The sequence below is a fragment of the Maylandia zebra genome, linkage group LG16 (genome assembly GCF_041146795.1).
Source record: "Maylandia zebra isolate NMK-2024a linkage group LG16, Mzebra_GT3a, whole genome shotgun sequence".
Classification (NCBI taxonomy): Eukaryota; Metazoa; Chordata; class Actinopteri; order Cichliformes; family Cichlidae; genus Maylandia; species Maylandia zebra.
The window spans coordinates 8,317,867-8,462,045 of record NC_135182.1 but is presented as its reverse complement, the minus strand read 5'-3'; the positions used below and the strand labels follow the sequence as shown (position 1 = coordinate 8,462,045).

Below are 144,179 nucleotides of genomic sequence, written 5' to 3'. Positions count from 1 at the left end.
TAAGAACATAAAATCTGTGGTATAGGCTCAAAGTTCTGAACAATTAAAGGGAAAAATCATTATCAGTTCAATTCAGTTTTATTTATATAGCGCCAAATCACAACAAAAGTTGCCTCAAGGCGCTTTGTATTGTACAGTAGATACAGAGAGAAGCCCAACAATCATATGACCCCCTATGAGCAAGCACTTTGGCGACAATGGGAAGGAAAAAATCCCTTTTAACAAGAAGAAACCTCCGGCAGAACCAGGCTCAGGGAGGCCATCTGCTGCGACCGGTTGGGGTGGGAGAAGGAAAACAGCATAAAGACATGCTGTGGAAGAGAGACAGAGATTAATAACAGATATGATTCAATGCAGAGAGGTCTATTAACACATAGTGAGTGAGAAAGGTGACTGGAAAGGAAAAACAATGCATCATGGGAATCCCTATCTCTATTGCAGCATAACTAAGGGAGGATTCAGGGTCACCTGATCCAGCCCTAACTATATGCTTTAGCAAAAAGGAAAGTTTTAAGCCTAATCTTAAAAGTAGAGATAGTGTCTGTCTCCCAAATCCAAACTGGAAGCTGGTTCCACAGAAGAGGGGCCTGAAAACTGAAGGCTCTCCCTCCCATTCTACTTTTAAATACTCTAGGAACAACAAGTAGGCCTGCAGAGCGAGAGCGAAGTGCTCTAATAGGGTGATATGGTACTACAAGGTCATTAAGATAAGATGGGGCCTGATTATTTAAGACCTTGTATGTCAGGAGCAGGATTTTGAATTCAATTCTGGATTTAACAGGAAGCCAAAACAGGAGAAATAGGCTCTCTCTTTCTAGTCCCTGTCAGGACTCTTGCTGCAGCATTTTGGATTAGCTGAAGGCTTTTCAGTGAGTTTTTTTGAACATCCTGATAATAATGAATTACAGTAGTCCAGCCTGGAAGTAATAAAAGCATGAACTAGTTTTTCAGCATCACTCTGAGACAGGATATTTCTAATTTTAGAGATACTGGGCAAATGGAAGAAAGCAGTCTTACATATTTGTATAACATGTGCATTGAAGGACATATCCTGGTCAAAAATGACTCCAAGTTTCCTCACAGCGTTACTGAAGGCCAAGGTAATGCCATCCAGAATAAGAATCTGGTTAGATACCATATTTCTAAGATTTTCAGGGCAGAGTACAATAACCTCAGTTTTATCTGAATTAAGAAGCAGAAAGTTTGCGGCTTTATGTCTTTAAGACATTCCTGCAGTTTAACTAATTGGTGTGTGTTATCTGGCTTCATAGATAGATAGAGCTGCGTGTCATCTGCATAGCAGTGAAAATTTATGCTATGTCTTCTAATGATACTGCCTAAGGGAAGCATGTATAATGTAAACAGAATTGGTCCCAGCACTGAACCCTGTGGAACTCCATAATTAACCTCAGTGTGTGAAGAGGACTCTCTATTTACATGTACAAACTGGAGTCTGTTAGATAGATATGATACAAACCACTGCAGTGCAGTACCTGTAATACCTACAGCATGTTCTAATCGCTCTAATAGGATATTATGGTCGACAGTATCGAATGCTGCACTAAGGTCTAGCAGGACAAGCACAGAGATGAGTCCACTGTCAGAGGCCATAAGAAGATCATTTGTAACCTTCACTAAAGCTGTTTCTGTGCTGTGATGAGCTCTGAAACCTGACTGAAACTCTTCAAATAAACCATTCCTCTGCAGATGATCTGTTAGCTGTTTGACAACTACTCTTTCAAGGATTTTTGATATGAAAGGAAGATTGGAGATTGGCCTATAATTAGCTAAGGCTGCTGGGTCTAGAGATGGCTTTTTGAGTAAAGGTTTAACTACAGCCAGCTTGAAGGCCTGTGGTACATAGCCGATTATTAGAGATAGGTTGATCATATTTAAGATCGAAGAATTAATTAATGGCAGGACTTCTTTGAGCAGTTTTGTAGGAATGGGGTCTAAAAGACACGTTGATGGTTTGCAGGAAGTGATTATTGAAGTTAACTCAGAAAGATCAATTGGAGAAAAAGAGTCTAACTTAACATCAATGGTACTAAGAGTAGCTCTGGATAATATTACATCTGTGGGATGATTATTGGTAATTTTTTTCTCTAATGATTAAAATTTTATTTGTGAAGAAGTTCATGAAGTCATTACTAGTTAACATTAAAGGGATGGTTGGCTCAGTAGAGCTCTGACTTTTTGTCAGCCTGGCTACAGTGCTGAAGAGAAACCTGGGGTTGTTCTTTATTTTCTTCAATCAGTGACGAATAGTAAGATGTTCTGGCTTTGCGGTGGGCTTGCTCATAAAGCAACAAACTATTTCTCCAGGCTAAATGATGATCCTCTAAATTTGTGACATGCCATTTTCTCTCCAGCTTACGAGTCATCTGCTTTAGGCTACTTGTTTGAGAATTATACCACGGAGTCAGGTACTTCTGATTTGACGCCTTAGTTTTCACCGGAGCTACAGTATCCAGAGTCATACGTAGTGAGGAGGTAAAATTATTAACAAGATAATCGACCTCTGTTGGGGTGACGTTCAGATAGCTGCTCTGCTCTATGAGCATTGAAGATGATAACAGTGGGTGGATTAGTGATGCGCGAATCATGAACGAATCGTTCAATACTCGAGAATCACTTTACTGACTCATGAATCATGATTCACAAGCCCAACTGACTCACTAACTCATCCCTGTTGCTGTTAGCAGCGATTTATCTAGCTTATAATTAAAATTGTGGAGAAAAACACAACATCCAGTATCTTAACAAAAAAATTTCTGCTCTGAACTGGAAGAAAAAACCCTGAGTAGAAGCTCACATCAAGACAATAGCTCCTCGGTTCACAGTAGCATCGCTCTGCTAACATGCTAACAGCACATGTGAGCTACTCACCCCCTCCCTTCCTGTGCTGAATCATAGAGCGAACGAATCACTCACTCACTAACCCCCTCCCTCCTGTGCTGAATCATAGAGCGAACGAATCACTCAGGACTCACTAACCCCCTCCCTCCAAGAGGACCTGGCTGCAGCCACTGTGGAGCTCCACAGTAACCGGAAACACGTGACCTCCACAGTAACCGGAAACACGTAACTTCAGTTAAATCGACTTTGACAGCGAAAACTAAATTGCGTTTTTGTTACTATTGATGCTGCTGAGAAATAAAAATGGTTTTAAGTGGGGGTTTTTAACACTCTGGGTTTGTTCAAAAAAAATTCACCATCCCCTAAATTATTCGTGGCCAAAAGTGACACATTTATGTTTTTTTTTTTACAGTACATCGCGTTGTGCGTTCTGATTGCTGTAGACCATTGTCAATCAATCTAGTCCAGTGTCTCCTGTACTGGAGCGGTCCCTAATAGGCCCACGGACCGGTCCCGGTCCGTGAGTCTTTTGGTACCGTTCCGCGAGAGTTGATCCTCCGGTGTGAAATGTATGGTTGTAGTTGTGTGTCTTATTTTGAAAGAACTATTTACGCGTTACCATAGCGACCAGAGAGCATTAAAAAGCAGAGAGGAGAATGTCACTGTCATTGTTGTTGGCGTACAGCTCAAGTCACGTTTATTATTATATTTACAAAATACCACAGTTTCTTTTTTTTATTCTTTTGTTGTATTTATCCGCGACACCTTAAAGCTCGTTCCCTGAAAATATTGTCTGACATTAAAGTGGTCTGTGGTGCAAAAAGCTTGGGGACTCCTGCTGTACAGTACAGAATGCGTTTAGCTTGTCGAATTTACATAGCAGTGTAACTCTGAAGTGCTGTACTGTATGTTTGTAAGTTTTCTCCCAAACAAACACAACAATGCCGACGAAACGTTTTGCACTGGACTTATGTTTCTACGAAGGTTTGAACTCTAAGAGTGTTTAAACAAAAAAGAAAAGTGTGAAAATATTCATGCCTGTCTGAGAAAAGTGTAAAAAGCATGTAGTGAGGGGTTTTACAGTCTTAACATCTATAATAATTGTAAAAAAAATAAAGTTGGCTACTTCATGGATTTCACCTACCGCGGGTTATTTTTTGAACGTAACACCAGCGATAAACGAGGGGCTGCTGTATTAGTAATAGTAGAGTCTGGGACATTTAATTGATTAACATAAACATTGATTTTTATGCACTATTATTTTTGTTCAAGGAGAGACAAAAATATAAAACTCTCTCTCAGCTTGTTTGTTGCCAAAAATGGCCACTTTTTGTGTATGTTCACAAAATGCTATAAAATGTATATTTCTTAAAACATGTATCTACTTTTACCGACGTGACTCTTTAAATTAGTACCAGTCCTTTTCATCAAAATCAAAATTGTATATACATTTTTTACTCTTTATAGCCAGTTAGGTTATATATTACCATTAACTTTGAAGATAAAACGGTGATAAAGTCCTAATGTTTTCATGAAACTTCCTTTTTTTCCCCATCTGAGCATCGGGGAAAAGGCTGTCTTGCAATTGTTGAGGTCACTAGTGTGTGCCCCATTTCTTCCAGGATCACTCTCTTTATAGGTTTTAGTGGACTCCTAGTACTGCGAAGTGGTTTCATGGTACAAAGGGATTGTATTCCAAGATCTGGGAGACTGTAGAAATGAGCAGTGATGGCCTTCCTACCATCTTTCCAGAAAAATAAGTGATCTGGAAGCTGTTAGGCTGACTTACAGCAGCAGCACTTTCTGCACCTGCATAAACTCCAGGACACATTTAATAACGGTGTTTGTTGCTGTATGTGCTGCAGCTTTTAAATTTTTAATAATACATATTTTGTTAATATTTTGGCTATGGTGTCTTGTTATGAAATGTACAAGAGTAAAAGTGTTTTTAGCAGGTGCTTCAAAGCTAAGTTTGACTGGGAAACTCAAAGCTCAATAGTCTGTATCAACAGAAATTCCCTGCAGCCTATGTAATATTTCATGCGTCATAATTTATTCTACTCTATCTTGCAAATACATATTTGTGTGGCAATGTCATGCACAACACACACAACTATTAGATCCTTAAGATCAAACCCGTGTCATTCTTTTGGTCCACTGCAGTGCAGTAGTCAAAAAAAAAGAATAAGTGAAGTGTCCACAGATGGCCAGGATAGAGCCCAGAGTGTTAATGTTTAAAATGTATAAAAATATTATTGATTACAATTCTTTACTGTTAATATCAACAATAAGCTTTTTATTTTGAAATTACAAGTTTAAAAAAAATGCTGTTACATTTACATTTAATGCTGTTACACTGTAATCCTTTATTATAAGTATGGACACAGAATCAAGTGAACAACATTTTGAAATAAGTTTAATTGGAATTTTGTACTACGCAAAAAAACAACAACAACAACAACATATTAAACAAACAAACAAACAAACAAACAAACACAGCCAGTGCCTTCATTTGTCCATCACATGTCAAACATAGCACTGACCCTTAGTCCCTGCTCATCAGCACATGCTTTCAAAAAGAGCTCCATGTCCTCTGCAAACTGAAAAACAAAGAGGAACAAGTCCCTTGCTCCAGTGTCTTCTTCCTCTGACATGTCTCTTAAGACCCTCTGCTGGTCCCCTTGATTTAAGGACACATATTTGGGCATTGTTACGTGTCCACGGAAAAGTGCCTTATTTTGGACAACCCACTGCACAGCAGGACGCAGATCTTCAACAACTGCTGGCTCCTGTGTCAGGCAAACGGGGATAAAAACATAGTTATTTCTCTGTTGCAGAACAGTTTTTTAACAGTTATTCAAATGTCACTAACCATGTAATTACACTACTGGTTAAAGTGAATACTGACCTGACCGACTTCCTGGAACTTGCGCTTTTTCAGTCTGAAAATGGGCACGTGTTGTCCTTCAAGCACAGCTTTGGCTTCCTCTCTCCAGTGTGCAAATAGCTTGCCAGAGCTTAACAGAAAATGTTGATATTGTTAAGGTGTGTAAACTTTGACACAACATAGAACAGAAGTCAAAATATAAATACCTCCTGAGATCAAAGTTCTCCATCAACAGCAAGCACCACCATTTACGCAAGTAGGGCATGTCTGACTGTAAAATATTAATATGAAACATATTTAACAACTTTCAAAAGATTCAAGACTCCATTGCTGTGAAAGTAAATAGAATACTTACTATAGTATAGTCAAATGAAGCATCCAGTGCCACGTACAGAGCAGACTATTTGGAAGAAAAAATAAAAATGTCATTTTTTTTACAAGTTTAAATTAGCTTCTGAATCTCAAGAAGAGAAGAGAAAAATTACCATCAGCATGAAGATCCCACAGTCAACTCCATAGTCTTGGCTTGGAAAACCCTGTATTACATTGAAAATAAAGGCTCGTTAATAAAATCCCTTAAAAGAAGACTAGTGTAATTCATATTATTCACCATACACTTAAACTAGCACATACCTTCAAGTCAAAGCTCTTTTTTTCTGACCACTGCCCGGGAATGATCTTCACTGCAAGATTCCTTTTTTTTTTAAAGACAGTTACATTCACAAGTTAACAGATGTCATCATGATGGGTGTGAAATGTTTATTGCTAATAGCACCAACTGTAACTACAGGCCTTAGGAACACGACCTCAAAAAAACAGCATAACAAAATGAAAAAGTACAGTCACATGCTCACAGTTGGTCAAAATAAAGCATTAACAGCTTTAAGTTAAGGTTGGCATATTTTATAAACTAATTTTTAATGGTGTTTTATGTTAAATCGTAAACACAGACGTTTGGCATGTGCTTCCAGGACAGGAGAAGGTCAGCAAAATCCCGGGGACTTTCAGCACGAAGATTAAATTTAACACTGTATACAATGCCATGTGGACATAGTATTACAGACCATCCTCCTGCAAGCAAAGATTTAAAAAGTTGTTTGTAATTGTAATTACATTTTTTAATGCTACTTCTAATAATCGCTAAGTGATGCTTACCAGAGGCACCCCATATGCTTTGAAAGACCTTATCATATGTCTGCCTGCTCTTCATCTTCTCCCTCAGTCTGGTGATGAGATCAAAGCGGGAGCCTTTGGAGTCGATGTTGCATGCTTTACACAATTTTCTTACCACTCCAACCTGACAGCAATTAGGGAAAACTGTAAATGGAACAACCCCAGAACTTTATGTCACATATTCTGAAAACTTCAAAGCAATGTTACCTTTTGTTTGGCAAGTTCATCCAACAGACGGTCTTCTGTGACACTGCTAAGCTTTGCTTCATGTGAAGAGCTTGTTCCTACTTTTTTAAACTCTGTGTTAAGCACAATGTCACTTGTTCGAGTTTCACTCCCGATCCATGGTGCCCAGTGCGTGTAACTTGGTGGAACGGAAAATGGATTCTTCACACCGCCTACAGAAAATGGCATGTTTTTAATTACAATCTAAATTACTTTAAAACACTGAATGACTTTCAAAAAGTTTTTGCCATCACTCACTTGGAAAAAACCCACGGCTTATCATTTCCAGGTGAATAGAGTTCCAAAAACCTTCAATGTCATGTTCACCATTGAAGTCTTCCGGGGCTTTGAGGTCACTCACTATAATAAATTGACTCATAAAAACATGCACATAATGTACACAATGAACTATATACACAAATGTACATTAAACTTACCTGCTAACTTGAACACCCCTTTTCTGTGTAAGTCCATAACTACCACAGGGGGGTGAAACCCACAGTTTATGCAGGAGTACATGTATTCTGCGTCAGTCAAAGCCTCAAAATGGCAATAAGCATGGAAAATGGTATCCCGAGAAGGAAACTTCACTCTTCTTAAGCCCTCCAATGAGTCAATGACCCTTGAAGCAGATACATGGTTCTGTAATATGACAATAGGGTGAAGAAGACTATGATTACACAGATATTTAAATTTGGGCACCAAAATATCATAATGACACAAACACATTTTTAAAGCAATCTTCAGATGAGTATATTTTATTTTTGTGATCCTCACCTGCAGATTTTCTCTCAAAAGAAGGCAAAGTTCAAGAGACAAAACAACATGGTTGTCAAAGTTGTGAAGCCCATCTGTCCACTCCTGGTACCTGTAGACCATGTGGCACCGAGGACACGATCTATGGTGTGTTGAAACATCTGTTAAAGACAAATCACATTAATGTCAAAACATTAGTATAGGAACAATTATAACTAATTATTTCACACTGATGTTTAATCTTATTCATTAAAACTTACTCTCAATCACTCCCATCATGCTGACAATCCTCGCTTTATTGGTAACTAGAACAGCCTCATCAAGTTTTGGGTGCTCTGGGCACACCTGGCACAACGTTTCACATGGAAAGAGCTGTTTCTGATGATCCATTTTCTGTGAGATGACATTTTCTGGAAGAGATCCAGGTATTTTTTTCTCTTTAAAAATATAGCGTATACTCCTTTCGACGGCAGCATTGTCCTCAAAGGAAGAACTCTCCTGAGTCATCTGTGATGGGGTGCCTGATGATAGTGGTACAGTTGATTTGAAGATGTCTCTCTGTGTCTGGAAGAGATGCCATTTAGCTATGTTTTTATGAGGACATGATATTCGAGGCTTTGCACAAGCACAATGCCAGGTGTTCCTCAGAGCATTGTAAGTCACAAATATTCTGCCAAGACGGCAGAAACTGTGTATTTCCGGCTCAAATACAGACAAACAGATCTGTGTTGAGGATCCACCAAAATCCACCCTCACACAAAGTGGAGCATGTGCCATCTGGGCAGCTTTCTGTCTCTTTATGCATGTAGCAGCTTTGGCCTCTCCAAAAAATTTAAGGTCCACCATTTCCATCACGATGTGCTCTTGAAGAAAAACCTCCTTTACAGTTTCTCGGCAGTAATCTAGTGAGCGAAGGTGCTCACATAAACTGAAGCCTAGTCCGCTCCGCTGGGCCAGCAACTGGTATTGCTGACATTCCTCCAGCTCACATCTAATATTGTGAGACATCCCCCATGTTTTCCTCTGAACGTGAACTGGCACAGAAAACCCATGGCCAGTTCTCTGCACAGCAAATAACCCTGTAGTTTCATCTACACAAACACACTGCAGATGACTGGCCAGGCAAACATCTATTGATTGGTTGGAGTGCTTCCTCATCATGTGAGCCTTGTAGTTTTTGGTACGAAGAGCAAGGCCACAGTGAGGGCATGTCATTTTCATGGACTTTCCATCAGCTGCAGTTTTATTGAACACAGAGGGTAGAGCATATGAATGTTCTAACAAAGACTCAGAAAATGGTTCAGATCCCAAAGACAAAACCTTGGGGGGGAGACGGGGCTCCTCGAAGAGTACTGCCGGAGGAATACGGGTCTCCTCGGAGAGTTCAGCGGGAAGCAGTCCTGATAATGGTGGCTGACTTGGTATTGAAGAATGCTGACAAGACAATAAATGCCTTGCCATATCCCCACGCCGTATGATTGTAATCTTACAGACAGGGCAGTGAAAGTGTCCTATTGTCCTACAAGGCAGCCTGCACCGGCATATCATTTTATCTGTAAGAGAAAAAAACAAACAAATAAACAAACAGATGTAATTTAAATGTAGTTGTATAGAATGCAATCAATTTGTCTAACAATCAGATTGTACATGTTAACAAAAACATCCAAGCCAACCTCAATAATGAAAGTTAAATGGTATGGATCACAAAAGTTATGTCTAGGAAAGTGGTGAAAAGTAAATAAAAATATATTTTATAAAAACACTATTTTTGTTGCAGATGAATGAACTGAACTGTACAATATCAACAGCAACTTTTAAGTCAACAAAGATACTGCAGAAGTGCTTAAAAAAGTGCATATTTATAACTATAAAGTATATTTAATACAAACATACCTTTGAAAGGCAAAGCATTTTTTATATGCACACTTAGATGCTCCTCAATCTTTGCCCTGACAGTAGGGCTGAAAGTGGGGCACAGAGGGCAGTGAAAGAGTCCTCTGCAACACGTGTTGCATTCCTGCAATTCTGGCTTTAAGCCCGAATTCCAGATTGATAAGTGCATCTAAAACAGAGAGAGAAACAGATAAACACCATATACACATTTAAGTTAAGGTTCTAGCAGAAATAACAATTTACAGTTGGCATGTAATAGATTTGGGAAGAAAATCCTTGAAAAAAACCCCACAAATATTTTACAAGACACTTTAATTTGTGAGACATGTTTCTATTGACATATAACAGTCAATTGAACAGAGGCTAACTAAAATCTGGGCAATAAAAAAGCTGTACAGAATAGAATGACGAATAGAAGTATTGATAAATATATAAATCTGTTTGTGACGAAATTTACAGTGTTGACGCTAACCAAAGGTGTCACAACAAGTACACACTTTCCTTACTACAGTTTAGATACCTCTGTTTAAAAAGCACCGACTCGACTTTTTAGTCAAGTCGAAGTAAGAAGTACAGGGTCTAAAATATAATTTATGTACAAAATTTTGAAGTAATCTTGCGTCCAAAGCACGCGTGCGGGGGGCTGATTTACAAATGTACGGATTACAAAGTACAGATACGCGTGCTAAAATGTGAGAAGTAGAAGTATAAAGAAGTATACAGCAGGCACAAAAAAGTACAGGAGTAAAGTAAAGATACCAGAAAATTCTACTTAAGTACAGTATTGAAGTATTCGTTATTTCGCATCTCTGACGCCAACAATAAATCATACTCTAATGCAAAATGTGTTTTTTGCTTCTTCTCGCCCACAGAAGCCGTTAATCCAGCTCTCTTACTGAAACCAGGCCCAGGAAAAAGCATATCTGTGTGTTTCTCTGCCATGGAGCACGATGAAAAAACATTAAAATAAGGAGGAATGTTGTTGTAACGCAAAAAAAGTGGCAACATGATCATTGTAAGAAAACTAGACGATTCCTAGAATTATGAAATCACTAACGGCAAATTTATTTAAGAAAGACTTAACCAACCTTTGCGATCAACTTGCAAGACTTCCACGGTATCCATGCGTGTTTACGGCTACTGTGGAGGTCACGTGCTTCCGGCTACTGTGGAGGTCACGTGCTTCCGGCTACTGTGGAGGTCACGTGTTTCCGGTTAGTGTGGAGGTCACGTGTTTCCGGTTAGTGTGGAGCTCCACAGTGGCTGCAGCCAGACCCTTCTCCCTCCCTCCTGTGCTGAATCATAAAGCGAACGAATCACTCAGGACTCGCTCACCCCCTCCCTCCTGTCTCACAGCTTCTTCTTCTTGGTTGGCAAACAATGTTAAGGCGCATTACCGCCCCCTGGCTCACAGCTCAGTGGACATTTAGATGAGAAAATATATATTTAACACATTTAAGGAAAATACTAATAAAATAAAAATAAACAAAATAAATGTTTATTAAGCAATTTTGATAGGAAATTGCTTAATTTTAGAAATGTTTTTGCTCTATAAAATAGTTGTTTTCTTTTAGAATCATTCATCTAAGCAGTAGGATTTACATGAAAAGAGAAACAAATTAAGTTTGAGTGAAAATGTACATTTTCTGCACTCTCTGGTCAACTGACTCAGTGAATCAAATGACTCAAAAAACCCGATTCACTTTGGTGAGTGACTCATTAAAACTCGATTCAGTAAAAAGAATCAAATTTACCATCATTAGGGTGGATTACATTCTTAAACATAGTTAAGGCGCTTTCAGAAAGACATCTACTGTGATAAAGTCTACTCTCCACTGCTGTGTAATCAATTATTGTAAATGTAAATGTTATCAGGAAATGATCAGACAGGAGAGGGTTTTCAGGAAACACTGTTAAATGTTCAGTTTCTATGCCATATGTTAACACAAGATCTAGAGTGTGATTAAAGTGGTGGGTGGGTTCTTTTACATTTTGAGAGAAGCCAGTTGAGCAATTTTAGCATCTACATGGATATTAAAATCACCCACAATAATTATTTTATCTGAGCTCAGAACTAAATTAGATATAAAGTCTGAGAAATCAGACAGAAACTCTGTGTAAGGCCCAGGTGGACGATATATGATAACAAGTAAGACTGGTTTCTGAGTTTTACAGCTGGGGTGGACAAGGCTAAGCATCAGGCTTTCAAATGAATTAAAAGTCTGTCTTGGTCTTTCATTAATTAATAGGCTGGTGTGAAAAATTGCTGCCATTGTGCTTCCAGATTTCTGGTAGTTAGAATGACTCGGGGGTGTTGATTCATTTAAACTAACATAATCATTCTGCTGCAACCAGGTTTCTGTAAGGCAGAGTAAATCGATTTGTTGATCAATTATTAAGTCTTGTACTAACAGAGACTTGGAGGAGAGAGACCTAATATTTAATAATCCACATTTCACTGTTTTACTCTTTGGTTCAGATGTGGATACTGTATTGTTCTTTCTTTGTAATTGTTTATGTTTAAGTTGTTTGTTGCTGGTTTTTAGTTTGTTTTTTGTCTTTTTGGAAGCTGACACAGTCTCTATGGTGATGGGTTTTTGCAGTGAAATTATTATAAAATTTGTGTGCGCCTAACTTTTGTGCCGGTATGTCTAATTTTTTAAAGTTAGGCGTACCGGTACGCCCATGGCAAAAAGTTAGTCTAGAGCCCTGAATGTGATGGCAGAGGCTGTATCAAGACTAATGTGATCTATTAGATGGTTTTTATATAGGTTAGAATTAAGATTATTTTTATTTTTCCAGTTAATGAGGACCATTTTCTGAAAAGTGCTTGAATTTCAGATGTGGTGCTTAAAAGTGCTTGAAAGTGTAACTGTATTTCATTCACCATAAATAACTATCTAATTGAATAGTTTTCTTATCAGATAGAGAAATAAAACGAGTCGCAAAATGTAGAGGCAAATTTCCCCGCCTGGGCTGCCTTGCGTTTCAACGTGTGACCCCGCCCCTTCCTCGGACAGTCGGGGATGAGTGCGCTAACATACCTGTAGGTCGCCGTTTTAATGAGTGTTTGATGGAAAACAACAATGGCGGAGTTTGCGCTCTCCAGTCGCATGATAGGTGAGTCCTAGTAAATAATTTTCCAGTACGTGTACGTTACACATGCTATTTTTAAAAAATTATGATTATTATTTTGCTATCTGTCAAACTTGCTGGAGAAATGATTGAAATGTACTGAGTGTGATGCAGTATGGCAGCGCTATTATGGAATATGCTGTGAACTTAGCTAACATTACTTAGCAGTAATATGAGTTAATTTACTCAAGTGAAAGCTTTAAACATTAGCCTGATACATAACTAGCTAACTTAAGGCTTTCTGGTTAGCCCTCTGGGGTCAACGGACCCAGAATCTCCATTTCAACTTGGGTCGAACGTGTGGACTTCAAACTATATACCAGTTTTTAAATTGTGTTGATAGGCCACGTAAAACTGGTGTTTTTTGTGTTTAATAAAACAGTGGCGTTTCCTCCGGGAAGAAACGGTAAAAATGGCGTTTTCTAAGGAAAGCGCTGGCAGACACGCTTTGCTTGTGAGTGAAAAACAACAGTTATTGGTGAAAAAAGAAAAAACACTCCTTCCCTATTGGTGGAAAAATGTACCATGTCAACCAATCAAAAAATGATATGGCAACATGTGGCATTTGGTTGTTTGAGAAGAGGGGGAAGTTTTAGGAGTGAGCGAAAGAGAGAGAAAGACAGTTTTGATATATGAGAGATTTGTGACGTTTACCGTGTTTGGAAAAAGCCATCAAAGACAGATTACAGTGTAAACGCTGAGTGACACACCTGCTGATTTATCCCTGTGCTGTTCTCATCTGTGTTAGAGTGGACACAAACTATTTTTTGGCGTTGCATAAATAATTTGTGTGCCTTATTATTTGATGCAGAACACCTGATTGTTCTGCAAATAGATTTAAATGGTTATATAAAAAAAGTCTGAGCCTTGGCTGCATTTTTAGGTAAATAGTACCATATAACTTTGTTGTTTACAGAACTTGTGCATATTTTTAAAAATGTACAATTTCTATTTGCATTTCAAGTTATGAAAATGATTCGTTAAACATGCTTGTGGTTTTTACAGTTAAAAATTTCACTTTCTACTTAAATATATCTAAATATTGTCTGAATTTAGATAAATTGTGCTGATACAGTTTGTCAAAATGAGAAATTAACAGATTGGCAAGATAAAGGTGAAATATAGAGGCCAAATCAAAAGTAAGGCAAGGCAAGGCAAATTTATTTGTATAGCACAATTCAACAACAAGGTGATTCAAAGTGCTTTACAGAGACATTAGAAACAAAAACAAATAAAAAGCATGATTTAAAATTGATTAAAACAAGTCAAAAACGGCCAATTATACCCTGGACCCCAGATTTTTTGAGTATTTGAAATAATGGTAATATGAGTGATCCATATGGTCACAAAGAATAGCCACTTGTTTCTGTGCTACCAAAGTTCCCCGGCTTTCATTCAAAATGTGTTTATCGTCATCTGCACATTAAACTACTTAAACATTATAAATGTCTTCAAGCTCACACTGAGGCCTGTGGGGCACTATCAGCCACACATTTATGTGTTTTTGTATATGAATATTTCATACTTTAAGGCTGCCTGTTTATTTAAGGGAGATGAACAAAATACATTGGATTTGTACATAATAATATCACAGATGATAAATTAAATAGATTTTAAGTAGATGCTTGTGCATTCTTAAAGTCTTATATGTTGAATTGAACTATGTGATCTGTTCAAAGCCTCCCAGTCAGTGCTGTTCTCCATGCCTGTCTGACTGTACATGATGTTATTAGCACAAACACTTTAAAGGTGATCATTTAGGACTTCAGCAATAATACAGACAGCAATGTAGTTAGCAATAAAACCGTTTTATTGGGAATTAACTTAAAAAACAAACAAACAACAAACAAATGCCTGTCTCCTATTTTTTGTCACACAGGAAAGAAGCATCAATTTCTGATGAGAAGACATGTATTTCTTTATTTTTTTGGGGGGGGGGGGGGTCAACAGGAGATGAATATCTCTAACAAGTTGATTTGTTCACATTTTCACATCTTAATTTTTAAGTGAAATGTGCATTTTGAGTTTGTACACTATGTATATAAGGTGACAGTTTCCTTTTGCAGTATTTTTGTGTGGTTTGTTTTTCTATTTCTTAACAAAAGGTGAACAAAGGTATTTAAGTTCACCTAGGATGATTTGTTTTAATTTTCACATGGTTTTACTGAGGTGATGTGAATAGAAACATGCATTCTTTTTGGGGGTCGGCAGTGGCAGCATGTGCTGGAAAAGCTTGAAAAGGGACACTGAAAGTGTTTAAAAAGTGCTTGAATTTGACCCTGAAAAAGGCGTATGAACCCTGACTTGCTCATCAGAGGTTATATGATGTTGGGGTTTTCTCAGTTTTTTGTGGGTTCTTCGCCTTAAACCATAAATCACCTTGAGGCAACTTTTGTTACATTGTACAACTTTCCTCTTTATCATTAACCCCATGTTACCATTTTACATAAAATGATCTTGTGCCTTTTCCCCCTAATGTCCCATGTTCTCTTTTCTGTCATTTCCTGTCAGCGAAAACTTGGACTTACTGCAAGCAGTGTAAAAACAACTAATGCAATATGATAATTCCAAATGTCACCTAAAAAGTGTAACATATTTCTTTCTAATAAACTTGTTTCACATACATGTGGGCTATTTCTTTAAGATTTTTGTGGCACTGATAAAGTAAATAAACTGATAAACAGCTCGCCTATTTTCCAAAGAATAACAAAGGTGCAGTCCCTCTGCTGTGAAACGTAAACAGTTAATGTGGACAGTAAATCGTTCTTCATAATGGATCTGTTCTCTCACACAAAGAGCAGTAATAATGAGTCTGAGCCTGGCTTTGTGGCGTGCTCGGTGTGGTGAGGAGGAAGAGAAAAGAAATCAAGTCCTCGCCCTTAATTCATTTTACGGATGTGCCGCTGTATAGAGTGCAAAATGGACCAATACAAAATGAAGAATACACACTATTTGTTACAATTAGTGAGAAGCATGTAGCACAAAAACACAATTAACACAAATCGAAAGCTGCGTTCACTGCTGTTGTCAACGGGCTTTTCTTTGCCTACAAAGGCTAAACAAAGCATATTGATGAAAAAGAGATGGTTGTTAGATCTGACAGTCATTACGCGCATGAGTCGGAGACAGAAAGAGGCAGTGCAGGAGAAAATGAGCCAAATCGTCGGAGAAAGAAAGCAAATGGTTTATGCTCTTCATTATGATTTTCTGTTAACAGCTTCTGCTTCATTGAAGAGCGTCTGTGTGGTGACGGCCTTTTGTTTCACCAGCTGTTTTGGAGCGTAAAAACACCTTTTTACCTCACCTAAAGGGAAGTGAAAGGAGAGTGTCAGCAGCACAGAGAAATTACACAGAGTCGGATTCAAACATCGCATAAGTGGTATCGCTGAAAAACACACCTGCTGTCGCCCGACACCTATATTACAAGCAGTTGCATGTACCATAAAATCTCAAGTGAAAGCTGGAATTTAAAGTTAAACTGACATGAACAATTTTAAAATGAAAGTTTACAGTATAAACATTCATATTCCCACCTGGTTAATGCACTTTCCAGACTTTAATCGAGACACAGGCTGTTCTGTTATCTTGGTCACTTTAAGTTTAAGCAAATGACAATAAACCTTTTACTTCCTCATATAGTTGCCTGCTGCTCTGTGCAGAAGTCCTATGTACGTTACACACTTCACCTACAGCAGGCCTTGTAAGCATTAATAAAATATAACCTGCAGCACAGCTTTCCAGCAGAAACAAAAGAAGAAAAACTGCATGGAAATATCCACAAAGATACACCCTGAGATGTAAATACACGTGTGTGTTAACCAGCTGTCATTTCCAAGGCACTGACGCTCCAAATGAAATCATTATCTCATGATCAAAACATCGTCTGACAAAGGAAGAAAAACACAGGTTAATAAGAGCAGCCGTGCTGTGGGATCCGCCATGCTGACATTTAAAATGAGTGATGACAGAAAGTTAGTGGGTTGTCATGTTCAAGTACAGATGTGAAGCATCTCAATGGGCCCCTTGCAAAATGTTTTTATAGCATCATTGAAAACATGGGTTTTAGAAAGTGTATTTAAGCAGTGACTCTGTCCCCAGTGTTCACAAAAAAGGCACTAATTGCACTGCTATCTCTAGCAGCTTATTTACTTGTGAATTTGTAGCACTTAAGTCTTGATGGAAATTTTATTTGATTTTATCATCTTACAAGAGAAGAATACTGCATTTGTGCATGATTATTTTCCTTACTGACAGTATGCACTGTATGTATGCCTGATCTGTTACAGTGAGCGTTATGAGTGACTTGCTTTTGTTTTTTTCGATTTCCTTATCCTTCATCAGAAGTTCTTCAATTGAGATATGAAAAATAGTGAGAGTGTTTTTGTTGTTTCTTTTGTTTTTAGTGAATGAAAATTTCTAAGAATGATTTGGTGATTATGAAGGTGAGTTTCTGATTTCTTCCTCCAACACAGCAAAAAAAAACACTAGAGAAAAAGCCTCTCTGAGTCTCCAGCTGAGGGATAATCTTAATTGTTCCCCTGCCCAGGAGTGAGACTATTTCCTTCTCCTGCAGTGTTGAATTGTGGGATTGTGGAAGCTCAAGCATAAACCCTCCACAGTCCATATGCATTTTTTCCCTATAATTCAGTCACCCTTTTCTGTTATTTTCATTTTGTTGGGCATACTTGTCACTCACTTGCAGCAAACTCAATGTTTTGTTACTGAAAAAAAATCTGTATCCAAGGGTCATTAGTCAACCATAATCATTATGTTACTATCAGGCAGACTTTTTCTGTAGAATAGTCATCAAAAATGGGAATTGTGCAAGTTTTCCTTTTATATCACACAGCAGAAAACTTGAAGAATGGTGTGTGAGTTTGTGGCTTGACATTTCCCTCTTGTATCCAGCCTAGTATACGCCCCAACTGTGTCTTTGTTAATTTGAAAGTTCACACTATGATGGATAACACCAGGAACTCCATTTTTTCATTGTTGTTAGTTTTTACCTCTCTTTGTATTTACGTGTAATTCACATTTCAAATCTGCCGTGTCCGAGCCAACACAACAATCAAATGTTGTTGTGATGACTGAGATACAACAAATTCAGTTTTATCTACATAGCACCAAATCACAACAGTCACTCCAAGGTGCTTTATATTGTAAGTTAAACAAAGACCCATTTGAGCAAACACTTGGAAACAGTGGGAAAGAAAAACAGGAAGAAACCACTAGCTGAACAAGGCTCAAAGATGGCAGCCATGATCTAAATGATGGGATAAATGATTATGTGGCAGTGGTATAGAGCCCCAAATTATTAGCTGTGTGCTGTTGTACAGTATTTATGTCCAGACTTTTATTTCAGTCATTTATGTATTTGTCTGATGACTAGTCAAAGTGGTGGACCCAACACAGACACAAAACACTCACTGATAGTGGTTACAGGCTGAGCTCCTGATTGGAGGTGTTAATAGAAGGGATGTACCAATCTGATATACAGTCCGATCCTGGCCCAAATTACTGGATCGGATATTGGGATGAAATAAGAAATGTAACCTGACCCATTAAATGTCAAAAAAGCGCTTCACAAAACTTGCAACATCGCATGGTCTCACACATGTTGTTGTGTTTGAGACCTGTTGGCATGTCAGCGGTGTGGAGTTACTTCAGAAAAAAAAGAGCAAGACCGCAGAGTCTGACTTATGCAATGCAAATGTTTCATGATGGCAGCAGTGTTGGGAACTTTAACACCACTAACATAATTAAACACTTGCAGAAACACTAAGGAAAGGAATACATGGAATTTATCCAGGCCTCCAATGCTGAGAACAAAAAAGGTACTGTATCAACAAGCACTTTTGGAAACCATTCAGAAGCGTGAGAAACTCCCTCCAGAAAGCAACAAAGCAAAGCTGATAACAGAGAAAATTGTTGATTTTATAGTGCTTGATGACCATACCCTTTCTGCTGTGGAAAATGCTGGTTTTCAAGGCTTAATGGAGCATTTGGTGTTGCCAAACTGCCATTTCATCTCCAAGCAAGCTATCCCAGAGATGTACAAGCAGTTGTCTAATTTCCTCTCTGAATGTTTGGAAAGTATTCCCACGTTAAACTTAACAACTGATATTGGGATCTTGGACGTCTGTCCATCGTCATTTCTAAGTCTGACCACACAATTGACAGACTCAAGTTTTACTTTTACACTATAAAAAAGCAGTGTTGCAGACTAAACAGTTTCATGGTTAGCACTCAGGAGAGTCCATCTCTACAGCTATGGAGGAAATGTTGGAAAGAAAAAATTCGAAGAATTAAATCTACGTTATTTTGCAAGACAATGCCAGCAAAGGTAATGGATCAGCAAGGAGTTACAAGTTTGGGATGCTTTGAGCACACGTTGCAAGTCGTGGTGAATGAGGGACTGCTAGCACCAATGTAGTGGATGTGACGCTGTGGTATTTGGAAGAAAAATAGTGGGTCACCCTCAACACAAGCATATTCACGTTTAGAGGACATTTGAATGGAGCTGAATATGCCACCAAGAGGAGAGTGTGTGTGTCAGAAACGGTGACGTCATTCTAGATTAGATAGACTTGTCGTTCAGTAGATACACCACCAGTGCATATTAGAAAATATGCTGCCTGTGTCATGAACCGAAGTTCCGTGCGCAAGCTGGACCCAGAAGCAGAACACACACACCAGGGTAGGAGGTAATAAAGAAAGCAAATTTATTATAACTAAAGGTGTCCCGTGAGGGTAGCCGAAAAAACAACGTATGGAACCAGAAGAAACCGAGGGACTGGGGAGGTGAACTGCGCAGGGAACGCCGAGAGCGGGGCTGTGAGAAGGGAGGTAGCCGGGCTGAGTGAACCAGAGGGGGGAGGGCTCCAAAAGGGTCGAGACGGCGAGGCTGATAGTGCTTCCGAATCTCAGGCGGACAGGTGGACAGGCAGGTGGCTCGCAAAAACGCCGAGTTGTGATCTGAGTACACAGGGTAAAACAGAGTCAGTTCCAATGGACAATTTGTCATAAGGGGTTTTTTCCCGCAGGTGTACGTTACCGCTGAGAGGCGACTACGGACTGGCGTGGAGCAGCAGGTAGGGCAGGATTAAATAGTCCACCTGGTGATCGCCTGGGATGGGATGCAGGTGTGGGGTTAGCAGCCACGCCCGTGGGCGTGGGCATCCCAACAGCACCCCGTACGCCGGGCCGCGGACCATGACAGCCTGGCTCAAAATAGTACAGCAAAGTATGTTGAGATCCATAAAATGGACATGGAATAAAGAGCAAGAATGAGGGCCCAAGTTTAATCACCCTACCTGATGATACATTTAATATTATCATTTGGCTATTCTTATAATTTCAGGGACTTCACAAGTGCAGAAACCTCAAAACAATCAAAAGCTACTTTAATGGTAGAGGTATGGAACATGGACGAGGTTTTGAGGAGAACTACTCATGAAAGAATAAAGTTACGTTGAAACCAAGCACACCATTGTTTTTCTTGTGACATTACCAATAAGTTTGATGTGTCACATGGCCCTCTTTCTATTGAAAAAACAAAAGTTGTATCCAAGATGGCCGACTTCTAAATGGCCACCATGGTCACCACCCATCTTGAGGAGTTTGCCCCCTCACATATACTAATGTGCCACAAACAGGACTTTAATATCACCAACCATTCCCATTTTATTACGGTGTATCCATATAAATGGCCCACCCTGTACATTAGATTCATCAGAGTGACATAATGTTTGGCATTCTTGGAGTCAGCAAAGAAGACTCCTCGGGTAGAATCTACAAGCCCAAGAGACTTGAAAGTGTTTTGGATAAAATCCCGAAGGAAAACATTGTAAATCCTGTGCCTCAGTGAGCCAACCATTCAGCGTTCAGACAATCCACTGCTGTACTGGAAAGTCAACCAACCTCGATTGCCCACTCTGGTTTCTACAGCAGCTAAATTTCTCTGTGCACCTACAACAAGTGTGGAGAGTGAGAGACTCTTCAGTACAGCCTCTATTGTTATTGATGAAAGGAGAAGCAGCCTGACAGCTGAGAAGGCTGAAATGCAGATCTTTCTAAAGAAAAACCTCCCTCTAATGTTAAAGTGGACACGTTACAAAAGGGTTATTAAAAGAATGAGCTTTTTTTTTCATTCGAGTTTGGGCAGCTAACGTTTTATCATAAAAAAGTGGTATCGTGCCATTCCTAGTTAATAGCATAGGGACTGGGCAGGTAGTGAGCTGAAGAGTGGACAGACGGAAATCGGCCGAAAGGGGAAGAGGAATCAAGAGGGTGTTCTCAAATAAACAGAAGCCTGAGACACATACCAGAGGAACCAGTACAAGGTTGAAATCACCAGAATGCTAAAGACAACTTAAACTAAACTGTCAAAGGCGCTTGCAAAGAAAAGCGTCTGGACTTCTTTAAGTTACTTGAAGACGTTTCACCTCCCATCCGAGAAGCTTCTTCAGTTCTGAGGTCAAATGGTGGAGAGTCCCAGATATAAACCTAGTGGAAGTAACCCCCCACAGAGGGACAAAAGGACCCCCTGATGATCCTCTAATCGCCTGAGCCAAGGTGTGAAACTGGGTGTGGGTCCCAATCAGCCAGAGTATCGGGTGCGTTCATTGTGAAACCTGGCCCCACCTTATCATGCGAATTCCTGAGATCAGATTGCCCAGGATGTGAGTGGGCGTTAAGGCGTCTGGGAAGGGATCTCAAAACTGGATTGTAGATGGCAGAGAGTTGGTGTCGTAAACCACCGCCTCTGTTCAAAGATGGTCGCTCACAGTGGACATAGATGGCTTCTTTCACTCCTCTTTCAAACCGTCTGTCCTCTCTGTCCAAAATGTGAACATTGGCATCCTCGAAAGAGTGTCCTTTATCCTTAAGATGCAGATGGACTGCTGAGTCTTGTCCTGTGGAGGTGGCTCTTCTGTGTTGTGCCATGCGCTTGTGAAGTGGCTGGTTGGTCTCTCCAATGTAGAGGTCTGGGCATTCCTCGCTGCACTGTACAGCATACACCACATTGTTAAGTCTGTGTTTTGGCGTTTTGTCTTTCGGGTGAACCAGTTTTTGTCTGATTTTTTCTCAATGGGCCCCTTGCAAAATGTTTTTATACCTTTCCACTTCCTCCATGTAAAGGTTGGCTACAATAGGTGACACCTCAAAGGAAGAGTACCCAGCCACTGGTACAGATATGTGGACGACACCTGGGTCAAAATCAAGACACAAGAAGTGGAATCCTTCACTGCGCACATTAACGCTGTGGATAAAAACATCAAGTTCACCAGGGAAGACACAAAGGACGACTGTTTGCCTTTCCTGGACTGCACTGTGCACATTGAAGAGAATGGCAACCTCAACATTGAAGTTTACCGGAAGCCCACACACACGGACCAGTACCTCCTCTTTGACTCCCATCACCCTCTGGAACACAAACTTGGAGTAATTAGGACCCTACACCACCAGGCAGAACATGTTCCCTCTAAGCCTGAAGGAAAAAAGAAGGAACACACACGTGTAAAGGAAGCACTCAAAACGTGCGGCTATCCTAAATGGGCGTTCTTAAAGTCAGCAAAGAGGCACAGAAAAGAAGACCAGACACCAGCGAGGGAGGATAAGAAAGACAGACGCAACAACATTGTCATCCCCTATGTAGCCGGTGTATCGGAAAAAAAAACTCAGGAGAGTTTTCTCCAAGCATGACATCCCGGTGCATTTCAGACCAAGCAACACACTCAGACAAAAACTGGTTCACCCGAAAGACAAAACGCCAAAACACAGACTTAACAATGTGGTGTATGCTGTACAGTGCAGCGAGGAATGCCCAGACCTCTACATTGGAGAGACCAAACAGCTACTTCACAAGCGCATGGCACAACACAGAAGAGCCACCTCCACAGGACAAGACTCAGCAGTCCATCTGCATCTTAAGGATAAAGGACACTCTTTCAAGGATGCCAATGTTCACATTTTGGACAGAGAGGACAGATGGTTTGAAAGAGGAGTGAAAGAAGCCATCTATGTCCACTGTGAGCGACCATCTTTGAACAGAGGCGGTGGTTTACGACACCAACTCTCTGCCATCTACAATCCAGTTTTGAGATCCCTTCCCAGACGCCTTAACGCCCACTCACATCCTGGGCCATCTGACCTCAGGAATTCGCATGATAAGGTGGGGCCAGGTTTCACAATGAGCTCACCCGAAACCCTGGCTGATTGGGACCCACACCCAGTTTCACACCTTGGCTCAGGCGATTAGAGGATCATCAGGGGGTCCTTTTGTCCCTCTGTGGGGGGTTACTCCCACTAGGTTTATATCTGGGACTCTCCACCATTTGACCTCAGACCTGAAGAAGCTTCTCGGATGAGAGGTGAAACGTCTTCAAGTAACTTAAAGAAGTCCAGACGCTTTTCTTTGCAAGCTCCTTTGACTACGATGACCTGGATGACTGGGAACCTTCACAGACTTAAACTAAACTGGTTACCACATCACTACAATGTAATAATCTGGCAATCAATGAATGAGTCCTTTTATTCAGGCAGTGATCAATGGATGTTGCAGGTGTGCCAGCGAGAGGCCAGACTGGATAGAGAGCACTCCCTCCTGGAGGACATCACACAGCTGGAAAGACCTGTCTGTATTCACATGCTCACAAAAAATGGGTAAAAGGGGGAGAGAAAGACAAGATGAGAAAGAGGAAGAAAATAAAGAAGAAAGGAGAAGGATAGTCCTGTTAGAGGAGGATAAAAGGGGGAAATCTAGGAGCTGACAGGCACTGATTGACAGCCTGGCTCTAATGGATATCTACTCCCTTTTCAGAGCACAATCAGGTGAGGAGAGTGTGAATCATGCAGAACCCAGAGGTTCAGAGGCTACCTTCAGGTCCTGAACACAGGTACTTTCATGCAACAGAGCACAAAAGCAATGTTGGAGGGAATGAAACTTGTCCATTACAAGTCATGGTTGTACATAAGGCATTGTAAAAGGTACCTTTTAAAGTGAGCTGAATGGTTCCTAGTATTCCTGGGTTTTAGTCAGACTTCTACACAGAGATCAGTCCAGAAAAGCAATACTGCAACATCACAAATCATGCTCATGACTTCTTTTTTGGTTAGACTTCCTACTAGTATTAGATATTTAACACAAGGTATTAAAATCTAGGTCGATATGTAATCATTGATGTCACTCATGTATCTGAAATGAGTTTTAAAAATATCTGAATTGTCTGAGTCATGTCCACTTTTGAATAACTAATGTGTTCTTGTACAATCTAACAGGTCCAATTGTACACATAAGTGGGTCTGTATGGAAGACTTTTGTTGTAATGAAGAATTCCTTCTCTGCGCTCCACCTAGGCTGTCAGATGTATCCAGAGAACAGTTGCCTTTCCTCCAAGACCTCACAGTGCCCATCAATTTCTAACAGAAGAGTTTGCCCTGATGTCACAACATCGATTTTCCTTAAGCTCTCTCTCTTTGATCTGAACTGCCATGTTGCTCTCAGAAACAAACACTTGAATAATACCTGCATTTTTATATTGGATTATGTTGGTTAGTATGTTACCCACTCCCTCAAGAGGTGTGCTTATTTTTGATCACCTAATTTGCACTGCTTATGGTGGATGGCTTGCATTCATACATTTATGGATTTAAAAAAAATAGCATCCCAATAGCAGTGTGCTTGTGGCCTCTGTAATATGTACATGACTGAAAAAAATGTGGACAGTTTTAACACAGACTTTCTGTATAGTACAAAGCACTATGAGCTGCTTCCAGATATGAATTTACTTTTTAGATGAATGCCTAATGTGTTTGGAAATGTGAGATTGCTTGTAATGTGTTTATATGAGTTACACTACAGTCTCCTCAGTCAAAGGAGCTTGGAAAGAAAAGCGTCTGGACTTCTTTAAGTTACTTGAAGATGTTTCACCTCTCATCCGAGAAGCTTCTTCAGTTCTAAGGTCAAATGGTGGAGAGTCCCAGATATAAACCTAGTGGGAGTAACCCCCCACAGAGGGACAAAAGGACCCCCTGATGATCCTCTAATCGCCTGAGCCAAGGTGTGAAACTGGGCGTGGGTCCCAATCAGCCAGAGTTTCGGGTGAGTTCATAGTGAAACCTGGCCCCACCTTATCATGCGAATTCCTGAGGTCAGATGGCCCAGGATGTGAGTGGGCGTTAAGGCGTCTGGGAAGGGATCTCAAAACTGGATTATAGATGGCAGAGAGTTGGTGTCGTAAACCCCCGCCTCTGTTCAAAGATGGTCGCTCACAGTGGACATAGATGGCTTCTTTCACTCCTCCTTCGAACCATCTGTCCTCTCTGTCCAAAATGTGAACATTGGCATCCTCGAAAGAGTGTCCTTTATCCTTAAGATGCAGATGGACTGCTGAGTCTTGTCCTGTGGAGGTGGCTCTTCTGTGTTGTGCCATGCGCTTGTGAAGTGGCTGGTTGGTCTCTCCAATGTAGAGGTCTGGGCATTCCTCGCTGCACTGTACAGCATACACCACATTGTTAAGTTTGTGTTTTGGTGTTTTGTCTTTCGGGTGAACCAGTTTCTGTCTGAGCGTGTTGCTGGGTCTGAAATACACTGGGATGTCATGCTTGGAGAAAACTCTCCTGAGTTTCTCTGATACACCGGCTACATAGGGGATGACAATGTTGTTGCGTCTGTCCTTCTTATCCTCCCACGCTGGTGTCTGGTCTTCTTTTTTGTGCCTCTTTGCTGACTTTAAGAACGCCCATTTAGGATAGCCGCACGTTTTGAGTGCTTCCTTTACATGTGTGTGTTCCTTCTTTTTCCCTTCAGGCTTAGAGGGAACATGTTCTGCCCGGTGGTGTAGGGTCCTAATTACTCCAAGTTTGTGTTCCAGAGGGTGATGGGAGTCAAAGAGGAGGTACTGTGTGTGGGCTTCCGGTAAACTTCAATGTTGAGTTTGCCGTTCTCTTCAATGTGCACGGCGCAGTCCAGGAAAGGCAGACAGTTGTCCTTTGTGTCTTCCCTGGTGAACTTGATGTTTTTATCCACAGCGTTAATGTGCGCAGTGAAGGATTCCACTTCTTGTGTCTTGATTTTGACCCAGGTGTCGTTCACATATCTGTACCAGTGGCTGGGTACTCTTCCTTTGAAAGAGCCAAGAGCCTTCCTTTCCACTTCCTCCGTGTAAAGGTTGGCTACAATAGGTGACACGGGGGAGCCCATGGCACAGCCATGTTTTTGTCTGTAAAAGCCTTCGTTGTACTTGAAATATGTAGTGGTGAGGCAGAGGTCTAACAGTGTGCAGATCTGATCGGGTGTGAAGTTGGTCCTGTCCTCCAAGGAGCTGTCTTCTTGTAGTCGTTTTCTGACAGTCTCCACCGCCTCCGTGGTGGGTATGCAAGTGAAAAGGGAGACTACATCAAAGGACACCATGGTTTCATCTAGATCCAGAGTAAGCTTCTGGACCTTGTCGGTGAAGTCGGTGGAGTTCTTGATGTGGTGTGGGGTGTTCCCCACGAGAGGCGCAAGGATGGTAGCAAGGTGTTTAGCAATGTTATAAGTGGCGGAGTTTATGCTACTGACTATGGGTCTGAGTGGGACAGCTTCCTTGTGGATCTTGGGAAGTCCATAGATGCAGGGTATGGCATCCCCTGGGTAAAGGCGGTGATATGTAAGGCGGTCAATAATTTTGTCCAAACAGTCTCCACAGTTCTCCTGCTTAATATGAAGCTTTGTGTCTTCATTTAGAGTAGACTAGAGGATGGAAACCTGCAGTAAATCTGTAATTGACTACAGATTAAATAAAGTGTAACCTTTCATACACATGCATTTCAGGCTTTAGCACTCTTGGCTCAGCATTCATTTTTTGATGAGTTGATGTCATCCATTGACCAGTTGAAATTGTGAATGCTTTGCTTTACTTGTGATTACGAGCTGAGTGTCCAAACACCAGCACAGATGGCAGCAAACTAAAATGCATCTGTTCAAATGTATCTGCACATTCCGCCAGCCAACCAAATCATGTCGTGATTGGCAGCCATCAAAAATCTTCTGGTATAATTCTGGCTGGATGTTTGACCATTTTTCTTGTCAGAGTTCCTTTAAATTGCTTTGTTTCCTGTCATTTACCCAGCTTTTCAGTGTAGTCCACATATTTTCAACATGGTTAAAATCAGGGCTTTGGGAAAGCCTTTCAAGAAGCCTAAGGTTCTCAGTCATCCAGGTCATCATAGTCCAAGTCTAACATTTCACCTCTCATCTGAGAAGCTTCTTTAGTGGTAAGAGCAATTTGTGGAGAGTCCCAGATTTTAAGTCCTATGGAAGTGTCCCCAAGAGGGTCATGGACCCCCTATTGATCTTCTACCTAATCACACAAGCCAAGGTGTGAAAAGGGGTGTGGGTCACAATCAGCCAAGGTTTCGGGTGAACCCATTGTGAAGCCTAGCCCCACCCTATCATGTGATTTCTTGAGGTCAGATGGCCCAGGATGTGAATGAGAGTTAAGGTGTCTGTGGATGGATTTCAAAACTGGATTATAGGTGGCAGACAGTTTGTGTCATAAACCACCGCCTCTGTTCAAAGATGGTCGCTCACAGCGGACATACATTGCTTCTTTCACTCCTCTTACAAACCATCTGTCTTCTCTGTCCAAAATGTGAACATTGGCATCCTTGAAAGATTGACCTTTGTTCTTTAGGTACAGATGGACTGCTGAGTCTTGTCACATCGAGGTGGCTCTTCTGTGTTGTGCCATGCGTTTATGAAGTCCACTTCAAAAATGTCTTCAAGGAAACTTAAAGAAGTTCAGATGCTTTTCTTTCCAAGGTCCTTAGACCTTTCCAGAAGCCAAATGATAGCCTGCTTTATCCATTAAACATAGTTTTGATGTGTGTTTGGGATAACCGTCCCGTTCGAAAACTGAGCTGTGTCAAGTTTCAACCGTCTAGCTGTAGATTTGAGGGTAAGTTGAATCATTTGTAGGTAGTCCTCATTATTCAATCCACTTTGTGCAGTACTACTAGCAGCAAAACAGCCCCAGAGGTTTGATCCCATGATGATTGACAGCTGGCAAAATGGCCATAAAGCTCAATCTTTGACTCATGTGACCAAAATTTTTCTCCAGAAGGCATTTAGCTTGTCCATGTAAACAGTTGGAGCAGGTCCTTCTTTGTTGGTTGGCACCTTCTCATTTCATAAAAATGTAAAACACCTCACTGTGGACAATGATGCTGGTGTTCCAGTGGTTTTCAGGCTTGAGTCCTGGTGGTTCCTGGGTTGATCCTGAATAAATCTCTCATCTGAGGGTGACAACTGAGGTCTTCTCCCCGACCTTGGCAGTGTGGTGGCGACATATCTAAATAATTTGAACTGTTTAATCTGATGATCCTGGAATCTGCAGTTGTTTAGAAATGACCCAAAAAGCTCTGACCTCAACCCTATTGAGAATGTGTGTTCTACACTTAAAAGCCCGCTCTGTGCCAGGACATTTTACAAAATATTAGCACAAATGTATGTATACTTTTGACCCCTGTGTGGATTAGAAAAGATCCAAAATAAATTCAAACTTGTGCACCCAATTCTTGTTTTTTTAAGTCATTAAACATGTATGCAATACAATCATTCCACCAAAGAAATCACCCATGATGAGTATCTATCTATCTATCTATCTATCTATCTATCTATCTATCTATCTATCTATCTATATATATATATATATATATATATGAGAGAGAGGGCTTTGGCATATTGCTGAATATGGTAATGCTAGTAAAGTGAATTGAGAGAGATGCAGGTTTAACTTGAGTGAGAGAAACACAGAGAGAGTGTGAGAGAGCGACTGAAGGAGGGACAACAGGACTTCCAGATTCAGGAATAAGAAGAGGAAAGAGAAAGCGGCACAATAAATAGAAGAGAACGCTTGAGAAAGAGAGAGAGAGACCGAGAGAGGGAGCATACCAAAATGGTATGCGGGGGAGAGACCCTGGGTAAAAAGGGAGAGAAAGGGAGAGAGCGAGAGCAGGAGATCCAAGTGAGAGAGCTGCAGAGAGAGAGGGAGGGAGAGACAGGCTGCATGTGAGAAGCAGCGTGAGCGAGTAGAAGCAGAATAGCATTCAGCTCCTGTTCACCACAGAAGACGACTCAACAACTTAATGGCACTCTCCTGGAAAGCTGAAAACACACGGAGCCTCTTCAGTCTGCTGATGGGAGAGAGAGAAGAAGTTTGCTTTCCTCCTCCTCCTTCTCTTCCTTCTGCTTCTTTTTTAGTTTTTTTTCCTTTTTGGAAAGTGACAAGATATTGAAATGTGCAGAATGAATGATCAAGGTCTGTGAAGGAAGGAGATCTGTGTTTATTCATGAAGGATTTGAAGAGTGACTGACATTTTCCACTGAGGGCTTATGCAAGTACAAGGAGGAAAAATGTAAGGAATATTTAATTCTCTGTAGGTCTGACATTGTTCTTAGTTACAGTGAACAAGGAATACTTTCTTACTATGAGTCAAGAAATGCGAGTGAAGGAAGGAGACTGGAAAGTTAGTGACACATACTCACACATGTCAGATATCATCATGTTCATCATCCATGTCTGTCGGCTGCCGACGCACTCTCACAGGTGCAGGGATGAGTTGAGACGAGAGAGCGAGGACGCTTGAAGATTTCCACACACATTAGGAAACACGCACGTACAGCATAATGACATCTGTGCAGGAGTGTCAGCTAGGATAAACAAATTCTGAACATTCACACGTAAGTCAGGGTTTGTGTAAAACTGATAACACCAGTGTGTCATTATACTGTTTAAGAATGACCATTTCAAGGCTAGAGGATTTTTTTTATTTGTTTGTGTTCTCATACTCCTTAAAGATCATACATTAAAGACTGACTGAAAAGAAACAAAGTTACTGAATAACTGCTTCAACCAGGCCATGAAATTCTGATTTGTAACATTCCCGACTTCACATGGACCTGATATTTTTAACATGAACACAGCCTTGACTTCAAACTCCAAGGAGGAGAAACCTGCAACTGCCATCGCGCCAGCTTTGAGTGGATTCTATAATCAGAAGAGATTTTTTCTTTCCTAAATCACTGAAGACATGGGACCTAAAACAACTCTGTTCTGTTTGGGATATTTTGGGCAACGGAATACTTTTGTTTCTTTGTTTTCACAGAGCCAGATGACGGACTGTTGGCACAGTGAGGTTATTAACCAAGCGAGATATCATTTTTAAGCGTTTGGCATTGTCCTGTGAGATCAAACAGCTGCTCTTCTGGTTGCGCTGAATTCAGCAGAATGCTATTTTTGTTTCCCCGTTGTGGAGATGATTTTTTGATCCTCTGACAGTCAATCCGGGGACTTTTCTTCTTTTTTTTTATTTGACATGATGGAGCAAAGAAGTGGTAAACCATATTGAATTACAGGTTAATTGCTCGAGTGATGAACGGTGTTGTATTTATAATATTCAGAGCAACGGGAATGGAAAACAAGTGAGCGATGAACAGACTTTCCTCTTTTCTCCGCCACTCTGACCCACTTTCCAGGCAGCGGTCCTGAGCATTTATCAAGCTGACACCATGAACCTGCATGGTGGCAATGTGTCAGAGTTGATCTCTAACACTGTCACAGCCGTTAGCACTCTGGGGTCTAACCCCTGGCCTCCACGCGAGGAAGGTGGCCTCCAAAGCAGCAATGCCACAAACCTGGGCTGCCAGAGGAACAACGTGGTTCATAATGGCAATGACGCACAGCTGGGGAACTGGTCTCACCATAACGTGGTGGGAGTCTACGGGTCTCAGTGTCCTCCCTTGGAGCAGCTGATGCAGAAAAACTGGGCAGCCCTGCTGATTTTAGTGGTCATCGCTGTCACGGTCATGGGCAACATCCTGGTGATCTTGGCCGTCTCCCTGGAGAAGAAGCTGCAGAACGCCACAAACTATTTCTTGATGTCACTGGCAGTAGCTGACATGCTTCTCGGCATCTTGGTCATGCCGGTTTCCATGGTGACCATTCTCTATGGTAAGCATTGAGTGACACTCATATCGGGCTTCATTAAGTTGACATTTGGTGTGTTGCTGACTCGAGTCCAGCAGGCACAGTGCTTTGTTGTTGTTGATGTGGGCTTTTTTTCTCCTCAAAGAATGAATGGTTACATGACTAATGACTAAACAAACTCCACCTGCCTGCATGTGTAAAGCTTTGTTCAACTGCAAATCATTTCTGAGACATTGGTGAGAGCAGGAAGTGAAGAAATCACATTAAATCTGACGTTTTTCTTTGCATTTTGAAAAACGTATATTTGGTTTTTAGAGAACTGCTCTTGAAAATATGTCTTATGAGGCAATCTCAGTCTGTGCATGTTAGAATTCATGCATGGCTGTGGCTTGAGGACAGATGGAGAGCAGCAGTGATGGAGGTGTTTGGTGCTGTTGTTGTGAGTGAAGTGTTTACTCCAAGTGCTACTTCAGCACGACAAGAAAGGGGCACACAGAGGTGGTGCAGAGACCAAGTTACTGCAGTCCTTCAAATCACTGTTTCACAAAAATACGGTAGCATGCAAAAGTTTGGACGTCTTCAGATTTCTGTTACTGTGATGAACATAGCATGAAGTGATCTTTAAAAGGCATAAAGTTATAGATTAAAAACTTTCTTTTTTTTTAGAAAAAAAAAGGGAGAGTGACAGTAAATACGAAGAATGTGATTCAGAAGTTTGGGGGACTCTTTAATAGAAATGACCAACTATTACCAAGTTGTGTCAGATTTACTTGTTGTGCTTGGTCACACAGTAGTCATCAGGAAAGTATTGCAGTTTTCAAATCTAACAGATCCCCATTTTCCAAGAGAATGCTATAAGAACAAAACAAAGATGTAGCTGGTCTGAGCTTGGAAAGAAAATCCTGTGTCTGGACTTCTTTAAGTTGCTTGAAGATGCATTTTGGAAACAAGTATTGTAGACTAATATAGTTAAAAGAGAACTTACTGAAAGCCATGAGAAAAATGTGGGGGAAAAACAATGCAGAATTGTTAAATATAGGGCTGATCAGTCACACTTATATATCTGTTCCAACCAGTAACACTATGAGTGAGCAAGAATGAATTTCATTAAATATCAGTGAACAGTAAAATAAATAATAAATAAAACTAAAGATTAAATTAAAATATTTTCTATAATCCATAGGTGGAAGCTGAAGGTTTTACTATGGCCCTCATAGTCACCCTGATCAAAATTTTAGAAATCTGGGGCTTTATTTCAAGACAGCTGCACATGCAAAGCCACCAAGAAATTTAAAAGAACTACAAATCTTTTGCAGGAAGGAAGAAAAGGCAAAAATCCTCCCAAACAAGAACTGAACAAATCTTAGCTGCTACAAAGCTGCAATGATTACTGAAGAGTGAGCTTCTAAGTTCCCAAAGCTTTTCTTCAGACTCCTTTACTTATTTGTTACTTTAAAACTGTTCTGGAAACAGAAAGTTGTTTTCTTTAAATCAGGTATAACATGTTAATCACTGACAGGTGCAGTAGATAACACTTATTATCTCTTCACCATGGCACCTGTTAGTGGCTGAGATAAGTGAACATCGATGGTGAGGGGTGATGTGTTAGAAGCAGGAGAAATAGGCCACATTGTGACAGTTAGATGACTGGGTCAGAGCATCTTCGTTTTCCTTTATATCATATGGAAGGCTGGGTGCATGCACATCACTTATTTGGAGGACACCTGGCACCATTATGTACTATGGGACGAAAGAAAGCAGGTGGAGGCAGTGTGAGGCTTTGGGCAATGCTCTACTGGGAAACCTTGGGTACTTCCATCCGTGTGGATGTTATTTGACATCCACCACCATCCATTTGAGATCTCAAATCTAATTTAAGCATCTGTGGGGTGTGCTTGACAAATAATTCCGATCCTTGGAGGCCCCAACTCACGTTTTCAATGGAACAAGCAACATGGGGACCAACACAATATTAGGCAGGTGGTTATAATTTTGTGCCTGAACAATGTATATACTACCAGCAATCACATAAAGCCATAGTACTGTTAGGTCAGATTCAGTTCAATTTAATTCAGTTCAGCTTTATTAATATAGCACCAAATCACTGTGGCACAGCCAAATAAAGATGTCGAGATGTGAAATGACCACAGTGAAACTCACAGTGGCTGCATGCCTGTTGTGTACTCCCAGCTCCTATTGTCTCATAACCCAAAATGAGGTTATTCAGAATTCAGAGACTGCCATTTAGCACAGCCTCTGGGTGTCTCTAGAAGTGCCTTTAAAGAAAAATGGAGACCACATAAAGGATGAGGGAGGGATGATTATCACAAAAAAAGAAGTCCAATGGCCCAATCAAGCTTTCATATTTGGGGTAAGTAGAGATGGCCTCTCTCTCCATTGCATGTAAGCTCTGCTGTCATTTCTGGTGTTTCATGTGCTGCTGATTAATGCCGCAGGAAGCTGAGTTTCCTCTACCCTCCTTCATTTTCTTTGATTTGCCTCTCACTGTCCCACCATACCCAGATAACCTCTCCAAGACATACACACATACACCCACCTTCCACCGTCCTTCACTGTTGCCCATTTCCTGCTGATCCATTCTCATCTTCCTTGAGCTTCCCCGTGTCTCTGTAAATGTCACGAGCTGCTGCTCACATAAGAAGCTTTAAGCCCTAAGTAGCAAATTCATTTGCGTGAGAAGAAGTGCAGCAAATTAGTCAAAAGGAAGAGTGCTTCCAAAAGAACGACCTCCAGTGCCTATTACTCGCCTTCCCTGGTCTTTAATGAGAAGACAAAGGAACTCATTAGCCACACTGATGCAAAACAAACACACACAAAGCAATTATTTTCTCATGTTGTTACACCGTTGCAGTGATTGTGATTTGTTTACCGATTCACTGAGCAAACGCAGCTTTGTTTCAGGGTGAGAAGGCATAATGATGATATTACAAGTGATCTTATGAAATGTGATAGTGACCATGAGTGAGATTTTAAGAGGTTATTATTGATGTCAAAAAGAAGATTATAGGCGAAATCAAGTGGCGAGGTTATGGATGGTTATTAACGAGGTCACGGATGAGTTTGTGCTGCTGAACTTGTCAAGATTATATTTGTAATGGGGTCAGTAATGAAGCTAGGAGAGCCCACATTTTATGCATAATAATAAGTGAGATCACTGATAAAGCTGAACCAGTTGAGAGGCCCTTGGGCAAAAATTTATTGCGCAAGTGCCAAATTACCATTCCAGCCAAACCTCCTGTGCTGAGTCATAAACTTCTAACAGCTAAAACGGTGCAATTAATTAGAGAAAGTGTAGAAGTGAAAGAAGCCAGCTCAAGTTAAAAATGTGGGCTACTTAATTACTTTTGGCAAGTTAGACCTTTCATCAATTAGATGTGTTGCAGAAAACTCATCTAGCTAGCACCTGCTCCACCTGAATTTCACTCTACAATCTGAGAAGGTGCGGAGGTTTTCTATACATACACTGGGAAAGACATGAATTTCTCCTTGAATACTCTACATTTATTCTCCGAGATGTGCTAAAACTTGAGTAAGTGGAATACAAATGGAGATGGCGAACATTCACCGATAAAGTTGCAGCAAGTTACAGCTTACTACCTTTTGGCAGGTATTCAGGATCTTCCATGCAAACTATAGATTACTGTGACAACCAGACACAAAGGGAAGGAAGTTTTTGATACAGCACTGTATACCTCGTTACAACCAATTTCTTGCTTGCAACTGCCAGCAACCATTCACAACCCCTAGCGTAGTGGTTGAGGACATTGTACTTTGCTCTAGTGGCTGGTAGTTACCAAGATATCACTGACCAGTGTCTAGGGCTGTGCAAATGTGGCTTTAGCAATCACTTCATATTAACTTCCACCAACGATTTGTAGCCAACTGGGGAATAAAGTTACCAGGGTTCACCAATTGGTCCCTAGGCCTGTGTGACAGTGGCCTAAGATGGTAAGCATGGTAAATAGTATACTGGCCAAGTCAGCTACTATGAGACAGAAAATGACAACAATTAGACACTTAAATACTTCAGAACGATGCATAATAGCAATAAAAAGTCAACATGACTACAGAGAGATACGTCAAAAGACACATAAACAAAAGTGATTACAGAGGTAAAAAACCACTACAAAGAGATGTAACATGACAAGTACAAAGACACAAAACAGCAACATTTAAATTGACTACAGCAGGGATAATGCAACCATAGAAGCATATGAGACAGAGCGAGCTGGACCGTAACTACAAAGAGACTAAAGCTCTCTTTAAACCACTCTCCATTGTTTTATTTTCGTTTTTTTTAATCCTGCTGTCCTGCTGCATAGAGGAGTTGGGCCTTTTTCTTGTCTGTGCTCAGGGACTCAGTCCATGGCAGCCTAGGCATGCTCACACTGTGACTGTATATGTGTTGACACTCATAGCATGGTGTCTCACAGAGATGCCAGCATAGCTGTTATTTGCCTTGATTTTGGGAGAATCGGATGTACCCAACATGAAAATGCTTTGTCTTTAAAAAAGGCCTCCGGAAGCTTTGTGGAGCAAAAATACGTTTCTTCACTTTTTACACTGTTTTGAAATTGCATTCCTTGAATGAGCCTTGCTGAAGCAGTCAGGTTTCTCTTCAAATATACGGTTATATTACTCAGACAGGAAGCATGGCCATATATCTTATTAGGGAGTATGTTAAACATGCCACGTGCATATCAGCTTACCAGCCAAATGCTAATACTTTGTGGCTTTGGCTGGTGTGCCTGTCTTGTCTGGTCATGTTGGCAAGTGGCCAGGTGATGATTTAGAGATCCAGTTTTGCTCTACAAATCTATTTGGCTAAAACAAACACCCCAAGTGTCTTGGGAAATTGAGGATTAACATAACATTGTGGCTGTGTGAAAACTGTGGACACAGAGCTTGTTTCTCATCCATTTTACATAAAACCACAGGGGGCAAATACAGTTCTTACTGTGCAGTGCTGGTTTGCTTCTCCCCTCTTCCATGCCTTGTTTTTGTCACACGGTCCCTGGAGATGAGCTGTCAAAATATACTTGACAGACTGAAGTGCTCTCACACCTTATAAAACCCTCCTGACACTCCTCTTTAATGCTTTAAAGAGCTTGAATAACTTGGGTTTCACTTGACTAGAATTTGCACCCATGATAGTTGAAGATGTACAGTCATACATCACCTAAAACAGAAAAATAACTGTTGTTTCCTTTTAACAGATGTCTCCACCAAGTTTTAGAGATTTCTTTGAAGACATTCAGGGACTATGTTTACTCTCCCTTCAGAGATTGACTGTGTTTTGTAATATAACTTTATTTCAAAGTGAAGGTGAAAGTGTGGTTTGTTAGACTACATTGGAACTCTTTTGCTGTTCTTCACTACAAAAAGAAGCATTGGAAAACTTGCCATTGGAAAATGTCAATATTTCAAAGTGACCAAGTGTTAAAAGTTTAGGAAGCACAGAACTGGCAGCATCCTCGAGAGAGAAACTTGACTAATTGGCAAGCCTGAACACTAGACAAGGAACTTATATAAATAGAAGTAGTTGTCATGTTATTCTTTGGCCATTGTGTTCGAAGGCCAGTGTGCTCAGTTAGCAGCAGTAAAGTGCAATTCCTCCGAGACCTAATGTGGGTTCGTTAGAAGTCACATTACTTTCTCATTTTGACATCACTTGGAGTTGCAAAAAGAGCATAACTAGAGTTGTTTGACCACGTATACTTTAAGTAGGGACATGATTGCAGTCTGTCGTTATGTCCAGACTGAGATCTCTTGACAGCTACTGGATAGATTATAAAGATCTAAATACTAATCAGCGTCAGTTTCTAGCTGTTATTCTACAAACTGCATTAATTTCTCCAGCATGCTGCCATATACTTGAATCTTCAGAGCTTATATCCATATTTCATTATGTTTTGAGACTGTGTGTGCCAGGAATTTGAAAACATGATACGGAAAAAATGAGCAGTTACTAAGAAACACATGACGAATGAATACGAAACAACCTGATAATTAATGAATTCATATTAAGTGGTTCCTGAGCAACACAAAATTGCAGGGAACTACAGATAATGATGAGTTACCATGGCCCAAATTTTGAAATACTTTAACAATGCATCATGAGGTAGCCTTACTTCTGTAAAACAAAGACAAAAAAGTCAGTTTTGTGTGGCACAAACCACAATCCCTCATTCATTAACTAACAGTTAAATTACTTGTTGTGACTTCCCCAGAAAGAACTCAGTGGCTGTTTGCCATATTCAAATAATGAAAGACTACTTAGTAACTACCCTGTAGAGAAGGGAAACAAGGCTTTCCTGAAGAAACTAGGCTTTATGGGAAAGTTCTCACAGGACTCACGAATTCATTCATTAAACAGCATTCAATGGCCGCTGTCATTACACAAATACCTAAATGTTGGTTTTCCATTGACATTCAATAAGGGTGTCTTCATGCATTTCCATAATCATTATTAAGTGCCACCAACATCATCTGCTGTGACATTCGTAAATAAAGGAAAAAGGACAGACGGCATCAGGAAGAAGATAGGGAAAAAGTTTCTAATACAGAAGGTGAATGGTTAGTAGGGAAATTAAATAATTACTTTTGGCTGAGTAAAACCAAAGCTTTGTCATTATCTGTAACATTGCCTCACATGTAAAGCATTATTATGAAACATGTATTTGGACTGCAGTAAATGGATTACATACTGTGGTCCTGCTGTTGTGGTCAAAACACAAGTTATACAACATCATTCAGAGGATTAGGATAGAGATATAACTGTGCAAGGCAGTTGCACATGGAGACAACATGAAGCATACCATCAGTCTGATATCATTAAGATTTGATTCGTGAACAGTTTATTGAAAGTAAAGATTATGGTTTACATCTGAAGTCATGTGTTTTTGGTGGTATGGCTCTGTTCTGGCACCTGAGCAAGCAGCAAGACCACAGATATGACATTCACTAAGTCAAATACAGCATGAACAGAGGAGCTGTGGTGAAGGTAGGTTCCAAAGTGGTTTGCAGATGTGCAGAAGAGTAGGCACCACAAATAGTGCATTCATTGAGTATCAGCTGATTCAGGTTGGCATTGAGATCAGCTGATCTCCTGGGATTGTGGCTGAGTGTCACTATATGGACTGCCAGAGGTAAGGATAGGCTTGATTTGTGAAATTATTAGTTGTATTGTATACTAAGCTAAAATCAAAATAATTATGAGCTTGCTAAGAGTTAAATTGGGCTGCAGCCCTGGATCAACCTCTCTTGCTGAACTTAAATCCATTCCTGATGGACTTTTAGAAAACTTAGTTTAACTTCTCCTGGTTCTAAATCCTGCAAAGGAGGAATTAGCCATACCATCTGGCATTCACTCTTGCCTTTGACCCAAATTCCAAAAAGAAGAGATTCAGTGTAATAAATAAAAACAGAATGCAATGATTTGCAAATCCCATTGATGCTAGTTTTATTTACTATAGAACAAAGAAAATTTATAAACAATAAAGAAAGAGGTAACATCTGGGGATTGAGGAGAGCAGCTGCCAAACTTCTGGGAGAGAAATATTGTCCTGTTCTTATCCGACAGGATTCTAGCTGCTCAGCAGTCCTGGGTCTTATTTATCTGTGAATACAATCTGCAGTTTGCTGCTGTCTTGCTGAAATGGGCAAGGCTTTTTCCTGAGGTAGGATCTATATGGGAGCACTTGTTGCTCTAAAACCTGAATAAACCTTTTATCAGATGTATAAGCTGCCAGTTCTATAGGCACTGATGATGCACTGCCATGCCATCAGAGATGCAGGCTGATAATAAGTTGGATATCCCTTCTCTTCTTTAGTCTGGAAGATGCACTCAGTGAAGTTTTCCACGTTCAATCGTCCGTCCACAGAACAGTTTTCCATTTTGCTTCAGTCCATTTTAAATGAGCTTTGGCCCAGACAGGAAAGCAGCATTTCTGGATTATGTTCCGGTATGGCTTCTTCTTCAGAACTGTAACCTGCATTTGTGGACAGCACAGTGAACTGAGCCCACGCAGGGATTTCAATGACAGAATCATACCTGTTTTTAATCAACTGCCTTCTGAGTGCCTAAAGATCACAGGCATCCAATACTGTTTCTTGGCTTTGTCAGTATTAGATGATATTATGTATATGATATTCGAAGTTTTAGGATTTTATGTTGAGCAACATTATTCTGAAACGCTACCTCTCTAAGATGCTCTTTTTTTTTATATCCAATCATGTTACTCACATGTCGCCAGTGAATGTATTATTTGCAAAATGTTACATTTTAACAATTCTTATTTTCCAGCCTTTTGTTACTGCATGTTGGTAATATTTTTTTATGAAATAGTGAAATGTCTCATTTTAGACATCCGATATGCTTTCTAGGTTCTATTGTGAATAAAATCTGGGTTTATGAGATTTTCAAATGATTGCTTTCTCTGTATTCTCTGTCTTCATTTTTATATCACATTTCCCATATACTGTTTCCTACCTCATAATAAATCAGAATTTATGGAACAAACTGATCACCCCAGGGCAAGTACATATCATTCGTCAATCAGCCTGTGCTGACTGATATCAAAAGATGTTGTCTGTAGAAGCATGTGTGTTTAAATGATTTAGGTGTGTTTCTGTTCAGTGTGGACTAACAAAGCTGTCCACACACTCAAACAACTTCTCAAATGGAAGCAGTGTCTCTTCTTAGCATAAAAGGCCAGCCTTCTTTCCAATTCAGTTGGTTGGTAATCAGTGCTTGTTGGTGCTAAAACACTAGTCAATGGTCATTTGGTAAATAGAGACAATAGTGAAAAACAGGCTCTGTGGGAACAGAATTTTCCAGCTTCAAGTCAATGAATGCTTGCCAGGTACTCCAGTTTGCCAACTTCTGCTCCTGCTCCTGTCTCAGTCCAACCTCTGCTGTCTGGATAATTTAATATCATATAGATTTTTAAAATTTTTTTTTTACATTTTAGCTTCAAATGCTCATTTTCTCCCTCTCATCCCTCCCTCCCACTGGGCTTTTGGGCTTGTTGATGTCTTTCCTCTTGCTTTGCAGACTTTAACGCCGCTATTCATTCATCACTTGCAGTGTTTGTTTCCTGTGTTTCTGATTTAAAAAGTTTACCTCTTAGAAGGTCTCTGGTAGAAAGAAAAACAAGCACTTCTGTATCAAAGCCACTGGATTTTGCCCGCTTGTCTTGGATGGGCAGCTGTGTAGAATGAGATTTACTTAAAAGATTAGGCTGTGTTTCTCCTGTGGATTCCCCTGTGATTCTCTGCCAAACCAAGCACTGACTCCAGATCTTGTGCATGTTACATAATTCAATGACGGAAAAACTATAAAGCTAAAAAAGGGAATTCTTTTTTTATTTACTGTCTAGTTTTGGTAATAGAAGTCTGATGTAATATCAAATGTCACTAATATTTTTATTTATTTATTTTTTTGTTAATATGTATTAACCATTCCCACTCATGCTAACTATTAGGGGTGTTATTATATACTGATTCTGATACAGCTAAATATGCTGATTATGAAGGACAGGGAGGTAACAATACAAAAATAAAACCACGCTTAAGAATTGCAAGTAAACATATAAATAAATAAATAAATAAATAAAAGGTTAGCTACAAAGCATGTGCAATGCAAGTGAGAATGGAGCGTGAAATTCTCCAGGTAGATTTGCTTTCATGGTAATGTGGGAAAGCTAGCAGAATGTTGAACAGGAAGCAGAGGCAAAGGCAAATCTTTGATCTTCTTTCCAATGCTCCCCTGTGTTCATGAACTTTGAGGAGCAAACTAAAGGAATGAGAGTGTGAATACAAGAAATGAGTTTCTTCTTTAGGATGTCTCGATTCACCCTTCAAGACAAGGTGAAAAGCTCATACATTAAGTTTAGAGTCAAGCTCATGCTTCTTTAGATTGGAAGGATGCGGTTGGAGACCCAGGAGTAGATCCCGAGTGGGATAAAGAGATAATATAATTCATCCAGCCTGGCATTTCCCAGGATCCCCAAGGAGGAGCTGCAAGATCTGAAACCTGGACTAGCTTTCTTTTCTGATAGCGACCCAATCTTTAGGTCTTAATTAAGTCCTGCTTTGAAGCCTCGAGCTGAGCATTGACAGAGAAATCATGGGGTACTTCACATTGAAACAGTACCAATGGTACTGTTGTGGTTCTTTTCTTTCTTTCTGACTCAAATGAATTCCAAAATGTAAAATAAGACTTGAAACGTGTGACTCAAATAATAAACTCATGAGCAAAGTGTTGTCTGCAATCCCAGTGAAATGAAGCTGGTGTCCATTTTCACAATGACTCTTATGGTCTAATGGCGCCCCCTGTGTGCCATTAGAAAGAATGCAGGTTTAAAGTACTTCAGATTCGTAGAAATCCGTAGGAATACAGCTAGAAAACAGCTAGCTTAAAAACAGGCCTAAGTAAAGAATGAGCCTTTGATGCATAATATTTTTGAAAAAAATGACATAGAACATAGAATTTTCCTTTTTTTCTCTGCTACTGTGGTTAATAACAGAAGATTAGATGTTTGGACAAGCACATTAATGAACATAATGCAGGTTTTTTTTCTTGGCTATAAACCAGTTTACAGACTTTTTAGTCCATGCAGATTTGAACCATTTGACTGGGCATTCACTCTTCTGCAATAAATTGTAGCTCCCCACATTATCCTTTGTTCCTGTGTTTAAAGAACACAAACCTTATAAAAATTCATAGTTTTCCCAGAACCTTGAACTTAACCCTGTCCAGCTCCTCTGGGATGTACTAAAACACAGACTGTGAGCCAGACCCAATTGGATGTTACATTTATTAGCTACCGGAAAGGGTGAAACTAGAATAGTGCATGTCTTTACAGCAGCATAGTGATAATATTGTGATTTGTAATGATTCCCATTCAGGGAACACTTATGGCTATTGTCTTTCTTGCCTATGTTTTCGGTCTTGACTGTGTGATATTATTTCAGCAGCCTCCATATTTTTGTTCGGTTCATTGTTTTATACTTCAGCAGAGTGAGTTCATGATTCATGCAGTAAACAGCCTTATCAAGCAACAGATGAGAATACAGCTGAAGTCATTACAGGCCGGGCTGTTTGTTCTTTCACCTCATCAGGTTTTGTACCATCTACTGAAATAACACTGCAAGAGCAGCTGGGTTCTACACCATCCCGGCCCCCACACATTCAGAATCAAATGGTCCCCAAGTGTAAAAATTGAGCACTGTTATATTCTAAAAATTCTAAATCATAATAGAGGCCTCTAAAGGATGCATTGTTTATTACGTTTATGTAATGTTCAAGTGACATAAAGAACAACATTGTAACTATGACACTTAAAATAAAATAAAAATCACATTGGTCCAGATTAATCTCTAAGGGAAGTGTTGTGTTGCCCTCATAATCCATCATTTTATGCCAACCAAAGATTACTTGATTAATTGCTTAGTTAATTCACCATCTTTGTTTTACTCACTTTTTAGGCACAAATGCCCTAAAAATATGCTTATCCCAGCCTCTCATTATAAATATTTTCTTTCGGTGCAACCAGCTCACACAACCCTGAAGAGATTTGTGTCTCCTCATGGGCTCAAACCTGGCACATGTGTAAATCACTACACTACACTGAAAGTCCAAATACAAATAAAGTTAACAGCTACAACCAACATGATCACATCAACACATTATCCATTATACATACAATTATAAAATACCCTTGCTATATAAAAAGAAATCTGCTATGCAGACGATACCCAGCTTTATTTATCCATGACGCTAGATGATGCAAATCAATTAGTTAAACTGCAAGAATGTTTTAAAGACATAAAGTCCTGGACTTCCTCTAATTTCCTGCTTCTAAATTCAGACAAAACTGAGGTTATTGCTCTCCGCCCTAAATATCTCATAAAGATGTTGTCTAGCGATAATCTAAACATGTACTGGACAAAAGAACAGAATGGAATACAGGTGTACAAGAACAATGAGCAAGCGATAGATAAAGTACAGTGGGGTAAAATAGTATTTAGTCAGCCACCGATTGTGCAAGTTCCCCCACCTAAAATGATGACAGAGGTCAGTAATTTGCACCAGAGGTACACTTCAACTGTGAGAGACAGAATGTGAAAAAAAAAATCCATGAATCCACATGGTAGGATTTGCAAAGAATTTATTCGTAAATCAGGTTGGAAAATAAGTATTTGGTCAATAACAAAAATACAACTCAATACTTTGTAACATAACCTTTGTTGGCAATAACAGAGGTCAAACGTTTACTATAGGTCTTTACCAGGTTTGCACACACAGTAGCTGGTATTTTGGCCCATTCCTCCATGCAGATCTTCTCGAGAGCAGTGATGTTTTGGGGCTGTCGCCGAGCAACACGGACTTTCAACTCCCGCCACAGATTTTCTATTGGGTTGAGGTCTGGAGACTGGCTAGGCCACTCCAGGACTTTCAAATGCTTCTTACGGAGCCACTCCTTTGTTGCCCGGGCGGTGTGTTTTGGATCATTGTCATGTTGGAAGACCCAGCCTCGTTTCATCTTCAAAGTTCTCACTGATGGAAGGAGGTTTTGGCTCAAAATCTCACGATACATGGCCCCATTCATTCTGTCCTTAACACGGATCAGTCGTCCTGTCCCCTTGGCAGAAAAACAGCCCCATAGCATGATGTTTCCACCCCCATGCTTCACAGTAGGTATGGTGTTCTTGGGATGCAACTCAGTATTCTTCTTCCTCCAAACACGACGAGTTGAGTTTATACCAAAAAGTTCTACTTTGGTTTCATCTGACCACATGACATTCTCCCAATCCTCTGCTGTATCATCCATGTGCTCTCTGGCAAACTTCAGACGGGCCTGGACATGCACTGGCTTCAGCAGCGGAACACGTCTGGCACTGCGGGATTTGATTCCCTGCCGTTGTAGTGTGTTACTGATGGTGACCTTTGTTACTTTGGTCCCAGCTCTCTGCAGGTCATTCACCAGGTCCCCCCGTGTGGTTCTGGGATCTTTGCTCACCGTTCTCATGATCATTTTGACCCCACGGGATGAGATCTTGCGTGGAGCCCCAGATCGTGGGAGATTATCAGTGGTCTTGTATGTCTTCCATTTCCTGATGATTGCTCCCACAGTTGATTTTTTCACACCAAGCTGCTTGCCTATTGTAGATTCACTCTTCCCAGTCTGGTGCAGGTCTACAATACTTTTCCTGGTGTCATTCGAAAGCTCTGTGGTCTTGGCCATGGCGGCGTTTGGAGTCTGACTGTTTGAGGCTGTGGACAGGTGTCTTTTATACAGATGATGAGTTCAAACAGGTGCCATTCATACAGGTAACGAGTGGGGGACAGAAAAGCTTCTTACAGAAGACGTTACAGGTCTGTGAGAGCCAGAGATTTTCCTTGTTTGAGGTGACCAAATACTTATTTTCCACCCTGATTTATGAATAAATTCTTTACAAATCCTACCATGTGAATTCATGGATTTTTTTTCCACATTCTGTCTCTCACAGTTGAAGTGTACCTCTGGTGCAAATTACTGACCTCTGTCATCATTTTAAGTGGGGGAGCTTGCACAATCGGTGGCTGACTAAATACTTTTTTGCCCCACTGTAACATGTAAGACAAGGTAGCAAAAAGAATGGTTTATTAGCGTGCAGGAACATGTCTCAGTTTTACTGTGTGGCTAACTATCCACTAATCATGAGAAAGAACACAATGAAAACATTTCATAAAGCAAATCAAGAACATGGATTAAAGATTACCAGTGGTTGTTATCCCAATACCCAGTTATGTGTGTGCACTTACCAGTCTGTAAAAAGGAGCAGTTCCAATGACAATCTGCTGCCAAGTCTGGAAAGAGTTGAGTCTTTAGTGAGGCAGGTAAGAGGAAATTATTCTAGCTGCACAATTAACAACTTAATGCTAATTTGCTATATGTTATTTCTGCTGCTTGCGCAGTTACTTGTTGGACCTTGTGCCTGCTGAAGCTGCATACACAAGATACAAAACATATATTTCTTAATAAATGCTAAATAACTGCTTTAACACACCACTTGTAGCCCTTGTATTCATATCGCTACACTTTAAGACCATGCACAAACATTAGCCAAAAATTTCAGAAGAGGCATTTGAAAAATAGTAGTAGACATACGCCAGTCTTTGTGAGAAGAGGTGGTAGGTCAAAAGCAGAGCAGGCAGGAATATATGGACAGATATCTCTGAAAAGCCGTAATAATTCAGCTGCAAATCATCACACAACTACAGTACTGATAACAACAAGTAAACACAGCATTTGTGAATTTCTCTTGTCAAGTAAACTTTTCTCTTTTGGTCAGATATCTGCAGACAAGCGGACTTAGATGTATGTACCCATATGGAAAAGAAATAGTAAAAACTTATATGTGATTTACTCATGAAAGTGGCCACTTTCTCATTACTTTCATACATTGTTTTAGTAAGTATCCAAAACATACAAGTTTCATTATATAATTTTTCAAGGGATCTTATATCTGTTTTCATTCTTATATGCTTTTCATACAAGTTTCACACAAGACAGATACAAACTTTATAAGATTTATATACCGTAATTGTCGGGCTATAAGCCGCTACTTTTTGCACAAGCTTTGAACCCTGCGGCTTTTAGTCAGGTGCGGCTTTTCTATGGATTGTCCATGATTTTTGTCATATCGTAAGACGATTTGTTTTGTTTGTTCCGCTGTTGTACGGCACTACGTTGCCTGGCGGAAGGGCATGTGATCAGACACACAGTATCGGGGTTCAAGAGTGGTATGTTGGTCACGTGTCCATCCGCCAGGCAACATAGTGCTGTACAAGTAGCGCGAAAAACAAACTTCAAATTAACGCTACGCGTTCAGTGGGAGGTGTGGATGACGAGCAGCAATAAACTTGCGAAAAGCAAGTTATGCTCAACTCCACCATTGGATTCTGACAGCGTGGAAAAGTGTGAAAACATCCATGATCACCAACGGATTTCGAAGGGCTGGACTGCTGCATTATGGAGAGGAGGACACCGCCACGGCCCTTCTGAGGGTGTTCGACACTGACAACGAGGATTTCTTTGGTTTTGTAAGTGACAACGAATGAAAGAAGCTGAGAGTGGATGACGTACAGTGGGGCAAAAAAGTATTTAGTCAGCCACCGATTGTGCAAGTTCCCCCACTTAAAATGATGACAGAGGTCAGTAATTTGCACCAGAGGTACACTTCAACTGTGAGAGACAGAATGTGAAAAAAAATCCATGAATTCACATGGTAGGATTTGTAAAGAATTTATTCATAAATCAGGGTGGAAAATAAGTATTTGATCACCTCAAACAAGGAAAATCTCTGGCTCTCACAGACCTGTAACGTCTTCTGTAAGAAGCTTTTCTGTCCCCCACTCGTTACCTGTATGAATGGCACCTGTTTGAACTCATCATCTGTATAAAAGACACCTGTCCACAGCCTCAAACAGTCAGACTCCAAACTCCGCCATGGCCAAGACCACAGAGCTTTCAAAGGACACCAGGAAAAGTATTGTAGACCTGCACCAGACTGGGAAGAGTGAATCTACAATAGGCAAGCAGCTTGGTGTGAAAAAAATCAACTGTGGGAGCAATCATCAGGAAATGGAAGACATACAAGACCACTGATAATCTCCCTCCATCTGGGGCTCCACGCAAGATCTCATCCCGTGGGGTCAAAATGATCATGAGAACGGTGAGCAAAGATCCCAGAACCACACGGGGGGACCTGGTGAATGACCTGCAGAGAGCTGGGACCAAAGTAACAAAGGTCACCATCAGTAACACACTACAACGGCAGGGAATCAAATCCCGCAGTGCCAGACGTGTTCCGCTGCTGAAGCCAGTGCATGTCCAGGCCCGTCTGAAGTTTGCCAGAGAGCACATGGATGATACAGCAGAGGATTGGGAGAATGTCATGTGGTCAGATGAAACCAAAGTAGAACTTTTTGGTATAAACTCAACTCGTCGTGTTTGGAGGAAGAAGAATACTGAGTTGCATCCCAAGAACACCATACCTACTGTGAAGCATGGGGGTGGAAACATCATGCTATGGGGCTGTTTTTCTGCCAAGGGGACAGGACGACTGATCCGTGTTAAGGACAGAATGAATGGGGCCATGTATCGTGAGATTTTGAGCCAAAACCTCCTTCCATCAGTGAGAACTTTGAAGATGAAACGAGGCTGGGTCTTCCAACATGACAATGATCCAAAACACACCGCCCGGGCAACAAAGGAGTGGCTCCGTAAGAAGCATTTGAAAGTCCTGGAGTGGCCTAGCCAGTCTCCAGACCTCAACCCCATAGAAAATCTGTGGCGGGAGTTGAAAGTCCGTGTTGCTCGGCGACAGCCCCAAAACATCACTGCTCTCGAGAAGATCTGCATGGAGGAATGGGCCAAAATACCAGCTACTGTGTGTGCAAACCTGGTAAAGACCTATAGTAAACGTTTGACCTCTGTTATTGCCAACAAAGGTTATGTTACACAGTATTGAGTTGTATTTTTGTTATTGACCAAATGCTTATTTTCCACCCTGATTTACGAATAAATTCTTTACAAATCCTACCATGTGGATTCATGGATTTTTTTTTCACATTCTGTCTCTCACAGTTGAAGTGTACCTCTGGTGCAAATTACTGACCTCTGTCATCATTTTAGGTGGGGGAACTTGCACAATCGGTGGCTGACTAAATACTTTTTTGCCCCACTGTAGCCATCCTGAGCCTGTTCGTATCCGACACTGGAGGAGAGGACTTTGGTGGTTTTAGTGCGCAGGAAGATGGTGGTGAATGACTGACTTTTCTTCTTGTTAAAGCCGTGTCACTGCACCTGAGCCTAAAAGGTAGTCCGAATCTATTTTCTGGTGTGCTGTAGGCTACTGTTATGTACTACATTTGTTACTCATTTATGAAGCACAGTACATGTTTCGTAATTGTAATTACCGCTACTTGTACATATACCTAAAAAGTTATGCAAATATGTACCCATAACTTGTTTTTCAAAATATTAATAAAAGTGATGTCTCCAAACAGCCATCTCTTTCCTGACAATTCCCTTTGTGCATATTCTCTTACATATGATAAGTCAACATTGAAACACCTGCGGCTTTTGGTCAGGTGCGGCTAATGTATGTACAAAACAGGATTTTCCCCTGATTTTAGCTTGTGCGGCTAATATTCAGGTGCGCTTTGTAGTCCGGGAAATACGGTATATCTTTTCCATATGGGTAACCTTCTTTTACAAATTGCAGTCTTGTAGGTGGCGGTGCAGAAGTGAACCTTCAACATAAAGCCTTCATATAGAAAACTAATTCAAATGCCTTTTTAAAGGAATTTCTCAAAAGATATGAATGTATAGCACTACAGCATCTTCCAGCATCCCTTTATGTCAACTTCTTAAGTGCCGAGACCAAATAAAAACCACCTAAGAACAAAAGGCGGAAAAGGTTAAGCAGATCAAACATGGCTTAGGAAATTCTGTTTTATGGTGCTCTGGGGTTCTTTCCTTTTAGAGATAAGGACTTCTGACAGGCTGTGGACACAGTTTGAGCTTTAATATCCTGAGCTCACATTTTACACTGCAAAGTAGGGCGGGTGTAACAAGTCTTATACAACAGCTAAAAAGTCTTCAGACGCTGGTTTTGTGGTAGCATTGATTGATGAGGCTACGCAAAAATACTCTTTAATTCCTCTCTTGATAGAAGTGGGGATAAGGAAGGGATGTAAGCAGAATGTGACTGAAAGTCAGCTGAGATACAACGTCCCATGTGGAAAATATCCTCTGTTGCGCTCATCCATTTGTGCTCAACTGCTCGAGATGGAGGAGATTTTTCTTTTTGTGTCTCTGAGCCGTAGAGCGAAGCACAAAGCAGCCTGAACAAAAACAGAGCAGCAGGCAAGCATTCAAATCACCCAACATCCTCCTTCTCCTGCTCGCTCGCATGACCAGATGGAACAAAGTGAAACAGATGCAAACAAAAGGGCAGACCCATTATAAGGTTCTGCTTCCCAGATGTGAAACCACAGGGCAAAAGGTAAAGATGTGAAAAACAAAAACAAAAATATGATCATGGGTGGAGGGTAGTGAATAGGTTAACAGATAAACAGAGATACTGTATAGCGAGATGAGAGGAGAGGGGGCATGAGATGAATGCAGCCTCTGAAGTCATTTAGGGCAAATACAATGGCTGATATCTTATATAACACACTTTATTTACATAGAAAACCCGGAGGCAAAATTCTGCCAAAAAAGATGAGATAACGCTTCATTGTCTGTTAACACGAGAATCTGCCGTGGATCATATGTTCCAACAGTCACCAGAATAATGATGGTAGAACATAAAAGAAGCTCTAAAAATACTGTATAAGAACATAAGCCGAGTGAGCAGAGCAGTCTGCAAGTGCCATAAACAAAGTCACGAAGAAAGAGAGACAGAGTATGTTTAGCAAAATTAGCTCAATTTCAAATTTTATTCTACATGAAAAATAATCTCTCCACCAAGCCAAATTTCTGAGATGCATTCAAATATATAGGCTAACAAACAAAAATGATTTTATTATTAATTAAAAATGTCAAAAAAGGTTTCAGGAAAAACAAACAAAAACACTCTAAACTTGTATAAAATGTTCAAATGCAAGAATAAAATGTCCATCCATCTCTAAAAATGTTGGGACAGAAGCAGCACAGGTTGGAAAAGTGAGTGATGCTAAAAAGAGAAAGCTAAAGTAACATTTAACTAGTTAATAAAACTAACTAGTTAAATGTAACATTTAACTAGTAAAAATTACTAGTTAGTAAAACTAGCTAGTTAAATGTTACGGTTTGCCGCAAACCGTCAGGCGTCTCAGGAGGGCAAAGCGGTGCTCTACCTGCACTGTGTACAGTGCTGTCAATGCTCTTGTCACATCTCGTCTGGATTACTGTAATTCTCTTCTCTATGGTCTACCTCATAAATCCCTCCATGAATTGCAATTGGTTAAAAATACAGCTGCTCATATTATTTCCAGAACTAGAGCCACTGAACATATAACACCTGTTCTTAAAAAGCTCCACTGGCTCCCAATTCACCTCCGTGTCAATTTCAAGATCCTGCTTCTCACTTTCAAAGCGCTTCATAACCTTGCTCCTCCATATCTATCCGATCTTCTCCATACATACTCACCCCTTCGTACACTCCACTCTTCCTCAGCTTCCCTTATGTCAGTTCCACCTGCTCGCCTGACTACCATGGGACTCAGAGCCTTTAGTTGTTCTGCCCCAAGACTTTGGAATGCACTTCCACTTGCTCTATGGACCACACACTGTCTCACCACTTTTAAATCACTACTCAAAACTCATCTATTTAGAATTGCATTTTTACCTTGCTCAGTTTTTATATTTGCTTTTATACTTTTATGACTGTTTATGTCTAAATTTTATCTACCATGTTTGCTATATATGCATTTTTCTTATGTTTTTTATGATATTGTTTACGTGTTACTGTAAGGTGACCTTGAGGGTCTGAAAGGCACCTATAAATAAAATGTATTATTACTATTATTATTAATGTGGTTTTCGTCCTGGTCGCGGAACATTGGACCAGCTCTTTATCCTCTCGAGGATACTTGAGGGTGCATGGGAGTTTGCCCAACCAGTCTACATGTGTTTTGTGGACTTGGAGAAGGCATTGGACCGTGTCCCTCATGGTGTCCTGTGGGAGGTGCTACAGGAGTATGGGGTGTCTGGCCCATCACTACGGGCCATTTGATCCCTATACAACCGTTGCAAGTGCTTGGTTCGCATTAATAAGTCGGACTTGTTCCTGGTGGGTGATGGGCTCCGCCAGGGCTGCCCTTTGTCACCGATTCTGTTCATAATTTTTATGGACAGGATTTCCAGGCGCAGCCAAGTGGCTTTCACTTCGGTGGCCTCAGAATCTCGTCTCTGCTTTTTGTGGATGATGTGGTTCTGTTGGCTTCATCAGGTGATGGCCTCCAGCTCGCACTGGAATGGTTCGCAGCCGAGTGTGAAGCAGCGGGAATGAGGACCAGCACCTCCAAATCTGAGGCCATGGTTCTCAGCCGGAAAAGGGTGGAGTGCCCACTCCGGGTCGGGGATGAGTTCCTGCCCCAAGTCGAGGAGTTCAAGTATCTCGGGGTCTTGTTCGCGAGTGATGGGAGAAGGGAGCCGGAGATCGACAGACGGATTGGTGCTGCACCAGTCCGTCGTGGTGAAGAGAGAGCTGAGTATAAAAGCGAAGCTCTCAATTTAATGGTCGATCTACATCCCTACCCTCACCCATGGCCACGAGCTGTGGATAGTGACGAAAGAACGAGATTGCGGATACAAGCAGCGGAAATGAGCTTCCTCCGAAGGGTGGCTGGCCTCTCCTTAAGAGATAGGGTGAGAAGTTCAGCCATCCAGGATGGGCTCTTCCACAGCGAAAGGAGCCAGCTGAGGTGGTTCGCGCATCTGACAAGGATGCCTCCTGGGTAAGGTGTTCCGGGCATGTCCCACCGGGAGGAGGCCCCGGGGCAGACCCAGGACACGCTGGAGAGATTATATCTCTCGGCTGGCCTGGGAACACCTTGGTGTTCCCCCGGATAAGCTAGAGGAGGTGGCTGGGGAAAGGGAGGTCTGGGCTTCTCTGCTTAGGCTGCTGCCCCCGCGACCTGGCCCCGGATAAAGAGGAAGAAGATGGATGGATGGATAGTTAGTTTTACTGATTTACAAAAAGCATCTTAGAAAGACAGAGGTTTTTCTGCAAAAAAACCCCAACACAAAAATGCAAAAGAAAAAAAAATTAGTGGAATAACGTTAGAATAATGTTACTCAATATAACATTTTGTGAAGACTTTGAATATCTCAGATTTAGTACATTGTCAAAATCTGGAGAAATCTTTGTGCGTGGGGATAAGACTGGGAATCACTGTTGAATACATTTGATTTTTAGGCTCTCAGGTGGCACTACATTAAAAATAGACATAATTCTGTCATTGAAATCAATGCATGGGCTCAGGAATACCAGAAATCACTATGAGCATAGTGCTATGCTAGCCACAAATGCAGGTTAAACCTCTATCAAATGAAGAAAACACCACATGTAAACATGATACAGAATAAGCTGTCATCTTTTAATTGCCACAGCTCATTTAAAGTGAACTGAGGCAAAGTGGAAAACTGTTCTGTGGTCAGATGAATTTAAATTTTAAAATGTTTTTAGGGAAAAAATGGACACCGCATTCTCTAAACGAAAAAGGCCATCAAGCTTGTTGTCAACGCTCAGTTCAAAACCTGCATCTCTTATTGTATGTGGGTACACCAGTGACTATGGAATTGGCAGCTTGCGCTTCTGAAAAGTCACCATCAGTGCTGAAAGGTACTGTATATACAGGTTTTAGAGCAACATGTGCTCAAATCTAGATGACACCTTTGTCAGGGAAGCCCTTGCATATTTCAGCAAGACAATGCTAAACTGCATACTGCATCTATTACAACAGTGTGGCTTCATAATAGAAGAGCCAGCCCTGATTGCAGTGCAGACTTTTTACCAACTGAAAACAATTGACATTATAAAATGAAATAAATGCCAAAGAAAAACCAGGACTACTGAGCAGTATTGTTAAAATGACAAATTTTCACATCCTAAACATTTCATACATTAGCTATGTTCTATTTAGAGATGGCACGATACCACTTTTTTATGTCCGATACCGATACCGATATCATAAATTTGGATATTTGCCGATATGAATCCGATATAGTGTTTTTTAATCAACAAAACAGTTTTTTTAAATATCTTGCTGCATTTTATATAAGTTCATACTCAAGTTTAAAACAACAACTACACTAAAGCTATTCTGTTATACCTGTATGCAAAAAAAAAAAAAAAATTCATAGTTCAGCAATACTGATCAATCTAATAAACTTAAACCTACACCATCCTCCCTATTCTGGTATTTTAAAGAGTACTTAGCGTAAATATTAAGCAACCTAACTAATAGGGTTCCAACTCCCAGCAACAATAAAAATAAATAAATAAAAAATAGGGAACCACCCCTCACGCTCCACCTCATGATGCTTAATCGACGTAATCAACCTTAATTTGATGCAGTGTGGAAAAAAATGCACAGAAATCAATTCTTTTTCAAGAAATATTAAATAGATTCAACATCTTTCTTCAACAGAACTGCAGACTGCACAGATGGTACCTTTACCAAAGGAAAAAGTACTATAGCTTACTAGGATATATATATTAGACTTAATAGTCACTGTATACAGTAATTGACTTCTATTCATTTTACATCAAATTAAAACTTTGGGTGTCAGATAATTATTTATTAAAAGCTAGACATTTTAAATGAGAATAAGAAAGAAAAGTATGTCTTTGTGCCCCCTTTTCCCTGTTAATGCCCTATCGGCCCCCCTGGCTAAACTTTGCTAGATCCGCCCCTGCACAGTTACCAGCGTCAGCTACGTAGAAAAAGATCCTGGAGTAGAAAGTAATATTAAATAAATTCTAACAACAGCTTATCAAGCTTAAATGTGCTGCTGTTGTTGATCCACTGGTTTCCTCTTTCTGGTGCAAAGTGGGCCAAAAACAAACAAGAGAGATGGAGTCGTGACAGAAAAGCCGATCAGCTGATCATTGATCAGTTTCATGATTGAAGTAGCAGCAAGAAGAGGCAGTCGCTTGTTAAGCTTAATGCAGGAATGCTTTACAAACATTCAGAGATGGACTTACACACTTGCTTTACTTCTCTCGGGATAACTTTGTCGGAGATGAAATGCCGGGTTGCTTTGTATGTAATATCGGATCGGTCCATATCTAGTTCTATTGTGAATAAATTATGAGTTTATGAGATGTGCAAATTGGGGTTGCACTGCAGGACTGACACAGAGAGACAGACAACTATTCCCAATCACACGAGAGCCAATTTGGAATCAATCGGGCCTAAGAAACAGGTCTTTGGGAGAAACTCTGAGTACCCAGGTAGAGGCGATGCAGGCACAGAGAGAACACGCAAACTCCGCAAAGAAAGGTCCCGGCTGGCCGGTGGATTCACTGGCCAGCCACAGTGATTAGCAATGTCACATTCTTCCTGTGAGGTGACAACATTAATTACCTCAAAAAAATGCTAATTTTGTCAATATTGCAACATAAGTGAAAGTGTCTTGTGAACTGATTCCAGTGTCTATACTACCTTTTAATTTCAATGATAATCTCTATAACAACAGATATTCAAAAAAAGGCACGTCTTTTAAAGTCGTGAACCAAACCTTACATTATTGCAACTTATTGCAAAATAATCAAGAGAGAATCAAACACTCTTATTTAAGCTAGTCGATAGTTGTGGACGTTCACTTCTAAACACTTTTCTCCTGAGTCCTGAGAGCAGCATATAATTAATGTTGAGTAATTAGGGCTTATGATGACACACTGAGGCAGAATGTTGTAATTTGGACTGAGCACGTTCGTTTCTCAGGGGAGGAAAACTCACGTTTCTTTCCAAGTCCACTGAAGATGAAACTCATCAGCTGCCTTCTCACACGTGTAGCCATCTCAGTGCTGTTATGTCACATACCTGTTATAGCGTACATGTGCTCTATAACAGGTAAGTGACACAATCTATAACTCAGACACATATATGCATATGTTGACCTAAATTTCTGTCTTGTTGTTGATTCTGTCACGATCTGCGGAGGCAGACCGTGCGGTGGTGTGTGTGGTGGACCCAGGTGTGAACACACGAGAGTAGACTGGAGTAAACTTAACTGAAAGCGAGCCTTTATTGTGGCTGGTGACAAGGAGTGCAGACAAGGCAGAAACGCAGTGACAAACTAAACTATGACTAAACTGGGAAAGTAAAACTAGGAAAAACTATGAAGACACAGGAAACCATAACTATGAATACTAAGACTGGCTGTGACAACATGGAGGGTGGGAACACAGACGACGCGACACAGACTGCATGAAACACAGAGACTAAATACACATGAGGGATGATCAGGGGAAGTGGCCACACATGGGAGCACAGCTGACACACATGAACCTAACGACAGGACAGGAGAAGTGAAACTGAATACGCTGACAATGAATACAGACTTTCAAAGTAAAACGGGAAACATGGAGATTAGACATGACAAGAACTAAACATAACCACGCAGACATGACACATGAACCAGGGAGACTTAGTACAGGGGGAGATGACATAAACAACTAAGGAACAAAACTAAACTGCAATCTAGAAATTAACTAGGTGAACTAAGCTAGGTGCAAATGAATACAAAATATACATGAAACTCAAATGCTGGGTCGCTTGACCCAGGACCATGACAGATTCTACTGAAATATGAAAACAACAGTGTTGCATCTGCCAAAGCTGCCCTCTTTATCCCTTCACCTTACTCTTCCTTTAAATAACTTCAAATTGTATTTTGAACGTATATATTGAAACTATATTTTTATACAAATATACTTTTACCAATTCTATATGTATTTTTGCACTCACTTACTGCTTTACATTGTATTGTGAAAAAGCTCAGTCTCCAACACAGACATAATTTCCTTCATTGACTTAAAAACATCTTTTCCGCTGTTATTGGTACTGAAGCTAAAGCCTCACTGTTCATTGTTAACAGTTTTTCATTAAGAAGTTAAGTATTATGTCATATGGTGCATGAGGGCTGAGTCTTCAGCTGATGTAATGTGTATTAAATAAAAGCATTCACTGCTCATATAATTTCTTTAGAAGTATTCATGCTCACATCCACTGGAAACTGTTACTGCTTTCATGATGTTGCATTAGACAATGTTGCATCTTGGAGCTTATGGATGTGTTAGCTGGTCTAAACTGTGGATGGAAAAATCCATTCAGATAACAGTAGTATTGATTCTTATTTTCTAAGATTCACTGCCTATTGAAAACCCCCCACATTTTTGTAACACCTGAATATAGGCCTTGAGAAAATTACTGCTATATTGACTGGGATCAGCTTTGCTTTAGAGCACAAAGCCTCACAATTCAAACACTGAAACCGTTTAAAATAACCAGCACCACAACAACATCAGGAATGGTCTCCTAAGAGTGTGTCCAACACAAAACTCTACTGTTTAGTCTGTTGAGGTAAATATGTGGAATGTGGGTGATCTTGACATAAAGAAAACTTTCATTGTGGCTTATGTTCACAATTAAACACAAACATGAGGAGCTACGGTATCTTCTGGACAACAGAGCAGCACAACACAAGTGTTCATAGTATATATACGGGTGGCTGATTGGGGATAAGAAATGGAAACGTGAAAGTAATCATACATGGGTGAGGACAATCAGAGAAAAATGAAGGGAGACAGGAATTAAAAACAAGAAAACAAATCACATAAGGAAAACAACTATCAAAGTAAAGTAGGGAACAAACCAAAAAGGCAGATGATTAACAGGAAGAACATGATTAGAAGGAAGACCATAGTCTGGATTTGGTAACTTAATAATTAGCTTCACAAGGTTTGAAAAATTTGTACTCCGTTGACACAGATTAATGTCTGCATCCAACTTCAGAACATCTGACCACACTGAAGCAATTTACAAGTATTTAGCTAATATCTGCAAGCATTAAATATATCCAGCATACAAACACATTTCTTAATGGCAGCAGTGCATTTGGTCATAATTTGGTTGCATAATTTTGTAGCAAAATTGCCAAATGCTAAGCAAACTAGACAGAGGCTTTTCTATAGATGTGGATGTGTTTTACTAATCTAAGTGTGATGTTAGATGAAACTTGGAGTAATGCTATTATAATGCTATTATCAGCATGTTGGGGCCTGTTTGCTGGTCACATCAATGTGGGCAGAGACCCTGAGGCATAACCAGAACATACTAGAGGGATTATATCCCATCTGGCTTCAGTGTCCTGCGCAGTGGGGGCAGGGGGCTTATCCTGATGTCACCCTGAGTTTGGCCTAGTTGGATGGATGGACTTTAAATGCCATTCTTTGTTAGAGTAAGAAAATGAAAAGAATGAAACCTGGACACTCAGGGATCTGTGTCCTGAGGTTTCACAAGCCGTCATCCACGTGTGTGGAAATGAGATCACTTCTTAAAGATTTAATCAAGTTCAGCCTCATGAAACACTGCTTTTCAATGTAGCCATGTACCATGAGTTAACCATTGAGAGTTTGAAATTTATTTTCTGTTATTATCAGTTTAATGAAACAGGATGTTTGAATGGTAATTATCCCTTTTTTGATTTACCTCTGTTTTCATGTGGTAGTGTTTAACTGTGTACATGTCCACTCTGTCTGATCTCACCATGTGCTCATTGCAAAAGCTTTTCATGTGCAAAACAGAGTCTGTCCCAGCTAATTAAATGTCTGTTTAATTCTTTACTCTTTTGCTCTGAACAGTTCGACAGAAAAGACAATTAAGATGCTGACAAAGTTCCCTGCAGCAACAGAAACACACAAATGCAGATAAACTCAGACACACACAGGAAGGTGGTCGATGAGGATTAAATAAATCGCGGTGGGGGTCCCGTTGGTTTATTTACATGCTTTATCTTGTTTGCTCGCAAGCTAGTCACTAGCTAATTAACTGTGTGTTGACAGTAATAAAGCATGGCAAGGTGTGTTGTCAGAGCCCATTCATAAACGGAGATAATTTCCAACACGAGGGAAGTATTGAATGGGCCTACCTAGCAACTCCCCAAGGGGCCTAAACGTTTAGAGCAAAATGTCTTCAAACCAGTTTCACAAAAGAAGCTCTTCAAAGAAGTCATATTTAATGTTTGCATAAAATGATGCAAAAAAAAGGAAAAGAAATCATCAAGAATGTTTCAATTTAAACTCTTCACAAAAATATGCGGCAGTAGCCCTGCTATTTGAAATCTGCTAATATTTCATCCCTTCTAGTGGAATCTTAACTAATCGTTGACGTAAAGCAGAGGTTAAGTCAAGTCAAATTTTTATTTCTACAGCACAATTCTAAACAATGTCAGGTGCTGACCAAAGTGCTGTTCAGGTTGTACATAACAGACACCAAATAATATTACATACAATGCAAATAAAATAAATAAGACTGCATGTTAAAGACAGAGAAGTCTGCTCAATTTAACCTGAGAGCAAGCACACCACTGAGACATTTAAGAACAAGTAACACAATTTTAAACTGGATCCTGAAGTGGACTGGAAGCCAGTATAAGGAGGTCAATATGGGTGCAATGAGACCATGCTGTTTCTTTCCTGTCAAAAGGCGAGCTGCTGCACTTTGAACAGTTTGCAGTCAAAAAAGTAATGACTGATCAGAGCCAACATATACAGAGCTAATCTGTTTTTCAAGAGTCACACCAAGGTTCCTTGTAACTGGATGATAGTAAGAGACCAATGACTCTGTCATGCCAATCTAACAGGCAGTGTTGGGAAGGTTACTTTTAAAATGTATTCCATTACAGATTACAGAATACATGCCCCAAAATGTATTCTGTAACGTATTCCGTTACGTTACTCAATGACAGTAACGTATTCTGAATACTTTGGATTACTTAATATATTATCATGCTTTTTACAACAACGTGAATGTACTATTGCTGTGTGATTTATTACTATTACTGAAGGTCCGCGACTCCGAACTGTAGTAAAGGGACCTCTGGCTAATACGTCAGGTTCCGTGTTGGGCTCGTAGCCGAAAACTAGCTTTACTTTGTTGTCTGGGTCAACTTTTCTTGCGAGAGACAGAGAGAGGCGTTGAAAGACTGCTCCAACGGAACTTATTGTTTTCGGAGGAAAACACGAACACGGTGTACAGTCGAGTCTTAACAGCTTACTTACAACTGGGCTCGTCAGGCACTCTTCTTGGCTGCAGTGGTTATTATTATATTTACATGCTTCCAGCTCCCGTTTTTCCTCGATGACAACTCGTACCTTTCCACTCCCCTTTTTCTCCCTCCTTGCGCTCACAGACCTATAACGTGTATGGCAGTCCATTCTCCCTGCAACACGGACTACACTGCCCATGATGCTACATTCTTTAGAGCTATGCTTGTAGCATTCTGCCTGTTAGCTTAGCACAACAACAACAACAACGAAAAGGCGCTCTCTCACCCAGGAAACACACAGTCGCAGAGAGAGAGAGAGAGAGAGCGTCGCCCTGTAACCATGGCAACCGTAACACTGCCGCCTGGAACAACAGAACGTAGCTGTCAAACAAAACCCAAACAGTCCTGACCCGCGACAAAATGAAAGAGGAAAGTACCGCCGTGTAATCCATTTATTTCAACAAAGTAACTGTATTCTGAATACCACCTTTTTAAACGGTAACTGTAACGGAATACAGTTACTCATATTTTATATTTTAAATACGTAACGGAGGTACATGTATTCCGTTACTCCCCAACACTGCTAACAGGCTGGGTTGCCCAATAATTTCTGTCTTACTTTTGTTCAAACTGAAGTCGTTTATATCTACAATCATGACATCTCTAAGTATGTCTCTAAGACAAGTCACCAGTACCTGAATAGAAACATGGATGCTGCTTTGTCAGGGCAAATATATCTGTAGGTCATCCAAAAAAACAACAAAAATAAGAAATGGACCCTAATGGAACTCTACAAAAAGAACAAGGAACAGGACCCAAAAGAGAACCATGAGGTACCCCACAAGAAACAGATGACAAATACTACCCTAAATGGACAGAGAAATTCCCATCTGACAAATACAACTGGAACTATTTAAAAGCTGTACCTTTAATATCTACATTCAATTCAAGCTGTGACAGAGACAAGCTCTGATCTATATTGTCAAATGTTGCAGTCAGGTCCAAGACCACGAGGACAGCAGAATTACTGGCAACAAAACTTAAAAGCAAGCCATTAAAGACTCTTAGAAGGACAGTTTCTGTGCTATGAGGTTGCCACAGATGTCAACAACGAAACAAAAAAGGCACACATGCAAACAAACAAGAAGGACCACAGGCCTTTGTCAGAGGCCATCGTCAGCTTGCGATAACTGTCTGACTTTTTCTTTCAGGTTACCTGATATCAATCACTATCGACATTTTTGGTTTACAGGTACAAATGTTAATCTCACGCTCTTTCTTTTCTCACTCTCCAACTTACACATATTACACAAGTCTATATACTGTAAATGTATGTGAATCCATTTTTTTAGAAAGAGAACAGAAGTTACATGGCCACTGCAGCTGTGTGACTCATGGACGCAGGGATGAGGGCTGTGCGCACACATCTCATGTCGATGCCGTTACCATGGGTGATTGTAAAGCCCATCGTGTTGCTAAGTGGAAATGCAGTTGTTAGTCGTCAGACACACATAGAAAGAACAAAAATATATTTTAAAAAAATCCTTGATTATAGCCCACACAAAAGACCTGTCCATATATAACTGCAGGTTTTTGAGCAGCACATCAAAAATGACATAATCATGTGTATACCGTGATAGATACATTTCAGATGTATGTTTAACGTTATATTTCTTTAAGTAACAAGAACATGACAAATTTTTAGTAAACCTGTTTTTGTTTTCTTAAAACTGCTAGAATTTTTCAGTGTGCTTCACTTACTGACTGATTTTAAACAATATCTAAACATGGGGCCTTACAGTACTGCAGTAGTTTGGACTGTTTCACTGCAAGACGCTCCTGGATTCAAGTCCACGGTCCAGCTGTGTGGAGTTTGCTTCTTCTTGTGTCAGCATGGACATGAACTCAGATTCCTCAGTCCAAAAACGTGCATAGGGTAAATCGCTGATTCTAAATTGGCAGTAGGTGTGAATGTGAGCATGAATGGTTGTGTGTTTTTCTGTGATAGACTGGCATCTCTCCAGTCGGTATCATACTTTTTGGACTGGACTGGATAAGCACAAGAAGTTGCATGGATAGAATATGAACTTAAAATTTTACTGTAGTTGGAAACTTCAATAAAATTCATATGCCGCCAAATCACTACACGAGTTACCTCACGGAACTTTATATTGTAAGTCGACGATGTTAAAATAATACAGAAAAAACTCCAACAATCAAACAATGGAAATGGTGGTTGTGGGGCACTTTGCATATTTTGACCAGCCCAAAAAGAAAAAGTCAGCTTTAAGCTATTATATGGACCTAGAGCTTATCTTTGACAAGAGAATAAAATGCATCAATATATTTAAACTCTGTAATGATAATCTAAGCATATACATTAATTAATAACTGAAGGCTTTAAATGAATGTAGACATGTCCCTGCATGCTGCAGGTATTGTTGCTAGAAAGAGAGCGAGTACTGTTTCTGTCAACCTCAAATAAAAGTCACAGAATTTTAATGGCAAATTTTAAGATTTTTTTTAACAAAGGTAGGACTTTGGCTGTGTTTAGACAATTTTTTTTTGTAGTGCTGGAGGGAGGGGGGGAGGTAAAAAGGCAACATTTTCTATGTTCAGGCTTATTGAAAGATTGGTTTGATAATGGGAATTTAGTAGCCCACGTATGCTTTGGTTGCACTCAGAATAACGAGCATTGCTGTGGTCACTTCTGAGTCATCGAGTCCCCGGTTCTTTTGAACACCAGAGTAATAAAGATATGTTTTTGAGCATCTTTAGACTTAAGCGACTTTGAAATTGTCTTTTGGCTCGTTTGTCTACACTCAACAAAGCCAGAGGAAACTGATGTGATTAGATGAGACAGCTCCTTGACAGACAAATGACTCTGCCTTTTATCAAGGCAGTATAATGTAATCAAAGGAGCAGATTATGTGCTGTCAGAACGTCTCAGAGACTAGAACAAAGGTGTGGAAGCAAAAGGGAAAAGAAGTCCAGTTCATCCGATGATTAGTGTGTGAATTAGCCGGTGAATCAACTTCCTTTCTCTCACACACCTGATTAACAGTCACAGAGTATTGCTGAGTTTAGGATCATTTAAAATTTTGTGCATGTTGTCTTAGAGGGGAACTCTTTAGTGCGACAAGATGAAACCACACATGCATGTCGGCTCTGGTCTATATAGACTGCAAGGCCATTCATTGAGTTACTCTCCTGATCCTAATTTGAAATATTTTCACTTAATTTCACAGATTTATTGTTTTTGCCTCAGGTTTCAGTGCGTGCTACCATAAAGTTCCACTCTGCTGTTGAACGTGTACATTAAGGTCATTGTGGGTGGAAAACGTTAATCACAGAAGCTCGCAGCTCTCATTGTAGAGTTGCTACCACGTCTTTGTTGTGGCTGCACTGACAGATCACTGTTTACTGATTACAGTGATCAGAGCTGTTATTTGTGCAATTACATTAACACCGAGAGAGTGCACAGTGAACTTTGAACACGAGAAGCTTGAACTTCAAATACAGAGCAAAAGAAGGGACAAAATACTAAATTGCAAGTGTTTGACACAGGACTAATCACTGTATGTCTGCTGTATGTAGCTTCCAAACACATCCACTGGAAATTATGTTGAAAAAACACATATTCAAGGAGCTAGTTCATCAGTATAGGGACAGATCATTTGTCACTGCTCTTGTTTTGAAAACTGTAAACATGCTGTCTTTATCATAAAGCTGTGTTTCCTGAATACTCATGATTAACAGAAGGAAAGAGAAAAAACTAAATCAGATTTTCTTTTTAAATTTATTTTGTGAAACTATGCAGTGCAACGGCCTAGGAATCATGCTCCAGGTGAGGCTGCTGGATACTTTATGGTGTTTTGACAGAAATCTTTTGAACTGTACTTGGGGCAGACTGGAGCAGGAGATTGACGGATGAATTTTTACAATCTCTACGGCAGGGGTGTCAAACTTATGGCCCACTGCCCATGATACAATTATATCCAGACTATGAGATAATTTCATACATCAATAATTAATGGCCCATTGGTATGTTGGAGTCAAATCTTCAGTCCTTCCGAGAATCCATGCAGGCAGGGGTGGGACTTTATTTTGATGGGCACACTATGCGGCCAATCACATGCAAAAACAGACTGGATACCAAATTATAAAATTAGGAGCTGGCTAAAGTGATATCTGTTTTTATTTTCAGCCATTTTCCATTGTGGAGGACAAAAGGTTTCTAACTTGTCCAGGCCTTAAACCTGATGTATGTTCTCCCTAGTAAGTGCACAAAAATAAGGCTTTTATGAAAACACTAAATACTGAAATAACACTGATATAATAATAACAATTATTATTATTATTAACTTGTTTGATCTGCTGCTCACCACAAACAAGCGCAAGTACAAAATTTGGAAAAAAATTTCATTCGTTTTACAGCTTTACATACTAATAAAAACCTCCTTTATGGTCGTTCATACTACACAAAATAACTAAGCAAATGACAGAAAAGTTTCTGATTTTTACTTTCTACTATAGAAATTTCATTTTTTTTCTACTGCAGTCCTAATATAATTATTATAAATGTGTATATATATATATATATATATATATATTATACTTATAATTTAGTCCAAAGAGTTGTACTGACGGATTTCTTTGTCACAACAGTTTTTCATTATGCTGTACAAAAACAGTTAAATATGTAACTTCTTTACACTGACAGGAGTTTCACTGGTCTGGAATGTAAAATGAGTTTGACACCCCTGCTCTACAGTGATGTTATGGTAAAGAGAGAGCTGAGCAGTAAGTAAGTTGATGCGGGTAGTGATTGATAAAATAAGTCTTGAAGAACAAAAATGAGCTTCCTGTGGTCAGCTTTAAAGATAAGATGAGTTCAGTCTTTCAGAAGGGCTTCAGTGTAGACACACAGTCATACACATTGTAAGGAGTCTCTTGAGGTAGGTTAAGCATCTGTCGAAGCTATGTCCTGCATGCATCCTAGGAGGGGTTTTTGTGTGTGTGATATATTTAACCAAGTGGAAGCGCACACAGGAGTTTAAATCTCTTGTCTGTAGGGCTGCTCAATTAATCGAATTTTAATCACGATTACGATCTGGGCTTTCAACGATTATTAAAAATGACTGAGCCGATTATTAGCCCCTCCCTCGTGCTTTACTCTCACGCTGCTCCGTGTGACAAATCGAGCGCACCTCTCTGCATTTGAACACACCTCACAACAATTAAGAGGACCCGAGGGAAGCTCGGAAAGCTAAGCAGAAGTTATTTGGAGAGGAGAGTGACTGCCGTTGGTTGAAAAGAGAGGTAAAAAAAACTTCAGTGGTGTGGAAACATTATGGGTTTGCGGAGTCAGACGTGGATCAAGTAGACATAGTGTGTAAACTTTGCTACGGTGTCATAGCTGCACCACAGAGCAACACTGCAAGGTTCACTAAACATAGATGTTTACATTTTTTATTTATTTTTTATATTGCAAACATTTGCACTGTTATCAGTATTTGCACACTATTTTATATTATTTTTTAAAGTCATTATTCAATACATTTTTATTGTTAACCCTTTAAATCCCTGTAGAACCGGAACCGTATAAGCTAGCGCAATAATTTGTTTTGCATATGAAACCGGAGGAGTTGTACTTACATCTTATGCTATCAGCTTGTCCTCGGTCACGGTTTCCTTCCACATAAAGCTTTGCAAAAATTGCATAAAAAGCGCTTGCAGCAACAAAAACATAATATTCCAGAAACACGCTTTGCCGATCCGATCATCTGTTCATAACACTTCCCACATTGAAAAAGATGTCAACTCGCATGTCCGCCATTTCCTGTCCGAAACCGGAAGTGACATCATTTTCGCGGAAAATGTAGTTTTTTACTTGTAGGCCTTAAAAGCCTATACTGGTGTTTTTATAAGTCATGTTTGACTCTATACTTTTCTGAATAGTTTCTGGGATGCTTAGAACTCGAATTGCACTGCTGGAAATAGTTTATTTTGATGCACATGCTGTTTTCTTTGCAAATTTGCATCATAGGATTTGTTTTTCCTGCAGTATATAAAAATTGCTGTATCTCCAAAATAAAACTGTGTAGACACTCAAAATAAATTTCCTGTTGTTGTAAACTATTTTTTGCAACTTTTTTGTATTTAAAGTTTTGAGGGATAAGCCTCTTAAATTTCCCCAAGTAGAAATATATGTAAAAAAAAGCAAAAACGATTTTCAATTTTTTTGTAGTTTATTGCACTTTTTTGCAATTAATGTAATTACTATGGACTTAATGCATACATATTATTAAAATATGGGCTATAACAGTTGTATTGATGTATAGCAACTTGAAATGCTCCCAAAAATGGCACTACAACATGTAAAAAAAATAATATAAGCTCTGGCGGACTTGGTTCTATGGTAGGTCTTAAAGGGTTAAATAAATATCGTCAAATAATCGAGATCTCAATTTCAGTGAAAATAATGGTGATTATCATTTTTGCCATAATCGAGCAGCCCTACTTGTCTGGCTTGGAAATGCCTCAGTATGAGTGACATTTTAATCAATTTAGTAATTTCGGGACAGTTTTGGTCCACTGAAAGGGTTGTTTTGTAACGCCATGGTGCTTCTTTTTTTCTACTTGAATGTCCAGTGTTGATGTCTGTAGGACCTCCATGTACGAGCTATTTATAATCCAAATGTGGTCGTTGTGGATGTCTTTTCAATGTCAAAAACAAGACTCATTTAAATGTTGTTGTTATACTGCTTCTATAGGCTCTGTAGTCCCGTGTTTTCAGAGGGTGGAGGGCATGTTTTCTATACAGAAACAGTTAAGTGTGAAGGAATGCAAAACATCTGCATGACGGAGCAGACTGTTGATGCTAAAACAAAAAGGAGCAGCTGCACCGTGGATTTGGAGCAGAAATGTCCCCAGCCTCTCTCAGGCAGATAGTCCAGTTCATACATGCACACTCGCACAAACTTCTTGTATTTTCTGTCACAACTTCTCTCAATCCTGCTACAACACAACCACATTCACTTCCTCTTACAATCAGCTCTCAGTAAAAAAGGTCACTTGTAAAAATGAACCATATATAATGCAAATTCCATTTTTTTTCCAAATGCTTTAGCCATTATTATTTTACATTTTAATATGAATTTCAACGTTTTTACTATTTCAACACATTTTAATAAATGACAGTTTTAATCCAGCTACAAACAATTTTTTTTCCTGTCCCGTTTGGCTCTTTTGCCATCAGAATTATTGTCTAAAGGCAAAGAAAGATGCCCAACGGATTTACTTTACCAAATTGACCATCCCAGCCTTGCCATAATGGTCCATTTGATTCACCTTTTATTGTTTATTTTATTTTCACTTACTGAATACGGGACAGACTTGACTGGGGGAAAGAAGGGGAGAAAGAAAGAGGGAAAGAGAAACAGCTGAGAAGAGGGACGGGGGAGAAGGGCAAAAAACAAAAACCAACAGAATAAGCAGAGAAAAAAAATGCATATATCAATCACCTGGATCACCTGCTGAGAAAGAAAAAAGAAAACAAGCAGAAAAAAACGAGAGTAATAGAATAAACAACATCACGATGATCTATGGGAATGTAACAGTAAATACTAAATATTAAACATTATTGTGCAGCACGTAAGATCGACAGCACACAGTGTGCTTTGAGGTAGGAGCCAAAAAGGGTGTAGTTTGTGTGTGTGAGCACCCGTGTGTACACCTGTGAGCATGGACGCGTTTGTTTTTAAAAGGTTCCTTCATGTAATGATCTGCTAGAGGGTGTGGGGGGGCCACAGCCCCGTCCTCCAGGGCATGAAGCAGGTATGGAGGAGTTCAAAACTCCAGACATCCAGAGGCCCCCAGAACACAAGAAACCAAGGAAGACCAACAGAGGGGCAGCCGCGCCACTGTCCCAGAAAGAGCTGAGGAGAGTCCCAGATGAGGGGTCACTCAGCAGCCGCGGAGCAGAAGCCAGGGGGGGTTGCAGTGACGCGCCCGTGAGCTCCGCCGGCAGCCAGCTGTGCCTGAGTGACCGAGCCCCAGGCCGAGAGGCCGAGGGCACCCCACCTCCGAAGTGGCCCGAGCGAGCCCCAGGCTCCAGGCCCCGATAAGCTGCCACCAAGGAGTGAGCCGGTGTGTACCTGGACGCCCATCCCCGGACACAAAGAACCACCAACGCACCGATGTCTGAGGGAGTCCGCCACCGGCAGGGGAAGTGTTGGTGGGGGGAGATAGGCCTCCAAACCTTGGAGGGCCTAAGATGTCCCCAGAGAGGTGGCGTCTGACACCCAACCTGACATATAGACACAGAAATACAGGCACGCACAGATACAAACATCCATTCCCACCCTCATGCTCTCATATGCACTTACTCCACACTCAACCAACGTGGAGACAGACATAAAGAGACGCTGTACGCAGCAGCAGGGAGGCCCTACATTCCAGACCCCAGTCGGACGGCCAACTCCTCCTCCTAGCCCCCCTCTCCAGCAGGCCGCAGTGAACGGGGATGAGAGAAGACTCCAAACCTCCCTCCACCCGCTCATTGTAGTGTTGATGCATGTGTGTTCTAAGGTGCATTTAAAACCCAGGAGGGCATGGAGCTACCTGCCAGAGAGCAGCAGGTAAGCGCATAGCCCCCCTGCTAGCCCTCAATGTCTACGTGTATTTAAAATTGAGAGGTGGGCAACGACGCCAGGGGTGAGGTTGTGCACCCTGATGGTCTTTTGGATTCCGTGTAGCGTGCCCACCCCCAAGATCCTATATGAATGTGTAATGAGAGTGTGAGTAATGTGAATGTCTAAGTTGTGAGATAAAATTGAGACACAGGCAGCCAGAAGGGGACAGAGGGGGGGGGGGGGGGGGGGGGTAGCCTCCCCTGCACCCTGGTGACACACCTTTACTCCAAGGCCCTGCATGTGTGGGTGGTTGTGGTGGAGCGGGAAGAGGGAGGCAGCTGGAGATGGGGAGGGAAGGAAGGGAGGGGCAAGTGACCCCTCCCTGGGGCCAGCTCCCCCGCTGACCCCAGTAGGCACCCCCATACTCCGCGACCCGCCAGGGAAAGGGGGCCCAGGCCCATCCAGACCTTCCGAAATATAGAAAAACAAATAAGTCAATAAAATGAGTCAACAACAACTAAAGCAGTTAAAACCAAAATGTTTGGGTCAAAGTGTGTTAAAAGCCAAACCGCAAAAATGTGTCTTCAGTAACAATTTAAAATGTTCAATTGTTTGTGCAGATCTAATATTAAGAGGAAGACTGTTCCAGAGTCTGGACCTGCCATAGAGAAGGCTTTGTCACCACGAGACTTAAGTTTAGTCCGTGGAATAGTTAAGGATAGTTTTGACATAGCTCTGACTTCCGTTTAGTGCCAGTTAGTAAACGAGCAGCTGCATTTTGGACCAACTGGAGATGATGAAGAGAGGCCTGGTCCAAACCAAAGTACAGAGAATTGCAGTAGTCGAGTCTGCGAGTAATGAACAGATGAATAACACGTTCAAAGACATTAGCTGGATGGTATGGCTTAACCTTGGCAAGCTATCTTAAATGAAAAAAGCTGGATTTGACTAATACGTTCACCTGCCTACACAGTTTGAAGGAACCATCAAGGTACACACTGAGGATTTAACATTTGACTTACAATCGGGAGATAAGGGGCCCGGAGGTGTCAGTGTGTTTATTAACGAAGTTCCCAAAAATGACAACTTCTGTTTTGTTTTCATTTAATTTAAAAAATATATAAAGACATCCACTATTTAACGTCAACAAGGTAGCGTAATAACAGCTGAAGTGAGTCGGTCCCTGCTATTAAAGATCTGCAAGTCATCTGCAAAACAGTGAAATGAAAGGTTGTACCGCGAGAAAATCGACCCCGGTGGCAACATATACAGTGCAAATAAAACAGCAAGGTGGTCATTACCCAGGTTTTGTTCTTCTCATTCAGCTGACTGCTCAAGAAATGCGTTACTGTTGCCTCCACCCTCCATTGGTACTTCTCTAGCTTCTCATGTTCTTTCCTCCTCATGTTGTGTCATTCTGTATTGCTACGTCTATCATTACGGGTGCCCGGCTCTGCTTGTCTACCACCACTATGTTTGGCTGGTTAGCCTTCACCATTTTGTCTTTCTGTATCTGGAAGTCCCACAGGATCTTAGCTCAGTCATTCTTGACCATCCTAGGGTCCCATTTTGACCTCAGGATTTCCAGGCCATACTCGGCACAGATGTTTCTGTATAGAATGGCGACCACTTATTTATGGCGTTCCATGTATGCCCTGCACTGCCACTGCTGTTATGTGCTGGACTGTCTCAGGGGCATCTTTACACCTGGTGTGGTAGACCCCGAACTCTATGCATCTTGTGCTCAGAGCTTGTTCCTGTGCAGCCATGATTAACCATTTCACTCTTCAAAAGTAAGTTAAAAAAAATAAAATATTTGAACTCCTAAAATCTGTACCTTATCACCAATGGAGTCAAATCTGAGAACGGGGAATGAGAACTTCCAAAATAGTTTTGGGACAGGAGTTGAGGAAATATAGTGCATGCTAAAAAGGAAAACTTTTCTCTCAATGACTTAGAGATCATGAATCCATTCAGTCCTGATTCATTTCTTAAGCTTATGCCTACTAAGTTCTGTCACAGCTTTGGTGATCAGTGTGTAGGTGCTCTTATTTGATAAAGTGAAGCAGAAAGTTTGAAAGCTTAATATGTGATGGAGATGTAGTGCTGCCTCAGTTTCTTGTGATTTTCTTCAATTACCAGGAAAGTATGGGTGTGTCTTGCTGCCTTTCTAGATTTGTTCAGTCACCTCAAACACAATTGTTCTCAGTTTGTCCTTCATCTATTAAATCATGCCACTTTCTCATGAGACCTTGTGTTTAGTATTCAGGAACTGGTTTTATCTCAAGCTGTAAGTCAGAGAGAACCCTCCCGCTGACCTCTTCAGTCTCTCCTGACTTCATATTCACACTGACCTCCTGTCTGCATGCTGAAACACAGACAGCTGGTGTGATGCATTAATGTCAGCTCCTGCAACACAATTCAGTTCCTCAGATATCAAAAGGCAGTAAAAACGAGGGAAGTAGTTCAACCATTTCACGAAGGACAGTGTTCAATATGTGTGAAGGATAAATCTCTTTAACATACAGTGGAGTACAAAAGCCTGAGACCACTTATGAACAGACTTCTCTTTTACATTCATTTCAAATTAAAAACTTAAAATATTTAATTAATTAATTACAAATGATAATGTTCCATTCAATTTTATTTATGTAGCACCAAATAAAAACAACAGGTGCCTCAGGGAGCTTTATATTATAACCCTACAATAATACAGAGAAAAGCCTACAATTAGAAAACCCCCTATGAGTAAGGACTTGGCAACAGTGGGAAGGAAAACCTTCGTTTGAGCAGGAAGAAACCTTTGACAGATCCAGGCTCAGGAGGGGCAGCACTCTGCCATGATCAGTTGGGGGTGTGGAGGAAGAATATCAGTTTAATAACATGACTGAAAAAATACGTATACATTTCAAAATATCATTATAGGTGGTTTGACCACCTTTTGCTTTACTGACATGACACTGATACCACAAGTATGAAACCTGATAAAAATATCAAGATCCCCTTGTGCATCGGTCTAATGAAAGTTATGAAATAGTCACAAAATTTTATCTGATTTGCTGTGATGAACACATATTTTTCACTTTTAAAACTTTTTTTATGTTCCGGAAATGAAATTTATGGTGTCTATCAACATTTATTTATTTATGAACTGCAACCATAACTGCCCAGAGCTGTTACCAAGATAGCTAACAAGTTACAAGACATGAAGGACTTTGATAACTTGCTTTTTTCTGTATTTTGTGTCTCTATATTTGCTGAATGTACAGCTCTTCAGCCCCTGAGGGAGCAGAAGGAGCACATCAAATACTACCCAGAACCAGGCAGAATGTAGGTTTTGATACACCCAATAAAACACCTAGCTGTCATCAGAATCCACCCACCATCCATCTTCTGCTCACAATGAGGGTTGCAGCAGGGCTGGAGCCTTTCCCAGCAGTCACAGGGCAAGAAACACTGCACACTTTAGACAGTTTGCCAGTCTGCTGCAGGGTAAAGTGAATACAGCAGTTCACACTATCCTTCTTTGATTTATGCTTGATATAAATAATGTAAATATCCCTATATAAAAATATTTTAACTTCTAACAGCTGATTAGTCTGAACAAATGTATGGGGATTTGATCCTTGGTTTAAGACAACTTATCTACAGTCAAACAGCTACCGTGGAACAAGTTCAGTATTACAGAATTAACTGAGATTTGCACCACTGCAGTTTGTTAAAGTCAACTTTGAAAAAGCTGTGCGAGATGTTCAGCCAGCACTTTCCCAAAATCAAGGGTGTTTTATTGCAGCAGCACTGCTTTGCTTTAAAGAAATTTGCATACTGGAATTCATTAGCATTCAGCTACAACACATCCCACGAGTGTCAATCAATGGTGCACTGTCACAGCTGCTGAGGTCGAGAGCAAGGAAATACATATTGTGCTTTGGGCACAAAGAGATTTTCCAGCAGCTTCACGCGAAAGAAAAGAAAATAGATAAAAAGTTGAGCTGACAAGCGAAAACGCCGGGTCACAGAAATGAAAACACCATCAACACCCATCACTGAGGAAAATGAAAGGAAAACACAATGAAGAAGTGACAAAAGCCTGACAGCCTCATCTGGATGTACTGTGGGATTCATATTGTAAAGGAGCAGCACAGCAGTGATTAGCCTGACCAGCTCTGGCTGTTTTTGATTGCCAGTGGCAACCTTTCACTTTCAACGATGACTCAAGGCACAATTTTGTTTGTTCTGGCTTTTTCTTCAATGTTATGGTCTATTTCCACACTCAGTCTGATTCTAATGCTGTAGTGACCCAAGTATGGGATGGTCCTAAATACCATTTGACCCATTTTCCAATATCTGTTTTTCACGGTGAGGAAACACTATGAACCTCTCTCTGAAAGTTCTGCAGAGGTACTATTAATTCAAGAAGTCCTTCATTTTCTAACTGAGAATAAAATGGTAAAAGCCAAGCTACTGTATATTTTCTATAATACATACACTCTCCTTGTATTCTATTATACTCTTGAACCTTAGTGAAAGGAGAGCGTGTGAAAGACGTAATGTGAAAAGGTTTAAATTAGTAACTTCCAGTGCAATCAGCACTTTCATTTTGAGAGCTTTCACATCTTGGAGTTTTGTTTATACTAGTGGGAATAATGATGCTGTCTATGGATTTAACAGAGCGTGATGAATATTTTTCAGCCAGTGATGAACACACAAAAAAAGAATACCACCACCACATTTTGCATGATATCATGATGTTTGCCTTGCTTTGTTCTCAGCTTCCCTTTTTTTTTATCATACACTGAGTCACACAAAGTTTGAGCTGCTGGAACCCATAATCCTTGATTCTCACCTGCTGCACCATCTCAGGTTTGTTTATTAATGATTTTTCCCACTTTTTCTTGTTTTTTGTCTCCTTGTTTGACGATTTAGAGTTTGATAATACAGGTAGTTGTCTCCATGACTCCTGCTGCTTCCATGATTAACAATCCTCTCAGAGTCACCTGCAGATGAATATGTTGCTGATTCTAGCAGCTTATGGTATAGCTGCAGAAAAAAAGTCAGCCAGCTGGAGTTTTCTATATTTTTGCATAAATATGACCTACTTGCATAACATCATGTTATTATCACAGAGCTTTTCAAAGTAGAAAAAGGAACCCAGTAATCCAAACGAAATGAAAATATTGAACCTGATCATCTTTTTAATGAGGGAAATTTTTATACATGATCTTATATATCTGATCACTTTGTTGTTATCGCCTTACGGAGCAGCAAATGCAAGCAGGGGCTCTCAGTAACTGACAGCCAGTTGTAGGTATTAGCTTGGGGAGGCTTCAGGCAATCCCTCCATCCAGAACTGGTGGTTTCCTCACATTTAAGGTTTATATTTAAGATGCTTCATTTGTCATTGTAGAAAGATACAACACAATTTCATCTGGTGACTCTATTAACCAAAAAACTTAAAAAGCTAAAGGACATAAACGAATACAAGCTATATATACAAACAACAAGAATATGTACAAACATTGTCTTGATTTTCTTTTTTGAGGTTTTAACTAGACTGTTCCAATAAATTGCCTTTATTTTGCTTTTTTTATACAGCAGCATTTTCACATTTGTATCCCTACCATGCAAACACAACTTAGAGGACTTGTGAACACGGTTCAGTGTGAAGTTAAGGCCTTTACATACCAGGGCCCTATTTCAGGAAGCCGGTTTAGAAAACTCAGAATGAAAAACGATACTCAGGGTTGAGTAACCCCGAACTGTCCAACTCGGAATATTCGGTTTCAGAAAGGCTGATAACAATTAGTTCAATCAACGCGGAGTTGCTTTAACCCCAAATTAAGCGCGCGCACGAGGATACATAAAGCCCTGATTAGTGGAGCACAGATTAAGCGAGTCACCATGGAGACGGAGGGAAAGAAGGCGCGGTCAATGTATTTTACAGCGCTTGAGGCCGAAATTCTGATGGCAGTATATGCCGATAACATGCAATTTTTGCAGAAAAAAAGTAACACAGCCTCAGCTGCAAAAGAAAGGGAGCATGCATGGCAAAACATAGCCGACAGAGTCAATGCGTGAGTGTTAATTTAAACATTGATCTAGGGATTTCCACCCATTTAACACGTTATTTTATTATATTTTATTTTATTTTTTATTTTATACATTTTATTTTGTGATGTGATGTGAGCGCAGGTGCAACCCAACAGGCCCCAAATGTTCCTGGCAGCAAGTAAAAATGAAATATAAAAATATAGTCCAAACAGGTAAGGTGCAATTGTATTATGAGCCATAGTGCTTGGTCTGTTTGTCCGATGTAAATTAATTGCAGTTAGAGGCTACATTAATTTTCTTTCTGTAAGCACTTATTGAAATTATCTGAGCACATTACAAGTACATATTTGCTTACTCTGTATGCTCAAATGTGACCCGTTATGGCCACTAGAAAAAAAGCGGAGGCCCGAAAAACAGGTGGGGGTCCTCCACCACCACCACTCACAGAGCCTGGCCACTTGGCTTCCACATTTGTGATAATGTTGGCAGCATCACATATGATCTTCACAGTGCAGAGAACACAAATTAGCATCCATTACTATAATGAAATAATTTGTTAGTTTGAAATGCTACAGGGAACTATGTACCTGTACATTAATGCTGTGGAAAGACTTCCTGTTCACATAGTCTCCTTCATTTACTGAAGGAGCAATGATTGGAATGTGAGTGCCATCTGTACAGCCAATCACGCCTGGGAACCGTGAGAATAAATGTAAAATTTAAGTAGTAGTTCAAGTATCACCACATCAAGAATTAAGTTTCGTTCATCCTGATACCTGCAATTTTGTGGAATCCCTCTTTGATGAATCTTGTGGGTCTATGACCGGGGAACACCACAGACGAGTACAGGAGACGTTTCAGTGCAACTGTAACATTCCTGACTGCCCGACAGACGGTAGCCTTGGAAACGTGCTCAGCGTCACCAATATTATACAGAAAGCTCCCGTTTGCAAAAAAACCGAAGTGCAATACAAATAATATGTAATGAACTGAGAGAATGTCCGCGATGTGTCACATGAGCAATATTAGGCCTGAGGATGTTATTCAAATAAATTGTAGATTGTGCTGAAAAACGGTAACGTTCACACAGGAAATCATCAGGAAATGATAAAATGTCCGAACGCGCTCTAATCACTCTCCGGAGAGCTCTGCGGAGAATTTGGGCTTCAACATCTACTGGCTCTTCAAGGAAGGGACACGCCATGTCTGACACTTCCTACAGTCAGGTTTCCGACAAAGAGGCGGAGAACGTCAGGGTTAGTTGAAGTAAACCTGCTAGGGGGCAGGTTAGCTTCACGGAGTGTGTCGTCATAGTAACTCACTCAGAATTAATCTAAACTCGCTTTGTGAAACCGAAAACCCAGAGTTTTCGTTAACTCAGGGTATAGTTACTCAGAGTTTGCACTAAACCGGCTTTCTGAAACAGGGCCCAGACGCGTAAAATTGGTGTGAATGCATTTTGTGCATTAAAAATATTTCTCGACTCACCTGTTCTTAATGCAGCCGTTCACACTGCGTAATTTCACAGGATGACTTTGCAACATTTATTTTTCAGATTTAATCTTGTTTTAAAAAAAAAATTATGCAGATAAACAGATCTGACCAATCACAGGGTCATTTAGTGACGATACTATCAAAACATTGTAAACATTCATTCATTCTAGACACAATACTGATTCTAGGCGATGCCCCTTGGTCACTCACCTCTCTGAAATAATTTCTCTGCTTCCTCAGATGTCCTAACTGTCGTAATCATCACCGACATCCTGAAATCTGCATGAAAGCAGTCATGACACAACTTCAACTACTGGATCAAACCATGAAACTCTCCCTGCTGCTGCCTTCTGTTGAGAATTGGATGAACTCAGAATCTCCATTTCTTTAACTTCTTCTTAAACATCAGCACTGACTCATCATTGCTCGATGTCAACTCCATTTTCTTTTTTGTAGTACATCTGGTGTGTATGTACGTACGTTAAAAAGGAAAGGAAAAAAAAGAAACATCGTGAATTTGATGACATTCTTTCGTAACGCTTTTATTTATCACAATACCCCTGATCCTGAGTTGTTTTGAGCCCAGGCAGCTGATCTTTGTTGGCTGATCACTACTGGTGTTCAGTTTCCTTCATATGTCAAGTTAATATTTTCTAAGTCTAGTTAATATTTTTTAATCTCACATGCATTATCAGTGGGCAGGGATAGCTCAGTAGGTAGAGTGGTGGCCCCATGATCGGAAGGTCGGGGGTTCAACTCCACTGAACGGCTACCCTGAGGTACCCCTGAGCAAGGTACCATCCCTACACACTGCTCCCCGGGCGCTGCATTGGTGGCTGCCCACTGCTTCACTGGGTGAATGGGTTAAATGCAGAGGAACTATTTCCCTATGGGGACTAACACATACACATTAACAACCAGTTTTTAGGTCCTCTGGAATCTCTCTTGCACTCTTTATGTTTTTTCTGAATATTATTTTTTCAATTTTCTTTCCATGACTCGCTTCTTGGAACATACTATGAAAGTTCAGATGTAGAGCCCTCCTCCTCCTACTCCTCCTCTTCTTCTTCTTCTGGTTGCTCCGTGTAGGGACCTTCAGCTCCTCTTCATGTCTTTGTGACATAGATCCCTGTTGAATTGAAAAATCCCATATGGATAATAAATAGTAAAAATTTATAAAAGACTTGCATAAGATATGGCTACTTACTTCATACAGTGAATCATAGAAGGCTTATATGATTTACTCATGAAAGTGGCCACTTTCATATATTGTTTTAGTAAGTATCCAAAACATACAAGTTTCAAGGGCTCTTATATCTGTTTTCACTCTTGTATGCTTTTCATACAAGTTTCACACAAGACAGATACACACACAAGACAGATACAAACTTTATAAGATTTATATATATCTGGGATACTGTTACTTCCCCCTCACCGCCTAGACCCCTCAGGGGAACGTAACAAGTGTTGTTCTTGATATTTGTACATATTTGCCCCTTTTTGTTATGTAGTATTTACCTGGGGGCTCTTCTTCTACTTTTAGGACTTGAGTGACCAGAGGTGTGGACTCGAGTCACATGACTTGGACTCGAGTCAGACTCGAGTCATTAATTTTATGACTTTAGACTTGACTTGAAAAAATGTTCTAAGACTTGTGACTTGACTTGGACTTTTACACCAATGACTTGGGACTTGAATTGGACTTGAACCGGTTTACTTGAAAAGACTTGATATTTTACCCCAAATATAAAATTTAACATGCATATTATATAGAGATTGAAAATGTGACGTCATTCAGGGGTAGAACCGCAAAGGATTCTGGGAACTCGTGGCAAGCGGTACTAGCGCACGCAGGCTTTCAATTAAAATCAGTTACACAGCGATAAAAAGAAACACAAAAATGTCAAGAAGCTGTTGTATTATTAACTGCAATAGCCGGTCGCATGACAGCCACGGGAAGCCGACGGGTAAAGAGATCGGTTGTTATCGGATTACGTCGTTGAAGAGAAATTGTTCGAGCCATGTTTCCGAAGTAACAAAGACGCGACGGATGGCCTGGATTGCAGCCATTCAAAGATCAAATACAACGTCCCAGAACACTCCAGCTCACAGGTTAGTCTGCTCCAAGCATTTACACGAAGGTCAGTGTTTTTTAGTAGTTAATACGTCATTTTCATAACATAATTAGTGATATAGGTTACAAGCAAGTCTGGCGCTGAACAGAAATTGTCGCGCTATGCTCCTTTATTTATTGTGCATAAATAGTAAATTGTCCTGACACAATATTGCGTTTCGCTTCTGTTATTATGGTACATTGACAGAAACATGTACTTTTATTCACAGGATAAAACAGGTTTTTTGTATCACTAATTGCCCAGTACGATTACAGCATACAGTATTATTGTCACTGCTACATTTCTGTGATGCTACCAGAAATTATTTCCACTGCTAATTAATTACCGTTGAGCTCAAAGGTCCTATTAATAAACGGTTAAGGAATGTGTATTTATGACGACAATTTGTGAGACTGGTAAACTTATGATATGTACGATGGTCTTTCGTTCTACACGGTGCATTTCAAGGTCCTGCACCCATCCGTCGGTAAACTGTACCTGGGCTTGTTGCAGTGACCGGAAGTTACTAAACTTCATGAGTGTGTGCACTCACTCCAAGAACCGTATGATTATAAATATGCATATAAATATGCTACGATGAGATAGCTGACTTCATCTAACTAGCAAATGTTGTCCAGGCTACGTTGGTGATACAGTTTTTTTTAATGTGTATGATATTTTTGTCATGCGATTTTAAAGCCGGTCCTAAAACCGCATCCAAGAATAACATGCAGCTTATCTCAGAACTGTCGGTGAAAATTATTCTTGGAGCTAGGTTTAATTGAGCTGCATTTTAAAGAGGTGCAATTTCACAATTTGTGTATATTTTCTAAGTTCACTATTTTGTCATGTGTTGAGAAAAACACAGATTTAAAAACTACATGGTCTAATATTTACATTTAGCATATAACTGCAACATTATTTTTTCGTTGTTTTTTTTTAAAGACTCGAAAGGACTTGAAATTCAAAGTTTCAGACTTGTGACTTGACTCGGACTTTTACACCAGTGACTTGAGACTCGACTCTGACTTGCCTGACATTACTTGAGACTTGACTTGAGACTTGAGGATAAAGACTTGAGACTTACTTGAGACTTGCAAAACAATGACTTGGTCCCACCTCTGTGAGTGACAATCTGATACAGGAGTAAAACCAGTAATAAGTCAGTAATGAAAATAAAATTTAAGACCTCAGTGGAAAAAATAGAAATCTCAGGTGGTTCACCGTCTTTTACTACAAGTGTAGCTAATTTTGTGCTTTATTTCTATTTATACAGTTGTGAGCATTTCCATCTCTCTGCTTCTGATCCTTTCGGTCTCATGCCTCACTCACTTCATTTTTGTTCAACATTGTCTCTTCCTTTTCGTGGCTCTTGTCATCATTATGTTATTTGAGTTTTGACTCCTTTTCTGTGCCTCCATGCAAACCTCCTGCCTCTTTCTCCGCATGCTTCACTAGTGTCTCTGCTCTCTGTTGTTCCGCTGCTGGCTTTCCTCACGTTTCATCTCCCGTGCTGTCATTCTGCTCTTCAAAACTAGCACAATCAACTTATTTTATCACCACAAACATGCTTTAGATGGAGCACTGGAATAATTACTGGCTGAGGCTTTCTCTCAGCTCCGCTGGGTGCTGTGGTTCTCTGGGGGAACAATTTCATTTGCAGCTGAGCATTTTCCACCCTGATTTCTGGAATAAAAAGCAGCATCTGAATATACAGCTCTTTAGACCTCAAGGCAGCGGGAGGGCTGAGTAGAAACCCCGAATTAATGGTTTATAGTCCCAATTTGGGAATTTAACATGATTACCATTATAATTCTCTTCACATTTTCCAGGAGAGTATACATTTCAACTGTTGATGTTAAACCCCTCCAGTGCCCAAGGAAATGATACTTAACCTTTAACCATTGTGTTGATGCTTCCCTAGGTTTGGCATTAAACATTTCAGTGTTGACAGCATGTTTGTCACTAATAAACAACACGTGAGAGTTCTTTTCTAGTTTGAGAAAGAATATATTGTTGGTTTTTAGACATTAAAAGCTGTTCTAGTGGAAGGACATGGTCACTTTACTTGGCATGGATGGCGAGTTGCAAATTCTTCAATGTTGCAAGACCTGTGTCTGAATTTGCCTGTGAAAATGTAACCTGTCAGGACATGAACTCAAAGCCTGTCACATTAATAGATTTTTATATATGTTCTAATTGTGATAATCAACTGTTGCATGGATCAAGAGTTCTGACAGCGGGGCAGTTCACTGCAGAAGGTCCAGGTCACAAGCCTAGACACCAATGGCAGCCATATGAACTTCCTCGTAGAGGTTTGAGTGTTTGGGTTTCTTTGTATTACTGTAGGGTCTTTACCTTACAGTATAAAAAGCCCTGAAGTGACTGTTGTTGTGATATAGAGCTATAAAAATACAATTGAAATAAACTGAATATGTCAACCACTGGTCATGAAAAATGGGTATTCCAAGACCATTTGCAACAGGTTTGGATGTCGCTAGCTGCTTTGAAGTTCTTTGCCAAAGCATCATTAAAACAGGCCTATTGACCGGTCAGTTACCACCTGCCAATCGGCAGCCAGAAAAGGTTGTCTGTGATAAGTTGAAGGGTGGTGGCAGCTGCTAACAGGAAATTGTTCACAAAGTAGTATGTAGTGCTCTGTGATTACTTTGGTTGGTCACAGGCAGTGTTGGGAAGGTTACTTTTAAAATGTATTCCATTACAGAATACATGCCCCAAAATGTATTCTGTAACGTATTCCGTTACGTTACTCAATGACAGTAACGTATTCTGAATACTTTGGATTACTTAATATATTATCATGCTTTTTACAACAACGTGAATGTACTATTGCTGTGTCATTTATAACTATTACTGAAGGTCCGCGACTCCGAACTGTAGTAAAGGGACCTCTGACTAATACGGCGGGGTCCCTGTCGGCTCGTAGCCGAAAAATAGCTTTACTTTGTTGTGTGGGTCAACTTTTCTTGCGAGAGACAGAGAGAGGTGTTGAAAGGCTGCTCCACCGGAACTTATTGTTTCGGAGGAAAACACGAACACGGTGTACAGTCGAGTCTTAATAGCTTACTTACATCTGGGCTCATCAGGCACTCTTCTTGGCTGCAGTGGTTATTATTATATTTACATGCTTCCAGCTCCCGTTTTTCCTCGACGACAACTCGTACCTTTCCACTCCCCTTTTTCTCCCTCCTCGCGCTCACAGACACATAACGTGTATGGCAGTGCATTCTCCCTGCAGCACGGACTACACTGCCCATGATGCTACATTCTTTAGAGCTATGCTTGTAGCATTCTGCCTGTTAGCTTAGCACAACAACAACAACGAAAAGGCGCTCTCTCACCCAGGAAACACACAGTCACAGAGAGAGAGAGCGTCGCCCTGTAACCATGGCAACCGTAACGCTGCCGCCTGGAACAAAAGAACGTAGCTGTCAAACAAAACCCAAACAGTCCTGACCCGCGACAAAATGAAACAGGAAAGTACCGCAGTGTAATCCATTTATTTCAACAAAGTAACTGTATTCTGAATACCACCTTTTTAAACGGTAACTGTAACGGAATACAGTTACTCATATTTTGTATTTTAAATACGTAACGGCGGTACATGTATTCCGTTACTCCCCAACACTGGTCACAGGTTCCCTGTATGGAAGACGATGACTTGTCTGCAAACACATGCAGGCTGCAGAGAAACTGGAAACAGACTGTTCACCTTCAAAGTAAAAGTTTTTCCTTTTGAAATGTTTGCAGAAGTAAGATACAACTTCCACTCCCTGCTTTCAGTTTGTGTTGCACTTTTTCAGGTTTCACTGCTGCTCAGAGAGTTAATGACAACTGTTTGCAGTCAAGTCAGCATCTTCTAAACTACAGCAGACTGTAGCAGTCAGCTAGCAACCAAAGCAATCACAAAATGGACAGGGCAGTACCGTCTTTTGTGACCAGTTTCAACAAAACAACCAGCCAACTTCAGCAACCACTGACCAATTGCTTAAGGAATGCACTTTTTTACCCTAATGATGGGAGATTGCCAGGGGGTCACCAACCTGTTAGGCCTAAAACAGAGAACCAGTCGATGTACAGGGCACAGGCACACTAAGCAGATGAAACACTCTGAAAGCAGATAAAAGAGGAGCAGCAGCATTAAAAGCAGCTATTAGATTAAAAATGAAGTCCCCATTAACTTTTCTAGCATGTGTGTGAGTGACTCAGTCTAACTTGAGTTGCAGCAGTCACAGAAAAGTGAAGCTGTCTGTTTTGCTACCTTGTCTTACATGTTACAGTGGGGCAAAAAAGTATTTAGTCAGCCACCGATTGTGCAAGTTCCCCCACTTAAAATGATGACAGAGGTCAGTAATTTGCACCAGAGGTACACTTCAACTGTGAGAGACAGAATGTGAAAAAAAATCCATGAATCCACATGGTAGGATTTGTAAAGAATTTATTCGTAAATCAGGGTGGAAAATAAGTATTTGGTCACCTCGAACAAGGAAAATCTCTGGCTCTCACAGACCTGTAACGTCTTCTGTAAGAAGCTTTTCTGTCCCCCACTCGTTACCTGTATGAATGGCACCTGTTTGAACTCATCATCTGTATAAAAGACACCTGTCCACAGCCTCAAACAGTCAGACTCCAAACTCCGCCATGGCCAATACCAAAGAGCTTTCGAAGGACACCAGGAAAAGTATTGTAGACCTGCACCAGACTGGGAAGAGTGAATCTACAATAGGCAAGCAGCTTGGTGTGAAAAAATCAACTGTGGGAGCAATCATCAGAAAATGGAAGACATCCAAGACCACTGATAATCTCCCTCCATCTGGGGCTCCACGCAAGATCTCATCCCGTGGGGTCAAAATGATCATGAGAACGGTGAGCAAAGATCCCAGAACCACACGGGGGGACCTGGTGAATGACCTGCAGAGAGCTGGGACCAAAGTAACAAAGGTCACCATCAGTAACACACTACAACGGCAGGGAATCAAATCCCGCAGTGCCAGACGTGTTCCGCTGCTGAAGCCAGTGCATGCCCAGGCCCGTCTGAAGTTTGCCAGAGAGCACATGGATGATACAGCAGAGGATTGGGAGAATGTCATGTGGTCAGATGAAACCAAAGTAGAACTTTTTGGTATAAACTCAACTCGTCGTGTTTGGAGGAAGAAGAATACTGAGTTGCATCCCAAGAACACCATACCTACTGTGAAGCATGGGGGTGGAAACATCATGCTATGGGGCTGTTTTTCTGCCAAGGGGACAGGACGACTGATCCGTGTTAAGGACAGAATGAATGGGGTCATGTATCGTGAGATTTTGAGCCAAAACCTCCTTCCATCAGTGAGAACTTTGAAGATGAAACGAGGCTGGGTCTTCCAACATGACAATGATCCAAAACACAGCGCCCGGGCAACAAAGGAGTGGCTCCGTAAGAAGCATTTGAAAGTCCTGGAGTGGCCTAGCCAGTCTCCAGACCTCAACCCCATAGAAAATCTGTGGCGGGGGTTGAAAGTCCATGTTGCTCGGCGACAGCCCCAAAACATCACTGCTCTCGAGAAGATCTGCATGGAGGAATGGGCCAAAATACCAGCTACTGTGTGTGCAAACCTGGTAAAGACCTATAGTAAACGTTTGACCTCTGTTATTGCCAACAAAGGTTATGTTACAAAGTATTGAGTTGTATTTTTGTTATTGACCAAATACTTATTTTCCACCCTGATTTACGAATAAATTCTTTACAAATCCTACCATGTGAATTCATGGATTTTTTTTTCACATTCTGTCTCTCACAGTTGAAGTGTACCTCTGGTGCAAATTACTGACCTCTGTCATCATTTTAAGTGGGGGAACTTGCACAATCGGTGGCTGACTAAATACTTTTTTGCCCCACTGTATTTTGTTAAGTAACGTTAATTAGATGCGATATTGATGCTACAGCCAGTTTCTGGCCACTTATGGAAAACTCTATTAGTCAAAAGGGAGATGTTCCACTATACTGAAATATGGTGGGGGAACATGGCAGTTTTCACAAACTGGTGCCCTGTCCTATATATTTTTAAAAGATTAGTCATACATTCATGAGAATTTAATCATTTGCGCATTTACAATAGCCTCAAAACTTTACTGACTGTATCTTTAACTCTTTACTAACATCATTAGGTTTAAGTCTTCAGGAAATTAATGTAGATCAGTGTGAAGTTTTCTAAAATCAAAGACTGTGTGTGTGTGTGTGTGTGTGTGTGTGTGTGTGTGTGTGTGTGTGTGTGTGTGTGAGAGAGAGAGAGAGAGAACATGAGTCAGTGTGAAGAATTCATGCTGAGTGTGTTTGTACGTGATCATCTGTCTTCATCTTTCCTGCACAAACTCTCCTCCTTCCTCTCCTCCTCTTTCTTTTCAGCAGATTTCTGTATCTGTCTTTTCTCTCTGCTCTTCTTTCATCAAATCAACCTTTCTGTTTGCAACTCTGCCCTTGTGGGAGCTCATTTTCCCGCTCTCCATTTCCTGTCGCTCTTCTTCTATCAATTATTTTCATATTGCTTCGCTTTTGAAAGCACACAAACCTGGCCAAGAACAAGGTCTTGACTGAGCCTTTGCACTGTTCTTCGCTGTTTGCTCTCGTTGTTGAGATGAAACCCCACCCTCTTAATGATGACAATGTTCTGTTTCTTCTCATCTGCGATCCTTTTCGAATCAAAACCCAGACAACCTTGCACCCTGCCACTCCAAGCCTCTTCTTTGTCTTTACTTTAAAAATCTGCATCTGTTTGCAAATGTTGGCTCTGCATAGAGAAAGTCTGAAAGCGTGTTTGTCTCTTTTCTTCATCTGCACTGATCCAGTTTTATGAGTTACATCACAAATCTCTAAGCTTCAGTATCTGGCTCCATTGCGTTCTGAGTGCTTCGGATTCATTCATTTTCTAGCCAGGGTTTAGATTCAAAACTTAGTAACTGAGTTAGAAATGCATATATACTGTATAAGTAGCCACATATTGCAAGGTTAGATAAAAGTGCTGCAGTTTTTTTCATGTAATTTGCATTTGAATTCCAAAAATCTGATCTGCCTGAACAGAATGATACCTTTCAAAGGAGAATGATGTGAGGACAGCCAGATCTGTCACGAAGACTTCTGAATACAATTTAACCCCATCTATAATGGAGTCAACTCAAAAAGACCCTTACAGACACAAAACTCTAACAGCAACAGTGTCAGGATGGACTATCCATTATCTGTCCATTCTGTATACCCATTTGATCATTTAATAGGAAACTGAAGAGGTAAAGAAGAGGGGTGGAATAATAGCATGTAAATAACAAATGTGCATGTAACATAATGGTAATAAAATAATGTCCCTGTCTAGTGAGATAATAGTGCTCAAAATCAGGCCCATTTGAGACCATTTGACCCAAGGACACAACTAGTACAACCAGTACTTTCTCAAGTACTAGAACTTCTGAAGACTTCATCTGCAGTGCTTAACTGTGAACTGAGGCCTTTGCTGGTGACTTTTAAGGCGGTGCGTCCTCTAAAGCAGTAAAAAAAAGTCTGGGGGAAAATGTTGACCTAAAGTGGACTTACCATGTTTTTGCCCTATTTTCTGTTATATTATTACTGTTAATTCTATTAAGGTCTATAAAACATCACTGCCAGAAATGATCTTTTCTACCCTAATGCTGAACTGAACCGTGAATCAGAACATGGAAGAAAGAAAATAGCGATTCTAAATTTCACACGCAAAAAACTATTTCCATATTTATCTTTTTTTGATACCCCAGAGGCTCGAGTCCATACTAGATCATACTTGACCCAAACAAATATGATTGTAATCTCCTCAAGTAGCCAGGACCTGTGATAGTAAATGTAATGGTTCTTAAATAACGCTTTTCAAACCGACGTGAGAACTCGAGGCACTTTATACAGCATGTCACTTTCTTACAAGCACTTTTTTCCTCCTACATGTAAGTGCTTTCTATCTAACATTCTCGCTTCATCGAACACATCTGGAGCAACCAGGGAATCAACCATCAACCTTCTGATTAGTAGATGACCTGCTCTACCTGCTGAGCCCCATCCATTTGTGGTGCTGTATTGTGCAGACTTTTGTACCCTGACTACAATCTTAAAACTCAAATTGCCTTACAATATAACACACCATGGGGTCACTGCTGTGAGCTGGCGCTATATAAATAAAACTAAACTGAAATAAATAGAAATGTCTGGGGAGAAGCAAGCAAATGTCCCACATCCTGGTGCACATCAACCTGCAAGCTTCATATCTCACAGTTACAGTTACAGAGACACACATCAGTGCATCTTTAAACTTTTTCTAAAATAAAAGCATGTCTGCCAACAGTGGGATTAGTGCGTGCTATGGGGCGAGTTTCCACATAACGTCAGAATCACACTAGCAGACACAGAAGGGCATGTTTAAGTGGCAGAGGAAGCAATAAATTATTAAATATCGGCTTGATTATTTCATTTAGGACAGTGAAGGATCAAATGTTTAATAATTTATCTTCTGGTTTCCCATTTTCACTTTTAATATTCTTTCCTGGTGGATTTATTCCCATGAAGATTACACTGCTGCGAGCTATGAGTCAGACTCCATCATTTTTGTTTTGTCATTCAAGTCTAAAATTTAACAAGCTTAAAAATGCATGAGTTCAGCTTTTGTGTGTGTATGAAAAAGGCATCTGTTAACCAGCAGTTGGCAGATGTTACTCGTAAAACTTCCTGTAACTCGAGCAGTGCACTTAAACAAAAACCTCATAACGAAACACACAAATAAACCCTCCAGAAACATCTGAGACCTGCAGTTAACACAGAGCTAAAAAAAAAAGAAAAATAAAATCTTTCACTTATGTTTGTTGTTCTTCCTCAGGGCTCCGACCTGCTGAAGACCTCCAGCTTGACAGCTTAACTGTAGGTTATGTCACATTAAATCGTGCGCTGTGCTTAACGGTCTGAAGGATTCACGCAGCGCAGTCACCCAGATTTAACCTCCCTGAGAGACGACTGAAGTGATCCAATCTATTTACGTCTGTGTCCATCGGCAAATCAATACTTTGCGCTCGGTTCTCCTGCTGTTCAGCTCTCCAGACAAACCACATCAAAACCCCAAAGAAGATTTAAAAGCCTGACCCACTGTTCACCCTAATGGTTTCACAATGAAAACACCCCAACTCATCCCACTATACCTGCTGGCTCTCCAGCTCCACGGTCTCACCCTGTAACCACAGTAAATGTGTCACAAAAGCTTTCATCAAAGTAAAACAAAGACTTGCTGATATTTCTGTCATAAATCTCATTACACTGTGGGTTTTTTGGTGGTCACAGCAGAGAAAGGCAGGAAATATGAGGAAAGATAAGGGGCAAGGTCCCACAATTAAACTGGAGACTCACTGCCGGATGCGTTTGAACCCATGTGGTATGTGCCCTAACTCTGAGCTGGAGGATCTTTTTTGAAAGATGCAGTTCTGTACATGCAAAAGTTTCAGGCCAACACCATCTCTTTATATTTCCAAGCAGACAGACTTTCTTCTATTTTTTTTTTTTTACGTGCTCTTAAGTGATAGATATCCAGGGTTTCTGAACCTTTGTCTTTGGACATTGGCTGCTTTTTCACTTATTTTCCATTCAGTCCTTCTACCTGACCTTTTTTTGTCTGCACGTAACAGACAGGTGAACAAGGAACCATGTTTAAATTACATCTTTAGGCACTTTGTTACAAGCAGCATGTCAAAAAAGACATCACTTGTTCCAATTTCTGTAGTCTAATCAACAAAAGATTGCCAACGATAATGAATGTTTGACATTGATAACACTGTATTTTTGCACCAACAAGCCATTCTCAAAGAACTCTTAGCTGAAAACTTGACATATCTCAGCCTAGTCTTGTGTGTCCTTAAAAATTGCGATGATTTTCCAATTTCCCATGATCCCTACAGCCCTCCCCCCTCTTTTTCAGGATTGTCACAAAGTTATTGTGCTGCAAGCCTGAAGTTACAAACAAACAGTGAATCTGAGCAGTGGACGCTGCACATTGATATGGTACTATGGTTTTTAGAGAGCCAAGTAGGCTTTCCCCAAAACACACCCTGTTTTATCCCACTTTGTGACTCCAACAGGGGATCGTAATTTACAAGATGAACAACATGTTTTATTCTATAGGAAACTGGGGATGACAAAGCCCGAAGAACACAACGGTTCTTTGGTCTTTGAACTGTGCTGTGTCACCTGAACAGGCAGAAAATCCATTGTTTTCCCACTGATTGAACCATGGTACAGAGCTGACTGGGTCTAATTGGTGTCAGGCACTGAGAAATAATGTCACAGTCTCCTGCGGTCTGACACCTCTGAAGCTGTTGAGGCTTTACAAGCTGGGGAAACAGCAACATCAAACTACTGGTGGCTCTTTGAGAAAAAGAAGGGTGAGGTGACAATGCCGGAACATGTTGGGTATAACGCGACAGCAGCAGTTTCATGAGAACAGCTCTCTCTGCATCAGCAGGAGGGGGAGCAAACAGCTGCATCTTGGTGGGTCCTAAGAGATTTTTTTTTTAACTTATCCTCTTTTTTTAGGTACATGTGGGGAAGTCTCTCAGAGAGGGATAATTCAATGTGGTTCCAGGTCATTGCTATCAGAAGTTATGGAGCCAGTAATAATGTGATACTTTGTAGATCCCTGAGGGGGATTGTCTTTGTGTTGCTCTGTGGGAAAGTGAGAATGGAGGATAAGCCACAGCACAACATCCTTGTTTAAACATAAGATCCAGTGTTAATGCAGGTTTTTCTTCAGTGTATGCAACCCTTTAATTCAGCTCATCTTATGGACATATATGTGCACCTGACAAGAAAAACCGCTTGGTCATCAGAAAAACTATTAATTTGAATGAAACTTGCCCTTATTACCCACTGAGTGTATTTCAGCACAGCTGCCATTTAAAGTTTCATTATCTCATTCAGAAATTAAAAAACAGTTCACTAAATGTTCAATGAATCATCAAATTAAGTTATTAGGAAACACTGTTTGCTTATTCAGCCACACAAATGCTCTGCAATACGGGAAAGATTCACCTTGTGAAAACAAGACATGATAGAGGCCTTTTTCATATCTCTGTATAGGTAATGTGTTTAAAAAAACAGAGCTCTGTCTCATCAAAATGAAAGCTGTGTATACCAGCTGTGTAGAATGACAGCAGGTCTCCACACTGACTTATTTCAAGCTGATGTTCATTACTTGGGTGCCAAGGGCCAAGTAAGGGCCTTTTAGGGACGTTTTGTCAGAGCCTCCAGCATCTGATAGGAACACAAGGTGTCCTGGGGTGACGTAACTGGTTTCCAACTCTTCCCATGTAAAAGCTTGGAATCACACTGAAACACACCCTTAAGCCAAATTTAATTTTTCAGTGTGCATGGTTAATGTTTTGAATTGGCAAAGCAAAGCAATGTGAAAAATGCAGACCTGCTAAATACAAAACAAATGACACTGGATCAATAACTGACGTACAATTTGGGAAGATGTGCTATTCTAATGGGCTGAAAAAAAGCGACAGGCTGAAATAACAGGGTGTTGAAAATAATTTGATCACCTGATCGTTCGGCCTGGAGATGAGAAAAAAATCCAAATTCTCCAGGACCAGGACATTAGACACAAAGGGAATACATTCAGCAGAAACTGAAGTTTTTAATGAATGATAACATGAAGACGGTAGGTCTATTGAAATATATGTTTACATTAAAAGCTTACAGCTTTTCATTTAGTATCTTGTTTTCTTTACATGCCATTCATTTATTTTTATTTATATTTTTTGACTAATCCTGATTTGGAAAACTGTATATAATAACCAAAAGGAATTTGGTTTAGGAATTATTATCTGTTATTACTATAGTAAATTAAATATATCATAACAATCGCAGCATACATATGTATATATACTATATTGCCAAAAGCATTTGCTCGTCTGGCTTCACACACATATGGACTTGAGTGAGATCACATTCTTAATACACAGGTTTCAATAAGCTTCCTATGAGGTTTACCGATGTGTTTATGTAAACTTTTTAAAATTCTTCCAGAAGTGTATTTGTGAGGTCAGGTACTGATGTTGGACGAGATGCCTGGCTCGCAGTCTTCATTCTAATACATCACAAAGTTGTTCTGTTGGGTTGAAGTTCTTCCACATCAAACTCACTCATCCATGTCTTTGATATAACATTTGGATGCTGCTGCTCAGGCATGGAAACTCATTCTATGACGCACACTATGCACTGTTCTTGAGCTAATCTGAAGGCCACGTGAAGTTTGGAGGTCTGTAACGACTGGCTATGCAGAAAATTGACAATCTCTGTGCATTATGGCCCCAAGTATCTACTGGTATGGCTCTGTTATTGTACGTGGTCTACCACTTAATGGCTGAGTTGCTTATCACTTCCACTTTGTTAGAATACCACCAACAGCTGACTGTAGAAAGGCGAGGAAATTTCATGACTGGACTATTTACACAGGTGGCATCCTATTACGACACCACACAGGAATTGACTGAGCCCCTGAGAGTGACCCATTCTTTTGTATGAATTAAATAATTTGGGTGTTTGAGGGAATACTTTTGGCAACACAGTGTAGGTCTGTAGGTGCCCCGTCACCTCCTTAAAAGGTGGGCCAGTCTGAACTGTTGCGCCTGTGCATTTGCAGAGACATTTGTTTATATCATTTCCTTAACTGTGTATGGGAAAAATTGTATAAAAAGTACAGGAGAGACAGATAAGATATATTTTTTAAAACTAGAACATATAATTGAACTGTAGGTCTAAGGTAAATAAGCAACTAACCAGCAAGTGCTATTAAGAAATATTTCACAACTTCTAACCATTCAATTGATATCCACTTAGTGTATGTTGGTTAATTAGTCAGTTAGACAGAAGATTTGTTTAGGCTTAAAGTGAGAAATGCAATGTTATTGGCCATCAGTAACCTAACACTGGGACAATAGGACAACTATTATCCAGTGGTTATTAGAATTTCATTGATCAAAATTCATGCAAAATCATTTTCATACAGTTGCCACGAGTAGGAAAATAAATAGACACTAAAACTGAATAAGACACAAGGCTGTAAAACCCCTGAGAGTTCTCCTCAAATCTAATACAGCATGAATTATACACATTCAATATTAGTACTGATAATATCAGTAACTTCAAGCATTTATGGTATTCAGAGGACAAAGTTGAAAGCTTTTGGGAAGCTGCTAACTTCTCATGTTGTCGTGTTGCCTCATTAGCTTGCTCTTTAAATCTAATTTGGAAATTGTTTTCATTTATTTAAAATCTCATCTGATAAAATGCAGAATCTGCCCACCTGAAACACAGGACAGCACAAGTGCAGGCCATAAAAGAGAGAAAAGAAAACGGTTTGTGATCAGTGCTGGAGTATAATGGGCCTGATTGAGAGATAGAGAAGGAGAGCGCAAAAGAGATTCACAAATGTAAAACAAGGTCAGAGAGACAGAAAAGGACATATAGGCAGACAGAGGACAGAAATAACTGTTCAACATGACCATCAGACAGAGACGATGACATAAGCAGCGCGATTAAAATAAAAAATCTACGGGAAAAGAGGAAAGTAGTGAAGTGATGAAGTGATGATGATGGTGAGGAGAAGGCGGTAGAAGAGAGTCTGGCGGTGACCATGGCGACATCGAGCAACGTGGATGAGTCATCTCCTTCCAAATAATAAAAGCCTGGATCAGGTTGTCTCTCACCTGTCGCATGGTGGGAACAACAGAGAATGGAGGTGATGAGGAGGAGGGTGCGTAAACACTCCACCATGATCTGGAATATGATGGTGCTCACGATGATCTGGCTCTAATCCCCTCAGCTATGGATCTATTTTTGTCAACACCCTTGGGATGAGATCCTGGGGGAGGTGGTGACAACTTGGCCACAAAAAATCTCCCAGATACTGACAGGGACTTTTTGTCTACATATTCTATATGGGCTGATGTTAAATTCACATGGATGAGCTGATTTATTCAATCAAGGGCTGGTTTCTGTATGCGTACATTCATTCCGTTTTTCATGATTATGCAAAATTAAGGTCCCAATTGTCCTTAAAGATCTGCATCAAATCCTCAGTGCCATTGTTGACATCTCTTAAAAAAGCAGACATGGTAGATGCATTTATTCTTGCTTTTCTTATGGTCTTTACAAAGAGTAGGAGGGGGCCTGGCTGCAGATGCATGGAGGATTACATTTTGTGAGGACTGAAACTCACCATAATGTCAGCAATTTAGCTGTGAAAATCAGTTTTAAGCAAGCACTTGGCAACAGTGGGAAAGAAAAACTCACATTTAACAGGAAGAAATCTCATGGTTCACAGAGGGGCAGCCATCTGCCGTGAGTGGTTGAGGTTTAGGCAGAGCAAGACAGGACAAAAGGCACACATGAGAAGAATCAGCAATGGTTAAATGCAATACTGGGGTGTAAACACAGAGTGAAAAAGAAGTGAATTAAGAGGAAACACTTATCATGGGAGGCCCCCAGGATCCTAGGGCTATGGCAACTTAACTAAGGGAGGATTCAGAGTAATTAGATTCAGCCTTATAAGCTTCGTCAAAACGGAAAGTTTCAAGCCTAATCTTAAAACTAGAGACGGTGTCGTTGTAGTTCCACAGAAGAGGGCCCTTTCACCCACATTCAGTTTATTAAAACTCCTATTGTGATAATATGGTTCTATGATGTCTTTAACATGAGAAGGAGAAGTTGAGGAGAAGGATATTGAATTCAGTTCTTCATTTAACAGGAACCAACAATGAGAAGGCATTATGGGAGAAATATGGTTGCTTGTTCTATTCTCTGTCAGCATTCTTACTGGAGTGCTCTGGATCGACAAAATCTTTTTAAACAACTTTTACAACCTGATGATAATGAAATAATCCAGGCTAGGAGTAAAAAAATGCAGTAGTTTTAGTTTTTCAGTGTAACTCTGAAAATATTTTTTCTAATTTTAGAGATATTGCACAATATCATATTAGGATATATTTTGGTCAAGAATGAGCCCAAGATTTGTCACAGTGTTACTGGAGAGCAAGTTTATGCCATCTAGAGTAAACATCTGGTTATACACTATGTTGTACGCAAGAAACCACGTTTATCCATAGCCAGCGTGTCAAATTCCTTTCAGTGTCACTTGCTTTGGTGCCTGGAATGCTATCAGCTAAAGTCACTGGAATCTTTAGCTTCGTAAATCTAAGATTGGTCTTGCCAATAACCAGAGTTTGTTTGTTTTTTTTTATTTGAGAGATGTGTCTTTGAAGGTTCTCAGTCATCCAGGTCGTTGTAGTCAAAGGAGCTTGCAAAGAAAAGCGTCTGGACTTCTTTAAGTTGCTTGAAGACATTTCACCTCTCTTCCAAGAAGCTTCTTCAGTTCTAAGGTCAAATGGTGGAGAGTCCCATTTGACCTTAGAACTGAAGAAGCTTCTCGGATGAGAGGTGAGACGTCTTCAAGCAACTTAAAGAAGTCCAGACGCTTTTCTTTGCAAGCTCCTTTGACCATTTGAGAGGTATGTTGCTCTGTGGGGAAAGGGGCTTGGTGGAGTACTGGGTGCTTGCTCATCATAGCCACACAGCTGGCCAGATTTCCCAGCTTCTGGGGTAATATACCAGGACTAGCTACCTTTGTTCCCGCAGGCTACTTGGGCCTGGCTATCTACAGGGTTGTTTAAGGGGGGTTTATGGTGTGGATTAAGTTATCCAAATAAATTAGTCTGATCTCCAAAGCAACCCAATAACATTTATTTTAAGTGCCATTAATGCTAAAAGAGGGCAAAGAGTGAATAAACATTTGACAAACTGAGCAGGAAAGTGCTGCTGCTAATGGTGCAAGAGTATTGATCTAAGCTAGCAGAAGCTAACCTAGCTAATCACTAAAGACACAAGAGTGAGTACCATTCAAAAATTGTTGAGATCTCTTTGAAAAGTGTTTATTGAATGGGACATTACCACATTTTCATCTACAGATGCCATTTATCGATTTATAGACATCTCCTGATGTATTGGGATTGGTGCAATGGAACTAGCGAGCTGCTTGGGGTGACACCCCCAAAGTGGCCAGTGATAAAGAATTATGATAACGTTTGCAATTTCAGTTTTTTAACCCTTTCAGTGACAAAGACTCAATAGTAATCTTCGCTGTTTTTTTTTTTTTTACTTTCCGTGTCTGCCATGTAATAGAATTTCTCTCTTGGAAATGAGATTTTTAATCTCAATGAGATTTTTTACCTGGATAAATAAAGGATTAATAAAAAAATTAAAAAAAATAGGTACTGCTGAATTTGCTTTGTAAATAAACAATTTTCTGCAGTCAAAATGTGAGGCTTTTATTTGTTTTTAGTTTTTCACTATTTCTCATTTCATTCCATTTTGATTTTATAGTTTTGATTTTCACTGCTCTGTTTCTGTGTTATGCAGTTTGAACTGCCCTGTGCAGAAACAACCTCTATAAATAAACTAACCTTGATCTATAGAACATAAAAAGCATATCTGCTTCCATTCGTGATAATATTCATAATATAATATAATTTACATCAGCAGCTGAGTAGTTTCAGGACCAATTTAGAGGGCTATATTTAGAAATGACTGCTGCAGGAGCAGCACGACAGCCATGAGGGAGACATGCTGTGGTTGTGTGTGTGTAATTTGAAGATACGTGCATGTGTGTAGAAACATATATTTCCAGCCTGTGCACCTGCAGTTTAGTCAGTGGTGGATGTATCTGGAGCACATTCTCAGTTTGAGGCGGGTCTAAAAGCCTTCGGCCTTGTTCCATCTGTATGACTCATTCCATTTATCACTCTGCAGTGACTGTGTGATCAGCTTTTTAGAGGCTAACAACACAAAAGTCCATGAAAACCACCACTACAGCACAGCTAATGTTCTTTATCACAGACACAAGTTAAATTAAATCAAATATGCAGTCTAGAACAAAAACAAATATTGTCCCTGTGTATCATTACTATTCATATTAGAAAGACCAGCTGCAAAAACCTACGAAATTAGCCACTGGTTATCATGAAGCCACCTCCCTTCATGGGAAAATTTCCTGGAGATATAAAAGGAGAAGAGAGACTTCTCTGCTTTTATGTGAACTATGAAATACATTGCTAAGTTTTGAGGGACATAGACATACTTTCAGTACATGAGGTATAGTGACTGTATTTGTCAGGTTCGACGGTGCCCCGACCGGCGACCTGTGTGTGTGTGTTTGTTCTCCCGCTCTGTTTTTGTCTCCGTTGTAGTTGTTACGCGGTTGCGTAGCAACGGGAGATGTCCGACCCGGAAGTTCCGCCACTCTGAGTGGTCCCACCTGCAACTGATTCCTCGCCAGCTGCTGCCAATCATCCACCATTGTGACAGAACTATTTAATGGTGTGGCTGAGTGACAGACAGCGCTGGAGTATTCCACCAAGCCGGGTAGTGGCTCGAATTCAGCGAGTGTTAGACAAACGTTTGATAGCGGAGGGAGGCTAACCGCATCTGTTTGCCTTTTTTCCAGGCTACGAGTGAGACGGAGATACGAGAGGAGAGACGTCACTGTTCACGAAAGTCGTATGGACACACGAGGGGAGCACGGAAGGGACTTAGCACTATGGATTACTTTGGATTTGCTTCACTGTAAATAAAGACACTGTTCAATCTTAACGAGCGATCCGCGTCTGGGTTCTCTTACTCATCACCCCCGTAACAGAATACTCCAGCCACTTACATGAACCCAGCGGATGCCGCTCCGGTTCTGCGAGAACTCTCGATTCAAGGTGAGATGTTGGAACGCCATGAAAAAATGATGAAACATGTTGTTGAAGAACAAACTGTGTTACGGCAGCTGGTTGCTGAATTAAAAGGGATTTTGCTAACTCCCCCTGGGGCTGCAGCTGATGCTCCGTCGCCCGGGCCGTCTCTCAGCACAGCCGCGGCTTCTCCTCTGCCTCCTTCCCCTCCCACACTGCAGCGCGAGCACCCGCTGCCGGCCCCTGAGAAGTTTAGTGGGGATCTGGATAAGAGCCGCGGGTTCTTAACACAATGTTCGTTCATTTTTAGAGAACAGCCTCGGTCTTATTTCTCAGATGGAGCCAAGGTGGGGTTAATGGTGGAATCAATGACTGGACGCACTTTACAATGGGCCCAGGCCGTGGTAAGCATGCAACCTGCTATCTCTTATGAAGATTTTTTGTGCAAATTTCGTTGTGTTTTTGACAAAGGCTCCAGCGCCGACAGCGCAGCACATCGCATGTTTTCCCTGAAACAAGGATGGAGGAGTGTAGCGGACTTCTCGATTGACTTCTGGATTTTGGCCGAGGAGACCGGCTGGCAAGAAAATGCACTACGAGGGGCTTTCATAAACGGCCTGAACGAAAATCTAAAACGTGAGTTGGCCTCAAGAGAACTGCCTAAGTCGCTCAGTGCTTTGGTGAATGTGTGCATTCAGTTGGATGAGCATAGGCGTGAGTTTGGACGGCGACCAGCGGGCGGCAGCAAAACCTCGGCAGGGCCCTCTCTCGAGTGGAGACGGGAGTGGGAGGAACAGCCGTTGGAGGAGGAGCAGCCCATGCAGATCTGTCGAGCCAGCTTTAGGTCTGTGGCCCGACGGAGAAGACCTCAGGGGGGTGAGTGTTTCACTTGCGGAAAGAGAGGACACTTTTCTGATAAATGCCCAGAGTCGGGAAAAGACGCTGCTCGTCAGTAGCCGTGGGCATACTGACGGGCGTTACCGCAAACATCTTGCCCCACCTCAGCTGTCCTGCCAAATTGATTTTCCAGTCCTGTATTCACCCATGTAGTGCTTTAATCGATTCGGGGGCCGAACAAAGTTTTATTGACGAAGCCCTGGCCCAGACGTTGGGCATACCTGTTGAACCCTTACCTGAGGTCCTCCAGGTGGCGGCGCTGAATGGTGCCCCCTTGGCCAGTATAACCCATCGCACTACTGATTTGACTCTTTCTCTTTCCGGAAACCATGTTGAACAAATCAGCCTGTTTCTGTTCAAGGCTCCTCACACTCCGCTAGTTTTGGGCTACCCCTGGCTCGAACGCCATAACCCGCAGATCGATTGGGAGAACAGCAGGATAACTGGGTGGAGTCCTAAGTGTCATGAACAGTGTTTACGTTCTGCTACAGTTAGCCAGACGTCCACTAGCCCATCTTCACCTGACGCTCCTCCCGATTTGACTGCAGTTCCAGCTGAATATCACGACCTAGCCCAGGTGTTCAGTAAAGAAAAGGCCCAGTCTCTTCCCCCCCATCGTCCGTACGATTGTGGGATAGACTTGCTACCCGGCGCTCCCTTGCCCACAAGCCGTCTATACAGTATTTCGAAATCAGAGCGAGAGGTAATGGAGGGCTACATCACCGACTCGCTGGCGGCCGGGATAATCCGGCAGTCCACCTCTCCTCTCGCGGCAGGTTTCTTCTTCGTTGAGAATACAGACAAAACGCTCCGCCCCTGCATTGACTTTTGAGGTCTTAACAAGATAACCATTAAGAACAAATACCCGCTTCCTTTACTCACCTCTGCTTTTGAACTCCTTCAGGGGGCTGCCATCTTTTCTAAACTGGACCTCCGCAGTGCTTATCATCTGGTGAGAATCCGCCAGGGGGATGAGTGGAAGACGGCGTTCAACACGCATCGTGGGCACTTTGAATATTTGGTGATGCCTTTCGGGCTCACGAATGCTCCGGCGGTCTTCCAAGTCATGATAAATGATGTTTTACGGGACTTCATTAATCATTGTGTTTTCGTTTATCTAGACGACATCCTTGTGTTTTCTCGGAACCCAGCTGACCATGTCAAGCACGTGAGAATGGTGTTGCAGCGCGTGTTGGAGAACCGGCTGTTTGTAAAGGCAGAGAAGTGTGAGTTTCACGTGCAGACAGTCTCCTTTTTGGGGTTCATCATCGAGGAGGGATGGCTGCGGGCAGATCCGGCCAAAGTGAGGGCAGTGGTGGAATGGCCTGAACCCAAGAACCGTAAGCAGCTGCAGAAGTTTCTGGGATTTGCCAACTTCTATCGACGGTTTATCCGCAATTTCAGTCAGGTCGCCCTGCCTCTCACCAACCTAACCTCTCCTAAGCAGCCATTCCAGTGGTCTCCCGGCGCTGAACGGGCTTTTGTGAGACTCAAGCACCTCTTTTCCTCAGCTCCGGTGTTGGTACAGGCAGACATCAGTCAACCTTTTTTTGTGGAGGTGGATGCTTCAGACGCAGGTGTGGGGGCAATACTATCCCAACGAGTGAATGCAAAATTACACCCATGTGCCTTTTTCTCACGTCGCTTATCTCCTGCAGAGTGCAATTACGACGTTGGAGACCGGGAGCTCCTCGCCATTAAGTTGGCGCTTGAAGAGTGGTGACATTGGCTCGAAGGCAGCGAGCATCCGGTGGTTATCTGGACAGACCACAAGAACTTGACCTACCTCCAAGCGGCCAAAAGACTGAATGCCCGGCAGGCCAGGTGGGCTCTGTTTTTCACTCGGTTTAACTTGACCATCTCTTACAGACCTGGCTCCCGCAATCTTAAAGCAGATGTTTTATCGCGCCAATTTTCCCCGGATCTCGACCCAGACGAGAAGGAGAGACCCATTCTGCCATCCTCGTGCTTCGTGGGGGCTCTGACCTGGGACATAGAGCGGGTTATTAAGGCTGCCCAGCGGTCGGAACCTGATCCGGGCACTGGGCCCGATGGGAGGATGTTTGTTCCCGCGGCGGTCCGAAGTAAGGTCCTTCACTGGGTCCATACGGCCAAGTTTGCCTGCCACCCGGGTAAAAACCGCACTATCGCCTTTCTGCAACGTTTGTTTTGGTGGCCGACTCTAGGGAAGGACGCTCGGGAGTATGTGGCCGCTTGCCCCGTTTGTGCCCGAAACAAGGTCTCCTGTTCACCCCCTGCTGGCCTCCTTCGTCCGTTGCCTGTGCCCAGCCGCCCGTGGTCTCATATTGCACTGGACTTTGTTACCGGTCTTCCCCCCTCCTCGGGTCACACAGTCATCTTGACCGTGATCGATCGCTTCTCAAAGGCTGTTCATTTCGTTGCTCTGCCGAAACTCCCTTCGGCCCTGGATACTGCCAAGATTCTCACGCAGCAGGTGTTCCGTCTCCATGGGGTTCCCCAAGATATCGTGTCCGATCGGGGTCCCCAATTCACGTCGCGAGTGTGGAAGGAGTTTTGTAAGGAACTGGGGGCCCAGGCCAGCTTGTCGTCCGGCTTCCACCCTCAAACCAACGGGCAAGCGGAACGGGCTAATCAAGAGCTCGAAGCGATGCTGCGTTGTGTGGTCTCTTCGAACCAGTCATCATGGAGCGATCAACTGGCGTGGGTCGAATATGCCCATAATGCTAGCACGTCGGTGGCTACTGGGGTTTCCCCGTTTGAGGCCTCCCTGGGGTATCAGCCCCCGCTTCTCTCTGTGTCGGAGGGGGAATTGTCGGTTCCTTCAGTCCAGCACCACCTGCGGCGCTGCCAGCGGGCATGGCGCGCCACCCGGACCGCCCTCTTGAGGACCGCTGAGCAGAACAAGAGACTTGCGGATCGCCGCCGTGCTCCGGCCCCTGCATACCAGGTCGGGCAACAGGTATGGCTGTCTGCGAAATATGTTCCTCTGAGGGTCGAGTCTAGGAAACTGGCTCCACGCTTTATCGGGCCCTTCCCCATCCTGGCCGTGTTGAATCCTGTGACTGTACGTTTGTCTCTTCCCCGTTCCATGAGAATTCACAATGTCTTTCATGTGTCCCAGGTGAGGCCTGTCCGGACCAGCCCTTTGTGCCCGCCCTCCGGGCCCCCGCCACCCGCCCGGATTATCGACGGCTCGCCGGCGTATTCCGTATCACGGATATTGGATGCCCGGCGCCGCGGTAGGGGCTTTCAGTTTTTGGTGGACTGGGAGGGGTACGGTCCGGAAGAGCGTTCTTGGGTGCCGCGGTCCGCGGTTCTCGATGCTGCCATGGTGAGAGACTTCCGCCGCAGGCACCCTGATAAGTTTGCTGGGTCGCCGGGAGGCTCCCATTAGAGGGGGGGTACTGTCAGGTTCGACGGTGCCCCGACCGGCGACCTGTGTGTGTGTGTGTGTGTTTGTTCTCCCGCTCTGTTTTTGTCTCCGTTGTAGTTGTTACGCGGTTGCGTAGCAACGGGAGATGTCCGACCCGGAAGTTCCGCCACTCTGAGTGGTCCCACCTGCAACTGATTCCTCACCAGCTGCTGCCAATCATCCACCATTGTGACAGAACTATTTAATGGTGTGGCTGAGTGACAGACAGCACTGGAGTATTCCACCAAGCCGGGTAGTGACTCGAATTCAGCGAGTGTTAGACAAACGTTTGATAGCGGAGGGAGGCTAACCGCATCTGTTTGCCTTTTTTCCAGGCTACGAGTGAGACGGAGATACGAGAGGAGAGACGTCACTGTTCACGAAAGTCGTATGGACACACGAGGGGAGCACGGAAGGGACTTAGCACTATGGATTACTTTGGATTTGCTTCACTGTAAATAAAGACACTGTTCAATCTTAACGAGCGATCCGCGTCTGGGTTCTCTTACTCATCACCCCCGTAACAGTATTTTTCCAGTTAGTCCTCATGTTTCATCTTCTGTGGTGTCATGCCTCCTGCTTTTTCTTGTTCTTGCAGTTATGCACCATGGTTCCATACTTTCCGTGTAGATGCCCGAGCCACATCAGCAGGCTCCAATCTGTGTTAAAAAGCAGAAAATCCATTTCCTCACCCATGTCTCTGAGTCCTGTATGATACAGTAGGAAACAAATTTTAATGCCTCCTTTATCCTCGGTCTGATTCTTTCAAACAGTACATAAAGCTTGCAAAGACGAGAATGCAAACATACCGTTCACTTTGAGGCTCAGCTAATTCTTCAAAGCAGCATACTGGTAAAGCATTAACATTACTTCACTTGGGACAGCAAATTAAATATATCAACAAGAAGCACAAATACCACCTTTTAAGGTATCTTGTGGGCATATTTCTTGCTATAAAAATACCCAAGCATGAGGTCATTTTACACATATTACAATACTATATTATTCTTAAGATTCCAATGCAGCAGTTGAGGTTTAAACTACCTACATTTCTAAACTGGATTGAGCCATGAAGAAGTAAAACAGTGAGGTCATGACCAGGTTAGGCTTTGTTCCACTAGCTTAAATGCAAGCTCTTGTGGGAATTTCAATGGTCTTTGTGAAAAAGAATAAGCATTCTATTGAGTGTTACTTTGTACTGCTGCTCAGACACATTTTATAACAAAATTAAACCTGGATTCTTGTTTGATAATAATCCAAGAAAAATAGTTTAATTTCATATCATGATCTCTTCTAATGTCAGTTCTCTGAGGACCTTTCAGAGTAAATAAAATAAGATTATTATTCAGTGACAATAATTTATGTTTGGAAGTGGGACTCTGTTCTGAGACCTTCCTGGCCTGCCACTCACAAATGTGCAAAGTCAAAAGGCAGCGAGAGCAGCTGCAGATTTGTCTTATCAGTAACAATGACATGACTTTAATTAAGTGAGAAAGAACATGAATAGCATGATATGGAAGAAATGAGGGTGGAGGTGGCTTTGTGAAGGAGCATGAGCCTGCATACAGTGACAGCTCCCACTGTATGCAGGCTGAAGCAGGTTGTGAGATTTGTGAGATTTGCCAATAGGATGTTCATCTGAGTATCCGCAGAGCAATCAGCTGATGATTTTGAAAACAACTGATCTGCCAAGATTGCTGGCTAAGCTTCAGGCTACGGCCTGCCAGAAACAATGCTATGCAGAGATTTTTCAACATTTTCAGCAGCTCGCACAGTGTTTTTCTCCTCTGTGATTTTGTTAATTCCAAATTTTGTGCACCCAAACTCATTCATGGATTCACCTCATTGGTCAAGCGCTGACAGTTAAGATCAAGAGTGATTTTAAATGAAAGTTGCTTAAAAACATCAGTATTTGAAAAAGTACCATTTCTGAGTGATTTTGAAACACGTTTTTAAGTGGCATGTTCTCAATAAATGGTCTCTACTGAATTTTAATTTTAAGTCTGTGAATATCAGTCAGGTGTAAATAAAGCTTAACTTCGGGGAAAACCTGAAAAATGCAGTTTTAAATAATTGAAGAAAGATATTTATCAGTCAAGTAGCAGAAGATGTAATGTTGACACCACACAGCACTAAAATGCATCACTGTTGATACAATGCAGTGAAATTGCCTTTTGGAAGATATCATCCGGAACACTGAGACTAAAGCACCATTGTTCATCCAGGTAAAGCTATTTTCACAGATTCAACAAATATGTACTCTCTGCCCTTCTGCAGATTACGGTTGGCCCCTGCCCTCTGATCTTTGCCCCATCTGGATCTATCTGGACGTCCTGTTCTCCACAGCATCCATCATGCACCTTTGTGCCATTTCTCTGGATAGATACATTGCCATACGCAACCCAATCCACCACAGCCGCTTCAATTCTCACACCAAGGCCCGCATCAAGATCATGGCAGTGTGGACCATTTCAGTGGGTAAGTACACACATGCAGACCTAAACACCAACTATCTACGGTCTATATATCTGTCAGTAAATTGTGGGATACTGAAGTCTTCACAGGCCAAAAATGCTGCATTAGATTGAATTTGAGATGCCTTCAACACTAACAGAGAGAAAACACCAACTGGTAGCAGCATGCAGTATGTCAGTGAACAGAGCAACAAGGATATGATGGGATGACAGTGTGGGACATTTTGAGTCTTGGCAGAAGAAGCTACGACAAGCAATGAGAATGGACAAGAAATGTTGGAAGTGCAGGTGGATCAAGAATGGATATTGCACTTCACATTGATTTAAAACAGGGAGAATACAACTTTGAAATCTAACCAAAAAATAAAATGGTTCAGAAAAGTGTTATGAATCAAATAATACCACAAAAAATCAAAGCACATTCTTCTGAAACACTGCTTGAAAAGCCTTTAATTTCCTCCAGTATTGATTATTCCCCGGTGAATAAAAAGCCTTCATGTCATAATGCTTACATTATGATTTTATGGCTCTCATTTTCAAGCAAGTCAACAAAACCCGGAGGTGTCCATAGTTTATTTTTTTAGGTTTCTTATAGAAAAACTTGTCTTGTACTGTAGGTATTAAGCATCAGACAGAGAAATGCAAAATCTGTAAAAAATGGCAGCACGGCATAAAATTCAAAACAAAAGACATGTCATGTGAAAAGATCTTGGATCACGTTTGTTTATGTGTACTTAAGACCTGAAAAGATGTTAAGCGGATCTTTAAGGTCGTGATGCTCAAATTTTCTCATTTACAGAGAGGCGACCCTTCTTACTCATGGTCCTAAGTATGTGATAGAGTTAAGACACCAGTTAACAATCCATAAGTAACTCAAAGAGCAAACCTTGTGGGACACAACAATTAGTGAAACACAGATTATTTAAAGATTGCCAATTTGTAAATTTAAGCTGCCAAACATCATCCTGGGTAATGCTAGCTTGCCAGGTACAATAAGGCCTCAGTCACACAGGCCTATGTGACCCCCTGACAGCCTCCAGTTGCTAGAGAAAAATGTGTATTCCCTGCTGGGTGCTCCTGGCTCTTGCTAAGTTTAAAGAAAAGCAGAAAGCACCCAACATCCCTTTATGGTTGCTTTGGTTGCTGGCACATTGCAGTTTTCACTCTCAGTTTGCATGAAAGATGCACTTGCCAATCATTCTTTGAGTTGTAGTGAAACTTAAAAAAAAATCTGTGATGCAATAAAGAAAGAGAGACTGTTTACAAGTAAACATTTTGTCTGCAATTAACTCATTTGCAAAGGAACATCTTTTACTTTGAAGGCATATGGTTTCTGATTTACATCACACATTTCACAGTTTCAGTACAGCTCTTGGGTAGTTTGTTAGTGTTTGCAGGGAAACACAAAAACTACTGGCAACCACGGCAACCTGCTACAGACCAAATTGATTGCAAAGAGGTTGTCAATGCAACACTGTGTATTTCTTTGTAACCAGTTTCTCATTAGGGACTGACAGCAACTACTTGCATTGTAGAATTTACACTTTTCCTTTCCAACTGGTAGTTGGCCTCTTTATATGACTGGGGTCTAACCATGTATATAGCCATCTACTAGGTCATCAAGGTGTGGTCCTTACCAGTATCTACAGAGGATTCAGGCCCGGCTCCTGTCAGAGCGAGAGAGGGTTTTTGAAACCTCTGCTTTGTGCTTGATTTCAAAGGCAATTAATTGAACATTTAAGTTCACTTTGTATCTTATTCTGTTTTCATAGACTGTGGGCTAGCAGTCTTGTGTGGCTTGCCTAAAGCAGCATTCATACAAGGAGTCACTTTTATTGACTTCATTAAAGTATAGAAAAGGTGAAATGAGGATAATGTGCTTCTTGAGGCTAAGAGCCATTTCCCCCAAAGTTTCCCAGCCACACTGTCGAAACAGTAATGGGAATAAGTCAGTACACTGAGGTTTTAAAACAGTGGAACTACACCAAACCTAAATCACTCGCAGAAGCCTTGGTCTACATATTTTACATCTATTATTTCAGTTCAGGATTCTTTTACTTTATTGTTTATGCTGCTGAAATTAAAAGAAGTCTCTGTAAAAATGTAGCCATGTACATGTAAAATGTTGCCTCTCTTAATTCTAAGATGTTATGTGCAAGAGCATCATAAAAATGACCGTATATTTAGCAGGTCTTAAAACTACTTACATAAAAATGAACAGCAAAGCAAGAAGGTCTTTTTTTATTGACCAAAAATGAAGTCAAAATGCAGAAGCAATGTTTGAAAAACGAATTCCATCCTTACTACTTCCACAGGAAATAACAAGGTAAGTAGCAGCCATGTCCTGCTAATCAAATTACTGGATTAACTGATCATCAGCAAATATGAGCACATCTATAAAAATATAGTTTTCGCTGTTAAAACAATGTCAAAGAGGAAATACATCACCAACCTTAGAGAAGCAACTGTTGCTGCCCATAAGTCTAGAAAATATGTGATTTCTTTATCATGTGACTATACTATATATTAACAACACTGTCTTCACCAGATTTACATAAAAAATTAAATATTCACTCAAATATTTGCTAATTTTTCAATAATTTACTGTTGAACTCATCATGTAAACTAAACTTAGAGGACAATTTGGTGTTTGATTTGACACAAGGGTTGAGGCAGTACATCAGTGCTGTATTTTATTTGACATGTGCTCTTTGTAAATATCGGATCTCTAATAAAGGCCAGGATTCTTTTGCTATGATTTACTTGGATAAAACAGCAGAAATTAAAGTTCTCTGAGTTCATAAACAGTTAAACCGAAGTTACCTAAGAGAGAATATAGTGAAGAGGAATAAAAAGAGTACAATCCTATTCATCAAAAGCATTGCAGCCAGCTCCTCATAAGATGCAATTTTCCACAAGACGTTTATGGCTTCATATAATTTTTTGGAAAGGACGGGGAACAATCAAGTCTTGATAATTGGTTTCTGCTAGTCTGGCTGGTCTCCAGCTGTTCAGTTCAATGGACATAGATGAGCAGGAAATGTAATGATGGGACCGTAGTCAAAGACCTGCAACCATAGTGGTGGTTGGATGGGAGTGCATATTAGCTTTAATTATTTACTAAGAAAAACAAGAAACATAAAGATGAAATCAAAGATCTCAGCTTCACGTGATTGCATGTAACTGGCAGTGTGCAAAAATATCATCAGATGTTGGTGAAGTTTGCACTTTTTCTGCTTCAGTTTTTCTGTCCCTCACAGCAAAATCTCCAGTGTTAATTTAACACTGGAGAGTGTCTATATGGGTCCACACCTCTGAGTGTTAAATACAACACTGTTGAGTGTTAAATTAACACTTTTGACAGTGTTATATGTTTAAAAGTAACCTAGTCAGTTTTGAAGATTAACAGTGAGCAGTGCTGATTTTCTAACACTGGAAAATAACTCAAAATGTTAGAAATATTCCAGGGTTAGAAAATCAGCACTGCTCAGTGCCAGTCCTACTGATTGCCAATACTTTGGGGTGATCAGAACAAGAAGAACCAGAAGATCCCAAAGAGTTAGTGACGTTTTCACAGAGTTACTTACAGAAACCTTTTGCAACGTTTGCATCTCATTGACCTTGTTTACTAAATGAACTCAATTATAATAAATTCATTATGTTGGCTGCAGCCAAATTAATCCGTGAGTGAGTTTGGACCTTTAGGGAGGGTAAGAACTGCAACACCGAAACAAACCAGTGAAAAAAGTTTTCCCTGAAAGAAATTCTGATTGTGAATGTAATAATGATTAAGTCTAAAAATCAAGATTAGAAATCAGCATGGTGCTTGGTTAAAAGAAAATAATGTCCGACCTGTGTTACCCTCTTGTGCTTCTATGTTAGTTATGAAAATGGAAATTACTCACACATTATGTTCTTTAAATACAGGGACGATTTAGACAATATAATATTAATATTTCATCAACTGGAGAAACTGTCAGGTTAGCTCTGACCATTTTCTGACCTTGTAGCTGTGACAGATGCAGCAAAAATCACTGGTAAGATCTTTTTTCCTCAAAATACTACTGTCAGTAAACACAACATCCACAAAGAAATGTGACATACAAACACATCAGTCCAATCTTCAACACACAGTTAAACAAAAAAAGGTAAGAGGAAAGATCTCGATGAGCTTTAATGAAGCATCTCAGCCTCAAATAAGCACAATACAAGCATCAGCGTGAAAGACATTAGACTTTCTAATGGTAGAGGTAAAGGTAAATGGCCTGCATTTGTATAGCGCTTTTCTAGTCCATAGGACCCCAAAGCGCTTCACACTACATTCAGTCATTCACCCATTCATTCACACACTGGCGATAGCAAGCTACATTGTAGCCACAGCTGCCCTGGGGCGCACTGACAGAGGCGAGGCTGCCGGACACAGGCGCCACCGGGCCCTCTGACCACCACCAGTAGGCAAACATGGGGTTAGTATCTTGCCCAAGGATATTTGGCATGCAGCCAGGATGCAGCCTGGGATCGAACCACCGACCTTCTGATTAGTGGCTGACCTGCTCTGCCACCTGAGCTACAGCCACATAAAGGGCACTGGAGGAAACCGCACTACGAATGCATTAATGGTTTTGGTTATTATCCCGCTTTTTATACAAAAAGCATGGTGTACTGCTTTTAAAGAATGACAAAAAGACCATTTTTATCTTCGTCTAATTTATTTCAGTGATCTCAGGGTCTAGTTGCATCTATACCACAGTCTGTATATAAAGAAAAAACTTTTCATCACAACAAGAACTTGAAATATATTACATATATTGCAGTCGTAGCCGGGAGATACAGATGTGTTATTAAGGTCCCACCTAATTAACAGTGTAAAAAGTGTTGTTTTTAGCACATGCTGTAACTCTGTGGAATTCCAGCTCCAAGTGTCAGGAAGAGTCAGTGAAAAAACTGCATTCTGTATAATATGTTTTAACCATTGCTTTAATGCCAGCAGCATTTATCCAGCCTCTCTTATGACGACTTTCCCCAGTGCTGTTTCTGTGAATCTTTCAAATAAAAACATAGTTACATAGTTTGAAGGATTATGAACGCTAGTTTGGTCCCAGGTCTGCAGTTTGTTACATCGCCTGGATCAGTAGAAGGGTTTCTAATCAACTTCAATCAGCAGCTTAAAAAGACTGGTGCATAGCCATTCAATAAAGGTCAGATCTAATGTAGGTGTGTTAATTAGTGCTTCGGTATCCTTGAACACTTTAACTGGCATGGTGTCTAAAAGACATTTGGCATTAAAAGACATAAAGACATTTCCTGTAGTTAACTCCTTAATAGTTAACTCCTTAACAGCCTTAATATGAATTAATCAGGTCTTTCAGATGATTTCAAAGATGCTGCTCTGGATGGTTAAACATGCAGCTTGGAGAGGCCACAAATTTGGACTCTGGAACTTCGGGGAAAAAAAGGTGAAGATATACAAAGTAAATGGTCACTTAAGCACTAACTCAACAGGCACAAGCCGATGATTGTGTCATGACCTAAACCTAAACACGAAGACAAATCAGTGGAGAGACGCAAAAAGAAAAGTGCATGCAAGCCAAAGCATCATAAAAGCATCCTATGGGATTCTATGATGAAAGACGTCAGTTTCTTGATGCTGTAGTGCGGATGAACTGAAGGGTACTGATGCTTCCAGGCCCAGGTGATAAAAGCACTCCTGCTAGCTAAAGGATAAAACAAAACTGTAACTGTGATCCTAAAAGCTACTGTTGAGTGTGATTTAAAATCTGACAAACTTCCTTTTTGTAACTTTTTGCTGCCTTTTATTCAAATACATTTGATTTGACATTTGTACATTTTCAAATAAGGCTTAGGTGTCCAGATATTTGTTTCAAGGCTAGCGAAGCAATCTAAAGGGAATCTGTACACCTTTATGCTCATCTATAAAAGAACCTTCCTTGCAGTTTGATTCATTGTTGGTCAAGTAGTTGCAATCAAATTCAAGAAGTGATTTATTTCGGTGGAAGAAACTAGCCACAGTTGTTTGTATAATAGCAAATCTAAAGGTCTTAAAGGCCTCACAACATTTACAGATAAAGAAAAAATGAGAAAGGAGTTCAAAGGAGTGAACGTCCTTCCTTTGATGGCTGAGGAGGCAATAAGAGCTGTAAGACGGGAAAAGGTGGATTACAACAATTTAATATTGTTACAGTGTGTTGTTGAGAAATACACAATTCAGCACTGAAATTATAATAAATTGACAAAGTCTGTTGCTATGACAGGACCATCATAATGAGTCAAATTAAACAGTTCAAAGAAATGATTGTGAATGAATGAATTCAATAGCAGCCTTCACATTTGATGAAGGAGGTGGGGTGGAGAAAAGAATTAAAGAAGCAAAAACAACCATAAAAAACATTTATTTATTGGAAAACTGAAACAAGAGATAACTTCCCTCCAAATGCTTTGTCCATTAAACCAAATAACATTTTGTCCAGTCATTATATTGTCTCCAAACTTTATTGACCAAAAGCAAAGACACTGATTTATTTAGAGCTGTCAGCCTCCCCTAATGCCTCCGAACTCCCGAATGACCCTGAGTTCCGTGTTTGCATCCTGTTGGCTCCACTTCATTAACTCTGTCCTTCTGCACCGTGGCTGCTAATGACTGACTCATGCCACAGTAGCTGACTAATAATTTAGCCTTCCATCCTAGCCCAGCTCCACAGCACGAAAGCTAAGATTCACTCATCATTTACTGTATAGTCCAAATAAACTGACGCAGGTACGTAATTTCCATAAGATCCAGTTTCAGGTGGAGTTAAGTTTGACTGCTATAAGTGTGCTGTTATACATTTAATGGTAGTGATGTGCAATACCACTGATGTCCTTTTCTAATCTGATACCACACATGACTCTGCTTACAATCAGCCATTAGTGTGAGCTGATTGACTGAGCGCATGTGTGTGTTTTATTGCAATAAAAATAAAATAAATGTTCATATCTCCACTACTCAGAAATTGTAGATGCACCACCAGTTTTCACCTCGCTGCACATTAATTAAAATCAGCTGACTGAAGCTCAGTAGCTCGGTTTGAAAAGGAAAAGCTAAGTAGATGTTGACCGGTTAATTAGTGGATGGCCCACTCTTCTTCCTGTGCTGCATCTCTCCAGTAGTTATTTTGTGTATATTATTCATTTTTCTTAAGCCTACACATTGTCAGTGTAATTTAGTAGCACAATGTAACTCAGTAATAACAAATGCCAAATAATACAAAAACACAAAACCAACCAAAGAAGAAGAAAAAAAGCCTAATTGCTAAAAAGAAATTCTGCTATTTAAAAAAAAAAAAGTAAAACAAAGAAGCAGTGTACAAATGTTGCTAAGGAGGCACACCTGATTGTCCACTAATGAAGACTTTGTCCACATATTCACATTTTTTGTTGTGTGACTGTGTGTGTGCGACATCACTGTATGAACATGCATGCAGAAAAATACCATAAAATGACAATTTAAGTGAAACATTACAGCAGAAAAAACCTAAATAAAGGACTAAATCTACTTAAAATGGACAGATATATTTACAAAACAGATACAATTTACAAAACAGATACAGTGTGAACACAAGATGCAAAAAAGACCACAGACACACAAACAACTAAAAACAAATGTAACCAAAAAACTGAGGTGTGAACTCAACAGAAACGCATAGAGAATGACTTTAAAATCACCCTGAAAAATCAGAAAGGGGTTCAAAGAAAGAGCCACTACTAACGAGAAAGAGGTTAAACTGAAAGCTAAAAGGATAATACACACAGATGTAAAGTAACCACAAAAAGACATGACTGAGAGACTCGACACGACCAGGAAAAGGGGAAAAGAATGAAAACAAATATGTGCAAAATGACCAGAGAGATCAATCAAAATGAAAGAATGAGTGACAAATCAGCCACAAAGAGATTCACAACACATCTCAGTGTCTCGTGTCTATGAGGGGAGAGTGGGAGGGCTTTTTCACATCTGTGCCCAGGAGCTTTTTTCTGATTTTGATCATTTCACCTGTCCTGCTCAGTTTCATTTCCACACTGTTTCCCGAAAGCGTCTCTTGTGCTTGGTTTCTGACAGGAGACATGTTTTCTGTCCTCCAGCCTTGAGGGGCTACATGACTCACAGACATTAAAGTTTGTTTTGGTGATGCAACCTGCACTGGTTAACGTTCGGCTGAGAACTTTTCTTCATTACTCTCGGTTATTTCACGCATGCAGGAACAGTTCTGCCCGTGATTAGTTTTAGCTGGAGAACAAACTTGTCTTTCCAAACATCCTCATTTAAACTATCACCTCACATCTCTTCAGGCCGCTGGTTATTTCCATTAGTTGTATTTCCTGGCTAAAACAGTTTACCTCTTACTTAATATCTTAACATCCACCAGTGAGCATGATGGTGGTTAGCACTGTTGCATGGGTTAAATTTACTGGTCACCCGGGGTCTTTTTGTGTGGACTTTTCTCCTTTTCCCGTGTTGGTGCCCCCCAGGTGCACTGGCTAAAGCTTTAATTATACTTTTGTCCACATGCTAAGGTCTGCTTCGGTCCAACTAACATAAAGTTCATCATCAGACCATGAGCGCAAGAGTCCACGCCAACGTTTGAGTGCCTTCCTGTTTTTTGTGAATGCACAGACTCAAAACAAGACTTACAATATGCCATGCACCCCAGGCAGCAGACCTCAAAGTATAACAGGAATAACTACCCATTGCGTTGGTAGCACCAGAGTGTAATTTCACTAGCTGGGCCCACGTCCTCATTTTAGGTTTGACAGCGTTTTAGTAGGTAAAAGTGAATGCTTTGACATGAATTGAGCTGCGGTTTGGGGAAGGCATCGAAGGGGACTGGTGATGGTTCCTGGGCCTGGCAGATCCCCGTGTACTAAATAGAAGTGAAGAAGTTAAAGAATAGAGAACAAGGAGGGAGGGAGGGTGGGGGAACCTATTTAGATGACAACCCGAAGGAGCGTGTTTGGAGGCGTGGTCCTGCTCCTGAAATTCTAATACATTATCTCCAATAAATATAGTATATTCAAAGTTTATCTCAACAGTCCAACAGTCCAAAAGCAAGCCTGAAGGGTGTAGATGGGAGAGTTTGTGGCTCTACGTCTCTTTGTTTGCCCTGTGGTTGGAGGGCTCTCTCCTTCGCTCCTTGTTGACAAAGCAATTGAGAGTATTAATGGACACCCATCAGGTTACCTACAGGACTCTAAGAGGAATTATGCCAAAGCTGCATTTTCAGCACATGCTAATCAAGAATCATTACAGGAGCTAGAACACATTCCTGGAAAATCCATAGAACGTGGATGTTAACAGGTTAATGTCTCTAAATAGTTAATATAATCTGCTCCTGGGACTCTGGGAAGCATTAATCCCCTGCAGCAGAGGGAACTCTTGCTCTTTCTTGGGGCCATCCTCATGTGAGAGTTTCATCACAGTGTTTGATGGTCTTTGCAACTGCACTTTAAACTTTCAAAGTTGTTAAAAACTTTCCAGATGTGTTGGAGTTATTTATTTTTTTTCTTATTTTGGTCTTCATTATTCTTCCACACTGTAAAATGTAAAACAAAGGGGAAAAAATATTGAAAAATTTGGCTGACTGGAAGGTTCGACATCAGTCTAAAAGCTAAAGGTATTTTTTTAAAATTGCTGAGTGGTGACGTGCTGGTAAAGTGCACCGCTGCATATAATGGATAAAACCAGCAGTGTGCTCTTTAATAGCGCTCAGTTTCGATGTTCTTGGTTCCTTTTAAGAGACCGACCCAAGTCTACCTGACATTTTCGTTTTATTTTCTTCCTTCGTTACTCTCGTCTTTCTTTCAAAACATTACTACATTGCATTGACATTGCACTGACTCTTTCTTCAACATGGTTTTTCTAATTAACATTTTAAACTGCACTGACACTGGGTTAAGAACTCAACTCCCTGATCTTCAATGAACTTTTCAGTTTGTTAACTAAAACGAAGCTGCTTGCTGATGAATCGGTCAGTATGTGAAAATGTCGAGATGCAGGGAAACAATCGGCCTTTGCATTAAGTTTGCTCTAAAAGCCACAGACACGTGACTAGCAGGCAGTATGCAAGACAAAATGTGAAATGCACTAAAAATATTTCTATAAATTGTTTAAACAAGTCGGTTTAATTACACAAGTGCAGCCAGCAATCCAACATATGTGAGGAAATGTGAGGAAAGAGATCACAGCATTTAAGTATTATTTGATAAATAGAAACTGTTCCCTGCAGTATATTTGAAAGCCTCCTGTAAGTGCTTAGAACTTTTATGTGTGTAATACACTATGCATGCAAAAACCTCAGGGCTAAAACCTACCAACTAAGCGGAGGATCCACAGAGTCAACATCACGATGAGTTGAATAATGCGATGTCAGTGGGGCAGGCAGCCAGTCCTGCCTTCAGGCACATTGGAGCACCCCGAACACGCCTCAGTGGCACACTACCCCGCCTCGGCGCCTCCTAGGGATTGAGTTTGTCTGAGAAAGGAGGAGAGCGGAGCCCGGTGGCTTCCTTGTCAGAGTGTTGTGGTTGTTGTTAACTCACACCTGCTCAAGCTACTGCAGTGAGCTGAGGTTATAGTCTGATCTGATTGGACCTAGCATCAGGACTTACAGATTCCTGCACAGAGGAGGATAGGAGGGTGTAGATGCTCACACTGACATGCATGAATGCATGCTGATGATGTGCGAGTGTGTGAGATAGTGAGAACATCTCTAGAGTTACATAACTGAAATGTTCATGTATTTCTTTACAGATGCGTTACGCTGCACTCACAAACCACACACACACAGGCCTCAAAAGCATCCTGAAAAGGATTTTAGAATGCGGCAAATGATAAACTAAAAATTATAAACATCCTTCAAGTGTTCTCTGAAAACATCATAAGAACTTGTAGATAAATGTTGCCATTGTTATAAAAATGAGGACCTGAATTTTTAAATTTTTTAGATGTGTTATTTTGACGCAGACCTCTGCATGTGGTGAAGTCGCTGTGCTGACTTAATCCTGAGAGCAGCCATTGAATTGGGCATGAACAGTTTTTTTGAAGAGTTAATGTTAAAACTGAATCACCACATAATCGTTCCTCCTTGATGTAAAAAACCTTAATAATAAATGCATCAGTATTATGTACAGAGGAGAGAGGAGGAGACAGTGTTGGGGAGTAACGGAATACATGTACCGGCATTACGTATTTAAAATACAAAATATGAGTAACTGTATTCCGTTACAGTTACCGTTTAAAAAGGTGGTATTTAGAATACAGTTACTTTGTTGAAATAAATGGATTACACTGCGGTACTTTCCTGTTTCATTTTGTCGCGGGTCAGGACTGTTTGGGTTTTGTTTGACAGCTACGTTCTGTTGTTCCAGGTGGCAGCGTTACGGTTGCCATGGTTACTGGGTGACGCTCTCTCTCTGCGTGTTTCCTGGGTGAGAGAGCGGCTTTTTGTTGTTGTTGTGTGCTAAGCTAACAGGCAGAATGCTACAAGCATAGCTCTAAAGAATGTAGCATCATGGGCAGTGTAGTCCGTGCTGCAGGGAGAATGGACTGCCATACCCGTTATGTGTCTGTGAGCGCGAAAAGGGAGAAAAAGGCGAGTGGAAAAGTACAAGTTGTCATCGAGCAGAAACGGGAGCTGGAAGCATGTAAATATAATAATAACCACTGCAGCCAAGAAGAGTGCCTGACGAGCCCAGTTGTAAGTAAGCTATTAAGACTCGACTGTACGCTGTGTTCGTGTTTTCCTCCGAAACAATAAGTTCCGTTGGAGCAGCCTTTCAACGCCTCTCTCTGTCTCTCGCAAGTACAGTTGACCCACACAACAAAGTAAAGCTAGTTTTCGGCTACGAGCCGATAGGGACCCCGCCATATTAGTCAGAGGTCCCTTTACTACAGTTCGGAGCCGCGGACCTTCAGTAATAGTAATAAATCACAGCAATAGTACTACATTCACGTTGTTGTAAAAAGCATGATAACATATTAAGTAATCCAAAGTATTCCGTTACGTTACTCTCATCGAGTAACGTAACGGAATACGTTACAGAATACATTTTGGGGCATGTATTCTGTAATCTGTAATGGAATACATTTTAAAAGTAACCTTCCCAACACTGGGAGGAGAGAGGTACAACACTGAGCATCTACAGCCATCTGTAAAACACCTCGAAGCTCTGTCATAATTTGGGACTGACTTTCAGCCAGTGGTGTTGGACATCTTGTTAAAATTGATAGAATTACAAGTGCAGAGAAGTACTGCCAGATCCACCATGCAATACTGTCTGCAAAGTGTCTGATTGGAATCGGCTTCATTTTTCACCATGACAATAATCCCAAACGCGCTGCCAATCCAATAAAAGCATCACCTGGTTAGAAAAACACACAGTGGGACACTCAGTCATGGCCTAAATCAGGGGTGGTTTAAAACATTTGTACAGCGCTACATATATTTTGCTTGGGAAATTCCTTATATAAGGTAAAATTATTCAAGCTCTATTTTATGAGTGCATAGTTATCTATTTATACCAGAGAGTATCTTGAAGTGGAATCAGAACCTTTTAGAACAAAGTGCCTAGTGTTCTAATTTATGTTTGTCTAACATTTCATTTTCTGTCTGTGAATGGCTACCCAAGCAATATGGGCTATGTAGGTCAGCTGCTAAGCTTGCCAGGGAGAAGGGGAAGCTTCCCTTTATGTGTCACTTACATGGTTCACGAGCATAATATATTCACTCAGTCTGATTTCATTGTACTTTGTCAAAACACTGTATTTAACCAAGCCTGAAAGATTATTAGAATTTGAAATGAAAATACTTTCAGAATCTCAGCATCAGGGTTTGAACTCAAAATGCACCTGAAAACTGGATAGAAAGAGTATTGATATGATGTATAAGCAGGTTACCTTATGCAGATGAGCTACTGCATAACAATCAGCACATTGTTTGTAAGTAAGTAAAAAGTAAAATTTTATTTATATAGCACATTTCTAGATAAAAGATCACAAAGTGCTTTACAAGGTATAAAACAAAAACAGTCAAAAGTTAACAAAATGCAATTACAAAAAGATTTGTGCAATAACAAACAATTTAGGTGCCACAGTCTGTAACATGGTTATTATAATGAAAGTGGAGATTATATCAAAGAGGAGAAATGTATAGAAAAAAGTGTTAGGTGACAAAACAGAAATGAGAAGTGAGACAGGGATGTTGGAAACAGGCCAGATGTATCTCCTTGTAACAGCAGTTGATGTGTGAGACATTCGTAAAAGTGAGACTCCATCTGCTTGTATGGGACAAACAACTTTAAAGACTCATGAATTTCTAGCATTGCCTGTTAAGCATGAACACCACAAATATTGATTCACTGGGGTGGAAACATATTTTGACACAAACCACATTTATTACAGACCATTTCCTGAGAGGCTTGTTTTCCCTTTTCCGCTCAGTGAAGTCAGAGAGAAGACATCTGCGTCACTCAGTACTGAAGTCTTCTTTTGTTTTTGCTGCTTTACCTCCTGCTGGGGCTCTTACCTGATATTATGTGAATAAATGATCACGAGGCAGAAAGCTTCAGAGTGAGCGGAAGAGACTGCATTTCAAGTAAACAACATACAGTTAAATGCAAAACATTTACATCACTTATAAACAGTTGCTAGTGTCCAAGTGCTCAGCAACTTGGCACAAACTAATTGCATATAGATGGTTAAGATCAGGCAGAGCATCAGAATAGGGGAACGGAGGGGATTTAGGTGACTCTGATTGTGGAATTCAGAGTTACTTAAGAATGTCATAAATTGTTTCAGAAACTGTTGAGCTACTGAAAGTTTCCTGCACAATTATCCGTAGGGTTTACACAGACTGGCCTAATAAAGAAAATATCCTGTGAGAGGCAGTTGTCTTGGCACAAACGCCCTATTGTTACCAGAGCTCAGAGGAGAATTTGGGCTGACAGGAAGGCAAAAGTAATTCAAATAACCACTTGTTGTTTGGAAGAGCATCTCTCAATGCACAACAGCTGAAGACCACACCGGGTCCTTCTCTTTTTTATCTAAGAACAAAAAACTGAGCCTACAGTTTGCATAATTTCACCAAAACAGGACATATGCATCTTTGTTTAATCAGTGAGCTTTACTTATGTTAATTTTGTCAAATTTCAAAACCTGCTGCAAAAGAACTGGGACAAAGCAATCACTGAACTGTGGAGAACCTGAAAACCTTTCATCTGTTAAATAGAAAACAATAGAATTTTCAAATTTTCGTTTTTGTAACATTCATGAAAACATTACCCAAGAACTTAGACTTACACTAAGCTCAAATAAGTGACATTTATCTCATTCTCAGTTTGAAAGGGAAAAGCCTCAGTATACTTCCTCCATACCCTTCAACTTTTCCTTTAAGTGCAGTTTACTGTTGTCTTTGTCATATTGCAGCTTACTGTACCAATAGTAAAATTAATTTCATTAAAAAGAGATTATGATCCAGGGCGCTGCAGAAAGATCCAAAATAAACATTCACGTCTGGAGACATGAATGGCACAGTCCCGTGCATGAAGATAGAAAACAGGCCCATTCAAAGGTCAGAATTAAAATGGATTTAACAGAAGAATAACATGACTTGGATGCTGCCAGCTCTTTGTGAAAAATTGACTAATTAAAGCCAACAGCAAAGACCAGAGTCTTTGTCACCACGACATGTTTGCCAATTTTGTAGCCACTTGTCATCCTGGTGTCTTCCAGTACTGAATGTCAACATATTTACAGCAGGAAATAAGACTCTAATCCATCTAGAGCTGCTGCTGTGATGTGAACAAACCCTCATCTAACTAACAGAGTCTGCTGGCTACAACACAGAGCTGACGGCTGGCAGGAAGAAAAAAACCCTCATGTGGTTGTGGTTGCATTATTTTTCAGTCTCAAGATAATATCTATATTTGTATAGGTTTACAATCTACAGTACTTTATCTACTCCTCTTTTATATGATTGAGAACCTGATCTTCTTCTTTGGCCCAGAAACAGCATTTATTGAACTAGTTGGTTCTGGGTTAACTTCAGGATCACAACTTTCTTGAAATTTCTCAAACTGAAGAAAATTTCGTAAGAAGTCCAAAATAACAAAGGAAAGAAATGTCATGTGCTTTTGATTTGAATGTGTGAGTGTATGTTCATGAGATGCCTACAGTAAAACTACACATTAAAGTACTTTTGACTCTATTGTGGATAGTGTGATCAAAATCTATTTTAACTGTGTATTTCACCAAAATTAAGGTCAAGTATAAAGATGGGTGAGGTCTGGCCCATGAGTACTCATGTGGTAATGACTACTGATACTACTCATGGCTTTGACTATCACCAGTGATGAATCACTGATTTCATATTCATCACTATATCCTCAGTGGCTCTGATAGAGCAGAGCACTGGATTTTCTCCATTTGAATCATCTCATAGCAGCACTTTAGCCAAAAACAGACACAAACAGCTCAAACGGACGACACATCTGCAAACCTCTATGGCAAACAAATCAAGACTCACAGATCAAAGAAACCAGCAGTAAAAAGGTTGTGTGAGTGTCTTTGAATTCAGCTCTCTGAAGGTTGATCATTTTCACAAGAGAAGAGAAACCCAATATCTTCCTTAGTAGCCCATTTGCCTCGAGGCTGAATGTGTGCTACAGTAGCCTTTCTTTCAGCTCCAGACAGAAAACTAACAAAAGTTTTTTCCATCTGTAGAACTGCAGCTCTATGGACTGCTTTGTAAACACACAAAAACAGTAGAAAATTCACCGAGTTCACTCAGATCACATTCTCTACATTCTCATGATATGAACATAGACTGCAGCTCCTGACCTGCATCTGCAGGATTGTATGCACTGCACTTAATTTGTTTTTCAATGCAAAAATTTCTACATCGTAGGATCAATAAAGTCTTATCTTATCTTATGATTCCCTACTTAGATGAACAAGCAGGTGTTTCAAAAACAGCTGCATGTTGACTGGAGTTAGAGCTTATCCTTGTAAATTTACCCAAGCACTGAGTGAAGATAAATATGCTATCATAATTCAAAATATATGATCCTACAACACAAGTTTGTGGAACATCTGGTATCAAATAATAGAGATAAAACGCATGCAAGTTATTAAATGGTTGTAAATCTGCTACATTTCTTCAGCTCTTTCAGTTCTGATTGTAGTATTCCTGTAGTTTCATCTGTGGTCCTTTTGACGTCTCATCAACAATAGATACTGCCATTCAAAGTTGCCGGCTTTAACCAGAGGTTAGCCAACAGTCAGCCAACAGGGATTCTCCCCTTCATTCCTTGGGGCGTATCTGCTTTCCACTATAAACACACCCCTTTCACTCAACTGCAGAGTGTAACCAAGAAATGCCGCATTCTTCAAAAAACCTTTGACTTGGATTGTCAGCTATAGATGATTTTCTCTGTATTATTGTACGGTGTCTTTGCCTAATAACATAAAGCATTGAGGCCACAGTTTTGATTTGATGCTATATAAATAAAACTGAAATGAATTTCACATTCTGCAATAGCTTTCATTGTGAACCTCTACACCCATTAAAATATATTTTTTTAAAAAACCCTTAAATCAAATGGATAAAACTTTACAGTTAGTTTGACCATTCAGACATTTACTCGCCTCTGTCAGTGCGCCCCAGGGTGGCTGTGGCTACAATGTAGCTTGCCATCACCAGTGTGTGAATGGGTGGATGACTGGTTGTGTAAAGCGCTTCGGGGTCCTTAGGGATTAGAAAAATGCTATACAAATACAGGCCATTTACCATTTTACTCTGCAAATCACCAAAACTATTTCCAGTAAACAGTTCCTCATTCATAGATACAATTTAAAAGTAAATTAAATACAGAAAAATAATATTCTTGCACACAAGCCTCCTCATAGATCCCAAACCAGATGTGGAGTTTATTTCTGAGACTGGTAGAACTTCATTTTTTATTGAGCCTAAATTGTTGTTTACAATAAATGCAGTCTACTACTATGTGACTTCCATAAATATTAAGGTTTTCCTTCCTGTTATTTAGTGGTGGTTTTTAAATTGATATTACGCTCATCTATCAGCCGGTAATCGGTCAGGACTACATCAGGCATCCATCATTGTCCTGTCAGGGATGAGCCATTTTAAGCGGCTGCATCTGTTAATTCATATAATGATGTTCATATTATGTAAGCAGCTATTAATGGGAATAATTCAAGCAATGAAAAAACTGATTTTTTTTTTTTTTTAAATTTTGTGCTATTTTGTCTTTTCTGTATTTGCAGTCTGTTCACGCTGCTTCCTAAATCCCTCTTCTTCGTTGGTAAATTGATGATTTTTCCTTTTTTGTGTGTATTTGCACCAAACAGATATTATACAATATAACAACACGTAAGAAAGTGCCCCAAGCAAGTTTCCTGTAAGCTTCTTTGTGTCTTTCTATTTCTACAGATCTCAGTTTCCTAATCCCCAGTGACAAATTTCTTATAAAATCTTTTTATCAGTTATGTAGGCCCATATAAATTCTAATGCACATCTAAGCAAAGTTGTTTCTTGGCAGGAAAAATAGTCCCCTGTTCCTTAATCTAACAGCTCATTCCACCTCCACACCTCGCAGTTAAAGCAGGTACAGAGAACTAAAAGAAATCACTGCTTTTATCAGATGAATGCAGTACAATAAAAAGCTTATAGTCATCGTTTTTTTGCTTTCAGAGTTCTAAGCACAAACCAGCTGTTTGAAGCATTTTCCAATCAGATTTCAGGCTGCACTGATTCTCCTAAATGTCTTGATTTATACTTCCAGACTGAAGCATTCTCCATCATCTCTCTCTTCTTCTTCATCTCCTTTGTGTCTCCCTCCCCTCTGTTTTCTCCCACTTGATCGTCTTTCATCTTCTTTTCCACCTCTGAGATATTATTTCCTGACCGATTTGGTTCATGTCCTCAGTGTTGAGTTTGCCATCAGGGACAAGAGAAGGAGGCCAAAAAACACAAAAAACAACAACTAGCTTTTGATTTCTGTGATTCTGTGTGATGGATGCTTGAGGGACTTATCTGAAGAACAAAATTAATCCAGGGACTTGTATCACCGTCACCTCGACAAATAACGTTTGATCGGCTGGATATGAAGCAGACAGCAATTTAAAGTTACTAATGATATTTCCTTTCTCTTTGAATCCAGCTCTGTTTTTGAGTGTTTCTTTTTCTTTGACACCTTCAGTCCGTCAGCTGCCTAACCGCTCCACAGTAATGATGAAAAATACGTCTGTGCCTAATCACCTGCTTTTTAAAAACATACAAAGCCACATATCCACAGCAGACAGCCTCTACTCACCTACAAAACGTAATTTTGTAATGAGGAGCTTGATAGCACATCGACATTTAGCCCGAATGTTATCACCATGGAGTTTAATAACGGCACAGCAGATGCCATATCATGCTTGTCTGTGAGCCTCGAGTCTAAAAGCACTCTTCAGCTCTCAATCAAACATTGTGAGCGTGTCTGAGTTTGCATTTGTCACGGAGGGACAGGCCTGCTACGTAAGAGTCTTGGGCCCAAAGTGTCAGGGCGGCTCTGGGTAAAATCCATCTTTAATGTTTCTCATTAGAAGGTTAATCAAGCAATAAGACATGCCAGAAATGACCAAAAGTTAAAGACTCTGACAAACTCAACCTAAACTACATAAAAATTATATGAAGAGATTAAATGGCAAAGAGATCAAAATCAACCACAATAAGACATGACGAGAGTCCAAAACTCCTTTTAAGAGAACAATATCATATTTTATATAGATAGTCTTCATTCTTTTTAAACGTACTTTAAGATGTTTGTAGAGAAGTAAAAGTGAGATAATGGAAGCAAGATTTACTTACTTACTTTACTTTCATTAACCAAACTTTTATGGGAGTAGGCAATGGATAATGGGTATTAATTTGTTAATACCTGGACATGAGTAACTTTATTTGATTATATAGAATAGAATAGAATAGAATTCAACTTTATTGTCATTGCACATGCACAGGTACAGGGCAACGAAATGCAGTTTGCATCCATCCAGAAGTGCTTTAGTGATATAGGTATATTATAATATATATTAGCAATAATATAGATATGTAAATATATTACAGAAATGGGTCTATTATGGTATGTTATAATGTACACGGTATGAAGTATGTTGTGAATATTCTATAACTATAGGTATGTACAGGCTATGAACAGGATATAAATATGAAAAACTATACAGAATATGAAATAAATAACTTTACAGAATCTGAGATATACTGTTATACAGAAATGGGAACTATGCAAGTTGTAAACAGTTGTAGGATTAAAAATTATCATATGTACAGAATGATTATTACAGAGCTATACAGTAGTGCAGTTAAGATAAGTGAGGGTGTAGATAATTTCTACAGAGGCTATATAAAGTGCTAGTGGTTGTGAGTGGTGGTTCAGTCCATGTTATTATTGTGTGTTTGAGGGTACAGTTGTCCATTGTGTGTGTGTGTGTATGTTCTGTCTATGAGTTTAACGTGGGTCAGATGTCAGGAGGCAGAGTTCAGGAGTCTGACAGCTGTGGGGAAGAAGCTGTTCCGGTACCTGGTGGTCTTAGTCCGGAGGCTCCTGTGGCGCCTCCCAGAGGGCAGGAGGGTGAAGAGTCCATGTGATGGGTGACTGGGGTCTTTGATGATTTTCCCAGCCCTTTTCAGACACCGCTTCCTGTAGATGTCTTTTATGGCAGGAAGTGGTGCTCCGGCGATGCGCTGGGCAGTTTTCACGACCCTCTGCAACGCCTTCCGGTCCGAGGCAGAGCAGTTCCCGTACCAGACTGTTATACAGTTGGTCAGGATGCTCTCTCACTATGGCAACGATAGAAGTTCTCCAGGATGTCTGAGGACAGGTGGTTCTTCCTCAGAGTCCTCAAGAAGAAGAGGCGCTGGTGAGCCTTCTTGACCAGCTTGGAGCAGTTGGTCGTCCAGGTGAGATCCTCGGAGATGTGGACTCCCAGGAACTTGAAGCTGCTCACACGCTCCACAGCCGTCCCCTTAATGTGGATGGGTGGATGTGGGTCAGCATTCCTCCTGTAGTCCACGATGAGCTCCTTGGTCTTCTCGGTGTTAAGCAGCAGGTTGTTTCTGTCACACCACTCAGCCAGACGATCCACCTCCTCCCTGTAGGCGGCCTCATCGTTGTCACTGATGATAATACTACACCACAGTATATTTCCAAATAACTGGTCAGCTTTTGTTTTTAGTGTTTTAGTGTTGTTTTAGTGACGTTGCAAGAATTTCAACATTACATTGTAACAAGTTCAAAAGTTCAAAACAAGGAATCAAAAGCATCATAGTAAAGTCCAGGTGGAAAGAGACAAAAAGGCTGCAAAAAGGCACAACGTCCTGTTGTATTATCATCATAATCACGCTCAGGTTATCACAACCTCTAAAGCTGCCTATTAGACTGCACACTCTTCAAAGATCTTCAAAGCTGTTCAGTCAAAAAACAAACAAACTTTAGTATCTGAAGCAGCTGTAAAAACAGATTTTTTTTTTCATTTCAGATTTTACACAAATAAAACATAAACACTCATGAAATATGTACAGCTCTTTGGACTGTCACCAAATCTTTTACAGTCCTTTGTGCTTTCTAGAGGACCAACAGAGCCAGCAACAGCTCAAAGTTACTACAACTGCTTTAATACAATTCCCAGATGATGTATCTTACTGATTTTGCTGTTGTCATTGTTGTGTTTTGTAATGCAGAGCACCTTCTGAAACTGTACTACAGCATTTGCAGCTTTAAATACAATACCATCGATACTTTTAAAGTAGAAGGATGACAGTCCACCCACCCACGCTCCCTGAAGCAGGCAGCTGTATGTTCCTCTATGTTCCAGAAACACTGTTGTCATGGTGTTTCTGTTTCACGTTTCAAAATTATACATTCATGACTGTTGTCAATAAACTGATTAACTGGCTGATCATTTCTGCACCATCTTTCTCTTGAGAATAAAGCAAGACGAAGGCCGACTGGGATGGGAGTAAATATCTCTTTTATGAGGGCTGCAAAGCTTCACAGTGAAGCACCGAAACCAGTTTTCTGTCAAACCAGCCAAACTTAATGAGAATTATCCATCTTTGACCCTCCTGCTCCTAATGTGCAGCAACAATTTCAGTCTACCTTCGCTGCGCCCGTCCATCTCCAACCATCTCGCCCTCCTCCTCTCCCCGCTCTATCTCTGTCTCTTTCTGTCACTTTCCTTCTATTTGTTATGAGCCGGTAATGAGAACATGGCGTGTGGGAGATTGCTCAGTTTATCTCCTTCTACCCAGTTCCTGCTAGTATCATCCAAAACCTTTTTTAGACATTTTCTTATTACATTTATCACAACGTGTGACTGCCAAAGCCCCTGCAGACAATTAAAAAGAACAAATAACCCAAAACAATAAAGGAAGTTCACCGTTAAACGTTTTAAAGCCGATGTATATCGGGTAATAAAATGGGCAAGTATGCAAGGTGAACTGCTACTGTCAGCCACAGAGGGAGAAGGAAACACTGTCAAACCTCAGATTCAGCCCACAGGAGTAAGGTGGAGGCAAACCTGCACTTTCCTCCCACACTGTGACAGACAGAAAAATGGAAAAAATTGTTTTAGCTGCAAACTTAATGGAAAATTTGACGCCTTTATTTGGGAACAGATATGGTCCAACTGTTGTGTCCGTGCGGTGAAATAGAGCAGACTGGTGAGCTCCACTCAAAAGAAATATTTAAGCTCAAAGATCTGACTTAAAGTAATTTGATTACATTTAAATGTAATCCATGTAATTTTGTTACATAATTGCAACGTGAAATGTTAAAGTTAATGGAATCTGGTCAAATAAGTGTGTTTGATTGGTATACATTCAGTCTATATTTTACTTAACAAACAATTATTTGACTACATAAACCTTTGATTTAATATATGTGAAATATATGTACACACTGTTTGTGTGTATACAGTACTTCTGCTAAATCAGTGGTTTCAAACTGTGGGGCAGGGTCCTGGAGTGAGACAAGGAGCCACCACAGGTGTAGTTCTATGACGTGAAGTTGGATGTCATTTTCTTAAGGAAAAAAAAGCTGAGCTTTAACCTCCTAGGACCTGGCGTCCACATATGTGGACATCACATTTTTGGATGTCTGGATGAAAATACTTAATTTTTCTCTACAAGGGCCTGATATCCACTTACCAGGACATTATACTGCCACTGTTCTATCAAGATTTAAAACCAATGTCCTCATATGTGGATCTCATTTGTCTCAGAAATAAAAATTAGGTAATCAAACAAAAAATCTGGTAATTCTTTGTTTTTACATTCATCAGGTCCCAATCAACCCAAATAGCAAAGAAAAAATTAAAATGCATGCCATGAAAGAGTTCGGGTCTTAGGAGGTTAAGTAACTTGGATCTTTGTTTTATTGTTAATGAGTGATAGAAACCGTGGGCTGTGGGACGTGAACTTTTTTCAGCGTCTCTATGCCAAAAAAGTTTTGCTTGTTTACACAGATAAAGCCTGCAAATCAGTGTGCTCCGATAATAGTTTTGATTTATGACTATAAAACTTAAACTCATGTGAAAATCCATCCACTGCTGCACAAAGCCAGGTTTCCTCTCACCAGCCGACCCTAATCTCCTCTGGTACAGACACAAACACTAATATCTACATGAATCATAGAGGTTGTTATCTAATTGTAATATTCTCCTCATGTCTCTGCTGTTGTCTTTCTCTGTAGGGATCTCAATGCCGATTCCTGTGCTGGGTCTCAGAGACCACTCCAAGGTCTTCAAAGATGGCAGCTGTCTGCTGACAGATAACAATTTCGTGCTGGTCGGCTCCTTCGTGGCCTTCTTTATCCCCCTCACCATCATGGTCGTCACCTATTTCCTGACCATCAACGCCCTGCAGAACGAAGCCACCCTCTGCTTGGACCAGCTGGTCCCACGGCCCAAATGGAGCACTACCTTCACTTTGAGCTTCTTTCCACAAACATCTTTGTCCTCCGAGAAACTCCTCAGGCGATCGATAAGCCGTGACGCCACAGGCAGAGGGAGCACCGGCGGGCTGGGTGGTGCCCGCGGGAGCATATCTGGCTCTCTCTTTGGGCGCCGCACCATGCAGTCGATCAGCAACGAGCAGAAGGCTTCAAAGGTCCTTGGGGTGGTGTTTTTTCTCTTTGTGGTTATGTGGTGCCCGTTTTTCATCACCAATGTGCTGGTGGTGGTGTGTGAACCTGACGTTTGTGACCCGGGAGTCATGGGAGGTCTGCTGAATGTTTTCGTCTGGGTAGGCTACTTGTCCTCTGCAGTCAACCCACTGGTCTACACGTTATTCAATAAGACGTACCGCGCCGCGTTTCTGCGATACGTTCGCTGCCAGTACCAGCCAGAGAAGAAACCTCTTCAGCTTATACTGGTGAACACCATCCCCCCACTGGCTTACAGCTCCACCCAGCTACCTTTGGGAGACATCGGGAAGTTAGGAAATGGAGTGGCGCATTGTAGCAGTGGAGCAAAAGAGTTCTCTTCTCCTGGGCAGGAGATGAAAAAATCCAGGCAGAACAAAAGCCAGGGAGACAAAGACGAGAGCTGTGTGTAAGAAACTGAAACAAAATCCTGGTTAAAGGCCAATCCAGTGCAAGCAATTTCAGTTTCCCCCCTCTGTGGTTACAGTGTAGGGTCTGAGATTTTAAGTGCCAAAGACAATGTGCCTCAAAGTCAGGGGTTCAGAAATACAGAGGTCACTGAAAAAGCAGAAGAAGCCTTTAAATGCTCAACATTTCCACAACAGTTTCCTCAGATTCACACAGCTTCATCAACAGATCAGGTGAACAAGGTCTGTGATTGCTCCTCAAAAATGTTGTAAACAAGCATGTGCATCACAGATCATCATCCCCATCTTCAGGCTCGCTGCTCTTTCAGAATCTTTTGTACACTGCCGCAAAAGACAAAATTACTCTTGACAAACATATCAATTAATTTTTTTTCACCAAACAATCTTTGAACGTTATCTTCCAGTCTGAGAGCCAAATCAGAGAGATGAAAAGACGGTACCGTCCGTGTGGATGATGTGAAACACAGTTGGGCACATCCCAACAAAACAGTTCTATTTTGTTACAACACTTTGGACAACAAGGGTGAAAAAGTCAGACATTGTTCACATAACTACATTTTCCATGGATGCTCAGCTGCTCTAACCTCAGCTGCCCCTTCATTTTGCCAGCTCCCTGGCATCAGTCATGTGGTGTCTACCTTCTATCATACCTTTGGGTGGATCAGTGGGGATTAGACTGGATTTCCTGCCACCTTATCAGATGATAGTGTTGGGAGGAGGAAGAACCAGGACGAGCCTAAATACACCAGAACTCCAGACACTTGCAGAGGTCAGATGAAGCTGTCAAAAGGGGATGAAAAAAAAACTTCTGCTGCTTCTGTATTTTATGTTGAAAACAACAAAAGGAAGAACATGTCTGAGGCAGACATTCAGTAATTAGAGAGAATCCATAAATGAATCTATATTTGTATTTTGTGCACATTTGTGAATAAATGTATATGACTGTTGAGGTTAAATAGATTTTATATGCAAATGAGAGGATGATTACTGAAGCTGACATGGTGCAGGATGAGTACAGCAGAGTAGGAGACATTTGATTGGCAGGAAAAAGTGTATTTAAGTGCAGTTGTATCCACTGTAAAGGTCATAGTTTATATTATGTTCAAGCCAAACTATCCGTGCACACTGGCATTTTTATGATGACATTTCCAAAAAAAAAAAATGCTTATATACTATCTAGTGTGTTTTGTTTTTTACTGTTTTTGCTAATATGAGGAGAAGGATGTGAAAGGAGGAAAGTAGCTGGAACAGTGCATGAAGGTGAGCTTGCACCATGGATTTATTGCCAGGAAATATTTGGAGCGGCGTTTCAGACTCAGTCTCAGTGCCTGACACTTGCATGGGCTTGGTCTAAAATTGTAAAAAATCACTGTCTGCACTATGAATGCACACACCAACCTTGTCTCACCCTTAACTCATCACATAGTGATGTTTGGTCTGGACCACATGGATTCCGATTTTGACACCCTGGATATCCCTTTAATGTTGCTTTTGCAAAGTGCCACCTGGTACGGTTTACCCGGAGTCCATCAATGTATGGATCAGGCAATAATGAGCCTGAAGGTAAAAGTAATCCTGTGGTGTTTAGTCCATTTAAATCCAACTGAAAATGAAGATAAGATGGTGCACCCACTATTAGAATTAGAGTAGAAGAAGTTTCTGACCAAGCATCACTATGTAAGGAGTAAGGAATCAGTTTAAGGTGCCCTGTGGAGTTGTGTTTAAAACAAACACCAGTTATGTTCAGCAGTTCTTACCAAACCCACTCTGTTTATGAGCTTGTTTCAAAGAGGCCAGAATGACACAGTATTAGCAGAACCCAACTTTTCAGTTAGTGCAGGTCCCAATGAGCCTCAGCAGCAGTCACTGTGAGAGCTAAATAATTTCACCTACTGGTTAAAAACCTAGAATATGGGAACTCCCACTGATAGCACGACCATCAGTGTCGTATTACATAGTTATGTATTACTTTACCATGAGCCAAAATCTTTGCAGGGTACCTTTAAGTAAGTCACTGTCTTTTAATACTGCACCCAATATCCCACCAAAAGTCACTAACCAGGTGTAAGGAAAGGACAAAAGGAAAGTAAATAAATGGAATTCGCATGATAAGGTGGGGCCAGGTTTCACTATGAGCTCACCCGAAACCCTGACTGATTAGGACCCACACCCAGTTTCACACCTTGGCTCAGGCGATTAGAGGATCATCAGGGGGTCCTTTTGTCCCTCTGCGGGGGATACTCCCACTAGGTTTAAATCTGGGACTCTCCACCATTTGACCTTAGAACTGAAGAAGCTTCTCGGATGTGAAGTGAAACGTCTTCAAGCAACTTAAAGAAGTCCAGACGCTTTTCTTTGCAAGCTCCATTGACTAAATAAATGGTGTTGCATATGTTATGCAGTTAAAACACACACCTACTCAACAATTTAAATTAGACTAGATGAAACAGATGGCATCGTCATGGCAAAGATTCAATGAATAATGAGAGCAAAAAGAATGCACCTTTTTTAACACATTGCTGTTTCAGTGGTTTTATACACTGAGAGGATGTTGAAAAAAGAGCTGTTTAACAAAAATTAAGTCCTTGGAGTTGAGAAGTCATCATCAAAGTAATGAATCAGTTGCAGTTTAACATGTCAGGTGTTTTGTGGACACCTATCTATGCCTCATATGAAAAGCATTATTTTAACCCCTTTGTGGAGCAGATCTTCTGCATCAGACAGCTTCTCTGGTTCTGCTCTGCATTGTGACTAAACAGCCAGTGATTTTTAAAGTGTTAGAAAACCATCAATACCTGCTCATATGAAAACAGCATCATTATACTCAGTGGTTGAAATTTAATTTTAAAGATTACTAAATCTCTATAAAGACAGAGGATATTGAATTTTTTTAGAAGCCCCTGCACAGATGTACAATTCACTTCGTTGTAATAAAATGAAATATGGTGTTGGATGATGTTTTTCTGTGGTACAAAGCCACAGTGAAACAATAAATTTGTTATTAGGCTAAACATGCTCAGCGTTGTGGGACCTGTATGAGACATTGATGTTATCAGCATTCATAAGCAACAACTTTTTTCCTTGTAGACAAATTGTTGAGACCAATCAAATAACAGGAGATGCTGCAGAACAGGGTTAACAAGAGTGCTGGAAAGCAAAGGCAACCCGAAGCAGAGGTGGGAGTAAAAGCTGAATGTATCTGAACTTATTAAAGTTTAATATTAATAGTTCCTCCAAATATTAGCTTGGCTTTTGTAAGTGGACTGTAATAGAAAGTTACAAAATGGTATTGGCTTGTAATTTTACAAGCTAATACGTTTTGTTTGTTGGTTGGTTCATTTAAATTTTCTTCTCTAAGTCATTCCATTCTGAAGAACTGGCAATATCATACTGATGTAGAATTCTTCACATCCACCAAGAAAGTTAAAGGGAGCTCAGAGAAAGAAAAAAAGGTTAAAGATGTGATAGCTGTTGCTCTACATATCACACAGAGTGACTGTCAGGTCTGCTGTTTGAAAGAGGGAAATGATTTTTCTACTAAAGGATGTAGCCGGGTTAGTTACTGTTTGCCTCACCTGTTTTTCCAACAGCAGATGTAAGAGAACCGATAAAAGATTTAGGATCAGAGTAGCGAGGCTGCTTGTAAACAACAGTAATGAAATAAGAGAAGTATGAGCTCTGGAACTGTCAGTTTTGGGCCCCGTGGGAGAGAATAGCTAAGTGGCTAATTAAGCCAACAATAATACAGAAACAATGAATTCCTGACTAAATTCAGTTTGTTTTAAACCCAGGTCTTAATTTAAATTGTTTTGTGGATTCTATCCCAATCATTGTGAAATTATGTTTTCTTTTTATTTGCTAAGGTTAGAGTGCAAAATCAACTGTAGGTACTCAGATGTTAATTATGGTTTAAAAAAGAAAGGTTGGGTAATAATTTCAATATTTTCTTTTCTTTTCTTTTGTTTTGGTGAAAACCTGTTTTAACAAGGTTTAATGTAATTTTAATTTGGAAAGACTTGGTAGTATTTTACAAAATTATGTCCCTCCTACAGTATCTCTAACTAGGTTATGTTTAGCAGGTTTGGTTGATGATTTAGGCACAAGAAACGAAGCAGAGGTGTAGTAAGGCTAGAGCCACTGACTAAGTAACTTTTCTCTTTGTTCCATTTTAATTTCATGTGAAGGAATAATTTTGTATTCTGTTGTATTTCATTGTTTTATACATGCAACACGTATCGTCCATCTCTCTCTATACACAGAGTTGATGGGTAGGTGGAATATAACAGTCATTTATTTTATCAGGCCAAATAAAAAAAATGGATTTAATTTTGTGATAATAGTTATTAAAGTTTTCTCTGCGTACTTATTTGGTCAGATTGATCAGGCTGCTGTTGGACTATGTTGTGATCATTCACTTTGCAAAAATCCTCATAAAGTTTTAGGAATTTTGGACAAAAGTATCAAAAATAAAAGCCAGGATATATATAAAGAGAATTTTCCTAAAATGCCAAAGTTTTCAGAATCAACTGTCTTTGTATTTTTTGTAAGTGCAGCCATGGTGTGTAAAGGACTCTGTGGTTTGACCATATTGTTTGCCTGTTGTGTTACACATTGTGGTAGCACTCCTGGTTTTGACTTTTTTCAAATCTGGAGTCACTAAAGTAGCTGCTGTCTGTGTAATTCTGTTACTGTTGCAGTGATGTAAAGACCATCGACAAACTTATGCAGACAAACCTGGATCCAGATGTAACTCTGATTTTGAGACGTTTTTATGTTTTATAAACTAGTGTCAGTTTTGGAATTCGATGTTTGACGGTAACAATCACATTTCTTTAATATGTCAACTGTATCGATCTATTTTGTTTGTTTGCTCTTGTTTTTAATTCAAAGTAAAGAGAATAATTGGAGATAATGTCAGAGAGTCATTTTTTTTCTTTAAGACTTCAGTGGGTGAGATAAAGTGGGAACAAGTCCATCCATCTATCTGTTACCTATGCTTGACCCACCCGGGCTCAGTGGCCATTGACAGGAAGTAATACAAAAGTATTTCATATAAATACCACAGAAATAGTTAATAAAGATTATTTCTTTAAGCAGCAGGTGTCCTGAGGCCTGGTTCTGGTCTACAGCCTGGTGCCTCTGAACATTTGCTGCCTGTACTCTGAATCCAAAAACCCTCACAGCACATCTCCCCGACACAGCTCGCTGCGATATGATACAGCATCACATACCAACAGCCAAAGACGCTCCACATTTACATTCACAGAATAAACTGGGTTAGGAAAGAAATGGGGCTAAGGTAAAAAAAAATAAAAACCATGTTTACATGTGATGCTGGAACATGATTACTATAAAAACCCAGGAAAGGGAATACTCTGCAAACCTCCATGCTTCACTTCTTTTTTTAAACTAAAACTAGTATATTTGTGGGTTATTAATAATGTATGATGCATCAGCCATAAATCAGCCAATTTTTTTTCATCTCTCTTGTTTGTTTTTTATATATCTTGGATGGATCGACAGCTTGGTGAGAGAAAAACTTTAATGTCATTCAAACATTAAAAAAAACAAAAACAAAAACTTTTGGTTTTGTTTTTATGGTTCAAATTTGAAATAACTGACTTTACCAATACATGACCAAGTGAGAGGGGAGGGCCTTCTGCAGTGATGTGCATCCATACCAGCCTATTGTGGGTCTAACTGTGGGTGGTGACCGCAAGAACAAGACCAGCAGAAAAAAGCTTCCTGTTGGGGAAGGAACTCAGTTATTTGGTGGCTGTACGAGCAACAGAAATATATGAATAGCCATATTCATAATCAACAGCTGAGTAATTGATCAAAAAAATCATTTCATTGGCTGTAGCTCAGGTGGCAGAGCAGGTCAGCCACTAATCAGAAGGTCGGTGGTTCGATCCCAGGCTGCATGCCAAATATCCTTGGGCAAGATACTAACCCCATGTTTGCCTACTGGTGGTGGTCAGAGGGCCCGGTGGCGCCAGTGTCCGACAGCCTCGCCTCTGTCAGTGCGCCCCAGGTCAGCTGTGGCTACAACGTAGCTTGCCATTGCCAATGTGTGAATGTAGTGTAAAGCGCTTTGGGGTCCTTAGGGACTGAGTAAAGCACTATACAAATGCAGGCCATTTTTACCATTTCACAGGAAGTAGAACTAACTTTTTCGTTTTTTTTCCAATGTCAGTTTTTATTAGTAGCAGGGACAGCCTAGGGGGATCCGCATGAGTTAATAGCACAAAATATTGAATTTTCTCTTAATTATGGGTCTCCCATCTATCTTCAGAGGGCGACTGAACCGAAAAAAGTCAAAATTAGAAAACAGCTTCAGAAATTTCAGCTTCGTTGGAGAAGATAAATTAGATCAGTTAGAGATCTAACAAAACAAAGTCAGAAATATTTCTCATTGAAGGACCTGTAACAGCTGTAACCGTGGTTACCCCAATCTTACCACAAAAAAGTCAAGCTCTGGTTTTACATAAAACAATTCTCAAACTTTAGCAGTGACTTGATCCCTCTAGTTAACAGTAAACAGTATTCCCGCTGAGGCTAAGCTATCTGTCCAGGAAATCTTTTCATATTTGCTGAGTGTAAGCAGAGTCCTGCTGCTTGTGTACGGTAGCAGCCTTAGAGCGCTGCTCTTTGCTGTCCTTCTTCTGTTAACCAAGCAGCTGCGGCTATTTACAATGCTGCAGTGTGTTCAGTGTGACTCCCACAATTAAAGGCATGTAGGAAGCCACTTTTTGTGCGATGTAGGTCTTTGGGATTGTGTGGTCGCTAATAAAGCAGTATCTTCACATCATAGTTTTCCTTATTTCTCTCTGTGGTGCCACCTCGTCTCCTGTGTCCTTTAAGCCTCAATTCCTAAAACCCTTGTAAAAGAAAGAAGATTGATGACAGAGGAGGCTTGATGAGGAGTTATAATCAAGCAGATACTAGCGACTCCTGGACCTACAAGAAGAGCTAGGGCACACTGCCAATTTACAAACCAGGCCTGAGCAAAAGTCTACAAATAATCCTTCCTTAGCATTAACAGGTTTTGTTAGTAATTTAAGTTGATCATCTGTGTGATTAAACTTTTTGGTCTTCACTATTTGTGTCTGATGGCATCTCAGATCATAAAATAAAGCAACAGGCTGTAACATAACAATGACCAGACAATGCAACCGTGTCACATATTTAAATGACTTCCTAACAAAATGAAGGCTGCAAAGCAAGGATGTTTCATTTTACCAAATACCCGTCATCTGCACTGCTGGAACATCGCTTCTTCTGAATAGATCCACTTGCCTTGACTTCATTATAATATAATTCAGCACCTAATTATAATGATCACAGTGTATGGATGTGAATTGTGTGGATTTGACTGTGAAGTGCAGACCCATCTACATACCTCGCGAGTTTACTGTTGTCATGGTAACGGCCGTGTATGTACCACCCGATGCTAATGCTAACTCGGCCATGGAGGAGCTGCACAAGACAATAAGCAACCAGCAGAACTCCCATCCAAACGCAGTGCACATTATAGCTGGGGACTTCAACCATGCTGATTTAAGGTCAGTATTCCCCAGATTTGAACAGCATATTAAATGTGCAACGAGGGGGAAAAACACATTGGATAAAGCCTACAGCAACATCCAAAAAGGCTACAGAGCAACCCCTCTACCACATCTAGGTTTGTCAGACCACATGTCCATGCTGCTGATCCCTGCATACACTCCCATTAGGAGAAGAGCCCCCCCAGTCACAAAAACTGTGAAAACCTGGCCAGAAGGTGCATCACATCAGCTGGAGCGTGTTCGAACATCAGGACCTTGAAGAGCACACAACATCAGTGCTCTCCTATATTAACTTCTGTGTCAACAGTGTCACTGTGGACAAACGTCTCCGGGTGTATTCCAACCAGAAACCCTGGATGACTAAAGAGGTCCAGGTCCTGCTGAAGCAACGTGACGCCACTTTTAGATCCGGTGAAAGTATGCAGTACAGTGCAGCCAGATCTGAGTTGAAAAGAGGCATCAGAGAGGCCAAGGCAGCGTACAAGAGAAGGATCGAAGACCACTTCAGCACCAACAACTCACGACAGGTATGGTAGGGAGTTCAGCACTTAACTAACTACAAACCTTGCAATACCACGTTGACTGAGCTTGCGGAGGAGCTGAACCACTTCTTCGCACGCTTTGAGGTGAAGGGACCAGAGGCAGCAGCAGCAAAAACATCGGACAGCAGCAGCAGCCCAAGCCTCATAGTGCAGGAAAATGAGGTGAGGCGCACACTGAGGGCAGTGAACCCCAGGAAGGCCGCCGGACCAGATGGGGTAACCACAAAGGTCCTAAAAGAGTGTGCAAACCAGCTGGCTGGGGTCTTCACTAAGATCTTCAACACTTCACTGTCCCAGTCCTGCATCCCGCCGTGCCTAAAGTCAGCCACAATTGTCCCACTGCCAAAGCGTACTAACATTAGCAGCCTCAACGACTACCGACCAGTTGCTCTAACACCTGTTATAATGAAGTGCTTTGAGAAACTGGTCCGACGTCACATCATGTCCTGCTTGCCACCCACACTCGACCCGCTCCAGTTCGCATACAGAGCTAAGAGATCAACTGAAGATGCCATCGCTACAACGCTCCACACCACCATCTCTCACCTGGAAGTGCAGGGCCGTTACGCCAGGCTGCTCTTTGTTGACTTTAGCTCTGCTTTCAATACGATACTCCTGGACAGACTAATAGTTAAACTGCTGGAAATCGGACTTCCTTCTACCACCTGCCGCTGGATCAGAGACTTCCTCTCAGACCGTGTACAGAGAGTTAGAGTGGGGCCTCATCTTTCCTCAGCCCTCAGCCTCAACACCGGCTCTCCACAAGGCTGTGTACTGAGTCCCCTACTGTACACTCTGTACACACATGACTGTGTTAGTTCCCACCCAGACAACAAAGTCATCAAGTTTGCAGATGATACCACCGTGGTGGGGCTCATCTCTGGGGGAGATGAGACTGCGTACAGAGCTGAAGTTCAGAGGCTGTCAGATTGGTGTGTAGATAACAACCTGGACCTCAATACCACCAAGACAAAAGAACTGGTAGTTGACTTCAGAAGGAGGAAGTCCGAGCTGCAGCCTGTCAGCATCAACGGGGAGTGCGTGGAAAGGGTCTCCAGTTTCAAGTTTCTGGGTGTGCACATAGACACAGACCTCCAATGGAGCTCTAACACCTCTGCGGTCTTAAAGAAGGCCCAACAGCGTCTCCACTTTCTGAGAATCCTCAGAAAAATGGACCTGAAGAGGGAGCTGCTGACCGTCTTCTACCGCTGCTCCATTGAAAGTGTGCTGACATATTGCATCGGTCTGTGGTTCTCCAGCTGCACCACAGCACACAGAAAGGCACTCCAGAGGGTCATCAATATGGCCCAAAAAATCATTGGACATCCTCTTCCCTCCCTGAAGGACCTGTACAGCACTCGCTGTCTCAAGAGGGCATCCTACGGGACTGCACACACCCAGGACACCAGGTGTTTAAGCTGCTGCCGTCTGGCAGGAGGTTCAGGCTGCTGAGGTCCCGAACAAATACACTCAAGGACAGCTTTTACAACAGGGCAATAGCCCTGATCAATGTAAATAGCTGACCTGACTGGCTACCTACCTGGACTTTTTTAGGGGGGAGGTAACAATGTTTAAAACAATAACAATAATAATATTTATATTTATAACAAGGTGCAATAATAATTAGTGTGCAATACACATACACTTATTCTTCTTTTTTTATACTAAGTTAATATACTGTGTTGTGTTGTTTGTGTTGCGTTGTGATGTGTCATATCGTGTCGTGTTGTGTTATATGTAGTGCCGACGTAGGACAGTTTTCCAATTTCATTGTACTACTGTACCATGTATGACTGTGCAATGACAATAAAGAGTTATCTCTTATCTTATGTATAGATGTCTGTATGTACCCTATTTTCTGCGTAATGAGTGGGGCAATCTAAGATAAGATAAGATAAGATAGAACTTTATTAATCCCTCGGGTGGGTTCCTCTGGGAAATTCGATTTCCAAAAAAGCACAGCACCGACAGAAGTTACAGAGTTACAGAATATTATATATATATACACACACACACACACACACACATATATATAAATACAGAGACAATATAAATGTCACGGGCTGCGACGGCAGACCGTGGAGTTGTAGAGAAAGTAGGGCCCAAACGCGAGACTCAAGTGAAGGACAGTGGATTTATTTATGGCGAGTGGACAGAAACGACAACTATATACAATTCAAGCACTGTGACTCCTGTGGCGATTCCTCCAAGAATCCCACACAGTGCACGTGTCCATAGCAGTGAAAAGGTGACAACTCCAAAAACCCGATTCCACTCTGTGATTTCCCCTCGTGACGACGTTCCTGACTCCCGACTCCTGGTGACACAAAAACACACACAGCTCAGCAGGCAGCCTTTAGTAGCGAAGCCGATCACAACACACTAATCTACGGAGGTACTTAACAGGTTCGACTTAGTATAATCCCGCACCGACTGGGGCTCCGCCACCTTCTTAAATAAGGCGCCCCTCATGAAGCCATCAGCTGCAGCTGGTGAGGACTAATGGGTGGCAGGTGCGGCAGTCCCCAGTGCGGGAACACTTCCGGGTCGCAGTCCCCTCAGCGACCCCAAAACATCCGGGAGCACCCAGGGAGAAAGGACAAAAAGGGAGAGAAAACCACCATAACATATGGAAAAACATATACAAGAAATACATGAGCTCTGGGTCATCAGACCCAGACCATGACAATAAATAAAATATACGAAGGGGATAAATAGAATAAATAGGAATAAAAAATAAAAATACAAGTGAATTTCACATTTCAAGTATTGTCTATTGCACTGTTGACTATTTACAAAAGTATTGCACAAAAGGTATTGCACAGTGAGGTGAAGAGGCACTACAGCTTAGTTGTTCCCCCCTCCTTTGTCCTCCTGTTTCCCCTCCCTCTCCCCTCCCGAGAGGAGTTAAACAGTTTGATGGCGTGTGGGACAAAGGAGTTTTTAAGTCTGTTAGTTCTTGTCTTGGGGAGAAGCAACCTGTCACTGAACAGACTCTTCTGGTTGTTAATGGCCGTGTGCAGAGGATGCCTGGCATTGTCCATAATGTCCATCAGTTTCTTTAATGTCCTCTTCTCTGCCACTGTCACCAGAGTGTCCAGCTTCATGCCGACCACAGAGCTAGCCCTCCTGATCAGTTTCTCCAGCCTGGATGAGTCCTTCTTTGCTGTGCTGCTCCCCCAGCACACCACAGCATAGAAAAGTACTCCAGCAACCACCGACTGGTAAAACATCCTCAGGAGCTTCCTGCAGATGTTAAAAGACCTCAGCCTCCTGAGGAAGTACAGTCGGCTTTGGGCTTTTTTATACAGGTGCTCTGTGTTGCATGACCAGTCCAGTTTATTGTCCACCCACAGCCCGAGGTACTTGTACTTGTTGACCACCTCCACCTCCTCCCCCTCTATCTGAACCGGCAGTGGACCTGCTCTAGACCTCCCGAAGTCCACAACCAGTTCCTTAGTCTTTGAGGTGTTGAGTTGCAGGTGGTTTGTGTGACTCCATGCGACAAAGTTCCTCACCAGACTTCTGTACTCCTCTTCCTGATCATCCCAGATACACCCCATGATGGCTGTGTCGTCTGCAAACTTCTGAATATGGCATAATTCAGAGTTGTAGCAGAAGTCAGAGGTGTACAGGGTGAAGAGAAGAGGGGACAGCACAGTTCCCTGTGGTGCTCCTGTGCTGCTGACCACTGTGTCAGACGTGATGTCCTTCAGCCTGACGTACTGTGGTCTTTCGGTGAGGTAGTTGGAGATCCAAGCCACCAGGCAGGGGTCCACCTCCATCCTGTTCAGTTTTTCCTGAAGCATACAGGGCCGGATGGTATTAAAGGCACTGGAAAAGTCAAGAAACAGGATCCTGACCGTGCCTTTTCCCCCATCCAGGTGTGAGTGGGCTCTGTGTAGGAGGTACAGGATGGCATCCTCCACTCCGACACCTGCCTTGTATGCAAACTGTAGTGGGTCCTGGGCATGTTGTACCTGTGGTCGGAGGAGGTTGAGGAAGAGCCGCTCTAGAGTCTTCATAAGATGTGACGTCAGTGCCACCGGTCGGAAGTCATTCAGCTCATTGGGCCGGTTCTTTTTGGGGACCGGGACGATGCAGGATGTCTTCCATAGGGCGGGCACTCTCCCCAGTCGCAGACTGAGGTTGAAGACTCGTTGTAGCGGCTCCCCAAGTTCAGCAGCACACGCCTTAAGCATCCTAGGACACACCTTGTCTGGGCCTGCTGCCTTTCTGGGGCGAAGCTTCCTCAGTTGTCTGAACGAAACTTTGCATCATGCATACCGCACTTATTCACAGCCATATCTTTTTGAAAAAGACCTGTCTATTTCATCTTTTCCCTCCAAATGGGACATTATGTTCTACATTTGTGCTTGTTTCACGTGTCATGTTCATCGTACATAATCGTACGTAATCGCTTTGTCTCCAAATTTTGGATCTGGGACGAAACTTAGTCTGACTCACCACTAAATACAACATTAAGAATGGGAAAGAGTGCTGAAAGGCTGGCAGAACCTCAAATAAAAATATTTATAGTCAAAACACCACCCTGCGTCAGATTGACAACCTGTCCAGGTTTCCGCCAGGATCCCACCCAGTGGTAGCTGGGACAGGCTCCCCCTGCGACCCTGATAAGGATATATGGAAGAGAATGAATGGACAGACAAATACTTACCAAAATAATCTTCTCAAGGGATTGGTTTAAAAGGAGCATCATATCAGATTTTTACAGTTTGTACTCAACCAGACATTTCCCATCATAAGCCAAATACATGGAAAGAAGATTTGGAAACTGAGATCCCATTAGAGGATTGGAGCCAGCAGATCTGGAGTTCAAACTACTGTATACCCTCCTCAGTTTAACAGACTTTTGTTGGTTAATCTGAACATATATAACTCCTGCCAAGGTAAACTGTTTTAATAAAAAAAATACCAGAGGCTACAAAAACACTTTCACTGAGTCTGGCAGAACCATAAAAATATTTGAGTAAGAGCTCAGAGAGATGCTCACACGAAAAAATTAACAAAAAACAAAATAAAAAAAGAACTTGTCTTCTAAATTTCAAAACACACAGGTTTCTCTTCTTGTGAATTCTTTTTTTAAAGTATGTTAGTTGCCATGGTTTGAGCTAGAGCAGAGACGTGAAAGTCATTTTACATCATCGTCCACAAGCAGCCCACTTTGAACTTAAGTGGCTCGGACCAGAACACTGAAACTGCTCTAAATTCTCTAAACCAGCGGTCCCCAACCGTTTTTGCAGCACAGATGCAGATAAATACAACAAAATAAAACCAGTACCGGTATCAAAAAAAGAAAATGTATTCATAATACACAGGAAAAGACCCAGGGAAACGAGTTAACGATAAAAAAGATTTTTTTTTAAATTATAAAAACCCTGAAAAAAACATAAATTTCACACTCGAGCCTTAACTCTCGTGGCCCGCTACCAAACGACTGACAGACTGGTACCGGTCTGTGGCCCAGGGGTTGGGAACCGCTCCTCTAAACTCTTTTAATAGTAGATAGTGGACAAACAGGGACTGTTTTTACGTTTATTTTTTGTCTAATTGCTTTGGTGTTTAAACGAATGTGTGTGAATGTATGGGCGACCGTGGCTAAGGGGGTTGGGAAGCGTATCTGTAACCGGAAGGTCACCGGTTTGATCCCTGGGCTCTCTGTCCTGGTCGTTGTGTCCTTGGGCAAGACACTTTACCCTACCGCCTAGTGTTGGCCAGAGGGGCCGATGGCGCGATATGGCAGCCTCGCTTCTGCCAGTCTGCCCCAGGGCAGCTGTGGCTACAATCGTAGCTGCCTCCACCAGTGTGTGAATGTGAGAGTGAATGAATAGTGGCATTGTAAAGCGCTTTGGGTGCCTTGAAAAGCGCTATATAAATCCAATCCATTATTATGTATGAATGGCCGTCCAGTGGGCCGGACTGGAGTCTTTGCTGGACACATTCTGGCCCCTGGGACATATGTTTGACAATCCTGAGCTATAAAAACATTTTTTAATGTTTTTTTTTGTTGAAGAAATAAAATATTGTTGAGCACTAGGTTACACAATGATTAATTGTCAGTTTTGTTGATTATTTGTTATTTGCATTAACTGTTTGTTTTTGCAGTATCTCCTTTACTTTAATGAACATTGCTTCAGTGCTTTCTGTGCAGAAGGATGTGATACAGGAAGCACTGAAGCACCTTTCCGTAGTGTTTAGAGGATTTGAATGTCTTATTATGGCTGCCAGATATTTCAAGGTAACTTCACTCAGTTAAAGACTTTCTTAACAAAATGGACTTTTCAACCGTGGTTTCCTCCTCCTCTGTGTATGTGTGTGTCTCATTGTCTATCTGACTACAGCAGTGGTGTCAGATCTTGGGCTTAGCCTGCCAACTGCACCACATTTCAATAACAACACTCTCTGCAAACACACAGTTCTGCCCCAACCATGCCGCTGTAATCTACACTCCACAAAAGCTCACTGCTGCAATGTTTCTAGCATTTTAGTATTTCTGTGCAGCTTTGGGTAACTCTGCTCATTCCTTACCCACCAGTAGACGTCTTCTCCAACTCCTGTGCAGCTTTGTTGGCGCTGCTTCTGATCCTCAGTCCTCTGCAACCTGTCAGCTAAACCTGCATACCTCTGTCAAGCCAGCATACTCAACAGCCTCTAAACTCTGCTTATCTCTCTCAGAGACAAGCAGGTTTCCTCGCCAGCTGTACAGACTTTGTTCAACTTTTCATCTGCCTCTGAGTGTTTCTCTGTGCTTGGGATCACTGCTGTGTAACACCCTGTCCAAATAAAGTATTGCAGCCATATTATTATTTTGTCCTCTTCTTGCATGTCTGATTCTACAGATCCCATATATATATATATATATATATATATATATATATATATATATATATATATATATATATATATATATATATATAGTTTTAAAAGGGGTTTTGTCTGATGGCATTACAGCTCAGAAATAAAAGCACATGTTTACACATAAATGTGCCTTTTGTAATTGTAGTCAGTGCTTTTTGAGCCAATAGGAGTTTCTTGGTTGCTGATTACTGTCCAAACACATGAAGAATCAATTCTTTATTTGTTGTTTTCTGGATTTCATATAAATTTTTAAATGGTACAAACAGCTGCAACTATAATTAAGACAGCTGCAGTCATTATTCAAATTAAAGGATCATTTCCAATTTAGCATTTTACTGCCAGGCAAATCAGAGATCACAGAGGGAGCTCCACCACTCCTTCAATTTCAATGCTTTTACTAAAATAAGCTACTCTTCCATTTGATTCAGTACTAATGATTCAATTTCAGAGTGAAATAAATGTGGAGCACTACTGGAGCGCAAGGTGGAACTTCTGATTTGCAAACGGAGAGAGAGCGAGAGAGAGAGAGAGTGTCTCATATTGTATTAATCTGATTCGCCCACAGCAAGTACGGTTCAACCATCCAATTTGTCTTTGTGAAGAATTTATCTCTGCCCCATCTGTCTTCTGCTGTTTAAAATAGTACAAGCCAGGAGCAGTTCAAACACACATGCAGGCAAAGTACGTCTAATTTTAAAAAGTGTTTCTATCCGAGCATGAATGACACAATCTGCTCTTTGTAATGCTTTCCTTTTTTCTCCCCAGTTTGCAACATCAATCAAAATGAATCACATGAAAAATGGAATTAAAACTTTCTGTTTCTAACAAACAGTCCCAGATGTCCTGAGTCGAGAGACAGGATACAACCTGTACAGGTCACCAGTCTGACACAAGGCGAGACAAAAAATACAATTTAGACTCAACACTTAAGCCATGACCATGTCTTTAGACTGTGGGAGGAAACGTAAGCACCTGGAGGAATCCCACCCGGGAACAAAGACAAACCATAAACCCCATACAGAAAAACAGGAGGTCTGAAAGTGGAAACTTTGTGTTGTTTCATTAAAACAATTCAAGTATCGTGAAAACAATAACTGTGTTTGTTTGAATTTTAACTTTTCACTTTAGGTTGTTGCAAAGGTCCACAGTAGTAATCATTTACTGAAAGATGATCTCTATAATTGACCCAGATTCTCAGTTCAGAGGATACATTATTACATTATGTAAAGTATGGTTACATTAGTAATGCCTCAAGATGTGTGTAATTGTGCTACATTGTCACTTAGTTTGTAGAAAATGCACAAACACACTTTTTTATTTTTGTTCTGATTTTGGTTTGTTTTTTGTTTTTTGATATATCAAACATGGACAATATGGACTAACGTCTTCTGCTATTTCATACAAAGAATATTCAATGGGGGGAAAAAAATCTCACTTTGACGGGCCCAAAGACTAAAATGTTTTCAAATTGTACTTCTTATGCATCCAATTGTGCACTTTTCGAATATCATATTAAAATTGATCAATTTTGAAATATTGGTGATATTAGAAACAGCCATGAGATCATACTGAATGTTTTAACTTGTGTGACCTTAAATTCAATATTTATTGTTGTCTGCTTCACATCAGCTGTATTGTAGGGTTTTGTTTTGTTTTTTTAATCATTTTAAATAATTAACAGACAAACGCAAAAGCCTGAAATTAGAGGCGCAACCACTGATTTAAGTCAGGATTTTTGGGCTGAAATTTTCTTTGGCTGTAGGTGATGGTGGAAGCACCACAGAAGTCACTCCATGAAGTGAAGCTTTTAGTTTATTACATCTCCTTGTTTGCTGTTTGATTATTTAAAAATCTTCAGATTCATCTTCGTGCCATGTGTAAATAATCAGTCAATTATAATTTTATTTATGAAATTGTATGTATTGATTGTTTGAACCTTCAATCCCTGTCGTGGGCATCTCACTAAAATAATGAACCTCATCTGCGAGGTCAAACTCTGAATAGAAAAAAGAAAATAAAGTGATATCCCATTAAGTCCGTATCATTGATTTTTTTAAATCCACAAAAGTCAACATGAATTATACGAAATAATTACAACGGCAATTTTTTTTTAATATGCTACCCACAATCTCCACCCCAACACCCACTCACGAGGCCATGCTTCCCTGAAGTCTCAGATAATGATGTTGTGTATCAGTGCTGAGGAGATTGTAAAGGGTGTGATATCATAATCCTCTGGGAGGGTCACAATCTATCACCCTTCTGTTTGTGCAAGTAGTAGTCGTGAAATGTCAGTCAGCATGACTGCTCTGATTGGTGCACCTGCTGTTCTGCACACACATCATTACCCTTTAAATACATACTTATAGCCTCTTTTTAGGCTTGTTCCAGTTGAGCCATAAATTATTCAAACACTCCCTGGCTTACAAAAACACTGAGATGAGGCAGAGTCAGCCACAGAGAAGAATTTTTAAGAGCATAAGTAATACCTTACTTCCTGGGAAAACTTTGAAGCCTACAAATATTAACTACAGTAATGACTGCTAATCGAGATGAAGAAGTACTAGTTGGTGTCCAAAGTGCAGAAATCTAAATGTCCTTCTAGGCGTTTCCTCTGAGGTTCACCATTGGAGAGGTTGTTATTGGTTGTAGAAGTTTAGTTTTTAAGTGGTTTTAGTAAGCACAGGGTAATTAAAGGATTCCTCGCAAATCCCTCCGGAGATAGGCGTAGGCAGAAGAGGGGATTAATTACAAATCAGAGCAGGGAGGAAGAGAGATGAGGCATGGATGAAACTAGAGAGGTTTTGGAAAAAGGCAAACTTCACCCATTAAAAAACAAACAGAAGAGGAGGAAAGGAGACAGAACAAAATCAAAGTAGTAGGAGGTGAGAAAAAGAAGCAAAGATGATTAAGAGAGCACAGGAAAAAAGTCAAACAAAGACAGAAAGAAAGAGATGTGGGAAAGAACAACACTGTGTTAATATTAGACAAATTTTGGAGTGAGGGTTGCTTTGCCTCTTTCCATTTTTACCAAATCGATCTTCTCGTTTTTCCCCCGTTCATGCTCGTGTCCTTCCATCCCTCCTCACTCCCACATGATGAACAGACTGTGACAGAGATGAGACACAAACAAGCTGTTTTTTGCTTTTTCTGTTTGTTTTTCTGTTAACATTTCTGTAAATATTCTTTCCCTGATGAAAATGATTTCTCAACATTTGCTTTTTAGTCTCTTAACAAAATCTTAGTTAATAAAAAATAATAATAGTAACAATAAAGATATTTTCAGTCCCAGTCAGACAGGATTACATATCAGATAAAATATTCACTGTGGTGCCTGTTAAATAATAGCATATGGTCTGTAATAGACATTCTGCGTGACAAATAAAGAGGAAGTATGAATGAAAGAAAGAAGTACTTCAGAACTTTTAGGTTTTCTTCAGTTATACGATGATAAGTCTGAATGTCCATTGATACGTTTTAAGCAGGTGCTTCCAATTGCTTAATAACAACAACAATATATAAAATTTGTAACACATTCATATATATGTAAAACTGGAAGCAAAAGAGAATAGTCAGGGGAGAGCTCAACAGGAAGTCACATGCCAACTCCACACAGACAGGCCTAGCGAAGGTTCAATCTCAGATAGAGCTAATCACTACCGCCATGCCACACATTTGTACACAATATCTTAACAATCAGAAGACTCTTAGGTAAGATTCCCTCTTTGTTCATCAACTCAATGTGAACTTCATTGTGAGTATCCAAGCAGTCCAGTGAATAGATGTCAGTGCACCCAGCAGAACAGAGCAAAAAGGGAACTGTTAAAAGTTCATAAGGTCTTTTTGCTTAATCCAACAAATTACAAAACAAATTTTCCTGGTTATTGTAAAATAGTTCACTG

General features: G+C 40.8%; 2 protein-coding genes and 1 long non-coding RNA gene across 3 annotated transcripts; 1 reads left to right on the top strand and 2 right to left on the bottom strand.

The window, feature by feature from the left end:
- Positions 1-5,168: 5,168 nt before the first annotated feature.
- Positions 5,169-11,039, bottom strand: LOC143413016 (uncharacterized). The gene is made up of 14 exons (XM_076875119.1): positions 10,882-11,039; positions 9,794-9,962; positions 8,161-9,453; positions 7,922-8,061; positions 7,582-7,786; positions 7,403-7,504; positions 7,127-7,317; positions 6,902-7,043; positions 6,380-6,817; positions 6,232-6,282; positions 6,102-6,146; positions 5,953-6,017; positions 5,768-5,876; positions 5,169-5,648 (listed from the first exon to the last, which is right to left on the bottom strand). The coding sequence occupies exons 2-9, from the start codon at positions 9,960-9,962 to the stop codon at positions 6,675-6,677; spliced, it is 2,385 nt and encodes a 794-aa protein (XP_076731234.1). The 5' UTR covers positions 10,882-11,039; the 3' UTR covers positions 5,169-5,648; positions 5,768-5,876; positions 5,953-6,017; positions 6,102-6,146; positions 6,232-6,282; positions 6,380-6,674.
- Positions 11,040-28,796: 17,757 nt separating this feature from the next.
- Positions 28,797-130,209, top strand: htr2aa (5-hydroxytryptamine (serotonin) receptor 2A, genome duplicate a). The gene is made up of 3 exons (XM_004566298.3): positions 28,797-30,924; positions 101,393-101,593; positions 124,411-130,209. The coding sequence occupies exons 1-3, from the start codon at positions 30,483-30,485 to the stop codon at positions 125,271-125,273; spliced, it is 1,506 nt and encodes a 501-aa protein (XP_004566355.3). The 5' UTR covers positions 28,797-30,482; the 3' UTR covers positions 125,274-130,209.
- Positions 130,210-135,513: 5,304 nt separating this feature from the next.
- On the bottom strand, positions 135,514-135,885 carry LOC106675506 (uncharacterized). Its single transcript, XR_001341955.4, has 2 exons — positions 135,803-135,885; positions 135,514-135,715 (listed from the first exon to the last, which is right to left on the bottom strand). It is a non-coding gene; the product is annotated as an uncharacterized LOC106675506 (long non-coding RNA).
- Between the last annotated feature and the right edge of the window lie 8,294 nt (positions 135,886-144,179).

What these genes read in the sequence shown, in the direction of transcription:
- LOC143413016 (XM_076875119.1), bottom strand. Translation starts at nt 9,962, where the DNA reads ATGCACTTATCAATCTGGAATTCGGGCTTAAAGCCAGAATTGCAGGAA. An exon ending in TTTTGAGAGAAAATCTGCAG is followed by an intron (nt 7,787 to 7,921) that starts GTGAGGATCACA and finishes GTCATATTACAG; the next exon opens with AACCATGTATCTGCTTCAAG. An exon ending in AGGGGTGTTCAAGTTAGCAG is followed by an intron (nt 7,505 to 7,581) that starts GTAAGTTTAATG and finishes AATTTATTATAG; the next exon opens with TGAGTGACCTCAAAGCCCCG.
- htr2aa (XM_004566298.3), top strand. Translation starts at nt 30,483, where the DNA reads ATGAACCTGCATGGTGGCAATGTGTCAGAGTTGATCTCTAACACTGTC. An exon ending in CATGGTGACCATTCTCTATG is followed by an intron (nt 30,925 to 101,392) that starts GTAAGCATTGAG and finishes GCCCTTCTGCAG; the next exon opens with ATTACGGTTGGCCCCTGCCC. An exon ending in AGTGTGGACCATTTCAGTGG is followed by an intron (nt 101,594 to 124,410) that starts GTAAGTACACAC and finishes CTTTCTCTGTAG; the next exon opens with GGATCTCAATGCCGATTCCT.